At 44.6% G+C, this 144,179-nt stretch overlaps 1 protein-coding gene across 1 annotated transcript; it reads left to right on the top strand.

The window, feature by feature from the left end:
- Nucleotides 1–24,275: 24,275 nt before the first annotated feature.
- LOC134603273 (meiosis-specific nuclear structural protein 1-like) lies at nt 24,276–139,745 on the top strand. Its single transcript, XM_063449087.1, has 11 exons — nt 24,276–24,356; nt 83,764–83,970; nt 96,320–96,447; nt 109,429–109,510; nt 110,054–110,181; nt 111,147–111,231; nt 125,752–125,981; nt 131,429–131,612; nt 131,951–132,058; nt 137,243–137,368; nt 139,521–139,745. The coding sequence occupies exons 1-11, from the start codon at nt 24,351–24,353 to the stop codon at nt 139,626–139,628; spliced, it is 1,392 nt and encodes a 463-aa protein (XP_063305157.1). The 5' UTR covers nt 24,276–24,350; the 3' UTR covers nt 139,629–139,745.
- The last annotated feature ends 4,434 nt before the right edge of the window (nt 139,746–144,179 follow it).

The raw sequence follows: 144,179 nt of genomic DNA, 5'->3' as shown, positions 1-144,179 counted from the left end.
CCACCCATATACTATAAGAGTTGTGAAGCTAGTTACAAAGGCTGCCTGATGGGGAGGGGGAGGATCTATGTATACCAGTTTCAGAGTTCTGTTTCCTGTCCTTTCTGCTGTAAGGGGAGGAGCTAACCCATGAGTAAATGCTGCAATGAATAATGATCAGGAAAAGAAAATTACGGTAAGTATGAAACAATTCTCCTTATTAAAGATCGACGAGGAGAGATCCATTAGAGTAGTCTATATTCTGTACATTTCCTTCATATTCCTAGGAAGGGTTTAAGAGTCTCCTAAAAAGGAACACTCTAATAAATAAAATAAATTGTCCCATGTTTTCCTTTATAACTTTAAATTGATGCGATCATTCTGTTTTTTTTTTTTTTATGTTTACAAATCATCAAGACAAATTCCATGTTACCTTCACTAAAATCATAAGACTCATACATTTTGTCTAACCAAATGCTTTGCATATAGAAGCATTGCAGACATTCCCACATTTCACCAATCCAATACAGTGGATGCAAAGCCAGCATTGGACATCAGCACACTTTGCATGATGATGTTGAAAAAAAAAAAAATAGATTTCCTTATTGAATCTTTTTTAAGCCTGGAGCCTCTTGTGGCTGTCTGAATTACAAGCACTAGAAGTGTGGGGAATTACGGGAATTGCTAAATATAATTTATCTGTAACTTCACTCTTTTCATATGCAAGGCTGCAGAAGCATCTATGCCTCCAACTCACTTCATTAGAAGATGAAGCGATTGTGGTGCTTGACTGTCCCTATAAAATACACTTTTTTTTTTTTTTTACAGAGTTTATGATATAAGATATAGTGTTTTAAACCTTATAGACAAAACATTCATTCTTAAATGAAATAGAAATGAGAGATACACAATACGTACCCAGTTGAAAGGAAGCAGTTGGTATAATGTGGGATGTGCAAAAATGGGAGATGTCAAGTGAAGTGGTTCATTTTAAATGTCAAGAAGCACTTCACATTTGATAAATCGTACAAAGCTATCAAATAAGCAAAAAATATTGGTGTTTCCATAGCAACCTTAACTGGCACTCACTTAACAATTTCAAAGGCAAATATATTGGATGAGCAATTACTATATAAAAAGTAAAATTATTGCTGAATTTTCCCAAAACAGAATATAAAACCATGAAATAGAGCAGGTTTGATACGGAGCATGTTTAGCATTTTACTTTATTTAACAATACGCTTGGGCATGCTTATTTACAAAGAGTCGTGGTTTTAAAGGGAACCTAGAGGCCTGAAAGAATTGTCTGGTTTTATTGGAACTATAAGATTTTATTGCAGTAATCTCTGCCCAACTTAAACCAAAGTTAAATGTATATTGCTCACATCGTTTACAGCCCCGAGACACCACCATTGCAGCTGCCCACTCAGACTCCTTCTTTGTCAACAAACAGGCTGATGTCTTCTGTGAGCACATGGCAAGTGAAAGGATTTTGGCTACACAGGAGATGCTTTTTGGTGCCTGTTATGGAAGCTCCTGTGCCACATCCTCCTGCAGAGGCATAACAGCTAGCCTCCTGCCCACAGACAATGGGCCTGGTCACAAACTTTAAAATGATATCTAGGATATGGGGGTACATTGTGTTATTGTTGCAATATTATGTACAATGTTGAGCTGAATGAAAGCTTTTGTGTTAATTGTATTATGTAAAAGCTATTGTGCTACGTGTCTTGGTGTCCTGCAGGAAATTAAGTTATCATGTCTTGACCCAATTATGTCCCAGACTTCCAGGCCACTTATGTGGGACTTCTCATACCTTACAGAGTAGCTCTGCTGGGGTCCCAGCTTCAAAGAGGAATTTAGATTGTAAGCTCTGACCTCTCATATAATCAAATTAACCCCTTTTGAAATTGACAATACCACCTCTACCAGGCAGCTAGTTCATGTATGCATGAACATAACTTTCGTTTTACCAAACTGATCTGAACACTTTTTGAATATGTTGTGTACTCAGAGCGGGGCTATTCGGGAATATACTTTTTGTGGGGTTCCGTTGCTCTTGTCATGTATTTTTGTGATATGTAAGAATTTTATGTAAGTTTTCCTATTTGAGAGATAATTGGATTAGCTTAATTGAAACTCAATTATCTCTCAAACACAATGGCTTGTGGGAAGGAAACCCATGTGATTATGTATTAGGAACCCCATGCTAGCGGCACTGCATAAAAAGCCGAGTGTAGCCTAATAAAGTTCAGATTGCTGCTTTTACCAATTACTGGTTGCATCCATTATATTGGGGAAACTCTACACAAAGGGAATACTTTCACTATATTCAGCACATCTGGAATTAGGACTTGTGGAGGATTTAAGGAATAACAGCAATAGACTCACAAACCCGTGACACTTTGCAGTCTTACTTACAGCTCAACATTTTACATAATAACTTAACATTATAGAAACATAGAAGCATAGAATGTGACGGCAGATAAGAACCATTCGGCCCATCTAGTCTGCCCAATTTTCTAAATACTTTCATTAGTCCCTGGCATTATCTTATAGTTAGGATAGCCTTATGCCTATCCCACGCATGCTTAAACTCCTTTACTGTGTTTATCTCTACCACTTCAGCTGGAAGGCTATTCCATGCATCCACTACCCTCTCAGTAAAGTAATACTTCCTCATATTATTTTTAAACCTTTGTCCCTCTAATTTAAGACTATGTCCTCTTGTTGTGGTAGTTTTTCTTCTTTTAAATATAGTCTCCTCCTTTACTGTGTTGATTCCCTTTATGTATTTAAATGTTTCTATCATATCCCCCCTGTCTCGTCTTTCCTCCAAGCTATACATGTTCAGATCCTTTAACCTTTCCTGGTAAGTTTTATCCTGCAATCCATGAACCAGTTTAGTAGCCCTTCTCTGAACTCTCTCTAAGGTATCAATATCCTTCTGAAGATACGGTCTCCAGTACTGCGTACAATACTCCAAGTGAGTTCTCACCAGTGTTCTGTATAATGGCATGAGCACTTCCCTCTTTCTACTGCTAATACCTCTTCCTATGCAACCAAGCATTCTGCTAGCATTTCCTGCTGCTCTATTACATTGTCTGCCTACCTTAAAGTCATCAGAAATAATAACCCCTAAATCCCTTTCCTCAGATGTTGAGGTTAGGACTCTATCAAATATTCTGTACTCTGCCCTTGGGTTTTTACGTCCAAGATGCATTATCTTGCACTTATCCACATTAAATGTCAGTTTCCACAACTCTGACCATGTTTCTAGTTTACCTAAATCATTTGCCATTTGGCTTATCCCTCCTGGAACATCAACCCTCTTGCATATCTTAGTATCATCAGCAAAAAGACATACCTTACCATCAAGACCTACAATATCACTAATAAAAACATTAAAGAGAATGGGTCCAAGTACAGATCCCTGAGGTACCCCACTGGTGACAAGCCCAAGCTTCGAATATACTCCATTGACTACAACCCTCTGTTGCCTGTCATTCAGCCACTGCAGAACCGATTCAACAATATTGGAATCCAAACGTAAAGATTGCAGTTTATTGATAAGCCTTCTATGTGCAACAGTGTCAAAAGCCTTACTGAAATCTAGGTGAGCAATGTCTACTGCACTACCCTGATCTATTACCGCATTACCGCCTTTAGTAGATCTTATCCCCCATTATTCCCTTTGTGCATCTTTTACACCCTCTCCTTTGTGTGTCTCACTTCCCTCCAGCCCCTTTGTGTGTCTCTTACTCCCCTCTAGCCCCTTTGTGTGTCTCTTGTGTGTGTTTCTTTCTGCCCCAGTCCCTTTGTGTGTCTCCCCCAAACCCTTTGTGCATTTTTCTCCTCCCAGCCCCTTCAGCTTTCTCTTTCTCCCTTTCTCCATCCACTCTCTGTGCCTCTTTTCCCCCAGCCCCTTTTGTGTATATCTTTCTCCCCTTCCCTACCCCCTCTATGTCTCTTTATACCTCTAGTTCCTCTGTGTGACTCTTCCCCTCATCACCATGTCTGTTTCTCCCCACAACCCAGTTTGGTCTCTTTTACCCATTCCCCAGCCCATGTCTGTCTATTTTGCCCCTTCCCCACCCCTCTGTGTTTCTTTGTGTCCCCCTTAGTCCCTCTAGGTGTCTCTCCCCCCATGTGCCTGTCTGTCTCTTTTGCGCCTTCCCCAGCCACTCTATGTATCTCCCCCCAGCCCCTCCATTTGTCTCATTCCCTCCCTAGCCCCTCCATGTGTGTAATTCCCCCTCCATGTGCCTCATTCCTCTTCCATGTGTCTCATTTCCCCTCACCATGTATCGTACCCCCTTCCCCTTCCTGTGTCAGCTCACCTCCTTCCTGTGTAGCGTGGTCGAGCAGTGGACCATGGTAGAGGAGCTTCTGTAACCTCTACCCAATCTAGAGGTAGAGGACACAGAAGCTCCTTTACCACGCCCTGTGGCCTTGCTATGCTACATGCTGTGATTAGCGCTGTACGCTCCCCTCCTGCCTCCTGATCAAGCAGATCCTGTGCTACAACTACTAAAATTTGGAAAGAGATCAACAACTCCACAATATAAACATACAGATTCCACAAATTGACTATACAAATTTAGAAAAAGCCAAAGCGTGCTTGTTCAACATAGCTAAATACCTTAACAGATAAGAACAAAGGCTTGTTACAATTAAATAACAAACCATAATTACCCTATACCCTTTTCTCATAGCCATGGTGACCTGTACACACTGATGGGTTTCCGATAGCCCACACATATCAATGGTAAACAAGTCATAAACCACTTAGGAATACAAACCTGTAAGCTTAATGCTTTAGTATTCCTGTCCCTGGTAAAATACAAGTACCCACTCCGTTTGTGATAATAATTTTAAATAATAAGGGATTTACTTACCATTGTTCTAGCGCCATTGCACTGCTTACCTCTTTGCCTGCCATGAAGTCATGGAGAAGACATAAATGGTCCTATCCAATGCTTCTCATAGAGGAGCATCGCAAACCTGATGAGCATGCACAGCAAGTGGGTGCTCACAACTAAGCTTCTGCATAGGAAAACTTTGAAACAAAGCTTTCCTATGAGGGATTCTGTGTCACAAGTTCTACTTAGTCAATACCGGGGAAGCGCCTCTAGTGGTTGTTGGTTTGTCAGCTTCTAGAGGTACATTTAAAAAACTACAATGTTTTATATTACAGGTTTACGACTAAAGGACCACTGAACCATGCCACTTTATTGAGATTAGACTTTTCTATTCAGGAGAAGTTTTACTGTTTAGGAAAACAGCGTTTCTATTTGCAAGACAACAGATTTTATTTTTTATGATATTATTAAGACGTACATTGGTGTTCAGGATTTTAGGTCATGTGATCAATTGTTACGTTTGTATATGTACCCCAGGAGCAGAACGACCGTTTAGACACACACTACTGCCCCTGTCCCTTACATTCTCAAACCCTACTCCCAACGCATAATAACCTCTATTCCCTCATATACTACAGCCCTGTCTCCTACAAACACTACAGCCCATATCCACAACATATTACAGCAACTATTTCACCTTCCCCCTATATACTACAGCACCTATTCCCCTTGTAAGAATATGAAGGAAGATCTCATAGGTATTATAGGTCTCATGATGTTATTGAAGGGTTAACATTCAGTAGACATATTTTAAAAATGACTACATATGTAGTCTACGTTTATAATGATACAGACAAGAGTAGAATATACATTAGGTAATGAGGGTGGAGTTGAAACACAGTATCCAACCTTACTTGGATTTGAGCCCACCATAACATTCCACGTTTAGTGTTTATAAGCTTAGTTACCAAGTTACTGTTTCAGCACTCTCTGCAGGGTCCTAGTACACTGAGCATAGCGTTAGAGCATGCAATATTGAATTTACTCATAATATATTTTTTGGGTTAACATCACAGGTGTCTCCAAAAGCAGGGCACCAGGGAACAAAGTCAGGACCGTGGGACAGGACCCTGAAATTGGACCTTTCCAGACAAAATCAGAATCTTTATTTAATATCTTTATATATTAAGTCACGTTGATATTCCCAATAATGTTCTATGGCTTAGTGACACCCTCAAACATTCCACTACAATTTCTGAGTAATTATTCCAGTGATCTGGTTATTCAGTGAGGGATACAAAACATGTTTGATGAGACTTGTGTGATAAATGGATGATATATGATTATTTTAACGATATATGAGAACTGTGTATTAAGGTAACTGCTAGACAAGGTGTGATATTTGGTTGATTTGGGTTGCACTGGTGACATACAAGTACTGTATGACTGACGGATGAGAGCAAGGTGCTTTCTGTGCTCCTAAAATATAATAAAAGAAAATAAATTACCATTTGCAATTTCAAGGAAAGCTCAACACAGGTTACCTACCATACATCAAGTATCAAGAGATGTCAGGTTTCTATAAACATTGTCAGGACTATACATCACTATGGATAGTCTCAGAAGCGTATTTGCAATTTCTAGAGAGCACTAGCAATTTTTTCTCTTCCAATAACTGAATCAGTGGTACAAGGCATAGTGTATTCATTTCTTTTTTTTTTTTTAATTCTTTATTTTTTCGTGCATAGGTGATAAAGGTAACATTTTAGCTAGCAATGCCACAACAGTTATCGCCAGAGATTCAGTAGACAAAGAAAAACAATTGCATGGCATGAATAACAGTGCACTTTTTTTTTTTGTAAAGGAAGAAGAGTAGACAGCAGTGTGATGCATATCGTAGTGTGTGTGTCTCAGTAAGTGATGATCTGTAACATGCTTAATTGTTGCTTCTAACGTGTGTACAGGTATTAGATCAAAATATTTAAGAGTATGTCTGCCTAATGAACGTAGAGTAGGTAGTGGATTCAGGAGTTAAGCATAGAGCAGAGCAGTCAAGGAAAAGTTAGCTTGCAAGCAAACCTACAGTTTATCAAATGTATAGTTCTCATGGCATGTACGTTGTCAAAGAACGTAAGGAGCCTGGTAGGACAGACCACTGGTGCCTAGCCGATGCCCAATCTAGAGGCCTTAACTTGGGCCCTGGGATGGACGTCTGTGGTCATGGATGCTGCAGGGACTCCTCCATTGCCTCCCAGTCCTGTGTGAGTACCTTGGGTGGTGGGGATGTATGCTTTGCGGTGTGACAGTGTCTCCGCTCCCCTTGCTGTTTGGCGAGTGTGAGGCTCAGTGTGTCCCTTTGATGTACAGGTGTAGCTCTTCAGAGTGCTGGTTGCGGCTGTGCATCGCTGCATTTGGGTGGAGTGTTGACAGGCTTTCTGGCCTTCACCTGGTGTAGGCCGGGTGTGGGCCCCTCGAGTGCGCCAGTTTAGTTTGTGTGGCGGCCGGCTGAGTTTGGTGGCTCTCCGAGCTTGTCTGGACTCAGGCTTGCAGTAACGGGTGCTCGGTCTGCTGCCTTTAAGTCTGGGTAGAGCTCTTATTACCTTCTGCAGCTTCGTGTCGGTCGGTGGCGTAGCCTTGCGTTTCAACGCTGGTGCTTTTGTAAGAGTAGTGGCGGGCCGTCGAGGGACCGCTGTGGCTGCATGGTTTTGTGCCAGTATGGCCTCCCACCGTGTCCAGAAGAGGTCAAATGCTACCGCTATGCGGTCCTCCTGATGGCTCACGTTAGCCATCTGCGCTGAGAGAGGTTGGACAAGTGGGGGCATGGAGGCTCGGTTGGCATCCGCCATCTTGGCCTCTGGGTATGTGCTGCTTGCAATCCTGGTAGCTTGTGGGGTTCTGTAGCCCTGTGGAGTCTGGACTGGGATAACCCCCGCCGGTCCATGGGGGGGGGACAGGGGCCCTTAGTCGTCGAGGTGGCTAGTCGCGGCGGTGGGAGAGCGGCCGTCCCTCCCGCGCTCGCCTTGTAAGTAGGCCTTGATAGCTTGATCGGCGAAAGTAGGTCATAGCATCGTTTGAGGGGTAACATTCTGTTCCGCTTGAAGTCCCTTTACGGTTGGTGACCGTTGTGGCCCGATTAGTGGCTTTTTGAGCGTAAGATTTGCTATAGAGTGTAGCTTATTGCAGGAGCTTGTGAGGTTCACGTCTTCCCTGCTCAGCAGTCAGGCCCCGCCCCCAGTGTATTCATTTCTAAATCTCAAAATTCCAAAAACAAATTAAGAGAAAAACGCACTATCGTAATGCAGTATAAGGCGTACCAGTTTATTCGTTTTTTGTTTTATGAATAAAACTCTGTCTACAAAATAAGAAAATGGTATATTGAAAATTGTGAATGATTTAGCAGAATCCATCTTGAAGTCGTTGAGTTAATGACGCTGTAAACGAAGAAAATTCTGGACTGCTTCATTTCACATTTTGTTTATTGACATATAAAGAATGCACGAACAAAGAAGATATCGGAGATTCTTTGTGTCCTGGTATTCAATGTCACATTGATGCTTGTGTGCACTTGGGGTCTTTCAGCAAGGATTGCGTAAAACTCCTCTGAATAAAACAGATGTCTGAAATCATTTCTGTAGTTCTCAGAGGGCCCTGCACAACTCATTATGCTTATTATAATAGCTGCAAACTGTTACCATCCATTTAATATAACCAAATGTTCTGAAACGATAAATAATTGCATGTTCTGCAAGTTGTATGCAGTTAAAAATAGAATACACAAAATAGTATAAAATATAGCATCACCAGATCCAAAATTCCATTAAAACCCTTAAAAATCTCCATTCTGTAAGCCAGGTGGGATGTGTCTCTAAAGCAGCTATTTTGTAGAGTGTATACCCTTAAAGGACAACTATAGTGCCAGGAAAACATACTTGTTTTCCTGGCACTATAGGGTCTCTAGGTCCCCCCCACCCTCTGGGCCTCCCTCCCGCCAGGCTCTAGGGGGTGGAAGGGGTTAAATCTTAAATCTTAACTCTCCTCCTCCTTTTCGCCGTTATCAGCTGAATGTGCATGTGCGGCAAGAGCCGCGCATGCATTCAGCCAGTCCATAGGATAGCATTCTCAATGCTTTCCTATGGACGCTGGCGTCTTCTCACTGTGAAAATCACATACAGAAGCGTGGAAGCACCTCTAGCGGCTGTCAATGAGACAGCCACTAGAGGCTGGATTAACCCATAGGTAAACATAGCAGTTTCTCCGAAACTGCTATGTTTACAGCAAAAAGGGTTAAACCTAGATGGACCTGGCACCCAGACCACTTCATTAAGCTGAAGTGGTCTGTGTGCCTATAGTGGTCCTTTAAAGATGCACAGATGATTAATGAAGTTGGACAAGTAACACATTTTCTACAGCACTGAATGAAACTGGAATTAAGGTAAAGTAATATTAATACAAAAAAGGTTACTGGGCAATCCAATATTAGCAGAATATGTTTCTATTTGTCTAGACTGGTAGTTTGTGAGGTTATACCAGGATATGTCCTCAAATCCTACAACCCTGTCTCCTGGAATGTGGTCCATTTGATTTTGATCATGACTTTTCATCTCAATTGCTTGACCTTTAAACAATCAGAAACAGGATATAATAAATGTGTACAAAAAACAAAAATAGGCGCTCACTACAGGTGGCACTAGTAAATCAGCAAGGTTACCCAAAGCCTTGCAAACAGTACAAAGTGTGGCAAACAATATGATAAACCGCGCCCAAAAGGTAGAAGTATCTTATGAACAAACAGTGTACACAGCACCCCTGTGTTGGAATAAATATATACATTTACATACACTTGTTTGGAATTAGTCAATACAGATCTTAATTGTTAGATAACCTCAAAAAAATAGAGAAATAAAACAAACAAATAGTGCAATATATGATTTATATTGGCAATATTTTGAAAAGTGTATAGAAGACTAACTCGCACTTGTATAAGCTACTTAGACTAGTATAGAAAATGAACTCACACTTTTATGAGTTACTAAGAGCTCTGCTGTATGTCACTTGGAAGGTACAATCCCGGTCTTAGGGTTCTGTTCTGGGACCCCTTCCTGTTTATAAATAATCTTGAAAAAAGCATTGAAAGTCATGTTTCAGTGTTTGCAGATGACACAAAACTCTGTAAAGTGATACAATGTGAGCAAGATCTTACTTTTCTGCAGAGGGACTTAGATAGACTGGGGGACTGGGCACTCAAATTACAGATCAAATTTAATGTAGAAAAATGCAAAGTTAGACACTTCAGGAAAATCTGTCTGATGTGAGAACTCAAGACACGATACCAATAAACATATTTAAAACAAAGTTAGGCACTTCAGCATAAAGAATGCACAAGCAACTTATACCCTAAATCAGGGGTCCTCAAACAGGGGGCCAGTTCACTGTCCCTTGGACACGGTTGGGGGCCGGACTAAGGTTTGAATTTTTTTTTAACAAATTCCTATGCATACTGAAACAGACACATAGATATATACAGTCACACAGACACATACTAACACACATACAGACACACACAAGAATAAGGACATACATACACACACATACATACACACAAACACAGACAAACACATACATACACACACACACACATACATACACACAGACATACACACATACATACATACATACAAACATATACATACATACATACATACATACACTTACTGACATACATACAAACACATACATACAGATACATACACACACAGAGACACACAGATATACATATTGACATACATACTAAAATACATACATACTGAAATACATTATTACATACACATACATATATACATACACATACTGACATACATACATACAGATAGACATACATACATACAGACAGATATACTAACATACATACATACACACACACACAGACATACTGACATACATACATACAGACAGACATGCTGACATGCATACATACACATAGCTAATTTTTCTTACCTTTTTTGCAGGAGGATGGCTGTGGCTGATGGGAGTCGGCGTGGCTCTTCCCTCCTCACGGCCTGGCTGTGCCTCTCTTCCCTCCCGCGCGGAAGGAGCTGGGAGGAAGTGACCACCGTCCGTCACTTCCTCCCAGCACTACTTTGCAGGTGCAATTGTTTAAAGGGGCCTGGTCGGACTATTGCACAGCCGCAGTGCTGACCGGGCCCCTAAAGATATAGGGCCCATCAGGTGGCCCTAAATGCTGGGGCCAGGTTCAGGACTGCTGCCCTAAATGGAAGCGAATTCGGGATAAATACACAAGAGAAGGATTTGGGAATTGTTACAGGCAACAAACTATGCAACAATGTGCAATGTCAATCAGCAGTGGCTAAGGTCAGTAAGGTATTGTCCGGAATTAAAAAGGGCATTAATTCTCGGGATGAGAATATCGTTTTGTCTGTTTATAAATCATTGGTAAGACCACACCTTGAATATGCTGTGCAATTTCAGGCACCTGTTCTAAAGAAGGATATCATGGCACTAGAAAAAGTGCAGAGACAACCTACAAAATTGAGAAAATGAATGGAGAATTTTAGCTATGAAGAAAGGTTAACAAAGTTAAACCTCTTTAGTTTAGAAAAACATCGTCTCAGATGGTAAATGATAACATTATACAAATGTATCTGGGGCCTATACAAACCATTGTGTGACAATCTATTCACAAACAGTACTATACATACTGGACATGAGGTCATGCCTTTAGACTGGAAGAAAGCAGATTTCGTCTAAGGCAAAGGAAAGTTTTTTTTACCGTAAGAACAATAAGGATGTGGAATTCTCTGCCTAAATAAGTAGTTTTATCAGAGTCCATACAGATGTTTAAACAGCAACTAGACGCTTACTTGCAAAAACATAATATTCAATTATGTAATTTTTTCAATTGTTGGTTAATAGGTTCTTGATCCAAGGATAAATCTGACTGCCATTCTGGAGTCAAGAGGGAATTTTTTTCCTAATTTGCACAATTGGAAGTGCGTGAAACTGTTTTTTTTTGGTTTTTTTTTTAACTTCTTGGATTAATAGCAAAAAACAAATGTGATGAAGGCTGAACTTGATGGACACATGTCTCTTTTCAACATATGAAGCTTAGTTCTGGTTGATGTCCAATAGTACTCCAATGTTTATAAGAAAGGTAAAACAAGAGAGGTCTTGTAGTCTAATATATCAATACAAAATGTAAGTAGCAAAATATGGTATCCTACTTACAATTTCCAAAGCAATGACTTGCTCTGGGATATAGAGCAATGGTGGATTAATTCCCACCTAGGATATGCAGGATACTCAGGAACCAGGAGAGTAGGTGACATATAAAAAAAATTATAAAATTATAAAATAGAGTCTTTAATATATATCAAAGAAACTTTATTTAATGTATTTTAAAAGTAATATATCTTAAAAACAAACCGTGAATAAATCAAAAGCTATGGATAAAAGTGCTCGAGTACCACACTTGACGCGTTTCATGAGGCAGGGCTTCCTCGGAAGTGTGGATGTTTCTGTCCTGTCACAGTTTATATAGGTTGTACATTCGAATCTGGTGTGTTAATGCATTTCCTGGTTGTGCTTCGGTTGCGCATGTCGCTTGCAAGAGACGTGTCACGACTAGTACCTTGAATACACACCCCATAAGTGTATGCAAGGTACTAGTCGACAACCTTGAAATGCAAGATTTGCAGCATAATTCCTTCAGCTAAGGAGTCTTGCTTTTACGCTCATGATGCACCGATGAACATCAAACATCACTTATTCAGGGAAAATAATATTTTTTTCTTAAATCTTAAATCCTTCTTCGACAATTTTTGGCCACCAATAAAAGGATATCATGACCTCACCATTCTTCAGGCCGGGGGAGAAGTCCTATACATTCCTTACTTCTAGATACCAGAATTCTGAGCACTGAAAACAGAAAAGAATGGACCACTAATAGAAATGTAAGCACAGGTTTCTGTACGGCAGGAGTGCTTTTTGAAATAACACAAGCATGTCCAAGCTAGCATGCACAGGTTGTTCCAAGCTAACATGTACTTTTTTTTTTTTTTTTTTACAAGTTTTGCTCAATGGCCACACTATATTTGTTGTTTGTGGAGTTAAGGCCTATGTCTAAATGTAGAGGGGGAAAAAAAATCAGACTAACAGAAATATTACCACCTGCTGCTACCACATTTCAATTTCAGGGAGAAAGGAGGTATTAATTCATGTACTTTGATTGAATTGGGAATTCTCACTCTGAAGTTGATTTACAAAGTCAGGGCTCCTAATCTCTTGATTTTAGTTAGTATCTAAATTGGAATACCACACCCAATTCACACATTATATATTTGTTTTCATATATTATTACCTTCTGGAAGGACCGTCTTTAACACAGGGCAAAGGGGGCAGCTGCCCCGTGCCCAGATACTCCGGAGGCCCAAAGCAGCTGCCCCGTGGGCCCCACTGCCCTCAACTATTTATTTTTTTCCTCCTGCACATTAAAGGACCACTATAGTGCCAGGAAAACATACTCGTTTTCCTGGCACTATAGTGCCCTGAGGGTGCCACTAGAGGCTCTAGAGGCTGGATTAACCCTCAGTGTAAACATAGCAGTTTCTCTGAAACTGCTATGTTTATAAAAAAAAAAGGGTTAACTCTAGCTGGACCAGGCACCCAGACCACTTTAAGCTGAAGTGGTCTGGGTGCCTATAGTGGTCCTTTAAGGAGGCCCACTGGGAAACCCATGCACTAAGGGTCACCCGGTGGGCATTTCTAAGCAGGAGCCCAGTTGCGCGCTGTACCACTTTAAAGCAAGGGACCCGGCTGCACTGTTAAAGTGCGACTGGGCCTCTTGCTTTCACAGCCTGTGAGGAAGTGACTGCCGCACGTCACTTCCTCCCAGTAAAAACACAGATTTTGGATTTCTGAAAAGTGCCAAAACAAGAGAGGGAGGGAAAATTACGTGAATGATGATAGGAATCTTGACTAATAAGCTAATTATTGGCACTGGGAGCCCTATAGATGTGTAAGTGATTGTGGTGGCAGTCCGGGCACTGGAAGCCCTATAGACCTGTAAGGGGTTGTGGTGGCAATCCTGGCACTGGGAGCCCTACCGATGTGTATGTGGTTGGGGTTAGGGTTTACCAGGATTGCCACCACAACCACTTACTAGACATGTGCAATTCATTTCATGCAGTTCGGACATTCGGATGCTTACGAAGGTCCAAAGTACTGAAGTTCTGAATTGCTGAAGTTCCGAATTGCTGAAGTTCAGTAGTTCGGAAGTGCCAAACCAAACCAAATGCCATTGGTCCGAAGCAGACACATTTTTTTACTTACCCATATTTCCAAACCAATTTTTTTGCCCATGCACATCCTTAACAAATATCTCAGTATGTGCAGTGTTTCAACCTGAAACACTGCACATACTGACTTCTACCACCATGACCACATCAAATCACTGAAGTGGTCATGGTTGTTGGATTAACCCTTTACAGGTTGGCAAATTTGTTAAAATGCAAATATAGGTTTTGCTTTTTACAATGTTACAGATTTAAAAAAAATAATAATAAAATAGTAGAAAATGAATCTCTGAAATATTACCTTAATATACTATACTTTGATTAATAGAGAATGGCTTCCCAAATTTAACCCCTTAAGGACACATGACGTGTGTGACACGTCATGATTCCCTTTTATTCCAGAAGTTTGGTCCTTAAGGGGTTAAACAAGTTTGAAAGTAAGCAAACATATCTGTTTTGGGAAATTCATTTTTAAGACATTTTGTCACATTATATTTTGTCAACATGCTCTACCATAATAACAAACAGAAATATATAATAACGGCAAACTTGGTATATTGACTGAAATAATTTACTATCCAGATGGATATAAAAAAAAAAAAGACAAAATAGAAACCGAACTAAAGCACAAAAAAGTTATCTTCAATAAAAACAACAACTCTAAGTAGGTTTGCCATAAGGCACTTTGTTAATACTGGATCATTATGAAGTGTTGAAACACCATGAACACATTACATTTAAGCTCCAAAACACATTTAACAAACTCTATATAGACTTTTGCTAAACTAGATGAATCAAGATTCAGAAAGCAATACTCTGACAGATCTGCTCCTAAAGGCATCCATTAATATAAATCAACAGTAGCAATTTGGTTTGATCATTTATTTGCAAGTATCATTAAGGTTTATTAGCATAATTATTCCCTCTGGGGTTTTGTGTCACGTAAGTGAAAAATGGCATTATCAATATTTTTTTTTTTTTTTTTTTCAAAATTCTTTATTTTCAAAGTTTTCAACTGTTAATGCAGGGTACAGAATGAAAAAAGGGGGGGGGGTACAAGTACAATCCTTATTTTCAAAGTTTTCAGCTGTTAATGAAGGATACAGAATAAAAAAAAAAAAAAAAAAAAGGGGGGGGGTACAAGTACAATCCTTATTTTCAAAGTTTTCAACTGTTATTGCAGGATACAGTATAAGGGAGGGGAGGGGTACAAGTACTGTCCTTATATTCAGGTGAGTTACGGTTTGGCATTTCCGAATTGGGGATAAGGAGACTGAGATAGTTGTGGTTGGTGTATCGGGTGTCATTAGCGATAGTCTTCCGCGGAAACGTTGGCTGCTGTTCTCCGGAATGTTCAGGAGGTGGGCTGTAAGTCAGTGGGCGTGTATATGGGCTAGTACCTTGTACGTCTAGGGGGGATTACAGGGACGGGTAGGGTGGTGGGAAGGTGGGGGGGGTTGCGCTTACGTTCGTAGGTCTCTATGGTCTCCATGAGGCCCGTTCCTCACGTCATGGTGCGGAGTTGGTTCAGTGGGTAGGCCTTGATCTGTCTAAGTCAGTGCTCTGTGATGGGCGCTTCGGTCGGGAGCTTGCTTGGGGGGGGTGAGGGTTTCGTGGTGAGAGTTTGGGAGGGAGGGGGGTGGGGGTGTTCGCCCTTTGTGGGTTTCGGGTGGTGAGGGGTCGGTGTTGAGGGGGGGGACGTATTGCCGTTGATTCCGATTGAGAGTCGGTAGCTGTGTGAGAGGGGGGTTGAGGTGTTAGTATGGAGTGGGGCTACTATTGATGGTACGTTTACCAGTGGTCTGGTGAAGGCGTGTGGGGGTTAGGGAAGGTCCGGGCAGTGGTGTCTTGGAGGGTTTGTGGGGGAGGGGATCGGGGCGATTGTCTTCCGGAGTTGGGAGAATTTTTAAGGGTGGGTCAGTCTATAAATGACCCAGGGGTCCCATATTTTGTTGTCGTGGTGGGTTGTGTCGTGGAGTAGGGCCGATAGATTGTCAATCTCCCTGGCTTCCTCTATTTTCCTGATGGTTGTGTCCAGGGTGGGAATGTGTTTGTTGCCCCATTGTTCGGCGATTGTGCGACGTGTGGCTAAGGCGATCTTGGCGAGTAGTTTGTTTTGTGCCCTGAATAGGGGGGTGTGGGGTTTGGATAGTAGCCAGATCCATGGGTCTAGTGGGATCTTAGTGTGTAGGAGAGCTGATGTAAGGTCTGCCACTTTTGTCCAGAGTTGTGTTATGTGGGGGCAATGCCACCAGGCGTGAATATAGGTACCCTGAGACCCGCAGCCCTTCCAGCATTCGTCAGTGGTCGAGCATTTCATCTGTTTCAACCTTAGGGGCGTCAGGTACCATCTGAGGAGCGTTTTATAGGCCTGTTCCCTATGGTTTACACATATAGTAAGGGAAGCAGTTGCCTCCCATATTGCCGGCCAGTCTGACGGGTCAGTGGGGGGGCCAATATCCCTTTCCCACGCCTTGGTGTATGCGAGTGCTTCTGTCGGGGAGGAAGAGTTTAGTTGTAGGTAAATGAAGGAGATTTGGCCTCTGCGTATCGGAGAATGCAAGCAGTCTCGTTCGAATTGGGTCAGGGTAGCGGTGGCCGTGGAGGAGTGGAGGGGGTGTTGTAGGAAACTGCGGATCTGGAGGTACCGAAAGTAGTCAAAAGTAGTGAGCGGCGTGTGCCGGGGCAGATCCGGGAATTGGAGCAGCTGGTTGGATTGAAAGAAGTGGTAGAAACGGAAGAGACCGTTGTCCTCGAAATGTGCGAAGTCTCGGGGATTCATCCCGGGGGGAAATTGTTTGTTTCGTAGGATTGGGGTTAGGGGTGAGGGGGAGTTGATAAGTCGGATTTTCGGTGTGGTCTTATCCCATACCTGAAAAGAGGTGTTGAGGGCTGGGGACGTTTGTGGGGTGGTGGGTCTGGACTGTTTGGGGACCCAGAGGAGCAGTGAGGGGTGGTCTCTACCCATCAGGTCGTGCTCGAGGTCTACCCATAATTTTAGACCTGGGGGGGCATGTAGGTGTTGTATTTGTGTCAGTTGGGCTGCTTGAAAGTAGTGTAGGAAGTTGGGGAGTCCCAGCCCCCCTGTTTTCGTGGTTTTGTACATTGTGGATCTCCGTATTCTGGGTTTTTTGTTAGACCAAATGAAGTTGTCGATTTTTGTTTGGAGTGCTTTGAAGTCCTTTCGGGAGATAGGGATGGGTAGGGTTTGAAATAGGTACAGGAATCTGGGGAGTAAGTTCATTTTAATGGAGGCTATCCTCCCCATCCATGAGATAGGCATGGTGTTCCAGGTCTGGAGGTCTGTGTAGGCTTTGTGAATTAAGGGGGGGTAGTTTAATTCATACGTAGATTCGGGGTTGGCCGGTAGGAGTATGCCGAGGTACGGGATGCTGATGTCGTTGTACTTAAAGGGGTGTGAGCGTCGTAGGTCTTTCAGGTCATTCTCTGGGATCCCGATTGGGAGTGATTCGGTTTTGTCTAGGTTTAATTTGTACCCCGAGACTGCTGCGTACTCGTCCAGTAGTGCCAGTAGGGGGGGTATGGATTGGAGTGGGTTTGTAAGTGTGAGGAGGATATCGTCAGCATAGGCTGATATTTTGTATTCGTTTTGTCGCACCGTAATGCCGGTGATTAATGGGGAGTCGCGTATTTTTTGTAGGAAGGGTTCAAGGGAGAGGGCGAAGAGGAGCGGGGAGAGGGGGCATCCCTGTCTGGTTCCATTTTTAATCGTAATCGATGTTGGGCTAGAGTTGGGTATGAGGAGGGTGGCCAATGGGTTATTGTAGAGGGAGGTCAGGGCCTCAATCAGGGGATCGGGGAAGCCAAATTTTTTGAGGGTGGCGAAAAGGAAAGGCCAGAGGAGGCGGTCAAATGCCTTCTCGGCGTCCATGGACAGGAGGAGGGTCGGGATCTTCCGGTGTGTCGCTACCCATATGAGATCTAGAGTGCGTCTGGTGTTATCATTGGCCTGTCTTGATGGGATAAATCCCACTTGATCGGGGTGGATTAATTTGGGTAGGGAGTGTTGGATGCGGTTCGCCAGGAGTTTCGTGAAGATTTTAAAGTCCACATTGAGGAGGGAGATCGGCCTGTAGTGGCCTGGGTCGGTGAGTGTTTTGTTTGGTTTCGGAATTAAGCTAATGTTTGATCTAAGCATATCTGAGGGTAGAGTCTCTCCCTGGAGTAGCGAGTTGTAGAGTGAGGCAAGGTGTGGAAGAAGGGCAGCCGAGAATGATTTGTAGTATTGGCCCGTAAAGCCATCCGGGCCCGGGCATTTATGAGGCTTGAGTGATTTAACTATGAGGGCAATTTCTTCCGTTGTGATGGGTGAGGTGAGGCGCTGTTTAGTTTCTTCGGACAGTGCAGGGAGGGGGATGTCTCGGAGATAAGAGTCTATGTCTTGGGGGTCTGTCGGGTGGGATTGATTGTGTTTAGGATGTGTTCTATGGTCGTAGAGTTCCGTGTAGTACTTGGCAAAGGTGGCGGCAATTCGGTCGGGGGTGGCGTGCGTGGTGCCTCCTGGGGAGTCAATTTTGTCGATACGTTTGGCCTGTGCTCTTTGGCGGAGTTTGCGGGCTAAGAGCGAGTCCGCTTTATTGGATTTATCATAATAGAGTTGTTTAGTCCACAGAAGTGCCCTTTGGGAGTCCTTGACCATGAAGGTTTTGATAGCCTGCTGATGGGTCTTTATTTGTGCTAGCTTGTCTAAGGAGGGGTCTAATTTGTGTTGGGCTGAGGCGGTCCTCAGGGAGGTTATGTGGTGTTCTAATTCTTGGAGCATGTGTTTTTTGAGCCTGGTTGCCTGTTCAATCAGTGTGCCCCTAACCACCGCTTTGTGTGCTGCCCATAGTGAGCTAGATGAAGCGACCGAGTTCGTGTTTTCGGTAAAGTAGTTTTCTATGGTTGTGCGTGTGTCTCTCATGATATTTGGGTTTTGCAGTAGAGTGGGGTTTAACCTCCAGGTCCAGGATCTGGTTGCTATGGGGATGTCCATTTCAAGGGAGATTTCCGCGTGGTCTGACCATGCGATGGTGCCTATGTTTGAGTTTGTGATCTGAGGTAGCAGGGAAGGGGAGATTAGGAACATGTCGATTCTGGAGTATGAGGTGTGGGGATGCGAGTAAAATGAGAAGTCCAAGGTGTTGGGGTGTTGTAGTCTCCATACGTCATGGAGGTTTGTGCGGAGTGCGAAGTTTGAGAGCAACTTATCCACTCTCGTGGGATGGGGGGTGGGTCTGTTCGTGTGGGGTGTGGGGCGTTGTCGGTCAATTTCTGGGGCCATAGTCGCATTGAAGTCTCCGCCTACAACCAGGTGGTGGGAGCTGAACAGTTTTAGATGTGCTATGAGGGTCGACCAGAAGGATGGGTCAGGAGTATTGGGGGCGTATATGGAGGTGATCGCGTATTTTTGGGTCCCTAGGTGACCCACTATGGTGAGGTATCTGCCCTGGGGGTCCGGGATAGTGCGCGTGAAGTGGATTGGACAGGATTTGTGGATCAGTATGGCCACTCCGTTGTGTTTACCGTGGAAGGAGTTAGCTAGATGGCATGTGGTGTAGTGTTTGTTACGTAAAGGGAAGGGTCTGGAGTCAACGTAGTGTGTTTCTTGGAGGAGGATTAATTCCGCTCGTGAGCGGGTCGCCCATCTCATGAGTTGGTGTCTTTTAGCTGGGTTGTTGAGGCCCTTGCAGTTGAGTGATATGCACGAGAGTGACCTAGGCATTTCAGGTGATGGGGGTACCTTGCCCGAAGGAAATATGGGACCTGGTTTCCGACATTTGAGGCGACTGGTGAGGAATTCGTTATTGGAGTTCATGTGGACCGCCTACTTGTCGGTTTGGCGTCAGTGGTGCAGTGTGGGGTCCGTCGGAAGAGATTGGGGAACACGCTATCTCTCTTGGAGGCCTTGTGTGCTGCAGGTTAGTTGGTTCGGTTGGCAAAAGCATTTGGCGCTGCACACGTCTTAAAGGGCTGGAAGAAATGTCGTCGTCCAGACTTGCGTCATCCCATCTCCTTCAAGGTTTTGTGTTGGTTGTTAGACTTCCTGCCCCAGGTCTGTTTTTTGGAGTATGAGGTTCAGTTGTTCCAGGTGGCCTTTTTTGTTATGTTTTTTTGGTGCCTTTTGGGTTGGTGAACTAGTGGCCCCCCAGGCCAGTGCTGCGGTGCTGCTCCTGTTGGAAATCTCGGTCCCTGAGGGCCGGTTGGTTCTGTTAATTCGGCGGTCTAAGACGGATACCAGGGGGGCGGACACGCAGGGTTTGCATAGTTGCGACGGGCAGTCATTTTTGTCCAGTAGCTATGGTTCGCGGATTTCTGGTGGCGCGGGGTGGTATTGGGGGTTCCCTTCTTATCCATTGGGATGGGTCTTCATTGAGCCGTTTCCAATTTTCTCGGGTGCTTAGGACCTGTGTGAGCGGTGTGGGGTTGGATCCCTCCCATTATACTACCCACTCATTTCGCATTGGGGCAACGACCCAGGCCAGCGTGTTGGGTTTCCAGTCGGGTGCGTTAAAGCTCTTGGGCAGGTGGCAGTCAGGTCGCTTTTAGCTGTATGTTTGGCCTCATATATATGTAATTGACCTTGTTGTTCTTGTCGTTGTCTGTTTTCGCAGGCATGGCTCCTCGATACATCTGGATCCTGGGCCATTCCTATGTGTATTGGGCAGCTAGGCGGCCCAAAGCCCATATGGGCGTAATCTGGGGTTTCCATGTGAGTTAGTGTGGACACGTTGGAGGGATTTGAGGGGTTTTGTCTTGGGAACATTTGTATTCATAGTGCGCTCAGCTTAGTTGCTGAGTTTCGGGGCCGGTTACATTAGTGCTCCATGCGTGTGGGAACGACATTGGCCGACGGCGGTCTATCGACTTGATTCATGAGATGAAGCAGGACATGGCGCACTGTTTCGTGCTCTTTCAGGAGTTGACACTCATATGGGCGGAAATAATTCTTTGCCAGTTTGGTGGGTTTCGGGTAGGGGTAGACCCTTAGAACGTTGTTGTCACAAAGTTAATATGATAGAAACATTTAAATACATAAAGGGTATCAACACAGTAAAGGAGGAGACTATATTTAAAAGAAGAAAAACTACCACAACATGAAGACATAGTCTTAAATTAGAGGGGCAAAGGTTTAAAAATAATATCCGGAACCGGAAGTATTAATTTACTGAGAGGGTAGTGGATGCATGGAATAGGCTTCCAGCTGAAGTGGTAGAGGTTAACATCGTAAAGGAGTTTAAAGAACCACTATAGTGCCAGGAAAACAAACTTGTTTTCCGTGCCCCCACCCTCATGGCCCCCCCTCCCGCCAGCTGAAGTGGGAGGAAGGGGTTAAAATCTTACCTTTCTCCAGCGCCGGGCTCCCTCAGCGCTGGGGACTCTCCTCCTGCTTTGGAGGTCATTGGCTGAATGCGCATGCGCGGCAAGAGCTGCGCGCGCATTCAGTCAGTCCATAGGAAAGCATTCTCAATGCTTTCCTATTGACGCTGGCGTCTTCTCACTGTGAAAATCACAGTGAGAAGCGCGGAAGCGCCTCTAGCGGCTGTCAATGAGACAGCCACTAGAGGCTGGATGAACCCATATGTAAACATAGCAGTTTCTCTGAAACTGCTATGTTTACAGCAGGTAGGGTAACCCTAGAGGGAACTGGCACCCAGACCACTTCATTGAGCTGAAGTGGTCTGGGTGCCTATAGTGGTCCTTTATGCATGCGTGGGATATGCATAAGGCTATCCTAACTATAAGATAAGGCCAGGGACTAATGAAAGTATTTTAAAAATTGGGCAGACTAGATGGGCCGAATGGTTCTTATTGGCCGTCACATTCTATATTTATACGTTTCTATGTCCATTTCTAAGTTTGTGCGACGGCTGGGAGGGTTTGTCATTCTTCACATAGAGTTGGAAGGGGAGAACTCCAATGCCATGAGGAGGGATGGGGTTCATTCCCATTGGTTTGGATATGTTCAACGTGGGATGGCAATCAGGAGTTGAGGCTGCGCTGTCTACAGGGGGGGTGATGACGGCATGGCATAGCGCGCAGGAAGGCGGCATCGTGGTGGCGGGATCCCTGGACAGCGCAACTGGGAATAAAGGAGGAACACACGGAGTCGAATTGGGGAGACGACAGACCACACGAGGACTGATGGCAAGTACCGGCTGTTGAGGCTCTTATGAAAAGAGGTGGATGGAGAACTGTCTGTTGGGTTAACCGCCCAACAGCTGACAGGTTATGGTTATTTGAATTGAGTTGAATTTAATAAAGCTGTGGCTGTTGCCCTTATCCACAGAAAAGGTGTGTGGTGTTTTATTGGGGGGGGGCAACGGGGAAAATGAGTAATGGGTCAGCAATTATGGCATATATTAAATATGACAGGGTGCAAAAGAAGCAAAAGATGAAAACACAAGGCTAACATTTGCTAAAAATTAGATGTAAAAGTGTCGGCATGACTGATAAATATCCCCCAAATTCCCATTTGTTTGTTAGCCTTACACATAAATTGTTGGTAATTGAATAGCATCAAAATTATATTTTGTAAACAGCTGAATCCTGTTATTAAATAATACAAAGTTAAATAGTATCATCAACACTCACAACAGAACATAATAACATTATCAAAAGATTACTAAAATTGGACACAGATGTTATGAGTAGAACAGGGATACTCTAAAAAGTTCTCAAAAGCCATAAGTATTAAAAATTGTAATTACATATTATTTATCTATCAGCTATATGTTTCAATAATGAATTAGTTATATTCATAATTGAAAAAGAAGCTGTCTATGGTCTTAATGGATCAGATTTACACATACTGAGCACATATAAATCCATTAGACATGGGGTATTACATTATATACAGATGTGCAAACATTTAAAAGTGATTATGGCTAATGAGTACTTAGTAAAATCACAGGAAACCAAACACAAACATATATTAACACCCATGATGAATATTTATCAATTGTCTCCTTGTTCTGGTTCTGAACCATTTTTGAATGGTTTAACACCCAAGTTGTCTTCCTGGTATCAGTCTGCATGTCCTCCCCTTTCCCCCGTACCTTCTACTCCGTCACTAGTAAGGAAGATTTTTCTTTGGCCGCCAGTGAGAGGAATGCTTTAGAAACACATGTACGTTTCTTAGCCATTCCTCTCAATGGTTGGCCAGTGACAGGTTGAGAGCGTCAGCCTCTATCACAAGCACACAAGGAAACCTTTTTGACTTCACTGTGCTGCACCAATCAGCATCTCTTCGTAGAGATACATTAGCTCAGTGCATATCTGTGGGGAGTGTTCGGCGTCTTCATGCAGACTTTAAATATGCTGAACGTCAGCCCTGCATAGAAGCAACAAGAAGTGCCTCTAGCGGCTAATACATACATCTCAAGTGCCCCTTCTTAGGAAGGACAGTGCCCATTTTGGGCACAAATCTCTCTTTCTCTCTCTCTTTTTTTTTTAATTAGAGCTGGCTGATGCCATATCGATCCACATATTATTGTAACCAAAAAGAAAACAACATAAAATGAGGCAGAAATTGTTATAAACAAATATGACATATATAACAAAGTGACGAAGGACTATTCAGCAGAAAAGTTTCACTTAACTTGTATCCCTAGGAGACTCAGCATACCAGAGATCCACAGCAATAATACAGTAATATAATGTGTCCTCAAACTTCAAGAAATGTGTTTACAAAGCAGTCTGTGGAGATACAATCACACCTACATGACCATGGGCATTCTATATGGACTTGTTTTTTCAACATGTTTTTCCTTTTAATAAATAGTGTCTGGTGTATTATTTTTTTTTTTTTTTAAGAAGCAGTAGTTTTATTAGTTTAATTAAATATGGAATGTTTCAGCATCAGTTCAAGCCTCCAGTTATACATTTTCCTAATAAAATATGCTAAAATGAGAAAATGAATCAACCCAAATTGGTGTCTTTGCTCTATCAGCGCCCGGGTTTTCATTTCATAATAAATATGACTCAAATCTCTGTATCTATATCACTCTCTACGGTGTTCTATCAAATGTAACCAGAAACATGGCGGCTGACGCTCCGAGCGGCGACATGTGTTACGAGGGTAGCGCGCTCCTATTACGTCACCACCGGAAGTGGCTCAGGAGACACAGTTGCCTGGGTAACAAGATCAAGCAGGCGCTGCAGGTCGGAGAGGAGGAGCGGGTTCAGTAACACCGGAACCATGATGGTAAATAGCGCTAGGAATAGGAATAGGTGCTGAACCCGCGAGTTTATAGAGAATATTAACCTGTGAATGGACACAGTTCAGGCAGAGTTTAATGGCTGATACAGTAACACACTGTGCTAGCAGCTGGTATACTGTGTATAAACAGGAGAGGCTGGGAGTGCATTGGGCTGATTCATAATAATAATGTTATTTAACCATGTCACACTGAGCCCCCCTCATCCTCCTCCTACTATACAGATTGGGGGGAAATACAGATCCTTTTTATTTTTTTACGAAATTTGATTTGTGTGTGTGAGTGTGTATACAGTGTGTATATATATATATAAACAAGAATAACGTGGGATTGCACCTAGGCTGAATTGAACTATATGCACGAAAGGGTGAGTGCCAAGAAACATTTTTTGTATATATATATATATATATATATATATATATACGCCCAAAAGTAGGTACAGTATGTAGTATAGTATAGTATAGTGTATTTACACATGATTCAATCAGCTTTGTAACATCCCATACTATTCTTTCCAACTGCCACTCTGATATTTAAACATCTGAAATGTAACTGTCACTTTATGTGTCAGTGTGTATGTACCCATATAATCTGCTGGGATTATATTGTGTTGATTATACACTGTATAACTTCTTTTGGGCCACTATATATATATATATATATATATATATATATATATATATATATATACATATACACACACACATAACAAATAAATCAAACAATACTTTGAAAAAAAACCAAACATATTATTAATGATTAATTACAATGGGTGGATTAACAGACGCGTATTAGTAACCAGGCGAGTTGGACGCACAGGGACAGAGGAGGGGGGGGGTTGGTGTACCTTTTTGTATTCTTACTTTGGGGAGGTTGGTCTGTTCTCACAGGGTTATTTATTAAGTGACACATTTTACTGATTCGAATCCAAATTGCCGCATTCAGGTTAAAAAAGCCAAAGCTGTTTGCATAACAGAGAAAGCGTCCAGCGCAACTATTTTTCGTATAAGTCTCGTGACTTAGTTTAGTAAATAACCCTGATGTACTATATAACTATATTTCCAATGATGTGCCAGTCTTGCGGATGTTCGAGAATCAAGGGAAATGTAGTTTAGAAATATCCGGGATGCCAAAGTTACCGATTACCATTATGTAGGGTGGCCACGTGCTGTGACCCCAGTTGAGAAGTATCTCTGGGGCATCAGTGCTTTAAGGGGGGCAATAGAAGGGGACCAAGGCTCCGTCCTTGGTCCCCTTCTATTTTCTCTTTATACTGCCTCTCTTGGCAAACTTATTACCTCTTTTGGATTTCACTACCACCTGTACGCTGATGACACCCAGCTATATCTCTCCTCCCCGGACCTCTCCCCTGCCGTCCTGCAACGTGTCACTGCTTGCCTTTCTTCCATCTCTGACTGGATGTCCTCCCGCTTTCTGAAACTCAATCTCTCAAAAACTGAGCTCCTTGTCTTTCCTCCTCCTAATACTGATCCTCATCTTTCGCTCTCCCTCCAAGTTTGTGGTACCAACATTAGTCCATCCTTGCAAGCGCGCTGTCTTGGCGTCATACTCGACTCTGGTCTCACCTTTGAGCCTCACATCCAGCATGTTGCCAAATCCTGTAGATTCCATCTTAAAAACATAGCCCGCATCCGCCCCTTTCTTGCACCAGATACTACCAAGGAGCTTGTCCATGCTCTAGTAATTTCCCGCATGGATTATTGTAACCCTCTCCTGATTGGTCTTCCCAATAGCCGTACTGCACCCTTACAGTCCGTAATGAATGCTGCTGCTAGATTGATTTTCCTCTCTAGTCGTTTCTCTCACACCTCACCCCTCTGCCAGTCCTTACATTGGCTTCCTGTATGCTATAGGAGTCAATTCAAGGTACTAACTCACACCTATAAAGCACTGAACAACTCTAGCCCCTCTTATATCTCCTCACAGATCCATAGGTATGTCCCTTCTCGGTCTCTCCGTTCTGCCCGTGACCACCTCCTGTCCGTTGTCCGCACTCGTACGGCCAACTCGCGCTTGCAGGACTTCTAGCGGGCGGCTCCCTTCCTATGGAATAGCCTGCCTACCGCCATCAGACTCTCCCCTAGTCTTGCATCTTTTAAGAAGTGCCTTAAAACCCATCTCTTTAGGAAAGCTTATGGCCTCCAAGACTAACCCTTACCTCACATACCTGTCTCTTGCCCTCTCCTAAAGGGCAGCCCACCTTATTTGAGTGTAAATTCCTGTCCTAATGTGTTTTACACCCCACCTCCTATAGAATGTAAGCTCGTTTGAGCAGGGTCCTCTTCAACCTATTGTTCCTGTAAGTTTATTTGTAATTGTCCTATTTATAGTTAAATCCCCCTCTCATAATATTGTAAAGCGCTACGGAATCTGTTGGCGCTATATAAATGGCAATAATAAATAAATTAGCTAACCCTCACACTCCTGCTACAGGTATGCTTACCTGTTTCCTGGCTGTCAAGCAGGTAATATGGATGATAGCTGTAGTATAAGGATTTTTGCACAAAAGGCATTGATTTGTTACATAATAAGAATTAGGACTCCTATTTGTTTCATTTATATTTCAAAGGGAAACTCCAGGCTCAAAATGACCCACATTTTAATATATAGATAATGAATTGAAACATATGTAAAAACAAAACATGAAGTAAAACATACTCTCAAGTTCTCACAGTTGCTGAAAACCTCCAAGCACGTGATTTTTGCCCAAACCAGGAATTGGCTCTTCCAGTTAGGGACCTTTCATTACAGCCTGCCATATCAGGGCAAAGTAGCTCAGGCACTGACATTAGATCAACTCAAATGATTACAACTGCTGAATGAGCCTCTTAACACTTACATTCAGAGTTTGGCAAAAGATACATACACTGTGAATGTCTGATTGCAAAACCAAAATCTAACAGAGCTAGTTGAAAAAGTGGGGTCTTGACAGCTTGCACCCAACCTGTGTGCCCACCCTGTGTTTGGACAGGCAGATGAGTTACTATAACGTGCTTTACTGACAATAGAGGCAGGCTTATAGCTGCAGTGATTGGGAAACAGAAGTGCAGAAGGCAGACAGAATCCAAGAGGTAAGGGCCTCCTTGATCCATAACCTATACAGCAAGAGTAAGTTGTTATAGTGTTCTTGTCTTAATTTGAGAAAATGCTCTCGCAGTTTAGTAGTGTCTCAAGTGAAGTTTAAAATGCCAACATATTTTGAAGGGCAATCTATATTTATATTTGTTACTGAACAAGGATAGTAAAATTCAAACACAATGTAAAGTACTATGGTTAGAATTGGTATTCCAGGTGTAATAAGTATCTGGATTAAATGAAGATTATGTCCCCCTGATTGAACAAGTGGATATTATGTCCCCCTGATCCTGACCTCAACTGTCAAGTGAAGATTATGTCCCCCCCTGACCTCAACAGTCAACTGTCACTCTTTGAACTCAACCATCACTGTCACTCTTACAGTATATATATATATATGTTACCGTTAATGTGCTCATTACCTAGGCTGATCAGTTAAAGTGCAGAAAATTGTTTCATTTCTCAAAGATTTCTCACATTACCTTGTTAATCTGCACATTACCTACTAGGCACTAGTTAAAGTGCAAAATAAGATCTTTTGCTGGAACAACAGCAACGTTTAAGAAGCAAGTTAGTACAATCAAACAAGAATCAATTTAACATAATGTTATTTATTTAGCAACAAAGAAGCAAGTTTCTGTTACAAAACTGCAATAGAAAGAATCAAACGATTAAGGAAATTAATTTGCTAAACAAACATATAAAAACTATGCTTACTTATTAGTGCAATCTAAAGATTGGCGACACTTTGAATTACATAGCAATTGTTTTTTGCGACAAGCACACCTATTTGTGGTACATTTTCGATTTGCAGTCACGTTTTCAGAAACCCTGCCCAGTACCAAGGGATTGTTTGATTGCTGTTTGATGTAAAGATATTTCTACAGCAGGGACATCCTCTTTCGTTAAAAATCTCTCTTTTCAAACACTGAATTCCGATTTGGCATACAATTGTTTCAAAATACCTGTTTTAGTACCAAGTTTATAAAAGCCATCCTCTGTTTTACTAAGAACCACAGATAAAAATCGAGCGGGCATTCGTTTTTGCTCTGTCCACTTCGGGTACTTTAGTTCTCACAGTGACACCTTCGTCGACATTTGGCTGCTTTGCATTATAAACTGCTCACATTTTCTTTGCTTGCTTTTGTAAACCTTTCTAAACCACATAGTCACATACCTCCTCTTCAAACAGTTATCCCGAACTGGTAAGAAACGAGGAGCCCCCCACCACCACAAGAGAGCGAGCGCTTTCCTGCACATTATGCAGCAACAACCCTGAAATGATCCAGCAGATGCTCTCCACTGTTCTCAATATCATCATCATATTTGAAGGACTGTCGGAATCAGTGGTCCATGAGCAGACCTCTCCTTGGTCTCATTCTCCTTAAGGAGAAGTATTTCTCGGACTTACGGAGCAGCATTGTTGTTAGTAGCCCTCTGAGAAGCTTTGAGAATTCGAAGGGAGGGCTCACAAAAGAATTGAGACAGGTTCACACACAATCTTTATGCATTCAGACGAGAAGTAAATGAATCTGCAGAGACTGCACTGAAAGGGTGAAACCGGTTCTGCTGCGAGGACGTTTTGTAATAAATAATTTCCTCTTTACCCGAGGGGAAAGAAACAAACATTTTGCACTTTAACTAGAGGGAAGCAGTTAATGTGCACATTACCTAGGTAAAGTGCGGAAAACTCTCGATTCCGCACTTGAACTGAGCAAATCAGTTAATCTGCAGATTAACTAGGTAATGTGCACATTAACTGATTTCTCACTTTAACTGGAACATATACACTACTGTCACTTTTGGGGTATAAATAAGTCACTCTTAGGGTATGTTAATTGCCAGTTTGCTATTTTGTTTTGTTGCCCTCAAATTAAAATGGATCAGCACTCCAGCCTATTATAACTGGTACGAATAACACCAATGTAATCGACTTCATGAAACAGGGATGTTTACTTGCAAACAATCTGGACTGTGAAAACTGTCATCAACCTCTGCATCGGATAGCTCATCGCCAATATTCTGATGGATATTCCTGGAAATGTATTAACAAGAATTGTGCTTCATTGTGGTTAGCCATCAGAAAGGGCTCTTTGAAAAACTGCACATCTCACTGAAAAAGTGTCTAAACATTACTTACCTCTGGTGTTTGGAAATCTCTGAAAAACAAGTTGCACAACTGACTTGAAAAATCCGAACGCACTGTAGTTGACGTTTATAACATTTATTGTGAAGTATGTAGTATTTAAGTATGTTTCATTCAATAAACCTTTTTTTTTTTTTAAATATTCATTTTACTTTATTTCAACAACATGTGGGGGACTTGTCAAGTGAAGTTTATGTTTAATGTCATATGAGAAAGTTATGATTCAATTGAGATTAGCTCATCCTATAGACTCATGTAGGGTTATTTAAGTGAGCATTGTCATAAATTCAAAATGAATATCGAAGTTTAAGAAGCACTCCACTGCTACATAGTTAACATTTTTAAAAATCACCGTTTAGTAGATATAACGCCAGTGAATACATACATGCATTTTTCACGCATTTATTCATTGAGAGCATGTTCTGGTGACTATAGTGTCCCTTTGACAACTCTCACTTTAATTAATAACCATGTTAATTACAGAGGCTAGTGGTGTTCCAGGAACACAAACTAACTGGTGTTTGAAATTTATATATTCATAGGAATTTATAACAATTCTTATGTTTATGTTTTTGTAGAGATTTGCGAAATATCTCTGATATGCATGAGGAGACTTGTTTTGCAAATGTACATTTAGGCAACAGAATTGCATTTAATGTGAGAGAGTTGTGTACGCCAGATTGACAGACTTTCGAATCCAACTCTCTGCTTGACCCCCTTCAGTCTTGATTCCGCGCTCGTCACTCTGTCGAAACGACTGTGACGTAAGTATCCAACTATTTAATTGCTGCTAAATCTCGCAGCCATTGCTCTATCCTGATTCTCCTTGATCTCTCTGCTGCCTTTCATACTGTTGATCATCAACAGCTTCTTCTCATTCACCATAATTTTGGTCTACGGGATACTGCTCTCTCCTGGAGCTCCTCTTACCTCTCCATGCGCTCTTTTTCAGCGTTTCTTTCTCTGGCTCTGCCTCTTCTCCCCAACCCCTCTCTGTCGGCGTTCCTCAAGGTTCTGTCCTTGGTCTCCTACTGTTCTCTATCTATACTGCCTCCCTTGGTAAATTCATCAGCTCCTTTTGGCTTCCGTTATCATTTCTATGCGGATGACACGCAAATCTACCTGTCCTCTCCTGATCTCTCTCCGCCCATCTTGACCCGTGTCTGACTGTCTCTGCGATTTCCAACTGGATGGCTGCTCACTTCCTTAAACTCAACCTGTCCAAAACAGAACTTCTGGTCTTTCCTCCCTCAAGTGTTGTTACTTCCATGTCTGCCTCTATCCAAGTCAACGGGGCTACTATCACCTCTACCTCGCAGGCTCGCTGCCAAGGTGTTTCTCTTTCACTCCAACCTCTCCTTCACCTCTCATGTCCAGTCTATCGCCAAATCATGCTGCTTCCATCTAAAAAATATAGTGCACATTCGCCCATATTTAACGCCGGACAAGGCTATGGTGCTGGTCCATGCTGTTGTTCTCTCTCGCCTTGACTACTGCAATCCCCTTCTTAGTTGTCTTTTGTGTTCCCAGCTTGCACAGTTGCAATCTATAATGAATGCGGCAGCAAGGCTCAGTTCCCTGTCCGCTTTCACCTCCCACGCCTCCCAGCTCTGTCAGTCCCCACATTGGCTTCCAGTAAGATATAGGGTTCAATTTAAGATTCTGGTGCTTGCTTACAAGTCCCTACATAATGCTGCTCCAACCTACCTATCCACCCTAATACACGAGTCCCGTCCAGGCCCCTGCGCTCTGCCGAAGAGCTACGTCTATCCTCTGTCCGTACTCCCACCTCTGATGCTCGCCTTCAAAACTTCTCCAGGGCTGCACCTTTTCTGTGGAACTCCCTTCCATTCTCCGTTAGACTTTCAGACAGTCTCCACTCATTCAAAAAATCGTTGAAAACTCACTTCTTCAGAAAAGCATATCAATTAACCCCTTAGGGACCAGACCGTTTTTTAATTTTCTTACCGTTAAGGACCAGGGATCTTTTTACATTTCTGCGGTATATGTGTTTAGCTGTAATTTTCCTCTTACTCATTTACTGTACACACACATATTATATACCCTTTTTCTCGCCTTTAACCACTTAAGGACACATGACATGTGTGACATATCATGATTCCATTTTATTCCAGAAGTTTGGTCCTTAAGGGGTTAAATGTTTTTTCTAATGATACCATTATTTTCATCCTTTTATATAATTTACTATAAAAACATATATAAAATATGATAAATGTAAAAAAACACTTTTTTTTTTTAAACTTTGACCCCCAAAATCTGTTACGCATCTAGAACTGCCAAAAAACACCTGTGCTAATAGTTTCAAAATTTTGTCCTGAGTTTAGAAATACCCAATGTGAACATGTTCTTAGCTTTTTTTGGAAAGTTATAGGGCTATAAGTACAAGTAGCCCGTTGCTATTTCCAAACCATTTATTTACAAAATTAACCCAAGTTACATTGTAACACTGATAGCTGTCAGGAATCCCTGAAAACCCTTCACATGTATATATTTTTTTAAAAGAAGGCAACCTAGGGTATTAAACTTGGGGTATTTTGGCTCTTTTCATGCAACCATTTTACCACCAATCTATGCCAAAGTAAAAAAAAAAATAATAATAATTGGTGATTTTTTTGACATACATAGCATTTTAAGAATACATGTACTGATAATTTTAAGGGTTACTGCCAAAGAACACCCCCAATATGTGTTCAGCAATATCTCCTGAGTACAGTGATACCCACATGCATAGGTGTGTCGGGTTCTCTGGGGGCTAAAATACCTTACTTGGAGGGTGTGCATTCCTGTTTTCCAACTTGGAATTTTCACAGCTAGACATCATGCACCCATGTCCTATTTGGGACATTTTTGAAGCCGAACAATGTAATTTACCCCCATCAAACCATATATATTTAAAATGTAGACACCCTAGGGTATTTCAAATGGTGGTATTTTAACACTTGCCATGCACTAATTCTACCACCAGTCTTTGTCAAACTTTTGGGTAGTCATTTTTTGTTATTTTTCTCTCACATTGTACTTTAGGCATGGATTCTCCGTTCCTGTTATGTGTTACTGACAAAAAAAACACCCCAATATGTGTTCAGCAACATCTCCCGAGTACAACAGTGCCCCCAATGTACAGGTTTTATGGGTTTTTGCAAATATACAGGAGTCAATGTAGGGCTTTCCCCTTTTCCATGTTTGCATATTGAAATTTGCCAGATTGGTTTGCTGGGCCTATGTTGCCTTTGAGACCGTGTAGCAGCCCATGAATGAAAATAAACCCCATCATGGCATACCATTTGTAAAAGTAGACAATCGACAGTATTCAAAATGGGGATGTCCAGTCTTTTGTAGTAGTCACTTAGCCACAAACCCTTGCCAAAGTTAGCGTTCATATTTGTTTTTTGCATTTTTTTTACACAAAACCTGCACTTTTACTGGTGATTTCATCGTCGTGATAAGTTTTTCTGTTGTAAACACTCATATTTGTGTTCAGCTAAGTCTCCCAAGTATAACAATTAGGCATGTGCATGGGGAAAATTTTCGGTTTGGTTCGGCATTTCGAAATTCTGGACTTCAGCAACTTCGGAAGTTCGGCATTTCGGGACTTCTGCACTTCGCTTGCAGCCGCTTAGTAGATAACTCCCTAATTCCCACGGTATTAGGGAGTTATCTACCAAAAGGCTGAAAGACCTAAATTGTTTTTTCAGCCAAATTTACTAATACCAAGTATTAATTAAACATGTCTATCAAACAGTGCTCACTATAAAAATTTTTTAAAAAGTGTCCCCCGCGAGTGGGGGCTTTTAAACTGAAGGGGGGACCTATTGCCCCCTGCCCCCACCCCTGAGCGGTGGGTGGGGGCCCTAAATCAGAAAGGCTTTAGAAGCCTTCCCTCGCCCTGCAGAGCTCAGTCTGCGCGCAGCCCTCCATGGGTGAAGATAGATTTTTTTTTTTGTGTTCGTTTTTTTTTTTTTTCATATTGCGACGATTTTTATTTGGCCTTTTTTGGGGCTGAAAAAATAAGATTTTAGAAAAAGGAAGACATCAAATGGTAAGTTTAAGGTGAGGGGGGTAGGTAGGGGTTAATTTTTTTGGGAGGGTGGTGACTAGGGGTTTGGGTACCCCTAGTCACCTGGGGGGGTTAAATTGTTATTTAGGGCCCCCACCCGCCGCTCAGGGGTGGGGTCCAGGGGGGAGGACATTAGGGCCTCCACCCACCGCTCAGGGGTGGGGGCCATGGGGGTGGACATTAGGTCCCCCGCCTTATTCTAATTTAGGGCCCCCACCCACCGCTCAAGGGGAGGACATTAGGTCCCCCACCCCTTATTGATATTTAGGGCCCCCACCCACTGCAATAGGTCCCCCCCCTTATTCTAATTTAGGACCCCCACCCACCGCTCAGGGTTGGGGGCCAAGGGGGAGGATATTAGGTCTCCCCCCTTATTCTTATATAGGGTCCCCACCCACCACTCAGGGGCGGGAGCCAGGGGGAGGACAATAGGTCCCCCCCTTTATTTTACTTTAGGGCCCCCACCCGCCATTAAGGTTAAGGTGTTTTTTGTTTTTTTTTACAGTGAGCAGCCACAGGCAGTATTAGTAAATTCGGCTGAAAGACCAATTTAGGTCTTTCAGTCTTTTAGTAGATAGCTCCCTAATACCATGGAAATTAGGGAGCTATCTACTTGTTCATTCCTGTCATTCCATTGACCTGCTAAGTAACTTACATTTTATATGAATGTGTGTTACTTGATTGTTGTAAGTGTTGCAAATGCTTACAGCTGAATCCTAGCCATGTTTGTATACTTTTTATTTAAACTTGTATACAGTGTAACATTCTTCATTCTTCCACTGGCTAAGTATATTAGTACTTAGGCAATACTGTGCTTTGAAACTTCGGCACTTTGACACTTCGGCACTTTGACACTTCGGCACTTTGACACTTCGGCACTTTGACACTTCGGCAATTTCGGGACTTCGGCAATTCAGCTATTTGGACCGAAACAAATTGCACATGTCTAATAACAATACCCCCCAAGTACAGGTTTTATGGTGTTTTGGAAAGTTACAGTGTCAATGTAGGGCTTGCCCAATTCAGTTTGCCAGATTGGTTTGCTGGGTCTGTGTTGCCTTTTGAGACAATATGGTAGCCCAGGAATGTGAAATAACCCCATCATGGCATACCATTTTCAAATGTAGACAACCCAGGGTATTCCAAATGGAGTATTTCCAGTTTTTTTTTTTATTCTTTATTTAGGTCGTGACAGAGATCAAAGCACATTATTCAGTACATTTGTTGTGGCTTACGCAGAAGCCAATATTGGCATGTTATGACGGAGGTATGCTTTCACATTTGTTGCGGCTTACGCAGAAGCCATTATTGGCATGTTGTAATTATACACAACTGGTAGAGCCATGTTCAGTCAAGTTTTTCAAATATTATAGCAACATGTATGCAAAACCAAACAGAACTAGCAAGAGGGAAAGAAGGAGAAAAGCAGCTGAGAATAGGAAAGACATTTCTTCTGTTGTACGGCTTTGGCAGTGATAGAAGACTTTATTCCCTGATGGAAAGGTTAGTTGTAGGGTTGTGTAACTGGTCCACAGTCCCCACGTATTGACCTCCTTGTTTGCTTACAAAACTTCACTGTCACTATCTTGTGCCATGCCTAAACCCCTAGCTCATAGTCGCCGAGGTTACCCAGTGTTTGCCATACCTGGAGATACAGAAGTGTTCGTGAGGAAGAAAAGAGAGGGGGGGGGGGCGGGGTGGAATCTGAGGTAGGGAAGAGGAGAGGTTTAGCAGCTGAAGGGTGGCTTCTGCCACCGAAGGGGTGATGGAAGGGGTGTTGGTTCAAGACTTCAAGAGTTAATATATTCATCCCACGGTTCCCACACCTTGAGAAAGTGCGGGTATGTGTCTCGCACCTGTGCTGTGAGCTTGTCCATGATATAGGCTTCTTTAATATTACCAGTTACCCTGTTCATATGAGGGGTGTCCACCTGGAGCGACGTCTGCACCAGGGCACGTCTGGCGGCCAGGTTGACTTTGTTTAGGAGCTTTTGTTCCCTATTAGATAGGGTATCTATTCGTTTGGCTATCAAAAAAGTCCAAGGGTCGGGTTGGACTGTTTTTTTTAAGTATCGTCAGGAGTCTAGCTATATTATCCCAGTATTGGGCAACTTTTGGGCAGGTCCACCACATGTGGAGATAGGTGCCCTTCTCCCCACAACCTCTCCAGCATATATCTGATGGTGTTTTGCCCATTCTATGGAGTGTAACGAGTGTAGTGTACCATCTCATAAGTGTCTTGTAACACTGCTCTTGGTGGATAACGCAAATGGAGGACTTGGTCGCTGCTTCCCATATGTCCTGCCATTCCCCGCTATCTAGTGTCTGTTGGAGTTCAGCTTCCCATTGTAGTATGTAAGAGGAAGTCTGGGATTCGTTTGTGGGTGCGCTCAACTGCGTGTAGAGGCGGGCACGTGGTCCGTCAGACATACAAAGTGTTTCATAGAATGTGGGCTTTGCTCTAGCCGCTTCTACCACATTGGGCTTCCTAGCAAAGTCCCTCAGTTGAAGGTATCTAAAATAATCTTTTGTGGATAGCGGGGCCATTGTTTGCATGTTTGCAAAGGTGCGGAGTGTTCCTGACTGATATAGGTGGCAGTAGCGTTGTATTCCCGTGTCCTCAAGGCCTCGGAAGTCTCTAGGGGTCATGCCTGGTGGGAATGCCTTGTTTCAAAGGTATGGTGTCAAGGGTGAGGTGGGGTGTGTGTAACGAAAATATACCCCAACACGCAGGATTCAACTCAACAGAAGACAACACAGAGGGGAGATACGTCTACCGGACCTTAGAGTGGCCGGACTCGACGTATCTGAGAGGAGTACAGAGTCAGGAGCGATCCGAGGTCAAGGGCACAAAGAGACTGCGTAAACTAGGACTAGCCGGGGTCTGGTACACAGTAAACAGCAAGCCAGCAAACAGAACAGATAAGGATAAAGAGATAACGTAGTCAGAAACAAAGCCAAGGTCAAGTACGAAGGAACACAACTGAACACAACAAGCGCTAAAGGGAACTGAAACAGAAACCAGGATAGGGCAAGGAACTAAGGGAAAAAGGTGAGTATATATGCCTAAACATCTATGTTGATTGGTCCCTGTCACATCCACGCCCCCAAAAGGTAAGTGTATGGGGAGTGTGGCATGACAGGGACCAATGGGAGGCCTTTGCCAATTTAGGCTCCAATTTAGCCTCCCTTTAAGAGCGCGCCCGAGACCCGCGGTGCGCTCTTAGAGTCAGGCGGGACACATGACCGCTTCTCGCGGTCACTGCCCGCCTTCCTGTTGCAGCTGTCGGATGAGCCGCGTGCGTCTCGTGCAGCAGCAGGGCCGCGCGCGGTTTGAACAGAGGACCCCAGCCAGCCAGTGGAAAGGGTAAGTACCGCTACAGTGTGTAAGAGCATATTTGTGCGCTGTGGCATTCCAGATCTGGATTGAGTTTAGGATGGCTGGGCAGGAGGGTCGTAGCTCTGGGCGATCAGCCCTTGGTACCCATATCCAAAACTGAGGCAGGTCAGTGCTCATAAGGAGCGTTTCTAGGTCTACCCATCTATGAGTGTCTGGTGGTGAGTGCCACTCTATGATTTGGGCTAATTGAGCTGACAGTAGAGGTGAAGGTTTGGGAGCCCCAGGCCTACTCTGCACTTAGCGGTATACAATGTGTGTCTCGCTACCCTATGTCTCTTCCCGGCCCATATGAAATTGTCTACCGCTGATTGCAGTGGTTTGAGATCGTTTTTTGTCACTGCTACCGGTAATGCCTGGAAGAGGAAGAGGAGGCGCGGAAGAAGATTCAATTTGATAGTATGCAATCTTCCCAGCCACGAAATGGGCTTGTCGTGCCATCTGTCCAGGTCCTTTCGTAGGGTATGTATCAGTCTTTGGTGGTTTTCTGCGTGCAGTTCAATGTGGTGTTGTGTAAGTTTGACACCTAAGTATTTGATGGGTTGTCTGCTTATTTTCAGGTCGTCGTGAGTTGCAGCCATTGAATTTCTGTATCTGAGAGTCTTAATGGCATACCAACTGACTATGTTGATTTTGTCTGTTTTTTTTTGTATCCAGATACCCGTCGATAAGTATCTAGGATGTTGAGGACGTGCGGGATTGATTTTCTAGGGTCTGTGATAGTCATTAAAATATAGTCTGCATATGCAGAGATTTTAAATTCCTCTGATGCAACTTTTACTCCCCTTACGTTTCTGTCTGTTCTTATTAGGGGCAGTAGGGGTTCCAGAGCTAGTATAAATAAAGGGGTGAGAGGGTGCATCCTTGGCGGGTACCGTTTTTCAGGTCATAAGGGAGCGGGCTTGCTCCTGGAATTAGTATTTGGGCTCTTGGGGCGGTGTATAGTGCTCGGGTCGCCCTAATAAACATGACAGGGAGCTGCATCTCCTCAAGAAGGGCAAACATATAAGGCCACTGAATTCTATCGAAAGCCTTCTCCGTGACCAGAGAAGGTGTTCGTGTCCTGTCAGCCCACCATATCAAGTCGGTTGCTCACCTCGTGTTCTCGTAGAGCTGCCTGGTAGGGACAAAACCCTCCTGGTCTGCGTGTATGAGCTTGGGGAGGATGGAGTTAAGTCTAGTGGCCAGGATCTTTGCATATACCTTGAGATCAAAGTTGACGAGGGAGATACGGCGATAGTTTGCTATGTTTGTGTTGTCTCTGTCTGGTTTGGGGATGAGGGCTATGTCTGCTGTAGAGAGGTCGGAGTTAGGTGAGTCGTTTTCCGTCCAGGTGGTGTACATGTTGGCTAGGTGGGGGATTAAGTGTTCTCTGAACGTTTTATAATAGGAGCCATCAAACCCATCTGGGCCTGGGGCTTTCCCCCCTTTAAGGTCCGTTATGGGCCTGTCAATTTAATCGTTTTCAATGGGTGCTCCTAGGTGCACGGTTGCGTCCACCGAGAGACGCGGCAACTTAGCCTTCTGTAAGAAGGCTGCAATTTGATCCATGTATGCGATGTTTGCGTTCGTAAGTGTAGGGGAGTGGTTACATATCTGGGTAAAAAAGTTAGTGAATTCTTTGTTTATATCGATAGGGTTATTTAGAATTTGTCTCTGTGCGTTTAGGCTTGAGAGCCCGTGCTAATAGTGTATCCATTTTGTTGGATTTCTCGTAAAAGAAGCGTTTGGAGCGGACCATGTCTTTGCTTACCTCGTCTAGCATGAGTTCTCTAAGTTGTCTCCTGATGTCAGTCAGTTCCTTGGTCATGCGTGGGGTGGCCTGTTGTTTATTATCCATTTCAGCTTTACATAGTAGTTTCTGTAATTCAGAGAGCTTTTCGGCTTTCTTCTTTTTTAGGTAGGTGGCCGTTTTGATTAGTTATCACCTAACCACCGGTTTATGGGCTGCCCAGAGTGTTGTGGGGGATATGTCCGGAGTGTCGTTTTCTTGGAAATAACGAGATATTTCCTGTTGTATCGCTTCCCTTGTTTGGGGGTCTCTAAGTAGTGATGGGTTTAGTCTCCATTTCCACGGGGCATGTGGGCCTGGTAACCTAAGAGTGAGTGCTATATCTGCATGGTCGAACCAAAAAAATTATATTTATTTCAGAGGTTTTGAGCCAGGGCATGGCTAGCGGGTTAATAAGAAACATGTCTATTCGAGAATAGGTTGCATGTGCTGCCGAATAGAAGGTAATGTCCCGTATACTCGGGTGTTGGATCCTCCATGGGTCCAGTAGGCCTGTGTGGGTGAGAAAAGTGTTTAATAGTTTGCCTTGCCCCCCTTTGTTCTGGGACCTGGGGAGGCGAGTGCCCCCTCCGCGGTCTATCGCTGGGCACAGTGTGGCGTTAAGTCTCCCCCTAGTATCAAGATTCCTCTGGGAAGACCCAGAATCAGTGACTCTAGTTCAGTCCAGAACTCCCTACAGGGAACGTAAGGCTCATACACATTAATCATGTGGTATGTGTTGGCATGTAAGGTACCCGTCAGGACTACGTACTGGCCTTCTGTGTCAATTTGGGCTTTGGTGATATTTATTGGACATTTCTTATGGATAAGGATTTCGACGCCGTTCCTCTTACACAGCGCCCGTGAGGCGAATGCACTAGTGTAGACATAATTTGTGAGTTGTGTACCTGAGGTGCGTGGTAAGTGGGTTTCCTGTATATATGCGATGTCAGCTTTCTGTCTTCTGAGTTCACGGAAGAGGAGTCTGCGTTTGTTTGGGCTGTTAAGCCCATTTACATTGAGTGATGTCTGCTTAATTTCCATTTCGTGCTACTACACTAGATGTTGGGGTACCTGACCGTGTCTCTCGTGTGGGAGTCAGGTGGCGGAGGCGCCTCCGGTTGCCGATCTAGTAGAGTGTTGTGTGGAGGGGTTGGGGGGGTGAAGTATAGAAAAAGAGGTCAGAAAAGGCGGTCGTATATTTTATACGACTGAGTGAGAAGAGAAAAACAAAGAGAATGCTTTAGTATCTTTTGCGTGTGACTGTGTTAATATCAAGTAACAGGAATTTACAGTTACATTTACAATGTTGCAGAACAAAATTAACATCCAAAAGGAAAACTATTGTACAGGTGCAGTCGTTCAGGTGTTTCTGTATTACAAAGCAAACAAAGCAACGTATGTTCCGGGTCTTATCGGTTGCCAGGAGCTCTGGGGGTGGGCATCCACCGCGCCGGGGGAATCACCCAAGGCGGGGGGGGAAACACAGCTTAACAGCACCCCGGCAACGCTCAGTTGGAACATGTCAATAATCCCCATCTGTCAGAGCAGGCTTTGGGGCCACGGGAGGGGGAGGGGAGCCGGGCATCCCATCAAGGGGCATTACGGTATGCTCTCAGGGTGGGTGATCTTTGTAGCAGATGTAGTGAACACTGCCCAAGGAGCATGCCCACTGCAAGGGCGGTTTGGGCGTATGCTGAGGGGTGTTAGTGAGTCTGGGCGCTATCGCGTGGCAATTGTGCCTTGAGTTTGTGCCAGGGGGTCGGGCCAACAGAGCTTGTTTCGTGGCAGCAGGGGGTCGCGGTTGGGCCACCGTCCAAAGGGCCCCTCGAGGCACTCAGTACAAGCAGAGCATCTGAAGCCCGGTGGCCCCCGGCAGTGAGGGGGTATTGCAGCGATGCCTCTACATTGAGGCATAGCTGCAATACCATTAGCATGCTTCCAGCGCTCTAATTACCCCAGGACGTATCGGGTACGTCTGCAGTCCTTAACCCCTTAAGGACCAAACTTCTGGAATAAAAGGGAATCATGACGTGTCACACATGTCATGTGTCCTTAAGGGGTTAAGGACCGTTTTTTGTTGGACATACCTGATATGTCCGCGGTTGGGAAGGGGTTAAACTGTTAGCTGGTTTTCATCCCCTGTCCCCAATGACTCCTCTCCTACAACTGTCAAAATTACCTACTAAGCCCTCAGTGTATACTTTTCTAACAACCTACTTCACACCCCTACTTTTACCCTTTGTGTCACAGTACCCCACTCCCTTTAGCTTGTACGCTCATTGAGTAGGGCCTCTGTTCCTGTACGTCCACTTGTCTGGTTACAATTGTGTGTCTGTTAGTCCACTCATTGTACAGCGCTACGGAATCTGATAGCTCTATATAATAAATAAATGAAAAAAATAAGGTAGAGCTTGTATATAATGATTATCCACTATCACTCTAAGAAAGTAAACAAACATTACTCAATATGGATACCATTGTAGCCTACATTTATATTTTCTATTTTGACATCACTTTGCTATTTCACCAACATTAGAGTGCCCTCTGGTGTAATCCTGTGGTTATTATTCACGTAACTAAAACACTAGAAATCTCACAGGATATTTATTACTGGTATTTATAAAATGCTAACAGATTCCGCAGCACTGTACAATTATTGGAGAATGTACAATATACACAGACAAATACAAGCGGTAGAGAGAGCCCTGCCCGTAAGCTGATAACTAGCTATTGGATCTCTTTTATGCAAAGTGCTTACAATCTAAAGAGCTAACAATCTAAAGGATACAAAGGGGATTTGAGACAAGAGGTAGCAGGAATTTGGAGGTGATGGCTAACTGAGTTAACAGAGAGAAGCAGCTATTGGTAAAATATAAAGGGAATGGATAGGTAATTGAAGGAGAATCTCGCTAAATATTTAGGGGAAACCTGGGTGGAAAGTGGTGAAGGTTGTTGGATTTGCTGCAGGATGTTAAATGCAGAGTTCCACTGAGTATGAGTGTTAGATGAGGCCTGAAGGACAGAGATGGAACAGTTATATGAAGGTATTTACAGCTTGGAGGAGAATAGGAAAGAGGGAGAGGAGGGGAGGGTAGAGTAGCCAGCATGTGTTATATACAGTTGAAAAGTTTAGCAACCAAATTGTATCACCCAAAATATTAATAACTGTGTACACAAAATATTGGTCAGAAACATTAAATTACAATAATACAAACTGCATGCACAGAAAATTACAGTGGCAAACTACAGGTATAAATGGTAACAATTCTATAGTAAAATATGATAATGTCGTAGCAAAGCAAGAAGAAATGAGGTGGAGTGTCTTCCAAGCTTCAATCAATACCTCAGGGTTGTTGGATTTGCTGCACGATGTTAAATGCAGAGCTCCACTGAGTAGGAGTGTGAAATGAGGCCCGAGGGTTGTTGGATTTGCTGCAGGATGTTAGAGACTAAGCACCCTTAATGGACAATCCAATGAAGATGCCCTCTATGTAGCTGACTTAAAGGACCACTATAGTGCCAGGAAAACATACTCGTTTTCCTGGCTCTATAGGGTCCTTGGGTCCCCCTCACCCTCTGGGTCCCCCTCCCGCCGGGCTCTAGGGGGAGGAAGGGGTTAATCCCTTACCTTTTTTCCAGCGCCGGGCTCCCTCGGCGGTGGGGACTCTCCTCCTCCTTTCTCGTCATCGGCTGAATGCGCATGCGCGGCATGAGCCACGCGCGCATTCAGCCAGTCTCATAGGAAAGCATTCTCAATGCTTTCCTATGGTCGCTGGCGTCTTCTCAATGTGAAAATCACAGTGAGAAGCGCCTCTAGCGGCTGTCAATGAGACAGCCACCAGAGGCTGGATTAACCCATTTGTAAACATATATTTACAGCAGAAAGGGTTAATCCTAGAGGGACCTGGCACCCATACCACTTCATTAAGCTGAAGTGGTCTGGGTGCCTATTGTGGTCCTTTAAGAATTTCAAGGCTTTTCTAATGGGAAGCCTATTGTGACAATGCACAGGAAACCTTGCTTTATGAAGCTGCTCTTCCCAGATGAAAGTCCTCTGCTGATCTTTGTCAGCCTTCATGGGCCTGCTATTATAAATGGCAATGCCATGATCACAATACCGAATAATAAATATTCTCTGCCAGTGTTCAACTTTTACCAGGACTTTGATACATTTTCCTCCCAGTAGTAGTGATAAACATTCTAACTAGAGGGTTCTACATTTTCAGAGTGGTCATCAGCTGAGAACTATAAGCACATGTGCTTTTTATGAAGAGAACTGTTACATTATGACCTATACATAGGATGAGAAGTATCAGAGGTAGATAAAATATGTTGATAAAATAAGGACTTATTACTACAAAGATTGAGTACAATAGTAATTTCATAGATTCACAAGAATGAGTCATTTGTTTATATCGAGGTGAAGTAAAACAATGGTAACTTAACCCCTTAACGCCGTTACGGCGTTCTATGCCATCCCGCATTTAATGGGCTTTAAAGCCGTTGCGGCGGCATAGAACGCCGTAACGGCTTTGAGCCCTGGAGCGTCGGGTATACTTACCTTACCGGCGCTCCGCTTCGGGAGGACTGCCTCACAGCCTAGGCATCCCTCCCACGGCAAAAAAAGCCCCCGGGGGCCATGTGATCGCTCTCAAAGAGCGATCACATGGCCCTCTATAGATGGCTGTGGATCTGCCAGCAGGGGGACTGTCTGAAATGTCAGACAGTCCCCCTGCTGGTGGGAAGAATAAAAAAAATGTATTAAAAATGTTTTAAAATAAAATAAATATATTTATATATATATATATATATATATATATAATATATATATACATATTATATATATGTAACATCATACAAAGTGTATTTTAATACTAATATAAGTACATAATAGTATTAAAATACACTTAGGATGACGTTACATATGTATTAAGGCAATTTGCCTGGATTTGTGGGAGGGGCTGGTTTGCTACCTCTAGCCTACTTAAGGCACTCCCCTTACCTTGCTCATTACCATTCGAGGTCAGAGTTGAATGAGGATCCACTTCCGGGTTCTCTCAGACGCCATCTTGGTTTTCTTACCCACAAGTTTTTCTGCAGCAAGCTGTGTCCAGGAATCCTCTTGCAGGCCTTTTCCGTCCGTCCAGCTTCTTACCCAGGTCTTTGTCGTAGATCGCAACCCAGGGACTTCTAAACCGTAAGTCAGACCTACCTGTCACGCCAGGATCGGTTCCCACGGCGCACGGTACAGCACGGGTCCTCGATTTACGTTTTTCTCTGCACAGTCGCATTTCAAAGCCTTTTTCGCGGCTTCATTTCTTATAAATTGTTCGGCTAAATTATAAGTATTAGAGAAGCGATCAATTCGTACAAACTGTTTTTCCCTTGCTTCATTTAAACGATTGTCATTTCGGTTTGTGTTTTCTGGTCGGCACTTATTCATAGTATATTTTATGCACGATTGCTGTTCGCATTAAAATGCATACGGTTATGCTATTCATGCTAACTTCTGTTTCCCTTCATACTAAGATTCAGTTATTCTGCTATGTATTCACATAGATCTTTTTCGTGAGTTACATTTCATCATTTCATGTATTTACATTTGGTTAAAAAGTTGCTTGGTTAAATAGACAGACCATTTTCATGCTATTTTTAAGGTATCACTTATTACATCAAGGGTATGAAACCAGCTAACATTTCTGTATAGACCATTGGACTCCCACGCTTACTGGAGTTTTTATTTTTAAATTACCCATTTCATTACAATTAAATCAGCCTATGTTACAGGCCTCATTTCTTTGTTGTTAACCATGACACATAAGGATCTAATTCCTTTTCATGCATACTCGGGTTGAATCACACGTACTGATCCAACCAATCATACGTTTCCTGCACAGTAATATACATATATATATAACTTAAATTTTATGTTCCCCTTACACACCATTATTATATAGCACATATGTTGTTGGTACATAGGCCACGGCCTCCCTCAGATATCTTATTAAAGCCATGCCAACATTTCTGAGTAACACATATCTATTGCATAGTATCAACATTTTATTTGCAATCATACGCAAGCAAACCTTAAAACATTGCTGCTACAGGCTATAAGTCTGTTTTCTTTCCAACAATCCACACTCATCATACTACTTTCTTTTACCCATTTCAGGCTGTCAAGCTTATATATATTTGCTCCACACGGCTTTTTCCTGTGAATTTGTCATATTACCAGGTACAAACACCTGCTCATATGGTATTTCTACCATACATTTCATTTCATCCCCCTAGGTTAGAGTGCTGGCAATAGGGTCACAGGCATCCCAATAGGTATTTACCCCTTCTTGGCAATCGCCATCAGTTAGTGGTCCCGCGAGGCCAACACCCCGCCTCAAACGTTTCAGAGGCAAACACCCATCGGGCCACACGTTAGCTAGCCGCCTCGCATGTTGCATAGAGAGGGCCTCACCTGTCACTCCCTTCCCCTGTTTTCTGTCTTACAGTCACCGAGAGGCCTAAAACTCCTGCCACTACGACGAGTGGCCTCAATAACCCCTTGCGCCAACACATAGAGCCTCTCAAGCCGCTTGGCAATTAGCAGGGCCTCATCTGTAACTAAACAAGTATAATGTTTTCGCCATCCGGCCTCGCTAGCCTGCCAGTACAATTTGGTGGTTTCCTATACTAATTAATTGTTTTGTTTATAGTATGTCTCAGGAAGGGGTAGAGGATTTCTCCCTGCCTAGCACCCCGGCTAGAGCTGTCACTCCCACACAAGGAGGAGAGCTAGCCAGTCCAGCATCGATCAGATCCTGGACGATCCCACGTATAACCACGGAATTGAGGAGACGACAAATTCCCTACCCCGCTACAGCAAGGAAAGCAGAACTTTTCAAACTGCTACGCACATCTACAAATAACATGGATGCCGGGGAAGGACCTAGCCAGTCCAACCCAGGAGATATACATGCCATGTTATCCTCACTCATGGCGTCCATGAGCAAGGTCAACTCCAGGCTGGAGAAACTTGAGACGGTCACCACGGCCCTTACTCTAGCAGGGCCACCCAGGGCCATTAGTTGCTCCAGCCATCACCCTGGATGACCAGGAAGTTAACCCGGCTCATATGATACCTGAGCATATAAAAAGGGATATGCTGGAAGGTAAAGACATCAACCTGGCTTCCCTGTTGATTGCCTCCCAGGATATTGTTGAGAATAAAACGTATGCTTATGATGATGTATCTGTTGTTGTCAGGTCTAGGGATGCCCGCCTAAACAGGAAACTGACTATCCCTGAATTTGTACTAGCTTTTGGCATTTACAGGGATGTCATCTGTGCGGTCTATCCCAACAGAAGAGAGGAGTTTGATCTCTGTATGCACAAGCTGGTAGACCTGGGCAACAAATATGGTGGTTCAGCCTTCTATGACTACCCATAGGTCTTTTTCTGCAAAAGTGTCTGGAGCCTTCTCCCAGTACGGAACACGATCCAACTGGGGAAGGATTGATACCGTCATTTTTTGCAGACACGTTGCAGGTCTAAGAACACCGGCTTGTGCATACTGCTCCTCCACAGCCCATACTACAAACTTTTGTCCCAACACGGCGGACGAACATGCCTCCACGCAAGGAGCTAGTTCCTCTGGGGTTCCAGAGAAGTTGTCACAAGACAAACTGGGACGCCCAATCAAGTTTCTGGGCAAGTCCCAGATATGTAATAATTTTTATGTTGGGTCTTGTAATTACAGTGGATGTAGACTATTGCATGTCTGTTCAAAATGTTTTAGGGCACATGCAAAGACCATGTGTCCAAATAAATTGTATTCCAAGCCTTACCTAACGTCCATTATTATGCCAGTATTCACTGCATTTATGTCTCAGCACCCAGCTAGACACCTAATAGACTTTCTTATCTCTGGTTTAACAGAAGGCTTCCATACAGGTATCCTACACTTACCAGTCGGAACTCTGGAGTGCCCTAATCTACAATCCGCCCAACACAACCCCACAGCGGTTGACACCCTCATAACTCAAGAAGTGGCTGAAGGCTTCGTATTGGGTCCTTTCAAAACTCCCCCATTCACAGAATGGCGCACTAACCCCATTGGTATTGTCACAGGGAAATCTTCCCAAAAACAGAGACTCATCATTGACTTATCGGCACCCCACTCATCGGCCAACCCCAGTCTTAATTCCCTCATCCCCTCTGAGGAATTCTCCCTGCAATACACCACCATAGATCACGCCATTACCGCTATCCTACAAGCAGGGGTTGGAGCTTGGCTCAGTAAGACCGACATTACCAACGCCTTTAAATTACTACCAATCCACCCCACACTGTGGCACCTGCATGGCATCAAGTGGTCCGGGAACTACTATTTTTTTCTCCCGGTTAACCTTTGGGTCCAAAAGTAGCCCAGCTATTTTTGACACATTTGCCGAAGAATTATGCTGGTTACTATTGAACATAGCCAGATGCCCTACGGTATTACATTACCTGGACGATTTCCTACTGGTTGAGGAGAACACTTCCCCTCCTACTAGTCTCAAAGCTACCACTAAGCTATTTGAGCAACTAGGTGTACCTATCTCCCATAAGAAAACAGAGGGGCCAGACACGGTTATCACTTTTCTTGGTATCCAATTAGACTCCGCCATAATGCAAGCGAGCCTACCACACGATAAGATAGTGAATATTCTCACTTACATAAACAGCTACCTTCAGCTCGGTACTTGCAACCGCAAAGAGCTACAGTCTTTGCTGGGATCACTAAATTTTGCTATGCGCATCATACCTCAAGGCCGCTCCTTTATATCACGACTATTGCATCTTTTTCCACTTTTCCTACATGACATGCACAGGTTGTCCTTAGATACCCAAGCTACGGCAGATCTAAACATGTGGAAGAGATGTTTATTCACTTGGAATGGTAAAAGTATGTTCCTCCCTCAATTGACTGACTCATCTCCCACCATTTGGTCAGATGCGGCATCTACCACTTGTTTTGCAGCAATTTTTGTGAACGAATGGCTTTTGGGCAGCTGGCCTTCAGCAGTTCAGGATTTGGAAGGTTTTTCCACTACCTCAGCTCTTTTTGAGATCTATCCCATCGTGGCGGCTGCCGTAGCATGGGGTCATTTATGGGCAAACATGCCAGTTCGTTGCTACTCAGATAACCAGGCAACCTGTCACATCATCAACAAAGGTCGTTCCAAATCCCTTACGATCATGAGATTTCTGAGGAAACTCACTTGGTTGGCAGCTTGTCATAATTTTTTCCTATGTTGTTTCCATGTTCCAGGTGTATGTAACACAGCTGCTGACAATTTGTCTCGCTTTAAATTTCAGGTGTTTCATCAAGCACTCCCGTCAGCGGCGCCCACAGCCACCATCACTCCAACATTTCAACTACTCATACTGGACTAGAAACCATCATGCAGCATAGCAGGACATTGTCCCAATTGGCACTTTCAAACAATACACACAAAACATACAACAGAGCTTTCACACTATTCAAAAGATTCCTTCTGGAACATAACATCATGCAACCATTTGTTATGACATCTTTTGGGGGGTTTGCTTCCTTTTGCCACCTTAAACTTAAAATGTCATATAACACCATCAAACTCTATCTCACTGGCATTCAACACCACATGCTAATCTTACACCCAAATAACAACAGTTTCATGGCCTCTCACCAAATTAAGACCATACTCAGAAGTATTCAGAAATCAGAACCCACACATACAGCCCAGAGGCTACCCATAGATAACCATATCTTCAAAGCATTATCTAACCTGCTTGACTTAAAACCGTTTGACACCAATCATCAAACAGCAATATACATAGCTTTCAAACTCCATCATCAAAACAGCAATATACATAGCTTTCTATGGATTTCTAAGACCGAGAGAATTCACTACAACCTCCATGACCCAAACTACTCCTTTCCTCCTCTATTCCCACTTGACAAAACATATGGATCATTACATCCTGACTTTACCTCACTCCAAAACCAGTCAGCACATACCCGTAAACATTCCGTACTATTGATACCGGAGAAACTGACGGAAGCCAAGCACAGAGAGATGGACACAGGTTTCTTCAGGAAGGAAGAGATTCTTTATTCGATTCACCGACCGGGACTCAGAGGGACTAATGTCACCAAAAAACAGCAAAGTCTGAGTCCTGATCATACAGTGTAGGTCCCTTATATAGGCATGTAGCTCCTCCCATAATCAGTTCAACCTACACATACTCTTATCTAATCAACCGAATAGAGACTAAAATCCTGTTTGACCACATGGCTTGCCCAGCACAATGGAGGAGGGGAAATACTCGTATATCCTGTATTCCTACTTATGCTCCTTACACTACTGATTGTATCTTAGCTACGTGTAACTGACTTAACTGGTACATCAACATATGCAAATGCACATACCATGTGGCAATCTTGTCCTAGTAAATTTATTTTTACTGAGATTCCACCACATTCCCCCCTTTGATGCTTCTGATATTTCACAATTCCAGATGCATCACTTAACCATAGTTTGCTTACACCTCAGGTTGCTATGAACCAGACCAGACTTTGCGACTCCCTAACGATATGAATCCCTCAACATTCCTCTTCCTGTACTAGTTCTCCCTGATTTAGAGCCTCAGACCTATATATATAGCCATTATCTGTGCAGCAGCCTTTCTCTCTGCTATATTCTCTATAATGCTCTGCACAGACCTAACTACCAAAGGAATCAGACATGGTAGGAGAAGGCACAGCATCAAAATTAGCATGACTCCACCTACCAATGCCTTAAGTCCTCCAAACTGCTCATACCAATTACCAAACCAACTACTTGGATTATACCCTTTCCATACCTGGGTAGGCACATGCGCTAGTTTAACCATATGGCTAGTAAGCTCAGCTATTGCTTGCCCTTCATCATCTATTTGAAGACAACAATTGCTTAGGTTAAACTTCCCACATACACCTCCCTCTACTGCCAATAGGTAATCCAAGGCTAATCTATTTTGGTAAACGGCTGTCCTCATCCTAGTATTATGTTTCGCTAGGAGATTGAGCGCTTGTGATGTCTCATTGGCAATTATCTCAACCACTGCCTGTAATCTTATAATGCGGTTGAGCATATATATTGGGGTTCTATATCCGAAAGTACCATCTTCTGCCCAAGTGGCTGGCCCATAATAATCTATGATACGCTGGGGAGGCCATTCATTATCTTCCCAGGTACCTATCTCTAGGGGTCCCCTTTTCTTCCTATGATTCACATCATATACTTTAACTCTCTCCTGTTTCAATAGGCAACAAGAAGAAGGATGGTTTGAGCATACCTAACACACATGCCCCTTCCCAGTCCTGTGGTAACTCCGAATAGGCCTTCTTACCACAGATCCAGTACAAATTTGCTGGGGCTTTCCAACTAGATGTGATAGATCAAACCACACGTCCTTTAAATTGGCATAACTTGCAAACGGGTTAGGTGGTTCTGAGACATTTGAAGCCGACCACCAAGTTGTATTCTTTGTAGTATCATCATAAGCTTTTTGCCCCTAGACAAGTTAGTTCTCCTACAGATGTGTTAAACATTATTCCTTTTCTTGCTATGCAAACATAACCTATAATGGAGGTCTTTAATCGCCACTCAGATTTACATCTAACACTCATTTGATAATCAGCTTGAGAAGATGTTATCTGTTCAATTGTCTCAGAACCGGAATACATTACCTCCTTTGCTTCCCAGGGCCATTGGTCTCCCATATTAGTACCTCCACACACATAGCAGTTGGTCACATTAAGACTACCAGCAATACTCTCGGCTAGATCAATAAACAGGTTCTTAGCATTATGGGGAATCTTATTTTCTACACTCATCTCTTCATAAAAAGAATGGAAAACCTGATGAGTTTGGGATGCTACGGTATCGGTCTCTATCCCTATAAATAATATTGTCCCAGGATCCAAACCCGTCCCATATATCTGGAACCCAAATAAGTTACCAAACCTATCTAAAAATTGTTCAGGATTATTAATAAGTATATGGACTGGGTTACACTCCATAGACTTACAATACGGTTTGGTAGGCAACTTAGTAACAATCATATCCTTATCTACTGTATGTCCCCAAGTTGCCCACCCCACACAAGACCAATATGGGCAATAATTATAATCCCTATCTGGGCATTTTGGACTTACGTACTTATTTTTACTACTGGGACAAATGTACTTATCGTTAGATCCATACGTTCTCTCCCATTTAAGATCCCCACATACATTCCACGGCTTTCTACCACTTGATATCGCTTTACATGCATCAAATAGCAGAACACCCGAAGAATGTACGGTTTCTAATACTGTTTTATTTATTAGGGTCCCCTGTGAGTCTCCATTCCGGAGGGTCAACCAAATTGTACGGGGTTGATACTCTGGATTGAAGCACTTAGGTTCGCCTACTCCTAAATGGCATACACTATACTCTATACCTAAGTATCTACACCTTGATACATATCCTTTACATTCATATTGTGAATGCCAAATTAGGGTCTGGGAAATATGATTACCTGTTATAGTAGTCTTAATGCAAACCTCACAGCTAGGTGTGTCGGTACCTCTACCAGTGGCGTACATACCAGGGTCGCAGGGGTCGCGGCTGCGACCGGGCCCGGCCCACCAGGGGGCCCGGCCGCCCCTGCGACCCGGTATGTACGCTCTGGGCCAGCCTCTTCTCCTGGGGGGCCCAGGAGCCGGCCACCTCCGGGCCCCCCGAGGCTGGCCCTGCTTACACCCGGCGGCCGGCTGGTGCGCGAGGGAGCACTCTTCCCTGAGTGCTTCCTCTTCAGCTCCCTCGCGCACCGCACTGATACCGGAGCCGGAAGATGACGTCATCTTCCGGCGCCGGTATCAGTACGCGGCGCGCGAGGGAGCTGAAGAGGAAGCACTCAGGGGAGAGTGCTCCCTCGCGCGCCCGCAGGATCGGCCGGGTGGCCGGCCCCCCCAGGAGCCCAGCAGCACCACTGGACCCCAGGGAATCCCCTCAGCACTCCAAAAGGTAAGGAGGCTGGGGGGATTAAATAAAAAAAAAACATGTGTAAGTGTGTGAGTGTGTGTTAGTGTGTGAGTGTGTGTTAGTGTGTGAGTGTGTGTTAGTGTTAGTGTGTGTGAGTGTTAGTGTGTGTGTGTGTTAGTGTGTGTGTGAGTGAGTGTTAGTGTGTGTGTGTGTGTGTGTGTGTGAGTGAGTGAGTGTTAGTGTGTGTGTGTTAGTGTGTGTGAGCGTTAGTGTGTGTGTGTGTGTGTGTTAGTGTGAGTGTTTGTGTTAGAGTGTGTGTGTCTGCTAGTGAGTGTCAGTGAGTGTGTTACTGTGTGTGTCTGTTACTGAGTGTGTTTGTGTGTGTGTGTGTTAGTGAGTCTGTTTGATGTCTGTTAGTGAGTGTGTGTTTGTCAGTGAGAGTGTATGTTTTGTAAGTGAGTGTGTATGTATGTCTGCCGCTGAGTGTGTCTTTGTCAGTAAATGTGTGTGTCTGTTAGCTAGTGTGTATGCATTTGTTCGTGAGAGTGTGTGTGTGTGTGTGTGTGTGTGTGTGTCTTCAGCACTTACCTTTCTCCAGCGCCGGACTCCCATGGCGCTGGGGATCCCTCCGCCTCTCAGCTCCGAATGCGCATGCACGGCAAGAGCCGCGCACGCATTCAAACCGCCCATAGGAAAGCATTACTCAATGCTTTCCTATGGACGTTCAGTGTCTTAAAATGGCGGAAGCGCCTCTAGCGGCTGTCAGTGAGACAGCCACTAGAGGCTGGATTAACCCTCAGTGAAACATAACAGTTTCTCTGAAACTGCTATGCTTTCAGCTGCAGGGTTAAAACTAGAGGGACCTGACACCCAGACCACTTCATTGAGCTGATGTGATCTGGGTGTCTGTAGTGGTCCTTTAAGTGTGTGTGCATCTGCATGCAGTGGCGTACATACCGCAGTCGCAACCCCTGCGACCAGGTGCCCGCCGCCATGTGTTGCTGCCCCGGCCCGCGCAGAGTAAGCGCGAGGGGGGGGGCCACGGATCAATTTTCGCACCAGGGCCCCATGGGTCATGTGTACGCCACTGACCTCTACCTTCCTGAACAATAAAAAACATAAAAATACACATTATCAAGAGCACTTCTTTCGACGTCTTCATCCTCAGTCTTCGTCCGTGCGATGGCACCTCAGCCTCCAGGATGTAAGGGCTGCAAGGAATGGAGTTCTGCAGGTCCTCTCTTCCCTTCACAGAGGTCCCTTCGAGACACCCTGGCTATGTCACGTGGGTGAGTGGTCTGGCTTTATTATGGCCGACAAAACACTCACTTACTGATCTCTTTAAACACACTTGTAATCCCAATATCTCCTCGTTACTCCAACTGAGTCATGCGCTTTAACCGGATCTTGCAGGGATTCTCTGGATCTGGTGTAGCTTGCCAAGAATCTACTGCTGCTGGTTTAACCCTGGAGTGATGAATCCACGGAGTCACTTCAGCCACCTTTATTGCTGTAGGGGTAGACAAAAGAACAACATAAGGACCCCTCCACTTAGGCCCTAACGGTATACTGTTCCACTCTTTAATCCACACTTGATCTCCTGGATGATAGCTATGAACAGGGGGATAAATATTCACAGGTAATCTATCTTGTACCCATTTCTGTACCTCCTCCATAGTTTTACCCAACTCTACAACCTGCTGCCGGGTAATTCCTTCTCCCAACTGACTCAAATCCCCCCTTAAGTTACCAAGTACGGGAGGTGGATGCCCATACATGATTTCAAAAGGTGAGAGACCCATCCTTCTGGTAGGTGTACTACGAATACGTAACAGAGCTATAGGCAAAAGAACATTCCACTTAAGTTGAGTTTCTTGACACATCTTTGCCAATTGGTTCTTAATAGTTCTGTTCATCCTTTCCACTTTCCCAGAACTCTGAGGTCTATATGCCGTATGAAGCTTCCACTTAATACCAAGCATATGAGTCAGTTGTTGTAGGCACTGGTGAACAAAGGCTTGACCATTATCCGATCCTATAGAACATGGTAGTCCATATCGGGGTATTATTTCTCGCAACAGGAATCGCACAACTTCTCCTGCTTTCTCTGTACGAGTGGGACATGCTTCTACCCAACCTGAGAAGGTACACACAACTACTAGTAGGTAGCGATGTCCGCCGGATTTAGGCATTACTGTATAGTCTATTTGAAGATCGGACATAGGGAGTCCCCCCATATACTGGACTCCCGGTGGTTTCACTGGTCCTTGCTTTGCGTTATTCTTAGCACATATTACACATCTTCGTACAATGGCTTGAGTCAAGTTGGACAATCTTGGTATGTAGAAATGTTTTCTGAGAGATTCTTCCATACTATCTCTTCCAGAATGTGTCCCGTTGTGATAGTTCTGGACAATTTCTACAGCTAGTGATGCTGGAATGACTATTCTTCCATCTTCTAACTGATACCATTTGTTCTCCAGGTATTTCCCAGCTTCAGTCTTTAACCACTCTTCTTCTTGAGCTGTATAAACTGGAGTCCATTGAGACATTGGAGTCGGTATAAGTGCAGCTATATGTTCCACATATTCCTGTCTTCCTGATTCAGCGGCACGCTTAGCTGCATTATCTGCCATCCGATTTCCTTTGGTTACGTCACCATCTCCTTTCAGATGCGCCCGACAATGTATAATACCAACTTCTTTCGGTTCCCACACGGCTTCCAGTAGTTGCAATATTTCAGCTGCGTACTTAATTTCTTTACCCTCTGAATTCAATAGTCCTCTTTCTTTATACAAATCTCCATGGGCATGAGTGGTTAAAAACACATACTTGGAGTCCGTGTAGATGTTCACTCTTAAACCTTCTGCCAATTGTAACGCTCGTGTTAGTGCAATTAATTCTGCCTTCTGTGCCGATGTTCCTTTTGACAATGGCCGAGCTTCTATCACCTTGTCTGTGGTAGTCACTGCATATCCTGCATAGCGAATCCCTTCTTTCACATAACTACTGCCGTCCGTATAATACTGGACATCAGGGTTCTGGATAGGAAAATCACGAAGGTCCGGTCTACTTGAGAACACTTCATCCATCACCTCCAGGCAATCATGTTGACTCTCAGTAGGTTGTGGCAAAAGGGTAGCTGGATTCAAGGTATTAACAGTCTCTAAATGCACTCTTGGGTTTTCACACAACATAGCTTGATACTTAGTCATGCGGCTATTACTAAACCAATGATTGCCTTTATAGTCTAGCAACGTTTGTACTGCGTACGGGACTCACACGTAGAGTTCCTGACCCAGAGTGAGCTTATCAGCTTCGGCTACCAGCAGGGCGGCGGCAGCTACAGCTCTTAGACAAGGTGGAAGACCACTGGCCACTGCATCCAGTTGTTTGGACATATATGCAACAGGTCTTTGCCATGATCCCAAGTACTGTGTCAATACTCCCACAGCCATTCTTCTTTGCTCGTGTACATATAAGTAGAATGGACGTGTATGATCAGGTAGACCTAATGCTGGGGCACTCATCAAAGCCTTCTTCACATCTTCAAATGCCTTTTGCTGTTCAGGGGTCCACAGGAAGGGATCGTGTTCTGTACCTTTTATAGCTGCATAAAGAGGTTTCGCCAATATCGCATAACTGGGAATCCATATCCTACAGAAGCCTGCTGCCCCCAAGAATTCCCGCACTTGTCTTCTATTCTTGGGTATTGGTATTTGGCATACAGCTTCTTTTTTCTCTGGCCCCATTATCCTTTGACCTTCAGAGATATGGAATCCCAGATACTTGACAGTTGGCTGACACAACTGAGCTTTCTTCCTGGACACCTTGTATCCTGCCTTCCAGAGAATGTGTAGTAGATCATGTGTTGCTTGCTGACATATTTCTCTTGTAACTGCCGCTATCAACAAATCATCTACATATTGCAATAGTACACACTCTCCTGGGATGGACTTGAAATCCAGTAAGTCTTGACTTAAAGCTGATCCAATTAGGGTGGGTGAATTTTTAAACCCTTGGGGCAGTCTTGTCCAAGTCATCTGGCGTTTCGAGCCCGTTACAGCATTTTCCCATTGGAATGCGAAGATACACTGGCTTTCCGCAGCAATTTGAAGGCAAAAGAAGGCATCTTTGAGATCTAAGACAGTGAAATTGGTAGCCCAGCCCGGAATTAAAGCAAGCAGGTTATATGGATTGGGCACAACTGGGTGTATACTTACGACCGCATCATTGACTGCTCTCAAGTCCTGCACAGGGCGATACTCATCTGTACCGGGCTTTTGAACAGGCAGCAATGGGGTGTTCCAGGGGGGAAGTACAGAAATTTAGGATACCATACCGTATGAACTTATCCAAATACGATTGTATATTCTTCTTGGCCTTTTGTGGGATATGATATTGCCTTAAGCTCACTGGATAGACCCCAAGTTTCAGTTCGATTCGAATTGGTGGGATATTGCGAGCAAGTCCTGGTGGGTTGTTCTCTGCCCACACTCCTGGTATATTAAACAAGGATTCATCACTCTTAGGGTTTTGGCTAGTCAACGCTGTATAAAGTCGCCACTCTTCTTCCTTTGGTACAGATATTGTCATTATACCTGAAGGTCCATTGAACTTTAAAGATGTTGTTCCATTTGGTAGAAACGTTATCTGCGCTTGTAGTTTTGACAACAAATCACGTCCTAACAGTTGGACTGGACATTCAGGCATATAAAGGAATTGATGTTTTACTACGTGGCCTCCCAATGTACAGAGTCGACTTTTAAGAACCGGTTTAGCAGCACTCCTTCCAGTTGCTCCTATTACGGTGATAGTTCTTCCGGATGGAGGAGCAACTAGGTCAGTCACCACCGAATGTTCAGCACCAGTATCGATCATGAACGCACTCCTTTTTCCCCCTATTGATACATCGACCATAGGCTCCGCTCGGCCAAGGGGGATGGAGCCCGGTCGGTATCAATAGTCCTCCATGACCGTGTCAGCCAATCCTACAAAGTCCCTATCTTCTCTATCGCGGGATCTCTGCGCTGCTGGATAATACCTGTCTTCTCTAACACTTCCTCTATTGCTACCATTATTCCCTCCAGGACCTCCTCTACCTCTCGCTCTGCCTTTATAATTACCATATCCTGCCCTAGGTCTGTCTCTCTCATACTGTTCCCTTCGCGGACACTCACTTCTCCAATGCCCTTCTTCTCTACAGTATGCGCACTGATTTCTACTCAGGGGTTCCCCATTCCACTTACTATCGCCTCTATCTGTTCCCCTATATACTTCCTTTTCCCTTCTATCTACGCCTGCGATTGCTACCGCTAGCATATCTGCCTTTCTACGCATCTTGCGCTCTTCCTCTTTCTTTGTCTCTGTTTCCCTCTTCATGTACACTTTATTCGCTACCTCCATTAGTTGGGTTATGGACATCCCTACAAACCCTTCTAACTTTTGTAGCTTGCGCTTCATATCTCCGTAGGCTTGGCTGACAAAGGCAGAGTTAACCATCCGGGAATTCTCAGGGGCCTCCGGATTAAAGGGGGTATACAAGCGGTATGCCTCCAATAATCGGTCATAAAAGACACTGGGCGATTCATCACATTTCTGCAATACCTCAGCCGTCTTAGACATGTTAATCGCCTTCTTTCCTCCAGCTTTCATGCCAGCAATAATAGCGTCCCTGTATGCTTTTAAATGGGCCATATCTGCACAATTGATATTCCATTCCGGATCAGTGTTTGGATAATGATTTGGCCTGATTTTGTGTACGGGCCACTTCTTCCAGCGCTTTAATTGCCGCTTGGTTTATCCTTGTCCTTTCCTCGTTATTAAACAATGTCATAAGCAGTTGCTGGCAATCAGCCCAAGTGGGATTATGTGTCTGGACTATGGAGGTAAACAAATCCGTCATGGCTTGAGGCTTTTCGGTGTATGAGGAGTTATGGGTCTTCCAATTAAATAGATCAGTAGTTGTGAAGGGAACATAAACGAATACTGGATCAGCATATTGTATCTGGCCGTCACCGTTAATGTGTGTCGGGCCAGGTGTCAGTCGAAGTGGCATTTGATAATGTCGGGGTTGTAGGGTACCGGTCAATTGTCGGGTTAGTATGGGGCTTCGTTTAGGAACGTCAGTTAGGGGTTCCGGTCGAGGGGTAGTAAGACAAGGGGATGGGGACGCTTTACTGAGGGGGAGGTCGGTGAGTAAAATATTCCGGGCCGGGCTAGGAGGAGCCTGACCAGGAACTAGAAATGGCGCCAAATCTGGGTAGGTGGAGTTGACAGAGGTAGGTACTGAGAGGGGAGGGTTTAAAACAAGAGGGCTGGGCTCTGAGCTAGAGGAGGAAGTAGGTGGGGACAACGGGGCAAGGGGAGGAGCGTTTCCAGCAGCACCTCCTCTTCCTCTTCCGGTGGAGGAGGAGTAAGGGGGCGGCATAGGGATCTCAGACTCAGGAGGCGTGTCCAAAATGGGGGTAATTACGGCCTTAGTGGACAAGCGAGTCCTGGCCACCATGAGGCGACATTGTTCCTCGTGGCATACTCGGATCCATTTTGGCGAGTCTTTTACGGCCTGCCTCCAACAATCAATATATGAAAACTGGCCGTAAAGTTCAGGCCTACCTGATACAGCCACGTGTACACGCTGTACCAGATTAGGATCCAAACTGCCACGTGGCGGCCATGCGGTAACCAAAGTAGGCCATTCCCTACTACACAATGTAATCAAGCGTGCTGGAGACATCTTTACCCCAAAATCACATACTGTATATCCCTTTTTAAAATTCTTTATCATACATCCTAAGGGATCCAAAATCGTCGAATCTGACGCGCCCATACTTAACAATGGAGCGTCGTTTCCAACAGAAACTATACAAACACTCTACCAACGGTCACACCCGTTCCCTCTGCAACAGCACCACGTGGTACAGTTACTAAGTGAAACGCACACAACAAAACACTCAGGGAATTCCCGTACACACACAGCTGTTACACCAGTCACTAAGTAACTAATACTGTGCCCTTTGGCGAAACTATACGGTCACCCACGCTATAATTCCCTATATTTGAATTACCCGTCTATAACATACCCCAGTAACCTCGTCTTTACAAACAGTAGTTACAGTACGGTTAGCATAGGTTAAAGTACAATTTAAAGTCACAGTACAATTAGTAGTGGTTATGGTGTTAAAACATGCAACATAGACGACAATTATTAGTACTTATTTACAGTATCAGTAATTATACATGGCTATGGTACCGTGCGCTATAATACAGTTACACACTATTCACACTCTCGCTAGACGGCAGAGCTCACGCTATCTAGCAAGATATACACGCTACTACAACAATCTTTAACACATTTACAATTCCCAACTAATCTATTGGCCAGTACCTTGATGGACTACCTAAAACTATCTACATACGTTTTGGTTAGCCACACTGCCCAAGCACCACATATAGCGAACTAGAGGGCGGAATTTACAACAGCACCCTTTTAATCTATTTACTGTATCAAAAATCTAGTGGGTTCCAAATTTACACGCCTTCCCACTTAGCCAAGATAGGTTGAGATCTAGCGGACCGAATTTACACAGACGCCACTTAGTCTCCCGGTCCCTCCGACCTAGCGAACAAAATATACACCCTAGAACGCTAGTCTAGACAAGACACTGGTGTCCGGCTAGGGCTATTTACACCAGAACCCCGCCTGACTCCAAACCAAAATTAAACGGGCTTACTAAAGGGCGTTTAATTGAGCGGTGCGCCTTCGCTCCTTCCCTCCACTGGAGGGGGCAGATTCCAAATAACCCCTTATGGGCCTACCGCACAATCGGTATCCAATACCCCTAGTGGGTCCGCCGTCTAAAACAGCGGTCGTCTTACCTCCTCGTTCACACTCATCGACGGGGGCACCCCAGCACTTACTACGTAGAGGCCGATGATATCCTGGACAACAGACCAGTGGCGCCGAGACGAAAGGAGGTCCACGCAGAAGTTCAGGGGTGCAGCCGTAGAGAACGTGGGCAAAGATAGAGCGTCTCATGCCTCTGCTTCTCAGCTACCGTTGAACGATGAGCTTCCCGGCCCAAGGCACCAAATGATACCGGAGAAACTGACGGAAGCCAAGCACAGAGAGATGGACACAGGTTTCTTCAGGAAGGAAGAGATTCTTTATTCGATTCACCGACCGGGACTCAGAGGGACTAATGTCACCAAAAAACAGCAAAGTCTGAGTCCTGATCATACAGTGTAGGTCCCTTATATAGGCATGTAGCTCCTCCGATAATCAGTTCAACCTACACATACTCTTATCTAATCAACCGAATAGAGACTAAAATCCTGTTTGACCACATGGCTTGCCCAGCACAATGGAGGAGGGGAAATACTCGTATATCCTGGATTCCTACTTATGCTCCTTACACTTCTGATTGTATCTTAGCTACGTGTAACTGACTTAACTGGTACATCAACATATGCAAATGCACATACCATGTGGCAATCTTGTCCTAGTAAATTTATTTTTACTGAGATTCCACCACACTATCCCACGCACAACAGATGGTGTCCAGTCAGGGTTCTTGATGCCTACATACAGCATCATAACTTACTACCCTCACAACCATTACTACAGCTGCAAGGTTCAGTACTCACCACTACAACCTTCATGACCTACGTCAGGTCTTTGCTCACACAACTGGGCCTCAACGCAGCCAACTACTCAGGGCACTCCTTTCGTATAGGAGCTGCGTCCACAGCCTCCAGTGTAAACATCCCAACTCATGTTATCAAAACACTGGGGCGCTGGAAGTCATCCGCTTACTCACGGTACATACCTAACCCAGTACAAGAATTAAGGGATGCTTTCAAAAACATGTCTGGTTGATAAAATGTATATGTATTTGTTGTCTGTAAATAAATTTTACTTCAATTTTGCCCTCTTCTTTCTCAGGCCTACCTCATCGTCGGTTCCGGCACACCACAACCGATACATTTATATTAGATACATTTATCTATGGTATTTCACACTGTACTATCATAAGCACCTAACACAAGTATTAAGGCAATTTGCCTGGATTTGTGGGAGGGGCTGGTTTGCTACCTCTAGCCTACTTAAGGCACTCCCCTTACCTTTCTCATTACCATTCAAGGTCAGAGTTGAATGACCCTCCCACCACTCCACATTTTAACATTTATTTCCTTTCTATTTCTTTTCCTGGGTAGGCCCTCTTCTTTCCGGCACACCACAACCGACTTGCTCTTTTATTATCCTACATTTATCTATGGTATTTCACACTGTACTATCATAAGCACCTAACACAAATATAATAGATATATACACATATATTATATATATACGTATAATTACAATAAATAAATAAAATATTGAAACAAAATTTAATATAAATTATTTATTCATATGTAATTTCATTCTAACTGTATTTTGTTAATATATATATATTGGTAACAAAATACACTTAGAATGACATTCTATATATATCTATATATAAAATACAAAATAACCGCAAATATATGTATACAGATAAATATATAATTACATACCGTATTTATCGACGTATAACACGCACAGGCGTATAACACGCACCTCATTTTTAGAAAGAAATTCCAGGAAATTTCCCCCCTCATCCCATAGTATTCCCCCCCTCATCCCATAGTATCCCCCCCTCATCCCATAGTGCCCCCCCCCCTCCATAGTATTCACCCCCCTCCCATAGTATTCCCCCCTCCTCCCATAGTATTCCCCCCCTCCTCCCATAGTATTCCCCCCCTCCTCCCATAGTATTCTCCCCCCCTCCCCTCCCATAGTATTCTCCCCCCCTCCCCTCCCATAGTATTCTCCCCCCCTCCCCTCCCATAGTATTCTCCCCCCCTCCCCTCCCATAGTATTCTCCCCCCCTCCCCTCCCATAGTATTCCCCCCCTCCCCTCCCATAGTATTCTCCCCCCCTCCCCTCCCATAGTATTCTCCCCTCTCCCCTCCCATAGTATTCTCCCCCCCTCCCATAGTATTCTCCCCCCCCCTCCCCTCCCATAGTATTCTCCCCCTCCCCTCCCATAGTGTACTTTCCTCCCCCTCCCCTCCCATAGTGTACTTCCCCCCCTCCCCTCCCCTCCCATAGTGTACTTTACTCCCCCTCCCCTCCCATAGTGTACTTTACTCCCCCTCCCCTCCCATAGTGTACTTTCCTCCCCCTCCCTTCCCCTCCCCTCCCCTCCCCTCCCATAGTGTACTTTCCTCCCCTCCCATAATTACTTACCTGTCCTGAAGCGTGGGCCGGCTTCACAGCGCGCACCGCGGTACAGGAACTTTAATTTAAGGTTCCGGTTTCCGGCGGGACTGAAAGGAAGTGTGCACACTATTGTGCACACTTCCTTTCAGTCCCGCCGGAAACCGGAACCTTAAATTAAAGTTCCTGTACCGCGGTGCGCGCTGTGAAGCCGGCCCACGCTTCAGGACAGGTAAGTAATTATGGGATATCGGCGTATAACACGCACCCACGATTTTTCCCCTATTTTCAGGGGAAAAAAGTGCGTGTTATACGCCGATAAATACGGTAAATAACTACATAAGTGTACACGTAGACTTTAAATACATATATATGTATATATATTAAAATTCTACGTGTATATTTAAGTAATATTTTAACATAATTATGTGATTTGATTAATTAAAATTTGATTGACATGCCTGACAACACAGGGAGAAAGTGCAGAGAATTTAATTTGCAAGCACTATATTTGACCCTGTAACTCCATAAAACCTGTACATAGTGGGTACTGTTTTACTCAGGAGACTTCGCCGAACTCAAATATTAGTGTTTCAAACTGGTAAATTGTATTACAACGATGATATTTTAAGTAAAAGTGACGTTTTTTGCATTTTTACAAACGAACAGCACTTTTATGGACTATATTATTGTTGTAATATGTTTTACTGTTTTAAAACACTAATATTTGTGTTTAGTGAAGTCTCCCGAGAATAACAGTACCCCCCATGTACAGGTTTTATGGTGTTTTGGACAGTTAGAGAGTCACATATAAGGCTTGCATGTAATTTTTTTGACATTGAAATTTGCCCAGGAATGAGAATTACCTTTTGCAAAAGTTGACAACCCAAGGTATTGCAAGTGGGGTATGTCTAGTCTTTCTTAGTAGCCACTTAGTCACAAACACTGGCCAAATATTAGTTTCTGGCTTTTTTCACACAAAAACAAATATGAACGCTAACTTTGGCCAGTGTTTGTGACTAAGTGGCTACTAAAAAAGACTAAACATACCCCACTTTCAATACCTTGGCTTGTCTACTTTTTCAAATGCTATGCCATTATGGGGGTAATTCTCATTCCTGGGCTACCACACCGTTTCAAAGGTAACATTACCAATCTGGCAAATTTCAATTTGAAAATGGAACGTTCTATATTTGACCCTGTAACTTTTCAAAACACCATAAAACCTGTTAATGGGGGGTACTGTTGTACTCGTGAGACATTGCTGATTACAATATCAGCAATATAAAAAATAAGAAAGGATAATTTATATTGATTAATATTAAGTAATTATATACATTAAGAACACCTTGGATATAAGAGTTCAGAGATCCGAGAGGAATTGAATTGAAGTTTAGTTAAGAGTAGAGTACACAATTATATTTTACCTAAGTCTATAAAGGTATGGACTAGGGAGAATAGGTTTCTGGATATGACGATATCCAATGAATTGAATAAGTTGTTATTTGATGATTACACCGAGTTTATTAGACACAGATTAGGAATAAGAGTTTCTGGGAAGTATGACCCAATGTTTATTTTAGTTTAGTTTAGTTAGTTGAAGTGTACTAAGGAATACAGATTGGTCAGAACAAATGTTTGGGTAATATTTGGACAATCTTACTTTTTTTTTTTTTTTTTCAATACTTTATTTTTGTGCGAAAGTCTTGTTACATCAGTAGCATACAATATTTGTTGTATATTGAATATATGACATTAGTATTTACAGTTTTCCTGATATATCACAGGTATCCATTCGTCAGCCAACATTATCATGCATGTCATATAACAAGGACATTTCACTTTTTGTATTTTTCACATAACTTGAGTTTCAAACCAGCAGTATGCATCGAACGACAAACTGTCTATGCTTATGAGGTTGTTGTTACGTAGTTAATGTTAAAATTCGGTCGGGGGTTGTGTCACCGATCCCTTATGATGCGGTCCTGGTCCGGCCAGGAGTAGTTGTGTCAGTGTTGCGTAGGGATTTGGGGCCCAACCCTCTTTCCGATATTGGAAAGAGATGAAGAAAAGAGGAAGAGCATGAAAGAAGATGAAGCAAAGAGGGAGGGGGGAAGAAGAGGAATAGAGAAATAAAAGGAGGGGGGAGGAATGCGTCATGTCCGCGAAGCGCGGGGGCGTCCGATGTCTTCCTTTCCATTCCTGTCTGTTGAGCTGTTCCCTTTAAGTTGAGATCTCTGCCCTAAGGGAAAGAAAAAAAGGGAGGGGAGGGGGCAGAGGCTAATTTGTGTCGTGGATAAGTTCGCTACTTGTCCATGGTTCCCATATTTTTTCAAATCTAGACATGGAGCCTCTCACCCTGGCTGTCAAATTGTCCATTAAGCATACTTCTTTCAGGTTGGAGATCACCTTCCGTATGGGAGGTAAGTCCACCTTTAGCCACGACTGTGCGAGGGTTCTACGTGCTGCCAATGTTACTTTGTGTATTAATTTTTGTTCCCTGTTGGTCCAGTCGTTTAGGGATCTATTCAAGAGATATGTCCAGGTGTTTAGTTCGGGTGCCCTGTGGAATATCTTTTCAAGTAAGTCAAAAATTTTCGACCAGTAGGTTTGTACCCGTGGGCAGTCCCACCACATGTGGAGATATGTGCCTCTGTGGCCACATCCCCTCCAGCAGTCGGACTGAGTTTGGTGCATGTGGAATAGTTTGACCGGGGTGGCGTACCACCAAAACATAGTTTTATAGGATTGCTCCTGGAGGGATACACATATGGACACTGCATTATTCGCCTCCCATATTTCTCTCCACTCCACTCCCTCCAGGACCTCTCCTAGCTCCTCTCCCATGTGTCTGTGTATGTTAGTGTACCCCATTCTTCTGTTTCTGAGCAAATGTGTGCGTACATTGTAGTGATAAGTCCTGCTGGCGTGGTTTCGTTTAGACACATTTTCTCATAGAATGTCAACGGGGCTTTCCCTGCTCTTTGTACGTAATCTTTAAGTTGTGGGTACCTAAAAAAAATCCCTGGGGGTGAGGTGGGACGCCTGGTTTAGTTGTTCGAATGTAATTATGCCATCTCTCTCAAACATGTTGCAAACTCTCTGTAAACCTGCCTTTTCCAGGTTTGCGAATTCTCTAGCCGCTATTCCCAGGGGGAAGGCCCTGTTTCTTAATAGTGGGGTAAGTGGGGATGGGGAGGTCGCTAGTTTGTATTTGGACGCCGACGTGTCCCATAATCGCAGGGAGTTTAATACAGCTGGACAGGTGGTTCTCAGTATTGGCTAGATAATAGAAATAAAAGTGTGGGAGCCCTAACCCTCCTCTTTGTTTTTGTCTATATAAGATGTTTCGGGAAATTCTGTGACGTCGATTTTGCCATATGAAGTCCCCGACTGCCTTTTGCAGTGGGGCTAGATCAGATGTTAGTAGTTTAATGGGTAGCGCCTGAAATAGAAACAGGATGCGGGGTAGCACATTCATCTTCACTGCGTGAATACGCCCGATCCAGGATTATTGGTTTATCTAGCCACTTATCCATATCTTGTACTAGGGTTCGCATAAGTGGGGTATAGTTTAGATGATAAAGTTTGGCCGGGTCGTTTGGAAGTTGTATCCCTAGGTATTTTATGTGGTCTTTAGCTATGGGAATATTATAGTTTGCCTGCAACGCCACTGTATCCTCCGCGGACAGGCCCAAGAGTAGGGCACTTGATTTTTCTAGATTGGCCCTATAGCCTGAGAATTCTCCGAATTGTGCCAGGACTTCTTGCAGTGCATCCATGGAATCTTTCGGTTCTGTAATCGTCAGCAGGACGTCGTCTGCATAGACGGAAACTAGAAACTCCTGTCCTCCCACTGTAATGCCGTGTATACGTGGGTGTTTGCAAAGAGCTTGTAGGAGCGGTTCCAGGGTCAGCACAAACAATAGCGGGGAGAAGGGGCATCCCTGTCGTGTTCCATTACCCAGTTTAAATGGCGTGGACCTTGCTCCGGTGATTTTAACCTGGGCATATACTTGGTGGTACATGGCTTTGACCGTGGCCACGTATTTGTCTGGGAATCCCAGATATTCTAGGAGTTGAAACAGATAGGGCCATTCGACCCTGTCGAAGGCCTTCTCTTCGTCGATTGCGACTATTGCCGTAGGTGTGTCTGTGGTCTGCTGTCGCCATATGAGCTCTATGTTCCTTCTGGTATTTTCGAACAGTTGTTGATCTGGTATAAAGCCCACCTGGTCTGGGTGTATCAACGTTTTCAAATGAGGATTAAGGCGATCTGCCAGGACCTTCACTAAAATCTTTATGTCACGATTAATTAACGAAATGGGCCTATAGTTATCTGGGAGTAGGGGGTCTCTACCCGGTTTCTGAAGAAGGATGATGTTAGCCAAGGACATTCCACTCTCCGGACTGCCGCCTGCCATAAAATCGTTGAAAAGTCGTTCTAAGCGGGGTGTGAGTTCTTCTCTATAAGTTTTATAATAAGCCCTGTCGAATCCGTCTGGACCTGGAGCTTTATTGCCCTTAAGCTGTGCTATTGCCCTGTCAATTTAGTCTCCTGTGATGTCTTTGTTAATGAGCGTTGCCGCTGCCATCGGAAGTTTAGGAAGGTCTAGATTGCTTAAGAACGTGTGCATGTTTTTTCTCGCCGCCGCCTATGCTGTAGGATCTCTTGGAGTATGGTTGTAGAACCTCTTGTAGTAATCTGTGAAAACTTGCGCTACTTCTGTCGGTGTGTTTTTGATGGTTCCATCTCTGTGTTTGATTTCGGTGATATGTGTCCTATCTCGTCGTGGGTGCAGAGTCCTAGCTAGTAGTGTGTCCATCTTGTTCGATTTCTCATAAAACATCCTCTTGGACCAGGTGATGGCTTTGGCGGTGTCGTCTAGAAGAAGTTCTGTGATGGATCGTCTGGTTCCTCCTAGTTCTAGTATTTGCGGAGTTGGTACCGTCTTGTGTGTCTGTTCTTGTTTTCTCAGCGAAACTAGCAGTTGAGGTAATCTTTGCGCCTTTAGCTTCTTCTTCCGTGTGGCTAGTTTTATACATGTGCCTCTGATCACTGCCTCGTGTGCCGCCCATATAATGCTCGGGGACATGTCCTCAGTGTCGTTTGTATTGAAATATTCTTGTATGTCTTTACGTATTGCCTCCTGCATGTCTTGGTCTCTCAGTAGGTGAGGGCTGAGTCTCCAGTTCCAAGATGAAGCTGTACACAAGTTTCCCAGGGTGATGGAGCCTATCTCCGTTATGGAGCCTATCTCCGTGTCTACGACTCTGGCCATGCATACGTTGTTTACAAGAAAGTGGTCGATCCTGGAATAGGTCCCGTGTGGAGCTGAATAAAATGTGTAATCTCGCGTGCTGGGATGTTGCGCTCACCATGCATCTATCAGTCCGCTGTCTTGTATAAATCCGTGTAATAACTTATCCTGACTACCTCTGCCCTGTGACCTCAATTGGCCCGATCTGGAGCTTCTGTCCGCGTCCGGACACGGTACGGCGTTGAGGTCTCCTCCTACAATGAGCATGCCGTGTGAGAGTGTCTTAATCTTAGTGGACAGGGTGTTCCAGAAAGCTATATCAGGTGAGTTGGGGGCATAGATGTTGACCATGTGTATCGGATGGGAGTGTAAAGTACCGGTGAGTATTATATATCTCCCTTCCGGGTCTGGATCAAAGGTTGTTATGTGGATTGGGCATTTACTGTGTATAAGAATTGCTACCCCATTGCTTTTTCGATGGGACCTAGCTTCGTATGTGGTGGAGTAGGTGCGATCCCTTAGTTGGAATGTCGTGCGTTTGGGTATGTGCGTCTCTTGCAGGAAGGTAATGTCCGATCCCATCCTTTTAATCTCCCAAAACATCAGTCGTCTCTTTTTGGGGGCATTCAGCCCTTTAACGTTAATAGACGACAGCTTTAGAGCCATACCCATAGTTGTGGGAGGTGCTGATTGTTTGCGTGTACATTCTCTGTCGTATGTGGCCCTTGCGTGGGATCCCTATGGTAAGTCACCGGAGCACCATTCCATTCGCCCATTGACTCTGATGCATGAAGGGGGTTGATAACAGAGGGGGTAGAGAGGTAAGTAGAGTAGAAGGAATAGATTGAGAGCAAAGCAATAGAATAGTGAGGTCTGGTCTTACCAACTGCCAGACCGGTGTCGGGTGCAGTTCCCTGTCCCATGTCCCTACACTGGAGGGGAGTATGAGATGGGGGTTCCTGTACCATGTGACTGCCACACCGCGGAAATGTTACATGAGAATGTTGTGTGCTGTTTAGTGTTTGTTAGATGGATTCTATGACATCCCCCGCCTGACGGCTCTTGGGGGCTCTCCAACTATAGTCCTGATTCACTGAGGTCGGGGATGGAACTTGTAGGGGAGTGGTGTGTCCCTCGGTCTGCATGCCTCGCTCGGCACTGTGGGGGGGGGGGTTGTCAGTACTACTGCATCACGGGTTCAGTCTACCCCTCGTTCTTCCCCTCAGTCCCTGCGTGTAACGGGGGTAAATCCATTTTGGGCCATGTTGCGTGGTCCATTATGCGTGCCGGTCTAGTGGCCTGAGTTTTTCTTTTTTTTTTTTCTCTGTGTATAGTACCTTAGACATTGTTGCATAATCATACATTGGTTACATTTGTCAAGGAGTAAATGGCAAACAGGTTCTGCTCAAATCAACAACATGTATAGAGGACCACATTAATTTGACCTTATTCCTTAAAAAGCACACCTTTCCAAAGAGCTGTCAGAAATGCAAGTTGCATAATTTGGCTCACTCTGCCTGGGGCCCCTTCTCGTCTCTGTCAATACCGCAAGGGTGCGGGGGAAGTCTGTCGCTCCGTCAGTGGTCTTGTCCGTGTGGGTAAGCTGTCAGTGTCATGGGTTCAGTCACCCCAAGGTTCTTCCCTTCAGCTTCTACTTGTAATGGGGGTAAATCCAATTTGCGCTAGGTTGTGTGACGCTTCATGCGCATGGGCTTAGAGGCTTGGGCCCCTGCACTGTACCTCATACTTTTGCATAGCCATACTATTGCATAGCCATACCTTGGTTACAGTTGGGGAGGTGCACATAATAAACATATTTGACTCACGTTAACAGCATGTATAAAGAACAATGTTGACTTGACCATACATCTTAGTCAGCACACCCTTCCAATGGATTACCAGGGATGTAAATAACATGGTCTGGCCCACTCCACCCGGGACCCTCCCTCCTCCCCGCCTGTGCCGCTGGGCAACCAGATTGCGTTTTTTGCAAAGTGTATGTTCATGCCCGATATTCCGTTCGCTGGCGCCCTTAAGGTTTTGTGAAGCTAAGTAAGAAGTCCGGGTGGGTATGTGCGCGGTGCGCCCGTCTGGTATGGTGTCCATCTGATGCTTATGTCGTATAGAATGCGCTACTTCTGTCCATAAAAGCCCTGGTCTACTTCTCCAGGGACAGAGTGAGAGGGTACCACCTCGGTTGCTTGTGTGAGACTCCTGGCCCGAGGCGTTACAGCGGATGTTTTGTCGGTCTTAGAGTGGGCGTCTGTCAGTCGGGCGTGATAGTCGTCGGAGGTAGGGTTGAGCTGTTGTATGGCTCTGGGGGGTCACTAGCTAAGCAGCTGGATTCATCTAGGTTCCCTGTAGGCTCTAAGTTTACCGCCATCTAGGGTATGTGTAACGTCGTGTGCGCATGTAAGCGTTGTGCCCGTGCTTAGGCCCGGGTTGGGCCTTCGTACCTTAGCCATTAACAATTAACCTGGGTATGAGAATACAGAATAACCGATAACTGTAACGGGAAAACAATAAAAAAAAAAAAAAAAGATCTTAAAGATGGTCCAACTGTGTTTCAAGTGAAATTTGGTTGGTGCCCTTCTGTTAGTGCGGTGTCCCACATGCTTGTGTGCCATAGCAGTCCGCACTTCTATGCCTATTCCTGGGACTAGCCGCACCAATAGAGGTCCTGGCCTCTAGCTTATGGCAGAGATAACTGTGTGGGACCCCTGCTTTGCAGTCCCCCCGGCTCAAATCCCACCTCTCGTCCCTCTGGTAGCCATTGTGCCATCTTTGTGTGTTCTCCTCCTGTCTAGGAGCATGGTTTGAGGTAGCGTACCCCAGTCCCCAATCCTAATACGTGTTACCCCCGTCCCCCTCCCCAATGTCTTACCCAGCGAGTCCGCAGGCTTTGCACTTGTGTGCAGGCCTTCCCAGCCTTCTAAGGTGAAGCGACTACATGGCGCCCCCAGTACCTTACTCTCCTGCGATCTGCCATTCACCAGGGAGAGGTGGCAGTTCTCCAGTGCCGGTCAGCGTGGATGGGATCTGTGTCGGAGCTTGGAGCCCGAGGTCTGTAAATAGGGCTGTTGCGTCGTCTCCTGGTTGCAGGACGTAGGTCTTGCCCTGTTGAAACGCCAGAAGCTTGAAGGGATAACCCCATGCGTACTTCACGTTTGCTGCTCTCAGGGCTTCTGTGATGGGTTTCCACTCCCGCCTTCATTGCAGAGTAGCTGGCGCTAGATTCCTGGTAGAGCGTGAGGTCTGAGCCCTGGTAGCGGATTGGGCCTTCTCTGCCTCTCCTGATCAGTGCCTCCTTAGTCTGGAAGTGCAGGAACCTTATTATAATGTCTCTCAAGGTGTTTGTGTCCAATCTTCTGGTACATAGCGCCCTGTGGGCTCTTTCTATATGCCAGAGGTGGTCTGGTAGCTCAGGAAGCAGAGGTTTAAGGATTGCAGTCACCACGTCTATCACTGAGCCTTCCCCTGAGTTTTCCGGGAGGCCCCTGAGGCGAAGATTGTTACGGCGGGATCTGTTCGCCATGTCTTCGATGGCCAGCTCTGCTTTACAAGTCCATAACTAAAGGGTGTATACATCATGGAAATTTTCCTGACTTACCGTATATACTCGAGTATAAGCCGAGTTTTTCAGCACATTTTTTGTGCTGAAAAACCCCAACTCGGCTTATACTCGAGTCAGTGTCTGTATTATGGCAATTTACATTGTCATAATACAGACAGGGGGCTGTGGGGGCTGCAGAGCGCTTACTTACCTCTCCTGCAGCTCCTGTCAGCTCCCTTCTCCTCCGCGCCGGTCAGTTCAGCAACTCGTTCAGGTCCCAGTGTAAGTCTCACGAGAGCCGAGGGGTCATAGTGCGGCTCTCGCGAGACTTAGTGTGAGCTGACAGAGGGAGCTACACGGACCGGCGTGGAGGAGAAGGGAGCTGACAGGAGCTGCAGGAGAGGTAAGTAAACTCTCAGCCAGCCCCCCTCCACCCCCACTGAACTACCAATGCCACTGGACCACCAGGGAAGGAGAGCCCCCCTCCCTGCCATGTATCAAGCAGGGAGGGGGGACAAAAAAAAAATATTAATAATAATAAAAAAAATGTTTTTAACAAAATAAAATTAAAATAATAAAAAATAATAATAATACTAAAAATGCCCACCCCCCACCAAGGCTCTGCAACACACACACACACACACACACACTGCATCACACACATTGCACTCATACACACACTGCACACATACACACGCTGCACTCATACACACGCTGCACTCATACACACACGCTGCACTCATACACACACGCTGCACTCATACACACACGCTGCACTCATACACACACGCTGCACTCATACACACACGCTGCACTCATACACACACGCTGCACTCATACACACACGCTGCACTCATACACACACGCTGCACTCATACACACACGCTGCACTCATACACACACACTGCACTCATACACACACACACTGCACTCATACACACACTGCATTCATACACACACACACACACACTGCATTCATTATATACACACACTGTAAATAAATATTCAATTAATATAATTTTTTTAGGATCTAATTTTACTTAGAAATTTACCAGTAGCTGCTGCATTTCCCACCCTAGTCTTATACTCGAGTCAATAAGTTTTGTCTGGGACAAAATGGCGTAAACATAATATGCACTGAGGTTATTGCTTAATCCCTTAAGGACACATGACATGTGTGACATGTCAGGATTCCCTTTTATTCCAGAAGTTTGGTCCTTAAGGGATTAAAGACACATCTATGAAAAACAATATGTTCCATTTCGAACACCTTGTCAATTTTCAATATCTCCTAAAGACAAAGTACACAGTTTAAGAAATACAACATTTCATTCTAAAACTTGTAATATTTGCATTTGCCCATAACACCCTCTCCATTAAACTGTGGGCATTTTAGCACATTTCTTCCTTAAATTAGTAAAGCAAAGTTCTCCAGCAGTCTTTAGGTTTTTTGTGCTCCCAGCATCTTTGATCATTGTTGCAACAGTAAAATATCCGTAGTGTGATCTTTGCCTGTAAAGGTGGTTGATTAAAAAGAGCAAAGCTTTTGTCTTGGAAAGAATTGAAAAGAACACCAGGTTCCAGAGCAAGATATTCTTGGATTTGTAATCCAAAGTCTTTAAAGGCCTGTAGAAGTTTACATTCCTTAGATACATTGCTGGAGGTTGTGTTTGTAGAATACCCGGGTATTTGTTGTAGAGTCCAGCTTTCCAAATATTTGGCTAGAATTGGTTGCAGATATTGAATCAGCATCATCTGTTATCACCGTGGTGATGGCGTTGGTATTTGTCTTTGCTTTTTTATTTTGTTTTTTCCATGAAACATTTTTACACCGTTTATGATGTGTATAGATTGGATACTCTCCGATATTCTTTTACTGAATAAATTAATTGACAGCATTTCCAAGACGTTGTCTTAAGTGACATGGATCCCATTATAGGAAATGTTATGTTGATACAGCAATCGAAGTGGATTCTCAAGAACGCCTATTTTTGCTGTATTGGAATCTTTGTAACATCTCAGTGATAGACATCTCAATGACATCAGGTGCTGTTGTACTAAAAAAATTTAACAGGTAAAATCTGTGGAAAAATCTTTACTTTTGTTATACTTTGTATAATAATGATAGATGAAATAGTAACATAGTTAATCTTTCTAGTGTTTTGTTTTAAAGATAAAAACCATTGTATATGATTTAGAGATATAATGGTAATTTGAAGCAGCAAATTATTTACCACCTTTGTTCACAATGGTATGTAAAATTACACTCTCTTTAAATGTTAAAAATACTCTTTTATTCAAAATCTCTCAATCTATTTAGAATAGTTTCTAATTGGAAATATGACGTTAATTATCTTTCTTTGACCTGTTAGGGAAAACACAACTTATTCCCTAATAATAACTACAGTTATTAGTGGCTTAAAATACCAGAAACCCCCAAAGATTGTCTTAAAAACATTTTTTACTAAGATCTGACAGCATTGTGGAAAGTTACGTTCGTAAGATTGGATGCTTAACAATGAGAAACTTAATTGTTTAAGTATATTTTCCAGCGGCTGTTGGGTATAGCTTAAGATGTTTGGATTTTTTATTTCTAAAAGTGAGTTAAGAAAGCACTCAGATACAATATTGAAGATATTTCTATTTTAACTCTACCTTTGTATAAGTGTTTTTTTTTTTTAATTCTTTATTTTTGAAATGTTTTCAATGTCGTTGGTGGAAGGGTACAGAATAAAACAAGGGAGTAAAATTGTTATTACAAAGTTCGCAGAGCTTATTTTCACGGTTAATGACGATCTTACATATGAAACAGGTTTGGTACAATTCAGCTTTGGTTACATTATCTGTTGTTTGTTTATACAATAGTACTCTGTATGTAACATTTGTTGCAGCTCTGATTCTAAGGGTTAGGGAGGGGTACAAAATAGAAAAGGGGGGGATGCGGATGCCCTATCGATTTTTGTTTTTATTATTATTTTGTTAGAATTCTTTATGTATTAGTGGTTTTAATACTTCCATAACAATAGATATCAGAATATGTTGTAACTATAACTGGTTGAAGTGGGGGTATGTTACAATCAGAATATGAATTAATAATCATATGCATGATGTATTGATTAAACAATCAATAGATGTGGCAGGATCATTACCACAAGGTATATGTACCTTTAACCATCACAAACCAAATAAAATTTTCTTGGCATTTGAAAAACGATAAAATATTTTATTACGTGTATTTTAATATATATACATAGAGTGGTATGGATGTTGAATTTATATCTTTGACATATTTTCTCCAGTTTGCAATAGGTGACCTACATGATCAATTTCCAAAATCATCATGTATATCACCTGGACGGGTTAATCCATAATACTCTTTTTACTTTCCTTTGACTATGACTGGCCTTAGCTCTGGCAGACTGAATATGTTTATCATTATAAATAAACTTTGTGATAGTTGAAGTAAAGTTTCTGCCTGTCTTTTAGTTACATTTTAACTGTTGAAGTACTTCACTTATATTAATTAGATTATATCAATCATACCACTCTGCAAACTTAAACGAATATCGAGTAGTTTCTGATTTAATAAAAACATTTTACATTTTCTTTTACGGTTAAAACGTTCATTATTGCAGTTGTTATTGTAATCATATGATCTTTAATTATCATGATTCAATTATTCATCTGGGTAATTAGCTGTTATGCTCTTATGATATATATGGGACACTGGAGACTTGATAAAGACCTAGGTACAGGTCAAAACGTTGCAGTGTCCAATAAACCTGCTTAAATCTATCACAGTGAGTGCCTGAGATTTTTTCTTTTATACTAGGGGACACTAAGACACTAGGAGACTTGGAGACATTGGGACACTGAGACACTGGGAGACTAGGGGACTTTGGGAGACAAGGAAACACTGAGACATTAGGGACACTGGCACACTACAGACATTGAGCGACACCAGGGACACTGGGAGACATGGGGATACTGAGATACTAGGGACACTGGCTGGGAGACATGGGGACACTGGGAGTGCCCCATGTCTCCCTGTGTCCACCAGTGTCCCCATGTCTCTCAGTGTCCCCTAGTGTATCTGTGTCCCCATGTCGCCAAGTGTCACCTAGTGTTTGTATCCCCATGTCTCCCAATGTCCCTTAGAGTCTTTGTCCCCATGTCTCCCAGTGTCCCGATGTCACTAGGACACTAGGGGACACTTAGAGACATTGGGACACTGTGAAACATGGGGACACTGAGACACTGGGAGAGACATGGGGACACTGAGATACATAGGGACACTGAGAGACTAGGGGACTCTGGGAGACTAGGGACACAGACACCAGGGACACTGGGAGACATGGGGACACTGGCTGGGGACATGGGGACACTGAGCGACGAGGGGCCACTGGGAGACATGGGGGACTGTGTCCCTAGTGTCTCAGGGTTCCCATGTTCCCCAGTGTCCCTATGTCTCCCAGTGTCCCAATGTCTCAACGTCCCCAAGTCTCTCACCGTCCCCATGTCTAGCAGGCTCGGAGCTGCTGTCTGGACTCTCTGTGCAGAGCTGCTCCCCTGTGGATCAGTGACTAGAGAGAGGCAGGGAGGGAGATGCTGTAACTTCTTATCCCTGCAAACAGCAACCCCTACTGGCCGGCGCTGGTATTGCAGAAAAATCTCTGTTTATACTGAGACAGACATTTGTATTGCCGGCACCGGCTAGGCAGCCTCAAATACCTGAGAAATACTTCTGAGAAATACCTGGCAACCAAAAGAAATACTTAAGAAATACTTGGCAACCCTAAGAGTAGTGTTTTTTTTTGTTTGTTTTTTTAAATCAATGGGCCTATTCCATGGGCCTGGGCCTGGGCCTGGAGCTGCAGCTCCATTAGCCCCTATGTTAATCTGACCCTGTGTATGAGAACTCTGGAATGTGGATTGGGGGTCTTTTCCTTATATGGCTAGAGTTATACTCTGATGTCAGCATGGGCACATCTATATAGTAACTGAACAAAGGGACATGAGGTCTCTCTCTCCCTCTCTCTCTCTCTTGGCTCTTCTTCCTGTACAAAGATGTAACTCTCCCTTCAGGAGTCCGGCAATTACCATCTGCTGTTGAACATCCATGATCATATACACACATCCTTTGTTGTTTTATTATGTATCAGTAACTAAGAATAAACCGCAAGAAACCGTAAGTCAGATTGCGTATTAGTACTTTTCATTAATATAGACGTATATTAATGTTGCGAGCCTTTGATCCAAGACTATATACACAAAAGACGTATATTTCAATCAACTGGAAAAAGACACAAAAGAAAAGAAGAAGCAACAGAATTTATTACTCCAGGAGACTGGGAATTCCAGGAACGGAATGAACCCAGAAAACCCAGCATAAAGAAAATGAGACATGAAACAGAGAACCAGAAAAAACAAGAAAAACTAAACAAGAATTGTAAAAAGAGTATTGGATACCAGAAGCCATGGCCAGAAATATCCACAGAATGAAACAGGATGTTACAGAACTCCCCTCCTAACGAGCGACCTCCGGGTGCAACTAGCAGCTCTCAGGCTGAGATCAGGAAAGAAGCGAGGATCCTGCAACTAAGCCCTCTTAACTTACCTGAAGCAAGGATTTCCCATCTTTAGCCTTTGATAAATTAGCAGGAGAGTAGTTTGTGGCTTACAATGCCATCTCAAACAACTTTAATTACTTTAGAGAGGTCTCCTGCAAAGGAACCACCAGCCAGGAATGAAGATCCATTCCAGAGAAGGAGCACTGCCATAAAACTGGAACCAGGAACCAGCAGGAACAAAGCATCACAAGGGAACACCTGTAGAGACCACCAAACCGCTTAGCAGATCAACCTCCTCCAGGACAGGTATCAGAAAGTCATCTCTAGCAGACTGGTCCTGATACAGGATCACTTCCATGCAGAATAACCCAGGCAGGACATGATACAGACAGAACAGGTCACGAAAGCTGCAAAGTCCACTCCACAAACACCAAATATTAGTCTACGGCCATACTGTCACGAGTGGCGGTCCGGAGACCGGGACCCATGTATGCCTGATGATGGTAGGAGCTATAGTGTGGAAATTAACAATCAGGATCTAGTGCAGGGTAACCACATGCCCCCTGGTGTTAGGCACCTGTCATGGTTCTCACCGTGACATCCAGAGGGCCAGACATGGTCGCCTCAGAAGCAGGGAATTTGAACCTGGGTACTTTGCGGTCCTGGGCCTGCATTACAGCCTTTTAACCACAGCAGCTCCCATTCTTCTTAGTATGTCTAGCCTTATTCTACCTGGCTATGTCTCCAGCACTAGAGGGCTGGACTTTTTTTCTGTGGCTGCTCCTATCTATCTCAGTCCACCTGAAGCAGATGCCAAATCAGCCAGGTATAAAACACTGCCTTTCTCTGAGGGCAGTGTCAGTTCATTGACTCTGGTTCCTGTATTTGTGTTCTTGATCCAGTGTTCTCCAGGCGGCTCCTGACCTTGGTTTATCTCATCGTTTATCCTGACCTCTGCCATCCTCTGTATTTGGCTTATCTTTGCTTTTGTCCTTGACTGTACTGCGACTTGGAGCTATACCCTGCACAGCCCCCGTGCACAGACTCAAAGCCCAGGTGTCTTCTTATCTGGTCACCTTGATCTGTGTTTATTTGCAAGGGTGAGCGTATAACTCTGCACGTGGGACTCCACATCAGGTAAGATCTTGACAGCACCAGGGTTTGTGCGGCCACATACCAGGGGTGGTGAGGTTAGGGATCAGGGAGAAAAAACAAAAAAAACTAAACGGGAAACAATATTGGGGAAGAGGTGAGGTGGGGGCAAGGAGAAGTAAGGTTGGCAATAGAAAGTTAAGATGATGTGAAGAGGAAGAAAATAAGAGTTTACTAGAAAGAAGAGTAGAGGGGGTGAAATTTACTAGTGTCCAAAATGGTCCCCTCAGTAACTGAGGAGCAGCCATGTGGCAGTGGATGCTGTTAACACCCCTCCCGGTCAGATTGTCCGTTGTCTGTTGATCAACACCCCACTGCCTGTAAACCACACACAAATGTTTCTGGGGCTCGTGACTCAGCCAAAGGAACCCAATATTAATACCCCAGGATAACCAAGCAATTAGGATTAGTTTTTTTTAGTGCTCGGGAGGTAAGTATTCAAGTTCACTATAGCGGGTAGACATGTGCAATTCGTTTCGGTCCGAATATGTATTCGGACGAATTTTGGACAATTCTGACATTCGGGTACTTCCGAATTCCCGAAGTGACGAATTGCCGAAGTTCTGAAGTGCCGAGGTCCCGAAGTTCCGAAATTACTGAATTTCCGAAGTGACGAAGTTCCGAAGCACAGTATTACCTAAGTACTAATATACTTACCCAGTGAAAGAAGAAGAATGTTACATTGTAAATAATTTTAAATAAAAAGTATACAAACATAGCCAGCATTCAGTTGTAAGCATTGCAACACTTACAGCAATCAAGTAACATACATTCATATAAAATGTAAGTTACTTGGCCAGTCAATGTAATGACAGGAATGAATAAGTAGATAACTCCCTAATTCTCACAGTATTAGGGAGCTATCTACTAAAAGGCTGAAAGACCTAAATTGGTCTTTCAGCCAAATTTACTAATACTAAGTAAAGATTACTTAGTATTAGTAAATTATACCCCTACTCGCTGTACCGCGAGTAGGGGCATGTCTATTAAACAGTGAGCAGCCTGTGGCTGCTCAATGTAAAAAAAAAAGTTCCCCCATCCTGAGCCCCTGGCCCCCACTTCTGAGCGGTGGGTGGGGGCCCTAATGTAAAATAATGGGGGGGACCTATTGTCCTCCCCCGGGCCCCCACCCCTGAACGGTGGGTGGGAGCCCTACAGTAAAATAAGGGGGGGACCTAATGTCCTCCCCCTGGCCCCCACCCCTGAGCGGTGGGTGGGGGCCCTAAATACTAATAAGGGGGGGACCTAATGTCCTCCCCCCGGCCCCCACCCCTGAGCGGTGGGTGGGGGCCCTACAGTAAAATAAGGGGGGGGACCTAATGTCCTCCCCCTGGCCCCCACCCCTGAGCGGCGGGTGGGGCTCTAAATTGAAATAAGAGGGGGGACCTAGTGTCCTCTCCCCTGGCCCCCACCCCTCAGCTGCGGGTGGGCGCCCTAAATACTAATAAGGGGGGGGACCCAAGGTCCTCCCCCCTGGCCCCCACCCCTAAACAGCGGGTGGGGGCCCAAAAAAAATCCCCCCAGGTGACTAGGGGTCCCCAAACCCCTAGTCACCCCCTCTCCCCGCAATAAAAATGATCCCCCTACCTACCCCCCTCACCCTAAAAACTAATGAGGGGGGGACCTTTAACTAAGTACCTGTAAAAAAAATAAAACTTTCCATTCAATGTTTTCTTTCTTCTAAAATCTTATTTTTTCAGCCCCAAAAAAGGGCAAATAAAAAAACCATAATAACCGACGCAATTATATAAAAAAAAAAAAAAGAGCGCAAAAAAAAATAATCCTTCTTCACCCGGCGAGGGCTCCGCACAGACTGAGCTCTGCAGGGCGGGGGAAGGCTTATAAAGCCTTGCCCCGCCCTGCAATTAGGCTCAGAGCACTCTGATTGGTGGGTTTAAGCCATTCAATCAGAGTGCTCTGACAGGTAAATGAAGAGACTGACAGGTAAGTCTCTACATTTACCTGTCACAGCACTCTGATTGGTTGGTTTGAAATCCACCAATCAGAGTGCTCTGTGTCATTTTACACAGCGTGTGAAAGTTCTTTGGAATTTTCCCACGCTGTGTCATTTGACTCATAACTCTCTGATTGGTTACTTAATCCACCAATCAGAGAGTTATGAGTCAAATTACACAGCGTGGGAAAATTCCAAAGAACTTTCCCACGCTGTGTAAAATGACACAGAGCACTCTGATTGGTGGATTTCAAACCAACCAATCAGAGTGCCGTGACAGGTAAATGTAGAGACTTACCTGTCAGTCTCTTCATTTACCTGTCAGAGCACTCTGATTGGATGGCTTAAGCCCACCAATCAGAGTGCTCTGAGCCTAATTGCAGGGCAGGGCAAGGCTTTATAAGCCTTCCCCCGCCCTGCAGAGCTCAGTCTGCGTGGAGCCCTCCATGGGTGAAGATGGATTAATTTGTTTTAGCTTTTTTTTTTTTTTTTTATTGCGTCGGTTATTATGGTTTTTTATTTGGCCTTTTTGGGGGCTGAAAAAAGAAGATTTTAGAAGAAAGAAATTAGGTCCCCCCTTATTAGTATTTAGGGCCCCCACCCGCCGCTCAGGGGTAGGGGCCAGGGGGGTGGGGACATTAGGTCCCCCCTTATTAGTATTTAGTGCCCCCACCCGCCGCTCAGGGGTGGGGCCAGGGGGAGGACCTTAGGTCCCTCCCCTTATTTAACTGTAGGGCCCCCACCCACTGCTCAGGGGTGGGGGCGGGGGGGAGGACATTAGGTCCCCCCCTTATTAGTATTTAGGGCCCCCACCCACCGCTCAGGGGTGGGGGCCAGGGGGAGGACATTAGGTCCCCCCTTATTTTACTGTAGGGCCCCCACCCACCGCTCAGGGGTGGGGGCAAGGGGGAGGACATTAGATCCCCCCTTATTATAATTTATGGCCCCCACCCACTGCTCAGGGGTGGGGGCCAGGGGGAAGGACATTAGGTCCCCCCCTTATTCTGATTTAGGGCCCCCACCCGCCACTCAGGGGTGGGGGCCAGGGGGAGGACAATAGGTCACCCCCCCCATCATTTTACGTTAGGGCCCCCACCTGCCGTTCAAGGGTTGGGGCCGGGGGGTACTATTTTTTATTTTATTTTTAAACAGAGAGCAGTCACAGGCTGCTCACTGTTTACTAGACATGCCCCTACTCGCGGTATAGCGAGTAGGGGCAAAATTTACTAATACTAAGTAATTTTTACTTAGTATTAGTAAATTTGGCTGAAAGACCAATTTAGGTCTTTCAGCCTTTTGGTAGATAACTCCCTAATACCGTGGGAATTACGGAGTTATCTACCAAGCGGCTGCAAGAGAAGTTCCGAAGTTTCGAAGTGCTGAAGTGCCGAAGTTCCGAAGTCTTGAAGTGCCGAATTGCCGAAGTCCCAAATTGCGAAAATCACGAATTTCGGAATGCCGAACCGAACCAAAAATGTTCCCCATGCACATGCCTAATAGCGGGTGTGGCATACCAATTATGTTATAGGGGCTTCGAAACAACCGCTGTGGCTGAGTGCGGGTCTAACAGAGTCAGAGGTCTAACAGAGACATTACGTAATACAATGATATTTACAGTTTCCCTCCCTTCATATACCCTCTTGTTCAGGGGAGTGTGGGAGACGGAGAGTCCTGCCCCTTTTGGTACTGGGAGTAATGTGTAAAACCCCCAAGCCTCTCCCCCACCCTTGCTAATAATAAAACAATCCCCCTTTTCTCTCTTTTCTGTATGCTTCCAACCCCATTCCTTTTCTTCTTGTTTTTTTTTTTGCTTTTTTATATATAAATATTTATTGTCTCCCCTTTTGTGTATTTTACAGTGTCCCTTTATTACAGTGCACAGTAGATATAGAGCAACGTTTTAACTGTATACCGGTCTTTGTCAGTGTTAATGGCATACAGTTCCCATGATTCCTTGAATGTAATGGGAGGTGTAATGGGAGGTGGGGGGATGAAGAAGTTTAGAACAGCTCAAGCTCAGCCCAGCTTAATTTAATATAAATGTAATGAATTAATAGCTTTTTATATGAATAGAGAAATACTGCAGCTTCAAATTACCCTTTGTTAACTGGTAGTGATCTTCAAATTGATAGTTAAAATAAACAATATCACCTAAACAACTTTATCTTAATGAAGCAGTTTTGGTGTATCTATCATGCCCCTGCAGTCTCACTACTCAGTTCTCTGCAATTTAAGAGTAAAATGACTTTGTTTATAAAGCCCTAGTCACACCTTCCTGCATGTGACTTGCACAGCCTTCCTAAACACTTCCTGTAAAGAAAGTTCTAATCGTTACACTTACTGTATTAAAAATTCTGTTTAATTTAGATTTTCTTGTCTTCTGCTCTGTTAATAGCTAATAATAAATTTGCTAGATCCAACAGCAGCCTTCTGTGTGTGATTAAAGTTCTATTTGCAAAGCAAGAGAAAAAAACAAAACTTTTAAGTAAGTTACATCTGATTAAACCATTTGGTTTTTTTTATGCAAGCAATGTGAGTCACAGCCAGGGGAGGTGTGGCTAGGGAACAGAAACAAAAGTAAATTAACTCCTAAATGGCAGTGAATTGAGCAGTCAAACTTTAGTGGCATGATCAATACCAGGCCTGCACAACCTGCGGCCAGATGTTTTTGAACTACAACGCCCATGATTCTTTGAATAAAACAGCCAACTCCGCTGATTAATTTAATGAAACAGCCAATGCCCATGTTTTTTTTTTCTTCTTCTTATCTTGGCTGATAGCCAGGGGATTATGGGAGTTGTAGTTAAAAATCTGGGGGGGCACAGGTTGTGCAGGCCTGATCTGTACAGTAAACCTGCTTCATTAAGCTAGTTGTTTTGGTGACTATAGTGTTTAAAGGACAACTGTCATCACATTTTCACTTACTGCTTTTAAAAGTTTCACATTTTTTTGGAAATGTCTAACAAAATTACATTTTCTGTACTAAAACGTGATTCTGCGTTCTCTATTATTGAGTGTACTCAACTCGATATAGTATGCAAGTCTACTTCCTTAGCTTAATGTGAACAACTCCAATGTATTTCCTTTTATGTAAAGAAATGATAAACTTTCAAGTGAAAAAAAGTTTTATATTTAATGAAACTTAATGATTTTTTTTTATTAACATGATTTATATTCATGTTAGCGTTGGCTCAGACTCCACTCCACTCCACTGTTATTTGAGCAACTGTTGCTCAACCTAAACGTGCCTGCTTCTGCAATTTGACACAGAGCAATCACAGCAGCAGGCAAGTTAGGTTGAGCAGCAGTTGCTTAGATGAGAGTAGAGTGTGACCTGATATGGCTGCTCAGACAAATAAAGGTGAAATTTTCTAAAACAAAATAATTCAGAATTCAGAATTTATCACTTGATAGCTTTATGGATGAATAGAGCGATCCAGTGAAACAATGTGTTCCTCCTTTCACAAGTCGTAATCTTCAACGTAATGGGTTAATCCAAGCACCTTGACTACTTTAAAGGGATTTTAAGTAGTCATGGTGCCTGAAGTCTTTATGGCCAGCGTTTTTTGTTTTGTTTTTTTAACTGCTGCCAGAGGTGTAACTCCAGTTTCAGCATCACCATAGGGGTGTCATAAGCCAGTCAAGAACTACAATTTAGGGCTGACTAATTTCAATAATGTGCAACTTCCGTTGAACAGAATGACAGTCATTGGCTGTGAGTGGTCAGCAGATGTTTTCTGCCAGTGAATATCAACCACCCCAACTTCTGTGGTGGCCCAGTTGCAGAAGCTTGAAGCGTGGAACTGGGCCACCATGAAGCACTGGAGCCTGAGTTGAATGGAACTGGGTATGGGTCAAAAAACATATAATTTGTCTTTACTTGGTTCATGCCACAAGGTGGTAAACCTTGTATTTTCTATAAGAACCAGTTATAGTCCAATGGGCTTAACTTCCGGTTTGGGGAATCAGTTAATCTCTATATTATTTAGAAGTCCACATAATCCATTAATTGGTAAGTTGGTTTCTAACCTTCAATGAATGTGCATGTTTTTCCATTATATTAGCAATGAAACCAAACCACTATCACTAAGGCTATATAAGACACTCATATCCTTCCACAAATTACTTTTTGCATATTATAATTTCAGAGCTCATGGAAAAACATGATTTATGTACAGTGGGAGAAGGTGGTGGCAGAGACTCAAAGACGGCAAGGCATTCGAGGGAGTGAAAAAAAAACAGAGCAGCAAATGGAAACAAATGTAAAGAGTGAAGAAAATGCAGAAAAGAAGCGCTTTGTGAAAAGATTGCAAGAGAGAGTACAAGAGAGACGAATGGAAGAGTCAATTCAACGAGTAAGGAAATTTTTCTCTCTAAGCAATTTAAAGACAAAATGAAAAGCTTTAACACCTTAAGGACCGGGTGTTTCATGTTGTCATCACAAACTGGTCTCTTAAGTTGCCACTTTCCACACGGAATGTCCCCGTATTTAGAATTGATAACTCTGTACACAGCCCTACAGTCATTTAATTGAGTGTATCATTTCATTTTAGAATAAGATTCTCAACGGCCAGGTTGTAATGACAACATAGGCAGCCATTGATCTTATAGGGTGCTAATAATTGAAATATGTGGAATAGCGCTACTTACGATAAACTTGTTGAATGTACCTAACTATTTATCTTAGCTTTATTTGGCATTAATTCTAGTTATTGTATTCTGAAACAGTCTTCTACCATAGACCGTAAATTCATCAGCAGTTGAAGCTGCTACTTTGATTCAGACTTGGATAAGTGTTCTAGAACTAGAACACAAGGGGGAATTAAGCTTGTTATATATGCACACAAAACCATCTTCATCTTGTTACTGTGGACACAGGTATCTTGGCTCCAAAGATATGGTTCTGGAGTCAAGTGTCACACAGCCACTTCTGGTCTTCACAGCCTATTTTTTAACTACATTATTTTCTGACCTACTCACTCATCCCCTACTGCACAGAGACCTTGTTTGCATTTCATTTACATGGCATCTTCTGAGTGTCATTGCCATGGGGGACGTGCCTTGTTTCTTGGGTGTGTGGTGAAAGTTAAGCTGTTGTAATAAATGTAGTTTTGAGCACTGCCCTACAAACATTGACGCATTCATTTTGAGGAGATTCTGACACTGTACAGAAATCTTTGTGTTTTTCTGTATCTGCTACCTTGTGATGCAAAAGGCTGACATGTGGCTCTTCCTTTCTTCACTCCTTGGGGCTTGCTATACGCAGAATTTCTCCAAGCCCAGGGCTATATTTGCATCTTCCAATCAAATTTTTGGTTTCTTCTGTATAGATTTACTCCACTGCTAGGCTCAGCTCAGTTTTTCATGCACTTCAGTTCAGTGTTATCCACGGTGCTTGAACTTGAAGTTCTATAACTTTACTGCAAAATTTGCTTTATTTATTTGTAATGGGTCTTGATCCACCAGTACCTCCGCCAAACACCATGCCGTATACTCCAGAGTGTTTCTTACTTCGGCATTAAAGGAATTTTTGGTTTATTTAAACAAAGGTTTTATGGATGTCTCCAGAACCGCAAGATGGCAATTTTTTCGCTTAATGCTTCAATAGTATGTATTCTATTACAGAATCTTAGAGCTGCACTGGGCCATACATGGCGTGTTATTAAAGGGACACTATAGTCAACAACTTTATCTTAATGAAACAGTTTTGGTGTATAGAACATGCCCCTGCAGCCTCACTGCTTAATCCTTTGCCATTTAGGAGTTAAATCCCTTTGTTTATAAACTCTAGTCACACCTCCCTGCATGTGACTTGCAAAGCCTTCCATAAACACTTCCTGTAAAGAGAGCCCTATTTAGGCTTTCTTTATTGCAAGTTTTGTTTAACCCCTTAAGGACCAAACTTCTAGAATAAAAGGGAATCATGACATGTCACACATGTCATGTGTCCTTAAGGGGTTAATTAAGATTTTCTTATCCCCTGCTATGTTAATAGCTTGCCAGACCCTGCAAGAGCCTCCCGTATGTGATTTAAGTTAAATTTAGAGATTGAGATACAATTATTTAAGGTAAATTACATCTGTTTGAAAGTGAAACCAGTTTTTTTTTTCTCATGCAGGCTCTGTCAATCATAGCCAGCGGAGGTGTGGCTAGGGCTGCATAAACAGAAACAAAGTGATTTAACTCCTAAATGACAGTGAATTGAGCAGTGAAATTGCAGGGGAATGATCTATACACTAAAACTGCTTTATTTAGCTAAAGTAATTTAGGTGACTATAGTGTTCCTTTAATAGAAGTAGCACACCTATGCAGCTGCCTCTATTTCTGTCTTTTGCAGGAATTCCCTGAACTAATAAATGTCTGTCCAGGGATTTTTTTTGCAGGAAATCCCAGGGAATGTTTTTTTTTGTGTGCATGCATGGGACTTTTGTACAGCTCTTTCCATTTCCCCTAAGCTGTTAGGGGAAATGGAAAGATAAGATATGATGTATATAACGCTACCCTCACCTCTGCCCTGGACTCTGCAGCCCCACTCCAAACATGCACCACCACTAAGTCGACCTGCTACCTGCAGAGATGCTCCCATTTAGCTGACAGCTGTTGAAGGAAGTCTTGCACTTTGTCAGACTTTCTCCATTATAAATTAATCTTGTGTTCGTACACTTTTCTTCTCTCATTAATTCATGCCCCAGCAATCCCAGGAGTCTCTTTGATACCTTTATCTCTCTCCTTACATATTCTCCGGCATCCCCGGGACTGGGGTGTTCTATATTTAGGGTGAGTTTCATTGGGGTCGCCCCACCTGGCTTTCGCAAAGTCATTCTACGCAATAAGGATTCCCCGTTTCTGTCCACCCTATCTAGGGCACTTTGTGGGTTGTAGCCCCACGCTGGCCCTGCATTCCAACCCGCCGCTCTCCAGGAACTGCAGTCATGTCCCCAATAGTCATCTGTCACATATATATATATGGGTCTTTTATTATGGGTATGTCTTTGTATACTGTTGAGAGCAATGACTGTGGTAAAGAACAGCTGACAATGTCACAATTATCAAATGTAAAGGTGGCCACATGTGTGTTAGATGAGTTGTACCAAAATGTATAAACATGATTATCTTTAGTAATGGCAACTTGTTGGGCTCTTATCAGGCCTAGCAGCAGAAAGATATACTGGAGATTTATGGCTTGGGACAGTCCGCTTCCTCTAGGGCTGGAACCTTCTTGCAGTGGGAGGCGTGTACCCAAGTGCTTTTTCCGGCTAATATAACTGCAGTAGCTGTGACTAAAAGGACTTGGAAGGGACCATCATATCTTGGCTCAAGAGTATTTTTCCTCACAGTCATAACCAGAACCCATTCACCAGGGAGTAGTCGGTGGGTGCCTGTATCAGACTCTGGATCTAGAATGGAAGAAAACAGACTTCTTTGGTTACTACTGATGCAGTGAAGGCCGGGCCTTGGTCGCTCTCTGTAACTTCTGGAACCCTGTATCTGCATACTACTTCGGTGAGCAGGCGTTTGGCGGTAGTCTTGGCTGTCATGTTAGTGACTGGGTAGGCTTCTGGCCATCCTGAGAACATATCCACTATGACTAGTGCATATTCATACCGGTCACTCTTTGGCATTTGGATGTGGTCAACTTGGATCCTCTGAAAGGGGTAATGTGGTTTGGTCAGATGTTTCGGGGGGGGGGGGGGGTTCACCACCCTGCCTGGGTTGCTTTTGGCACAGACAGTGCAGGATCTGCAATAATTGTCAGTCAGAGAGGTGATTCCAGGTGCTTCATAGTATTTACCAATCAGTGAATTCATGAGGGTCTTGGACAGGTGTGCAGCCCCGTGGGCCCACTGGAACACTGCTGAGCACATGCTTCTGAGTAAACAGAACTTGAGATTGTTGGAGTACAACCCATTTTTAAGGGTTGCCCCTTTTTGTTTTCAGCTTTGTCTTTCTTCAGGATCAGCAGCTGCTTGTCGTTCCTTCAGGAGCTTGAGGTCTGTAGGTAAGGTCTGCATAGTGAATATGGGTATGGGATTTTCTTCAGCGGGCACTCTTCTGTCCACTTCCGTTGGCACATATGCAGCCTGCTTGGCGGCTTCATCAGCTATATAAACAAACGGAGATCCTTGTATCAAGGGGATCCTAAAGGGTAGTTCAATATACACAAATATACCAAAATCTAGTGGTGATACTAGATGGAGGGAGACAATACGCAGGCAAAATAGTGTCTGCAAACGTAGTACTGCTCTCCCAGGGACAGTATTACCTTTTAGGGTTAGTTTACCGTTCAATGTGAGAGGAGGTTTTCTGCTCCCTGCAGCACCTTATTGCACCCTATTTAGCTATTGTGGAGGAAGGGGATTATTGCTTTGGGCAGGAATTTGTTCCCGCTTTTGCATATACTTATTATGTGAGGGGTTTTGGGGTATTTTTTAATTTTTATTACTCTTACTCTCCTTCCCCACCTTAAGTATTTGATTTTCTCATTTTACCCTACCCACTTTACTATATTTTAGCTACTGTGGAGGAAGGGGTTCATTTTTATGGGCAGGAGTTTTTTCATATACTCCGTATATACCAATTGTGGGGGGGCTGTTGGGGTCTGCTTGAGACTTGTAGCCCTTACTTATCCCCCCCCCCCAATATCTGGTAACCCATCTTTCCCGCCCCTCCTTTTATTTCCCCTAAGGGTCTCCGTTTATTTTGTTGCAATTTCTTTGGGTTACCCCCTACTTTGTAGCTCTCTATTAGGCATTCTAGGTCCCCTCTGATATTCCCTACGTTCTTTAGTGGGAATACAGATCGACCATTATTTTGTCTTTCATCAGCTATATAGTTGCCCTGTGCTTCCTCCGAGTTCAGTCTTCCGTGAGTCTTAACCTTTAGTATGGCCACTTCTTCAGGGAGAAGTAGGGCATCCATCAGCTCCTTAATAGCCATGCTGTGCTTGACTGGTGTGCCAGTTGCTGTGAGAAATCCCCTTGTCTTCCAGATTAGTCCGAAGTCATGTGCCACGCCTAGTGCATATCTTGAGTCAGTGTAGATATTGGCGTGCTTTCCCTCAGCGATCCTGCATGCTGTGGTGAGAGCTTGTAGCTCGGCTTCTTGAGTGGACATGGATGAGGGAAGTGGGGATGCTTGGAGCACTGTGTCCACTGTGGTGACGGCAAATCCAGTGTGATATCTTCCTGGTTTATCAGCATACCTGGAGCCATCCACAAACAGGGTGAGGTCAGGTTCTAGTAGGGCAGTTTCATGCACCGGTGGGTGATGCGTTGTTTCCATTTTCATTTGTTCTAAGCAATCATGTGGTGCATCTGGATCCTGGTCTGTGGGGGGGCGTCAGGGCATATTTCTGTGTGCAATTGAGGGTAGCCAGTTGCTCTGCAGTTCACAGTTCGCTTGATGACACCCTCTTCAGAGAGCTGGGTTTGGTCTGCGGTGCTCCATGATTTAGCCAGTGGGCCAAGTTCTTTCCATGAAATCTGTGGAGACTTGGAGAAAGAAATGTGATGGACAGCCACACTCCAGTGGTGATATAGGTGGCCTACCTCCATAGGCAGGAGGATTGTGGCTAGGCAATTGCCTTTGAGGTCACAGAACAGATCAGTTATGGTAAGGCGTACCTCCACCAGCTGGAACAGTTCTTCTCCGTAATGGGGTTCGGGTCCTGGGGTGATTCTGAACCACAAGGTGCAATGGGGGAAAGCCTAGGCATCATGGGGGACAAGGGGCTTGCGCACTTCCATGCGAAAAATGGAGTCTGGGAGGTTGTACCAATAGTGGGGAATTCCCCCAATTGAAAGTGGCAGAAGAGTGGCCAGTTTGAGGGAGTAGCATCTTTGCAAGGATACATTATCTGGCAACAGAAGGAAGCATTGTAAGCCGGATGGCGGCAATGTCCTGGGGAGCAAGGATGGTGAGTTTATGTCCAAGGATCAAATCACTTGTCTTGTCAATGAGGGCCTGTGCTGCGAATACTGCTCGAAGACAGGAGGGGCCCCCTCTTGCCACGGGGTCTAGTTGGCATGGGTAGTAGCCAATGCGGCATTGGCGGGAGCCATGGGACTGTGTGAGGATTCCAGAGGCATGGCCCAACCTTTCAGACACGAACAGCTTGAAGGGTTTCCTATTATCAGGAAGGCCCAGCGTGGGCGCAGAGGAGATTGCATGTTGCAAAGCAAAGAAGCTGGACAAGGCTTCAGGGTATAGAGAAAATGGTTCAGTCATCATAGAGTGGCTGCATCAGGGTGGAGGAACACTGAAGAAGGCATTAGCCAAGTAAACCACTGTAAAATGCTTTGCCGTAGGTGGAACTCCTGACAGGAGAGTATGATAGGGATGTCCAGAATGGTTGCATCGCTGGTAGCTCTGAGGTCTTGGACCATCCTGTACTTTTCTGGTTTACCCTTTTCAGTCTTCTTCTTCACGGGGAATAGGGGAGTGTTGCAGGGAGATTCACATTTGACCAGGGCACCTTTTGATAATAGACTTTCAACTTGTTTGGAGATAGTGAGGGCCTGGGCAGGCCTCAGAGGATATTGCGGTTTACGGGGTGGATTGACACCTTGGAGCAATTTCACCACGACAGGGGGGACTTGGAGACGTCCAATGTCATCTGGGCCGGTGGACCATCCCTTGGCAGGAATTCTGTCAAAGGCACTGGGGGGATCATATAGGACCCTTACATCCCTTTTTGGAGACTCCATATGGAGCAGGAGGGGTATGGAGCAGAGGGCTGCAGTGTCAGTAGTGGACAGGGGGGAGGACAAGTGTATCTGGCCGCCTGGGGTAAAAGAGATAGAGGCTTGGAGAAGGGAGAGGACATCTGCTCCTAACAGGTTAATTGGGCAGGTAGAGGACACCACAAAACGGGCCAGGAGGTCCGGGTAGGTGGCCACTTGTAAAGGCTTAGTAAGCTGGCTACTTTGGGGAGTGCCATCTACACCTACGCATGAAACATCAATATTGGAGAGGAAAGAGGAGTCAGATAGGTCTTGCTCTCTAAGGACGCTTCGGGCTGCGCCTGTGTCAACTAAAAAGGTGGTTGGGTGGCCTTCCACAGGCAGGACCACCGTGGCTAGGGGCCCTCCCTTATCCCCTGTAGAAACACAGGTTTTCCAGTTACCTATTGTACAAGATCAAGAAGGGCACGGTCTGGGCCAGTGTAAGGGCGGCTGGCTGATGCAGGGGGAGGCGGTGGATATTGGACAGCAGGCTGGCTGGGTGGGGAAGGGGAATAACCGGCAGTAGGGTAACTGGCAGCAGGGTAAGAAGCTACAGGGTAACTGGGGGCTGAGAACTGGGAATAACCTGCTGCGGGGTGGGGCTGCCTCACATCCCGCATAAACTGTCTAGGGGCCCTAGGAACTGCACAGTCTCTCCTGAAATGACCAGATTGACCACAGTTAAAACACCCTCTCTGTGCTTGCTGCACAGGAGGCTGGCCCATAGGATGGCTTAGGGCCTGGCTCTCAGGGAGGCTTGAAGGTTGGTGTTGGTGTACAGGGCGAGAGAACATGAGAGGGGTTGGCTTCCTAAGTGGGGGTAGTTGGGCCCTTTACAACCTAGGCTCTTTGCAACCAGCCAGAGGGTATCCAGAGGAAATATTCTGTACTCAGGGCGGGACAGGATTAGGCCTTTTCAAATGGATTCTTTAAGGCCTGCCACGAAGGCTGCAGAGAGCATCTAGGTATGGGCTTTGTTATATAAACTGAAACCCAGGTCAGAGAAGATTTGGGACAATCTGGAATGGTACTTCTCCACCTATTCTATGTTATCCTGAATGACATCGTTAATACAGGTAGCCTGGTCAGCTAATTTATCTTGAGCCCACAGCTTAAGTTGTTCACAGAATTCAACCCCGGAGGCGAAGTCAGACTCATTAATGAGTCGAGAATTGGAGAAGCTTCTCTCCATAATGGGCCAATAGGCATCGCCTGCTTTAATTTCACAAAGGCTAAACAAATCATGCCATGCAGCGGAATAGGTCTTTTGGATCTGGGCAATCTTTTGGTAGAAGGGCATGGGCTGTTTCTCTGGATCTGGGAGAGAGCCCACCAGAGTTGCGGCCTGGGACAGGGTGAAGGAAACATACATACATCTGTAAGAAACTGGACTTTGGCGTTCTCGTCCCGGGGAACTCTAGGATTCTCAATACGGGGTTGGGAGAGAGAGCCACCATACTGGCTTCCATCGTCAAGGGGTGGGATCAGAAATCCATTAGATCTGGCGGCCTCAGAAGGACTAGGGGCCTGGGCCGCTACATTAGTATCGTACCTGGACAAGGTATGTAGGGAGTGGAGTGGGCAGCACCTGAACTCCCCCATAGGGAGTGGGGATGGGTGGGTCAGCAAGGGACACTAAGGGTCCGTCAGCCATAATGGGCATGATAGGAAGGGACATACTGGGGGCCACCATGTTAGGGGTGGGGACAGAAGTGACGAGTTCGGGAGGGGAAGCAGTAACAAGGGCGGAAGAGGCGGGGACAGGAACTAAGGGCGCAGCAAGGGCGGAAGTGGCTGGGACAGGAAGCGAGGGTGGAGCAAGGGTGGAAGTGGCAGAAGCAGGTTCAGTTGGGGTGGAAAGGGAGGACGTATCCAGGGGACGGGGGGGCATGACGGCGGCGGGGGAATATAAAGATCTGCCCTAAGGACGGGGAACACGGGGAACATGGAGGTGGGGGCTAGGGGGGCGGTGACTGTTGACACAGGTAATTAGGTGGGGGTTACAGGGTCTGGGCTGACCTCCTTCCCTCTGTGCCAAGCGCCATGATAGGGCGGTGGCTGACATGGGATTTCAACAATTACAATTACTTTCATGATAAACATATCATTTCCTTCCCTCAACATATATTTCTTCCTCTATCCACCCCTCCTGGTGAATGGCTCTAGCAACCCTAAACCAGACATCCGCTGTCTGTACTAGGTTATTGTCCCGCAATAATCCCTTTTTCTCCTTTAACAGCTTGCACCAGCCATCTGGCTGTAATCGCCCGCTGGAGGACATAGTAATGCCACATAACTTAGCTAACTTCTTCACCTTCCCCACTGCTCCTTCACCCTCCCTCTCTCTGACTATGTCACAAGCTAACCAGCCCTTAGTGGGCCTTGCATGCTCCTGTCCCATACTCTCTACACAAGTCGTCACAAGATAGAGACAATCAGGGAAAGGAACGTCTACAGTGCTCGACTGCCACGAGATTTTAATCAGCGTGCGTCTTCCCGAAACGTAGACACGTGCGTCTTCCCGAGGTGGTGACGGCGGACGGGAGAGAGGCGAGGAGTGTGTGACCAAACACTTCTCTCATTAGAATAGGAAAGGAAAGCAGCAAAACATAGACTTACACATATACACATTACACGTATTCCAGAGAAAAGGACCTATGCACCAGAAGATGCAAAATACAGATACAATCAAATCACAAATCCTTCACAATAAATGCAAGCAAAACACAAACCCCTGAATATAACTCAAGAATAATGCCACATGTCTCACTGTGCTAAAGCTAACAATAAACCCCGGCCACGCGCTTACGGCGCTGTAGTGGTATAAAATGCAATTCCCCGGCCACGCGCTTACGGCGCTGTAGCAGTAAAGCTATATAAAATGCCTGTGAAACACCCTCCCCTTATGCAAAAGACATTTACACCAAGGAGGCAGATAGTCAATATACAGGTACTGTACAAAGGGAATCCGGGCAAACTATTTACCTGTCTTTGCTGCCCTCCATCAGCCGACATAGACACGGAGACAGACCAATCACAGGGACAGGATATATAGGCAAGGTGCTGCAGCAGTCATTACCGTATATTCAGAGTTGATCAGGCTCTCTCCTGTCACTGACGGTCTACCCCCGGTGTCTTCTAGGACGGCTAACCGGGAAGGGTCACAAATCCAGATTCCCACGTTGGGGGCCAAATGTTGTGGATCAAACCAAGTGTTTGTTTATTTGAGTATCTGCTCCCTCCAAATTGGTAAAATAAATGCGTGCACGCTTCTGAAGTAAATCACACTGAGACACCGGTATCCGGTTAATGAAAGACTTCGGAATGTTTAATCAGCAGGACGGCAAGCCCCTTATAAAGGTAAAAATACATCATATGCAAAAATGTAGATAACAGAGAGAATACATCTTCAATTGGTTAGGTGTTAAGTGTCTTATCTAATGCACATCCTACGTTGCGTGATGTCACCATCATCCTGGGATTTTACTCCGGATGCGGGCGCCATCTTGTTACACGAGGTAGTTAGTCGTGGGAGGGGGGGTTGCCCTAGCAGCCATTTTGAGTAAATATTGAATACAGGTGTACACAGTAAATAGACATTTTACCATCGCTAATTTACATCCATAACATCTAGTAATACATGACTAAAAGTACAATAATAAAACACACACAGTACTTACCTGCAAGGAAATGATCAGAGGACAGAGACCACTGCTAGCAGGGAACACACTGAAACAAAATGGATAAATAGCAAAGGAACGGGTGTGGCAACGAAAAACAGACATTTAAAGGAATCCAGGAGACTGGGAATTCCAGGAACAGAATAAAGGAATGAACCCAGAAAACCCAGCATAAAGGAAACTAAACAAGAAGTGTAAAAAGAGTACTGGATATCATAAGCCATGACCAGAAATAATCTGCAGACAGGAACAGGATGTGACACGTCTCCAAACTCTTCAATCCCTCTGTCTCTGTGACACTGTCCTCTCCTGGTTCTCCTCCTATCTATGTGTGTCCTTGTCAAATGATGCCTCCTCCCCTCGTCCTATCTTGGATGGAGTTCCATAAGGCTCTGTTCTTGGTCACCTTCTTTATACTGCCTCTCTTGGCAAACACTTTAATTCCTTTGGATTCTGCTACCACCTGTATGCTGGTGACACCCAGATATATCTCTCCTACCCTAATTTCTTCCCGCTGTCCTACAACGTGTCATTGCTTGATTTTCTTCAATCTCTGACTGAACATTCCAGACTGGATTTCCTCCCGCTTTCTGAAACTAAATCTCTCTAAAACAGAGCTTATTATTTTTCCGCCTCATAACACTGATCCTCCACTTTCGCTTTCGTTAATGGTACCTGCATCAGTCTGTCCTTGCCAGCTTGCTGTTATGGTGTTATCTTTGCGCCTCATATCTGTTGCTAAAACCTGTCGATTCAACCTTAAAAATGTTGCCTGCATCTGCCCCTTTTTTATGCAGGATACTGCCAAGGAGTTTGTTCATGCTCTGGCAATTTCTCACATGATTACTGTAAATATTTCCTAACTGGTGTCCCCATTAACTGTACTGCTCTGCTATGAATGCTGCTTCCAGGCTGATCTTTCTCTCCTGTCACTCCTCCCATACCTCACCCCTCTATCAATCCTTACACTGGCTTCCTGTATCCTATAGGTGTCAAAATACCAACTCTTACCTATAAAGCTCTAAACAACTCTAGCCCTTGTTACATTTCTTCCCTTCTTGGTCTCTCCGCTCTGCCAATGAATGACCTTCTCCTGTCCGCTACTCGCTCCCTTACTGCTTACTCGCACTTGCATGACTTTTCACGGGCAGCTCCTTTCCTTTGAAACAGCCTGCCTTCCCCCATCATACTCTCGCCTAGTCTTCAATCGGTTAAGAAGCCCCTTAAAACCCATCTTTTTAGAAATGCTTCTGGCTTCCCAGGGTAACATCTATGTCACAAATCTGTCTCATGCTCTCCTAAAGAGACACACTCCACTCTCACCTCAAGTTCTGCTACCTTGTTGTTTGCTGTTCCCCTTGATGCCCTTCCTATTGTGTCTTTATACTTCACTTCTCTGGACTGTAAGCTTGTCTGAGCAGAATCCTCCTCTACCTATTGTTCCTGTAACATTTTGTAATGTCTCCTTTATTGTTAAATCTAGTTCTTTCATAATGTAAAGCGCTGCGGAATAAGTTGGCACTATAAAAATACCAATAATAATAAATTATGGCAAAATTGATATGGAATCTGAGATTTGCTTTCATTGTTTAACCCCTTGAGGACCGATGACGGTTCAGGACCGTCATCGGAAACATCCCCTTGAGGACTGATGACGGTCCTGAACCGTCATAACGGTATTGGGGTATTTACCTGATCGCCGGTGTCTCCCGGTCCAGGGGGACTGCATGTCTGCCCAGGCAGTCTCCCCGCGGCAGATCAGGACCCCGCGGCCACGTGATCACTGATTACATGGCCGCAATAGGTGCCTGTGGATCTGCCTGCAGGGGGACTATCTGTGCTGACAGGCAGTCTCCCTGCAAGTGAAAAATCCTAAAATAACGTTTAAAAAATAGCAATCAATGTTAAAAAAAAAATAATGTATGTGTATATATATATAAGATATATAAACATGTATTATATCTTATATACATAATGTCAAACTAAGTGTTTTTTTATATTTATATATACATATATTAATAAAAAAAATACACTTATATTCAAATTACACACGTGTATATATACAATATATATAATAACTATATATATTTGTATATATATATATATTATAAGATATAAATAATATGTTACTAAAAATAAATAAAAAAAAAGTAAAAATAATTTTGAATAATTTAAAAATATATAATATGTAATTTTATTCGAACGGTATTTTGATATTAATATATATATATTTTCTTTGTACCTCAACATTCATTTCCATGTATTTTATATTCAGTTGTATGATTTTTTTTTAACCATAGACTGCTGAAGAAAAACTATTAAGAGAATGGCAACTGCAACAGGAACAGCAAATGGTGCGGGACCTTGCAGCAAAAAATTATGAAAAACTTAAAGATGAGACAATGAGGCAACAAATACGAGAGAACAGGTATTGTGTTCAACATGCTTTTAAAAATAATTAGAAATAATATCTGAATTTTTTATTTTTTTTATTCTTTATTTTTAGGTATGCAGGTAGGTACAACAGTGCCTGTGTCGCCACAACAGCATTAGCAGGCTCGTTTCGCATGTTTATATTAGTACAATAATGTGGCATGTTAGGTATGCATACATTTTTAATTTGAAGAAGAGAAAAAGAAAGAAAGAGGGTAACGAAAACTTTAGCAAGCTTTGTTATATCATTGTTTCACGTTTAGTACATGTATTCACGATTTGTATACAATGGTGTCTAGCGTGTTCACCTGTTTCTTCTCTTCCCTCCCTCTTTTTGAAGCAGCTATTGGTGTGTTAGTGTTGCCCCGGGGTCTGGGAGTAGGTAGGCGAAGTGTTGTCGCTGTTACCTTTTTAGACTAGGAAGTGAGTCTATGTGTTTGCGACGGTAGTATAATACCCGGGTGATGTAGAAGCCTCTAACCCATGAGGCAAAAATGGGGGGGGGGGGAGTTGTAAGCTTATAGCACCCCGTGCCAGTATGAGTAGAGAGATCTATCTTTGAGGGGTGGGTTTTTGTTGCTACAGCAGCACTTAGTTGTCCGCTATGTGGATATCGTTTGTAAGTATGTATGGTTGTTCCTAAACTAGTGACAAAACTCGAAACATATAAGTGAAGTAATAATAGGAATAAACGTAAACATAAACAGTGATTTTCATTCTGGGTATTCGAGTGTAGGTCAGAGCGTCCCGTTCTTTCCCTGGTACAAAGGGAGTGATTGCTGAAATGTCCCATTGATGGTTGGAGCTCGTTGATGGGGTTGCCTCGGCTATGCCCAGAGACTGGAGAAATGCTGGGCCCTCTGCGGGGCTGTTGCTCGCAGGATCTTCCCGTCTTTACTGACTGTGAGGGATCTTGGGTAAGTCCATCGATAGGCGAGACCCGCAGTTTGCAGTGCTTCGGTGATGTGTTTCATCGATTTCCTCCATGTTAGGGTGGGTCTGCTGAGGTCTTGAAAGAATGTGATGTTGTGGTTTCCAAATTGGAGTGGGGTTTTCCCTTTTAGTGCTGCTAGGAGTTTCTGTTTGTCTGCGACCGTTTGGCAGCATAGGATCAAGTCTCTCTGGGCCGTGGTGGGCACTTGTGCGGATTTCATAATGCGATATACTCCGTCGAAGGCGAATTGTTTGCCAGCTTTCGCAGACAGAATGGTTGCGGCTAAACGCCGGATGAAATGGGGAATTTTGTCCGGTGGGAGCGAGTCTACTACCCCTCTGATTTTGATGTTGCGTTGCCTTCCTTTATCGTCCAGTTGATCCACTCTTGTGGATAATGAGGCATGCAGCGCTCTGAGTTGTTGGACAGAGTCGTTCAGGGTAGTCACCCCTTGATTGAGGTCCTGCACGTCCTCCTCGGTAGCTTGTACTCTGGCTGTCACTGCTTGCACTTCTGTCCTGACCAGATTTAATTCGGCCGTGAACATGTTCTGGAAGTGCATGAGTAAGTTATGTATGTCTTGCTTTGTGGATGGAGCCTTTCCATTTGCTATGGCTGGGGCTTCGGCTATTACTATTCCCGCCGTGGATGGCGGTGGGGTAGTTTCAGGCTATGTGGCGGCCATTCCCCTAGTTCGTGCTGGGGATGTCAGCATCTGGCCGATATCTTGCCCGTCTTTCGGGGTGGGTTGAGAGAGTTTTTTGCGCACCATGTCTGGCCCTGTAGGGGTTAGAGGGCTGTCAACTGTGAGTGGGTTACCTCCTGTGTTCAGAAAGCCCCAATATGCCTCACTTGGATCCCGCTGGAATCCTGCGCTGTAGGCCCGGCTTCCCCGCCATCGATTTTGACCCTTGCGGGGAAAATGAATGGCATCTGCCTGTCCGGGACTGCTTCCCTTTGCCGATTATGGTAGTTTTGTGTCGGTAGCACTCCCGGTTCTGGAGTTAAATGTGTTTATTTCGGTGGCGTGCTCGGAGCTCCATAAGATGGCGTCTGGCTCGGTGTGCTGCTTGGCTCCGCCCCCCAATATCTCAATTTTTTCCAGGAACAATACATTTTACTATCACTTGTGGTTAAAGGACCACTATAGTGCCAGGAAAACATACTCGTTTTCATGGCACTATAGTGCCCTGAGAGTGCCCCCACCCTCAGGGTCCCCCTCCCGCCCGGCTCTGGAAAGGGGAAAAGGGGTAAAATTTACCTTTTTCCAGCGCTGGGCGGGGAGCTCTCTGCCTCCGATCCTCCTCCGTTCCGCCCCGTCGGCTGAATGCGCACGCGCGGCAAGAGCTGCGCACGCATTCAGCCGGTCGCATAGGAAAGCATTTACAATGCTTTCCTATAGACGCTTGCATGCTCTCATTGTGATTTTCACAGTGAGAATCACGCAAGCGCCTCTAGCGGCTGTCAATGAGACAGCCACTAGAGGATTTGGGGGAAGGCTTAATCCATTTATAAACATAGCAGTTTCTCTGAAACTGCTATGTTTATAAAAAAAATGGGTTAACCCTAGCTGGACCTGGCACCCAGACCACTTCATTAAGCTGAAGTGGTCTGGGTGCCTAGCATGGTCCTTTAAATGCCCCAAAACAACTTTAGCTTAATGAAGCAGTTGTGGGGTATAGAACATGCCCCTGCAGTCTCACTGCTCAATTTTCTGTTATTTAGGAGTTAATTGGACACTATAGTCACCAGAACAGCTTAATGTAGTGGTTCTTGTATCTACTGCCTGTCCATGCAGGCTTTTCAGTGTAAATACTGCCTTTTCAGAGAACAGTCAGTGTTTACATTGGTAAATGAAATAGTTAAGGGTAACTCACCCTTAGGAGATATACCCTATATGACCAGGAGAGTGAGGTAAAATAAAATAAAATTGAAAAAAATAAACAAAAAATAAATGTAATGAAACAAAGTGCATAGAATAGTGCAATAGATTAAAAACACAATAACAAATATGAATAAAACAAAGATATGAATTTAAATAGAGAACAATTTATATAGTCCGGATGAAGCGACAGTCTGACTTTAATATGTTAATGACACAATGTACAAGTACAATGAGGTCACACTCCTGCTTATATATTCACCGCGTGTGTTCCACTGGATGGCGACTTCCGCGTTCCACTGAAGCAGTTCCCAATTGGTTGTCCGTAAGTGTAGACACGCCTTACGCGTTTCGTGACCAATACGTCACTTCTTTAGAGGCATACGTCTCACTCTTTGCCGTGGGATTTAAATAGCCAAAGAAAAAGTCAGCGGCTAATTAACTCATATTTAAAATGATAACCAACTAGTGACTCCAGGGTAATATACTAATACATAAAGATGGCCCACTTAACTAATTAAAGGATGGTGTATCCTACTGCAGATATATAAAGAAATAGTAAAGACTGGAATTGACAATACTAAAACACACAAACCCGATAAGGGTATCAGAACTGCCAAATACATTACAAGTAGTTGCATATATTATAAAATCTAATATATATTAGGAACATATTGCAGAAAATAATGATTTTAAGAAATAGTTTTAAAAAATAGTTAAGATGCAATATAAAAATGAATTAAGATGAAAATAAAGATAAGAATGAGATAAAGGGATTCAATAAAACTAATGAATTACTAAAAGATATCGGAAAGGATATGTTAATATAATCTTCCACAATTGTTGGAAGTCTCCATAAAATGTGTGAATATAAAATTAAAAACATAAATAATCCCCAAAGCAGAAAAAGGAAAGTTGCTTAATTGAAGGGTGGATGAGTGAGGCTCTAATTTAGAGTAAGTTGGGTTGGGGTTATGGAGTGGAATAAATCGAAGTGTTGTGGCTGGGAAACCTTCTTTTGATGTTCCTTATGTGTTTACCCAGCCTAGTTTAAAATTTCCGTTTGGTCCTACCCACATATTGTTTGTTACATGGACATATTAATATATAAAACAAATAAGAATAGCTTGGCACTCTCCTTAATATCAAAATAGGATACCTGCCTGGGTGCAATCCACGTTGCGTTCCAAATATAGACAAATAGAGAATGTAGGATGCACACTCAGGGCTTTGTGAAAAAATCTGTAGTTTTATTTAATCCAGGTACAAACCAAAACCGACGTTTCGACCTCTGCAGGTCTTTTTCAAGGTTACAAACAAAATAATCTCTATATATACATAAATGTAAGTGAACTTACCAATCAATCTCGTTGTGAATCCCTTCACCGAACCCGGAAGTGTGATATTAATATATATATATACAACTCCAACTGAATTACAATCAAGTGCTGATTTGATACAGAATTTCGGGCTTCATAATTGCCGAGGGAAGTAACATTGGAGACTCAACAAAAAATTACTAATGTCTCTTTAGAAATTCCTGCATTCATAACCAAATATAGCAACCAATCCTATAAATTAAGAAATATCTTGCATAAGAATTGGAACATCCTTAAAGAAGATCCCATTTTAGATTCTAGGAGATCAACCTAGAATTAGTTCTTCAAAAGCCCCGAATCTCAAATCCCTTCTTGCGCCAACAATCAAAGAGAATAAGAAGACGGTTTTAACAACACAAGAACATGGATTTAGGAAATGTGGCAAATGCCTAGGCTGTACCAACAATACTACACAGGAAACTCTGATTAAATTATTTTATCTGCTCTGGTAAAGTCTGGTTTTAAGTCTGGTAAATTAGAGCCTCACTCATCCACCCTTCAATAAAGCAACTTTCCCTTTTCTCCTTTGGGGATTATATTTGTTTTTAATTTTATATTCACACATTTTATGGAGACTTCCAACAATTGTGGAAGATTATATTAACCTATCCTTTCTCATATTTTTTTGTGATTCATTTGTTTTATTGTATCCCTATATCGCAATCTTATCTTTATTTTCCTCTTGTAGGTACAGGGTCAGGAGAGAAGGGTTGTGTTTTAGCTAATATTTTTGGGCCGTGAGGTCCCAGATTCTTATGCAATTCAATATAGCCGGGCAAGTCATGCTCAGATTTGGGCTGTGAGTTTTGGGGACCCATATTAAAAATTACGGTAATTCCGTCCCCATTAGCGATGTTTCCAGATCCACCCATCTATGTGCGTCACTTGGGGAGTGCCATGCTACTATTTGTGCTAGTTGCGTGGATAGATAGTATAGGTAAAGGTTTGGAAGGCCGAGCCCTCCATGCGTCTTGGGTCTGTACAATACGTGTCTGGCTACTCTGTGCCGCTTCCCTGCCTAAATAAAGTTGTCGATCATACTCTGTAAATTCCTCAGGTCTCTTTTAGTCTTGAAGTAAATTTTCAGACCATGTCTCTTCCCCACCAGCACTGCCTCCTCTCGTGTCATGACAAGCGGCATCGCTGCCGACTTATCTAGGTTAATCTTATAACCTGATACTTTAGGTCTATCAATGGGGGGAGGGAAGTTGTCGGGTCGCGGAGTGTGAGCAAGATGTCGTCTGCAATGGCCGAAACTTGTATTCATCGTTTGCAGCGGTTATCACCCGGAGATCCGGGGCCTAAGGTGTACAGGGGGTTCCAGGGCAATGACAAAAAGGAGGGGAGACAGGGAACACCCTAGTCTTGTGCTTTTTCCGAGTTTAAATGGAGTATGCCCTGATCCTAGGATAGATACTTGCGCTTGCGGGTTAGTGTGGCAAAGGATTGTGGCAGGCCAATGTGTTGTAGCAGGGCAAATAGGTAATGACATTGCACCCGCGTCCAGGGGGGGGACCAGAGAACGTGTATGTTTTCTGAGTGCCCATCAGATGAGATCCAAGCTTCGTCTGGTATTTTCATACAGTTGCCTATTAGGCATGAATCCCACCTGGTCTGGGTGGATCAGCTTGTTCAAGATTGGGTTTAGCCTAGATGCCAGGAGTTTTGCGTATACTTTTACGTCAAAGTTTATCAGCTTAATCGGTCTGTAGTTTTGAACGCGTGTCTCATCCCTGCCTTGTTTGGGGATCACGGCAATGTCATCTGTCAATAACTCTCTGTTTGGGGTCCTCCCGTCCCTCCAGTCATTGTAGACAAATAAGAGGTCAGGTCTTCTCTGAAGATTTTGTAGTAGGTACCGTCAAAGCCATCAGTGCCTGGGGCTTTGTTGCCTCATAGGGCAGATATGGCTATATCTATCTCTTCCCCGGTTATTGGGGCTCCGATGAGATCTGTTTAATGGTCGGCAATTTTATCTTATCGAGAAAAGCTTGTACCAACCTTGTGTATTCTACATTTTGACTGGACAGTGTGGGTGAGTGATTATATACCTTACCTGTGTGAAGTAGTCAGTGAAGATTTTGTTCAATCTCTACCGGGTTGGTGGCTATGTTACCTTGGGTGTCTTTGATTGCCGTGATCAGTTTGTGTTTTTGCCTGGGTTTAAGTGCACGTGCCAACAGCGTATCCATCTTATTGGATCTTTAATAAAAAAGCCTCTTGGGTCTCATTAGGTACCTCCCTACGTCCTCTATAGCTAGTTTGCATATTAGATGTCTAGTTCGGCTAGTTTCAGTGGAGTCGGTGTTTGTTTGTGCTGCTTTTCTGTTTTACGCAGTGAGTTTTTTTTGTAACTCAAAGAGTCTCTCGGATTTGCGCTTTTTGCGGGCCGTGGCTATTTTAATTAGTGAGCCTTGTATTACCACTTTGTGGGCGGTCAAGATTGTTGTGGGGGCTAGCTCTGGTGTATTGTCTTTAAAATAGCTTTTGATTTCCGAGCGTATCTGGTTGGCTGTGTCCTGATCCCGCAGGAGTCCTGTCTGCGTGATCGGACCATGATATAAGATTTATCCGCGTGGCCTGGACAAATTGCATGCCCATTTGGTTAATAAAAAGAGGTCGATCCGTGAGTAGGTGGAGTGGGCTGCCGAGTAGAAGGTGTAATCTTTTGTACTGGAGTGCTGTAGTATCCAAGGATCCAGCAGCACTGTGTGGGTAATGAATTTTTTCAGTAGTTTATCTTGTCCCCCCCCCCCCTCCCCTGGGATCTCTGATGTCCCCTCTTTCCACTGCGGTCGACCACTGGGCATGGTGTCGCATTGAGGCCACCCCCCACCACCACCACCCCATGGAGAACGATGCGACTAGAGTGCCAAGACCAGACCAGTCTGTGTATGTGTATGACTATTTCCACTCCGTGCCTCTTTGTCTGAGCCCTAGAAGCATAGGCCCTCGTGTGGCGGGTGCTATATACTCTGGTCCTCTGTACCCCTCCATCTGGTGTTCGATTGGCGTATCCTGGGCCCATAGGTTAACGTGTTCTGTTTTTACCCCTTTTTTTATTTTTATTAATTTATTACTTATTATTATTTTTTATTTCTCTTCTCTTTTTTTTTTCTTTTTTTCTTTTTTTTTGGAGTGTGTGGTTCTTTTGTTTTTTGTTTTCCCTTTTTTCTATACATTTTTTGCTTTTAATTTCCCTTTCTGTTTAAAGAAATAAACAAAAAAATTCCCCGTTCCACCCTACCTCCCCATGTTCATTGGTGTGTTTATGAATCAGTGTAGGGCATCTGTATTCTCTTGTAGGCATGTGCATGGGGAAAATTTTCGATTCGCTTCGGCATTACGAAATTCGTGACTTCAGCAATTCGGTTCGGTTTGGCACTTCGGAAATTCAGCAACTTCGGCACTTCGGCACTTCGGCACTTCGGCACTTCGGCACTTCGGCACTTCGACACTTTGACACTTCGACACTTCGACACTTCGACACTTCGACACTTCGACACTTCGACACTTCGACACTTCGACACTTCGACACTTCGACACTTTGACACTTTGACACTTTGACACTTTGACACTTTGACACTTTGACACTTTGACACTTTGACACTTTGACACTTTGACACTTTGACACTTTGACACTTTGACACTTTGACACTTTGACACTTTGACACTTTGACACTTTGACACTTTGACACTTTGACACTTTGACACTTTGACACTTTGACACTTTGACACTTTGACACTTTGACACTTTGACACTTTGACACTTTGACACTTTGACACTTTGACACTTTGACACTTTGACACTTCGACACTTCGACACTTCGACACTTCGACACTTCGACACTTCAGAACTTCGGAATTTCGGGACTTCGGGACTTCTCTTGCAGCCGCTTAGTAGATAACTCCCTAATTCCCATGGTATTAGGGAGTTATCTACCAAAAAGTGGGTGGGTCCCTAAAGTAAAATAATGAGGGGGGGACCTATTGTCCTCCCCCCGGCCCCCATCCTTGAGCGGCGGGTGGGGGCCCTAAATCGGATAAGGGGGGGGCTTATTGTCCTCCCCCCCGGCACCCACCCCTGAGTGGGTCGCGAATTGCACAAGTCTATTCTCTTGACATGTGTTGTGTTCCCTAACTAAGACCTTCCCCGTGCCTAATTGTATTCCCCTGTGTCTGCCGTATTCCTCTCTCTGTGGGTTGTGTGCTGTACATCTCTGATCTTGCAAACCCTTTCTTTTCATTGTCCCATCCCCCGACCTCCCCCCATCCCCACTGCCCTTTAAGCAAAAGTACCATGAACCCCCTCATGTCCCACAGGTATCCCCTCTCTTCAGCCCCATTAACTATTTACATTATATCACCGGTTTAAGGTCTTAACTAAATATAACTGTTAGAACCATGTCAAACTTGCGTGTCTGGAAGATATGGTAGAGCGCCTGTGTGTTCACTTAGGCTGGGTGTTTATACAGTTCACGTGCGTTGCTCCATCCAATCTCGCGGCAAAAGTCCCAATCTGCTAGGGCCTCTGTGTAGCAGTTGGAAGTCTTCGAGCACTTTGATACCCAGATCTCTCAGGAATCTTTTGGGGTCAGCTGAAGGGAGCAGAATTGTGTGCTTTGGGCCGTTAAATACCAGCATCTTGAAGGGGAACCCCCAGGCAAACAGCAATCCCCTAGTCCTGATTAGATTAGCAATTTGCTTCCATTCTTTCTGGCGTGCTAAGGTGAGGGGTGCGATGTCCTGGAAGAGGCCTAGGTCACGTCCTTCATGCTTGAAGGTATGTCACCTGCTGATCTTCATTATTGCCTCTTTCGTGGAGAAAAAATGCCAGCTTAAAATGACATCCCTTGGTGGGCCATTTGGAGGGGCCTTAGCGCGGAAGGTCCTATGGACTCTATCAATCAGCCATAGCTGGTCTGGTATGTTAGGCAGGTGTTCCCTAAAACAGGTGAGTAGTGTGTGTTCCAGGTCAGCGTCCCTTATGCTCTCTGGCAGGCTCCTTACCCTCATATTATTTCTTCTGGACCTGTTGGAAGCATCCTCCATCTCCAGCTCGAGCTCTGAGTGTCACTGTGCACCCCGAACCCTGCAGCCAGCAAGGCATGGCCACTCATTTAAGAGACCTGGCTGGAATTGAACTCAAAGATCCCAGTCAGGTTCTCTACCATTCTGTCCACCAGGGGGCTTCAGAATCTGTCTGCATTATTCTGCTTCCTGACTCCTTGCCTGGATGGAGCAGTGCTGATCCACCTGCAGCCCCTTACCAATTAGGGTCAGCTGCTCCTAATCAGCAGGCTATTAACCCCTTAACGACCGAGGACGGTTCAGGACCGTCATCGGCATTTTTGCGTTGCCGACCGGTGACGGTCCTGAACCGTCCTAACGGTCCAATGTACTTACCCGATCCCGTCGTTCCCCCGGCGGCGATCGGCGGTGCTCCCGTTGTGGGGAGACTGCCTGCAGCCCAGACAGTCTCCCCATGGCGAATGTGATCGCTCAACAGGCCGACCACATGGTCACATAGGTGTCCATGTGTCTGCCTGCAGGGGGACTGTCTGTGCTGACAGGCAGTCTCCCTGCTAGTGTAAAATAAAAAAAAATAATTAAGTTAAAGTTAATAAAAAAAAATTATTATTATATATGTGTATATATATATGATATATAGACATATATTATACCTATATAATATATGTCTATATATCATATATATAATGTCATGCTAAGTGTATTTTTTATATTAATATGTACATATATTAATATAAAAATACACTTATGATTAAATTACACACGTATATATATAATATATAATAACTATATATATTGTATATATATTATTATAAAATACAAATAATAAGTAATTTAAATTAAATTAAACATGTAAAAATAATAATATTTTTTTTTTTTTTTAAATTATATATCTATACGAAATTTTATTCTAACTGTATTTTGATATTAATATATATATATTTATATAGAAATACACTTAGAATGAAATTGTATATATATCTATGTATATATAAATAAATAAAAAGAATACGAACTATTCATATGTCCATATACAAAATTACATAAATAATTATATAAATATACACGTTGACTTCAAATATATAAATATGCATATATATTTAAATTCTACGTGCGTATTTATGTAGTATTTTTACATAATTAAGTTATTTTATTGATTGCAATTTAAGGGACCTGCCTGCCAACCCAGGCCGAAAGTCCAGAGAATTTAATTTGCTATCACTGTATTTTACCCTGTAACGTTCTACGACACCCTAAAACCTGTACATGGGGGGTACTGTTTTACTCGGGAGACTTCGCTGAACACAAATATTAGTGATTCAAAACAGTAAAACATATCACAGCGATGATATTGTCAGTGAAAGTGACTTTTTTTTGCATTTTTCACTCACAAACAGCACTTTTACTGATGATATAATTGTTGTGATACATTTTCCAGTTTTGAAACACTAATATTTGTGTTCAGCAAAGTCTACTGAGTATAACAGTACCCCCCATGTACAGGTTTTATAGCGTTTATGAAAGTTACAGGGTCAAATATATGGGTCTAATATTTTTACATTGAAAATGGCCAGGTTGGTTACGTTGCCTTTGAGAGCGTATGGTAGCCCAGGAATGAGAATTACCCTCATGATGGCATACCATTTGCAAAAGAAGACAACCCAAGGTATTGCAAATGGGGTATGTCCAGTCTTTTTTAGTAACCACTTAGTCACAAACACTGGCCAAAATTAGCGTTCAATTTAGTTTTTTACTTTTTTCACACACAAACAAATATGAACGCTAACTTTGGCCAGTGTTTGCGACTAAGTGGCTACTAAAAAAGTCTGGACATACCCCATATTGAATACCCTGGGTTGTCTACTTTTAAAAAAATATGTACATGTGGGGTGTTATTTAGCGATTTATGACAGATAATAGTGTTACAATGTCACTATTGATACATTTTAAAAATGTATGTTTTGAAACCGCAATATCCTACTTGTACTTATAGCCCTATAACATGCAAAAAAATAGCAAAAAGCGTGTAAACACTGGGTGTTTTAAAACTCAGGACAAAATTTTGAATCTATTTAGCATTTTTTTTCATTCGCTTTTGTAGATGAGTAAAAGATTTTTCACATAAAAGTCAATAAACATGTATTTTTTTACATTTTTCATCATATTTTTTCATTTTTTTTTTATTAACTTACATGAGATTATATAAATAATGGTATGTAAAGAAAGCCTTTTTTTGTCCTGAAAAAAACAACATATAATTTATATGGGAACAGTAAATGAGAGAGCGGAAAATTACAGCTAAACACAAACACCACAAAAGTGTAAAAAGATGCCTGGTCGCAAATGTACAACATCGCAAAAACAGTCCGGTCCTTAAGGGGTTAAAGCCAGCTCTGCCTGAGACCTGGTATCTGGTCATTTTATTTGTTTTGTGTTTCCTGACGGATCTTTGTTTCTCTGTTGACTGATTTCCTGGACTCTGACCTCTGCCTGCCTTACTGACTACGATACTCTGCTGCCAGCCCTGACTTCTGCTTCTCGTCTGACCCTGCCTTTGGATTACCCCTTTATCTGTACTGTGTTTTTGGTTTTTGCCTCCTCCTTGTGCCATCTCCTGCAACTTGGCTCCAACTCCTGGTTACACTGAGACTCTGTCTAGGAGCATGTTGGTCAGTGCTACTGCTCCATTGTGTGCCATAACCACGGGCTCCATGCAGGGCTCTAAGGCGTCTGTGCGGGGTCCCACAGCCTGGATTTCAGCTTTAACCTACCGGGCCGTCCTTTCAATCTCTGCTGCCAGGAATCTTTTTACCTCAGCTAAGGAGCAGAGTATTGCCCCTGATGTGTATGGGTGTGAGTGGCAAGCTGAGTCTGGTGAGCCTGGCTAGCCTGGGAAGGCATAGCGGGTCGGAAGGCAATGGGTAAGGGCCGCTGTGCTCCCAGCATGTCCGCCACTGAAGGTGCGATACCTTTCTGCTTTTTGGGCGCTTTTCGGCTGGTAATGGTCCGGAGCTGTTCTGTCAACGTTCCTGGTAGTTTGCTGCAGGTAGTGTCAGGGAAAGAGCAGATTACAGTGCTTTGCAGGGTGCGGACTGTAACTCACACAGCCTGCATAAAAAATGGTTTTATAGTTTTACTTTTTTTTTTTTATCTCCTGCATTGTAAATTGAACTTTAATCACACTCATGAGGCTACTGTAAGCTCTAGCAGGCTGTTAACACAGCAGGAGATAAGAAATTTTAAGTGAATCAGACTATGCAATAAAGGCAGTATGCAAATTGAGATATATATATATATATATATATATATATATATATATATATATATATATATATATATATATATATATATATAAATATATAAAACAAAAAGGTATAGATTAGGCACTCACCCTTAAGTGGCTATAACTTGTTCTTGCCTTTGGTGCTACCCACGTCCAAAATATATAATCAAAGATAAATCGGAGCACTCAAAAAGGACTTCTTTCCTGTGTTTTAATGTGGCAAAAAAAAAATTACATCAAATCTTCAAATCAACGTTTCGACCCCTTAGGGTCTTTTTCATATATAATTTAATGTAAGGCATGGGCAAAAACCTAATAGATTTCCCTTTACTCCCATTATACGTTGTATCAGGAGAATCTGTCACCCAAAAATCTAGACAGTGACTATCAGGAAGGTATAGATTTATTCTTACAGTTCTAGTGTAGATGTAAATTCTTCATTGTTCAATAATCTATATAATCCACAGCCGTCTAATGCGCGAACTACAACAAAAGGTGAAGGAGCGTGCTGCACAGCTTGCTGAGAAAGAACCGAAACCTAAAATAACGGTAAGGCAAAATGCATGCCATTTATGTATGCATGCAAACTTTGGTGGGTAAGTCCCGTTGAACATAGAAGCTAAATTCAAATCCTAAAATCCAGCTTTGCGTTTGGTTGTTGTAAAACTTCTGAAAAAATGGTGTGAAGTTTTGGCTAGACTGGCATTGGATGTTTCCACTGAAGTAGATGATACATATTCGTGTATAATGATGGATAACCAAGGCACTGAACATCAGCCAATGGCAAAGTAAGCCATCTATGATATAGGGAACAAAGACCTGTCAAGTTATGAACACCAAGTTGTGTGTCGAATTGTTTGTGTTTGTCAAAAAGACTGTCAATGACACAGGATTCAAATGTACCCTATATAATTAGAATTTTAAGTATATATATATTTAAATGTGCACACATTAGATTTATTTTGCACAGGGCCAGTGCTAGGATTTTGGACTACACAGGTGAAGATACATTTTGCCAACGCACATTATTTTTGCCCTCTCAACATTAATTTCCATGTATTCTATATTCAGTCATGTGATTTGTAACCCTAGACTGCTGAAGAGAAAAAGTTAAAAGAACAGCAGCTGGAACAGGAACAGCGAGTGGCGTGGGAGCTTGCAAAAATAAACCAGAAGAAACTTCAAGATGAGAAAACAAAGCAGCGAATGCAAACAGATTGGTATTGTGTTAAACATAAATACAGTGAGGGAAAAAAGTATTTGATCCCCTGCTGATTTTGAACGTTTACAAACTGACAAAGAAATGATCAGTCTATAATTTTAATGGTAGGTGTATTTTAACAGTGAGAGACAGAATAACAAAAAAACGCATGTCGAAAAAGTTCTAAATTGATTTGCATGTCAACGAGTGAAATAAGTATTTGATCCCCTATCAATCAGTAAGATTTCTGGCTCCCAGGTGTTTTTTATACAGGTAACAAAATGAGATTCGGAGAGTATATATAAATATATATATATATATATATATATATATATATATATATATATATATATAGTCCATATGCCTGCACTCCTTTAAAAAAATAACTTATTGTGCCCGGTGCTTGTCTACAAAAAATCAAAAAGTAGAGAAATGATAGCACTCCAAAGGACTAATATAGAATAAAAAATAAAACTTAACTTTTATTGAGGTTGAAAGCTGGTTAAAAATGTCGACGTTTCAGTTCAGAATTCTGAACTTTCTTCAGGACAGTGATAAAAGCGTACATATTGCATATAAATAGGGTTACACTAATTGTGAAACAACATCCACATGGGTACTCACCCCCCGAAGTCCTTTGGAGTGCTATCATTTATATATACATAATTCTTTTTTTATTTTAATTTAATTTTAATTGTTTTATATAATAAATGGACTAAGACCTAATGGGTTTCTCTTCACTTAGATTATACATTGTATCAGGAAAATCTGTGACCCAAAAATCTAGTTGGTGACTAGTTTACTATCAGGATATATTTATTTTGTATACATTGTGCTGCCAAACGTCATCTCTATGAAAATTTATATTTTAAATTCTAGACTTGCCTGAAGGTTGCCTTCTCCTCCTGCTGGGAATGAACAGGGCAGCTGTATCTTTTATTTTTAATAAATTCTTGATTTTTCAATATTCTATATAATCCACAGCCATCTAATAGATGAACTGAAAGAAAAGCTTAAGGAGCGTGCTGCACACGTTGCTGAGAAAGAACTCCTGAAACATGAATTAACGGTAAGGCAAAATACATGCCATTTACCCAGGGCCAGATTAAGAGCCCTGTGGGCCTGGTGATGACAATTATGATGGGGCCTATTTACAAAATCTTATTGACCAAAAACACTAAAACAATCATACCTCCCAAGCATCATGTAACTGATGGAGATGGTGTTGGAGGGAAACTCAAAAGATGCAGCTATAAGAAAACACATACTCTATGCTAATCTCTAATTTATGCTTTCATCTTTCAAGTAAATTCATAACCCTAACAGCAGGGTCCAGTGAAGCAGGAAGTCAATGGGCAAGGTAAAAGGTGTGCCACTGGCGCGAATCACGTCACCAGACCTGCCAAAAGGGGTGAACATGCCCAAAAAAGGGGCATGTTTGTCCAAAGAGTTGGAAGGCCAGCCTGGTATGAATGCATGTCAGACTGCCTGCCAATCATCCAGGCTGTCCAACTAAGGGCATACTATGCAGGCAGCACCCTGAGCTTGACAGAAGTTCCTGGTATATAGTCTGGGACAGAGAAAATGTGTATGTAGTAACTGTAGAAGAAAGGGGACATGCCACAGTGTTAGAGAGACCAAAGTCTGCATTATCTAAACTAATTTTGTCAGCCAGTCCACACAGGTTTTGTTCCCATGCATCTCTCTTAAGCTTCCAAACTTAAAGGGACACTATAGTCACCAGAACAACTACAGCTTATTGTATTTGTTCTGGTAAGTAGAATCATTCCCTCCAGGCTTTTTGCAGATGGCTGCTAGAGGTGTCTCCTGGGGCAGTACTGCCTAGTGTGCAGCACTGCCATTCAGTGTCTCCACCCTCTGCATGCAGACACTGAACTTTCCTCATAGAGATGCATTGAATCAATTTATCTTCATGAGGAGATTCTGATTGGCCAGGGCTATGTTTGACTTGTGCTGGCTCTGCCCCTGGTCTGCCTAGTTCAGTCTCAGCCAAATCCTACGGGGAAGCATTGTAATTTGCTCAGACCACCACTTCTGATGCTGTCAGCAGACAGAGTCAGTTCAGAGGCAGACAGGGACAGAGCCAGCAGAGGCAGACTTAAATACAAGTAAGAGTTTACTATATTTAGGGAGTCAAGAAGGGGCCAGCGGGGCTAAATGGTGGTTTTAACATAATAAGGAAATAAGAAATACATGATTGTATTCCTGACCCTATAGTGTTCCTTTAAGCAAGAGTATGTGAAGAGTAGTTAGGGTTGCCACCTTTCTTGGAAAAAATATACATTTGTATAATTAATTAGTTATGCGTGACATCACATGATGTAAATCACAAGGAGTGACATAAGAGAAAATTCTGTAAAATCACCAACAAACTACTCACAGTTTGATTCTTCTGTATAGATGGATTGCTCCCAGTGTCTCCCTGTCTCCCAGTGTCTCAGTCTTGCAAGTCACCCAGTCTCTCAGTGTCCCTATGTATCACAGTGTCAGTGTCCCCATGTCGCCCAGTCCCGTAGTCTTCCAGTGTCTCAGTGTTCCCATTTCTCCCAGTGTCCCCATGTCTCACTGTGTCCCCATGTCACTGAGAGACCCGGGGACATTGAGACACTTGGGGACACTGGAAGACATGGGGCACTGAGACACTTAGGGACACTGGGAGACATGGAGACACAGACACTGGGAGACTAGGGAAAACTGGGAGCCATGGGGACACTGAGACACTAGGGACACTGAGACACTAGGGACACTGAGACACTAGGGACACTGAGACACTAGGGACACTGAGACACTAGGGACACTGAGACATGGGGACACTGAGACATGGGGACACAGACACTGGGAGACTAGGGGACACTGGGAGACTAGGGGACACTGGGTCCCTAGTGTCTCTGTGTCCCAATGTCTCACAGTGACCCCATTTCTCCCAGTATCCTCTAGTGTCTCAGTGTCCCCGTGTTTTCCAGTGTCTCAGTGTCCCCAGGTCTCCCAGTATCCCCTAGTGTCTGTGTCCCCACGTGTCCCCTAGTTTCTCAGTGTCCACTAGTGCCTCAGGGTCCCCATGTCTCCCTGCTGCCTTTCCCCCCATCCCTCACTTACCTGAGCTGTAGAGCTGCTGTCTGGACTCTCTGTGCTGTGTAGCTGCTCCCCCACGGATCAGTGAGTAGTAGAGAGAGGCAGGGAGGGATATGCTGTTACTTCCTATCCCTGCCTCTCTCCACACACAGTGACCCCTACTGGCCGGTGCTGGTATTGCAGAGTCATTTCCGTTTATACTGAGAAAAATACCTGCATTTCTATTGCCGGTATTACTGCAATACTGGCACAGGTCAGGCAGCCTCAAATACCAGCTGTGCCAGTAAAATACCAGTCAAGTGGCAAACCTAAGAGTAATGCGTTAAAAAAAAATGTACAACTTTTTATTTTATTTTTTTAATGGGCCTATTCAAAGGGCATGGGCCTGGGCCTGGGCCTGGAGCTGCAGCTCCATCAGCCCCTATGTTAATCTGGCCCTTCATTTACCTGATCCTTGTACACGCAAGCTTTGGTAGATAAGCCTTGTTGAACACAGAAGCAAAATTTAAAACCAGCTTTGCGTTTGCATGTTGTAAAAATTCTGACAAGATTTGCATTGGATGGATACATATTAGTGTAGGGGATAACCATGGCACTGAACATCAGCCATGACAAAGCAAGCCATCTCTGATATGGAGAATAGAGAGCTGATTCTACCAGAGGTTTAGATTATCTAAGCTCTCAAGCTATGGACACTACGTTGTGTGTCTAATTGTTTGTTTGTCAAAAAGAGTTTAAATGAAACAGGATTCAAAGTTAGCCTATATAATAAGAATTTTAAGTATATACATTTGTATGTGCTCAAGCACATTAGGTGTATTTTACACAGGGCCAGTGCAATGATTTTGGGCAACAAGATACATTTTGCTGCCCACTCTCCCCACAATGCATCTTCATTTATATTAAGGAGTTAAATCATTCTCAAACGGTTTAAGCACAAAGTGCCTCCAGCATTGAACTCAACATTCTCCAGGCGCCATCCGGCTTCTGGAATTTCAAATTCAGTAGAGTGCAGAGTGCCGCTGGGCAGGGGCGCCACTTACTGGCTGAGAAATTTACATTTATTTTCAAGCCAGTTTTGTGAATCAGTCACTGATTAACTGAATGCACTCCACATTTCCTGAAACTGAAATATCAGAAGCCAAATGCCACCTGGGGGGAGTTGAGATCAGCACTGGAGTCAGCTTTGGGTTAAACTGTCCAAGAACGGTTTAACCCCTTAAGGTAAAAATGTGCCTGGGGCCTCCTGGCATCATAACAACTTTATTTAGAAAAAGTTATGGTGCCTAAACTATCCCTTTAACCCCTCTCTTCAATTTTTTAATGCCTTACATTCCCCTTTAACACTCCACTCCACTTGTGTGTCTATAACATCCCCTACAGACCCTTATGTGGGTCTCTTTCTCTCCCAGCTCTTTTGTGTGTCTCTTACTCCCTCACAGCCCCTTTATTTGTCTCTTTTCTCCAGCCCCACCGTGTGTATATTCCTCCCAAATCCCACCGGATGTCTCTTCCTCCCAAACCCCACCGTGTGTCTCTTCCTCCCAAACCCCACCGTGTGTCTCTTCCTCCCAAACCCCACCGTGTGTCTCTTCCTCCCAAACCCCACCGTGTGTCTCTTCCTCCCAAACCCCACCGTGTGTCTCTTCCTCCCAAACCTCACCGTGTGTCTCTTCCCCCCAAACCCACACAGTGTGTCTCCTCCACTCCCAACCCCACTCTGTGTCTCCTTCCCCCAGCCCCATTCTGTGTCTCCTTCCCCCAGCCCCATTCTGTGTCTCTCTCCCCCCCAGCCCCACTCTCTCTCTCCCCCTCAGCCCCACTCTGTGTCTCTCTCCCTCCCCAGCCCCACTCTGTGTCTCTCTCCCTCCCCAGCCCCACTCTGTGTCTCTCTCCCCCCCAGCCCCACTTTGTGTCTCTCTCCCCCAGCCCCACTTTGTGTCTCTCTCCCCCCCAGCCCCACTCTGTGTCTCTCTCCCCCCAGCCCCACTCTGTGTCTCTCTCCCCCCAGCCCCACTCTGTGTCTCTCTCCCCCGCAGCCCCACTCTGTGTCTCTCTCCCCCGCAGCCCCACTCTGTGTCTCTCTCCCCCGCAGCCCCACTCTGTGTCTCTCTCCCCCGCAGCCCCACTCTGTGTCTCTCTCCCCCGCAGCCCCACTCTGTGTCTCTCTCCCCCGCAGCCCCACTCTGTGCCTCTCTCCCCCGCAGCCCCACTCTGTGCCTCTCTCCCCCGCAGCCCCACTCTGTGCCTCTCTCCCCCGCAGCCCCACTCTGTGCCTCTCTCCCCCCCAGCCCCACTCTGTGCCTCTCTCCCCCCAGCCCCACTCTGTGCCTCTCTCCCCCCCAGCCCCACTCTGTGCCTCTCTCCCCCCCAGCCCCACTCTGTGTCTCTCTCCCCCCCAGCCCCACTCTGTGTCTCTCTCCCCCCAAACCCCACCGTGTGTCTCTTCCTCCCAAACCCCACAGTGTGTCTGTTCCTCCCAAACCCCACAGTGTGTCTCCTCCTCTCCCAACCCCACTCTGTGTCTCCTTCCCCACAGCCCCATTCTGTGTCTCCTTCCCCCAGCCCCACTCTGTGTCTCTCTCCCCCCCAGCCCCACTCTGTGTCTCTCTCCCCCCCAGCCCCACTCTGTGTCTCTCTCCCCCCAAACCCCACCGTGTGTCTCTTCCTCCCAAACCCCACAGTGTGTCTGTTCCTCCCAAACCCCACAGTGTGTCTGTTCCTCCCAAACCCCACAGTGTGTCTCCTCCTCTCCCAACCCCACTCTGTGTCTCCTTCCCCACAGCCCCATTCTGTGTCTCCTTCCCCCAGCCCCATTCTGTGTCTCCTTCCCCCAGCCCCACTCTGTGTCTCGCTCCGCCCCAGCCCCACTCTGTGTCTCTCTCCGCCCCAGCCCCACTCTGTGTCTCTCTCCGCCCCAGCCCCACTCTGTGTCTCTCTCCGCCCCAGCCCCACTCTGTGTCTCTCTCCGCCCCAGCCCCACTCTGTGTCTCTCTCCGCCCCAGCCCCACTCTGTGTCTCTCTCCGCCCCAGCCCCACTCTGTGTCTCTCTCCGCCCCAGCCCCACTCTGTGTCTCTCTCCCCCCAGCCCCACTATGTGTGTCTCACCCCCCAGCCCCACTCTGTGTCTCTCTCCCCCCCAGCCCCACTCTGTTTCTCTCTCCCCCCCAGCCCCACTCTGTGTCTCTCTCCCCCCAAACCCCACCGTGTGTCTCTTCCCCCCAAACCCCACCGTGTGTCTCTTCCCCCCAAACCCCACCGTGTGTCTCTTCCTCCCAAACCCACAGTGTGTTTGTTCCTCCCAAACCCCACAGTGTGTCTCCTCCTCTCCCAACCCCACACTGTGTCTCCTTCCCCACAGCCCCATTCTGTGTCTCCTTCCCCCAGCCCCACTCTGTGTCTCTCTCCCCCCCAGCCCCACTCTGTGTCTCTCTCCCCCCCAGCCCCACTCTGTGTCTCTCTCCCCCCAAACCCCACCGTGTGTCTCTTCCTCCCAAACCCCACAGTGTGTCTGTTCCTCCCAAACCCCACAGTGTGTCTCCTCCTCTCCCAACCCCACTCTGTGTCTCCTTCCCCACAGCCCCACTCTGTGTCTCTCTCCCCCCACAGCCCCACTCTGTGTCTCTCTCCCTCCCCAGCCCCACTCTGTGTCTCTCTCCCCCCCAGCCCCACTCTGTGTCTCTCTCCGCCTCAGCCCCACTCTGTGTCTCTCTCCGCCTCAGCCCCACTCTGTGTCTCTCTCCGCCTCAGCCCCACTCTGTGTCTCTCTCCCCCCAGCCCCACTCTGTGTCTCTCTCCCCCAGCCCCACTCTGTGTCTCTCTCCCCCGCAGCCCCACTCTGTGTCTCTCTCCCCCGCAGCCCCACTCTGTGTCTCTCTCCCCCGCAGCCCCACTCTGTGCCTCTCTCCCCCGCAGCCCCACTCTGTGCCTCTCTCCCCCCCAGCCCCACTCTGTGTCTCTCTCCGCCTCAGCCCCACTCTGTGTCTCTCTCCGCCTCAGCCCCACTCTGTGTCTCTCTCCGCCTCAGCCCCACTCTGTGTCTCTCTCCCCCCAGCCCCACTCTGTGTCTCTCTCCCCCAGCCCCACTCTGTGTCTCTCTCCCCCGCAGCCCCACTCTGTGTCTCTCTCCCCCGCAGCCCCACTCTGTGTCTCTCTCCCCCGCAGCCCCACTCTGTGTCTCTCTCCCCCGCAGCCCCACTCTGTGCCTCTCTCCCCCGCAGCCCCACTCTGTGCCTCTCTCCCCCGCAGCCCCACTCTGTGCCTCTCTCCCCCGCAGCCCCACTCTGTGCCTCTCTCCCCCCCAGCCCCACTCTGTGCCTCTCTCCCCCCCAGCCCCACTCTGTGCCTCTCTCCCCCCCAGCCCCACTCTGTGTCTCTCTCCCCCCCAGCCCCACTCTGTGTCTCTCTCCCCCCGAACCCCACTCTGTGTCTCTCTCCCCCCAAACCCCACCGTGTGTCTCTTCCTCCCAAACCCCACAGTGTGTCTGTTCCTCCCAAACCCCACAGTGTGTCTCCTCCTCTCCCAACCCCACTCTGTGTCTCCTTCCCCACAGCCCCATTCTGTGTCTCCTTCCCCCAGCCCCACTCTGTGTCTCTCTCCCCCCCAGCCCCACTCTGTGTCTCTCTCCCCCCCAGCCCCACTCTGTGTCTCTCTCCCCCCAAACCCCACCGTGTGTCTCTTCCTCCCAAACCCCACAGTGTGTCTGTTCCTCCCAAACCCCACAGTGTGTCTCCTCCTCTCCCAACCCCACTCTGTGTCTCCTTCCCCACAGCCCCACTCTGTGTCTCTCTCCCCCCACAGCCCCACTCTGTGTCTCTCTCCCGCCCCAGCCCCACTCTGTGTCTCTCTCCCCCCCAGCCCCACTCTGTGTCTCTCTCCGCCTCAGCCCCACTCTGTGTCTCTCTCCGCCTCAGCCCCACTCTGTGTCTCTCTCCGCCTCAGCCCCACTCTGTGTCTCTCTCCGCCTCAGCCCCACTCTGTGTCTCTCTCCCCCCAGCCCCACTCTGTGTCTCTCTCCCCCAGCCCCACTCTGTGTCTCTCTCCCCCGCAGCCCCACTCTGTGTCTCTCTCCCCCGCAGCCCCACTCTGTGTCTCTTTCCCCCGCAGCCCCACTCTGTGCCTCTCTCCCCCGCAGCCCCACTCTGTGCCTCTCTCCCCCCAGCCCCACTCTGTGCCTCTCTCCCCTCCAGCCCCACTCTGTGCCTCTCTCCCCCCAGCCCCACTCTGTGTCTCTCTCCCCCCCAGCCCCACTCTGTGTCTCTCTCCCCCCAAACCCCACCGTGTGTCTCTTCCTCCCAAACCCCACAGTGTGTCTGTTCCTCCCAAACCCCACAGTGTGTCTCCTCCTCTCCCAACCCCACTCTGTGTCTCCTTCCCCACAGCCCCATTCTGTGTCTCCTTCCCCCAGCCCCACTCTGTGTCTCTCTCCCCCCCAGCCCCACTCTGTGTCTCTCTCCCCCCCAGCCCCACTCTGTGTCTCTCTCCCCCCCAGCCCCACTCTGTGTCTCTCTCCCCCCCAGCCCCACTCTGTGTCTCTCTCCCCCCAAACCCCACCGTGTGTCTCTTCCTCCCAAACCCCACAGTGTGTCTGTTCCTCCCAAACCCCACAGTGTGTCTCCTCCTCTCCCAACCCCACTCTGTGCCTCTCTCCCCCCCAGCCCCACTCTGTGTCTCTCTCCCCCCCAGCCCCACTCTGTGTCTCTCTCCCCCCAAACCCCACCGTGTGTCTCTTCCTCCCAAACCCCACAGTGTGTCTCCTCCTCCCAAACCCCACAGTGTGTCTCCTCCTCTCCCAACCCCACTCTGTGTCTCCTTCCCCACAGCCCCATTCTGTGTCTCCTTCCCCCAGCCCCATTCTGTGTCTCCTTCCCCCAGCCCCACTCTGTGTCTCGCTCCGCCCCAGCCCCACTCTGTGTCTCTCTCCGCCCCAGCCCCACTCTGTGTCTCTCTCCGCCCCAGCCCCACTCTGTGTCTCTCTCCGCCCCAGCCCCACTCTGTGTCTCTCTCCGCCCCAGCCCCACTCTGTGTCTCTCTCCGCCCCAGCCCCACTCTGTGTCTCTCTCCGCCCCAGCCCCACTCTGTGTCTCTCTCCGCCCCAGCCCCACTCTGTGTCTCTCTCCCCCCAGCCCCACTATGTGTGTCTCACCCCCCAGCCCCACTCTGTGTCTCTCTCCCCCCCAGCCCCACTCTGTTTCTCTCTCCCCCCCAGCCCCACTCTGTGTCTCTCTCCCCCCAAACCCCACCGTGTGTCTCTTCCCCCCAAACCCCACCGTGTGTCTCTTCCCCCCAAACCCCACCGTGTGTCTCTTCCTCCCAAACCCACAGTGTGTTTGTTCCTCCCAAACCCCACAGTGTGTCTCCTCCTCTCCCAACCCCACACTGTGTCTCCTTCCCCACAGCCCCATTCTGTGTCTCCTTCCCCCAGCCCCACTCTGTGTCTCTCTCCCCCCCAGCCCCACTCTGTGTCTCTCTCCCCCCCAGCCCCACTCTGTGTCTCTCTCCCCCCAAACCCCACCGTGTGTCTCTTCCTCCCAAACCCCACAGTGTGTCTGTTCCTCCCAAACCCCACAGTGTGTCTCCTCCTCTCCCAACCCCACTCTGTGTCTCCTTCCCCACAGCCCCACTCTGTGTCTCTCTCCCCCCACAGCCCCACTCTGTGTCTCTCTCCCTCCCCAGCCCCACTCTGTGTCTCTCTCCCCCCCAGCCCCACTCTGTGTCTCTCTCCGCCTCAGCCCCACTCTGTGTCTCTCTCCGCCTCAGCCCCACTCTGTGTCTCTCTCCGCCTCAGCCCCACTCTGTGTCTCTCTCCCCCCAGCCCCACTCTGTGTGTCTCTCCCCCAGCCCCACTCTGTGCCTCTCTCCCCCCCAGCCCCACTCTGTGCCTCTCTCCCCCCAGCCCCACTCTGTGCCTCTCTCCCCCCCAGCCCCACTCTGTGCCTCTCTCCCCCCCAGCCCCACTCTGTGTCTCTCTCCCCCCCAGCCCCACTCTGTGTCTCTCTCCCCCCAAACCCCACCGTGTGTCTCTTCCTCCCAAACCCCACAGTGTGTCTGTTCCTCCCAAACCCCACAGTGTGTCTCCTCCTCTCCCAACCCCACTCTGTGTCTCCTTCCCCACAGCCCCATTCTGTGTCTCCTTCCCCCAGCCCCACTCTGTGTCTCTCTCCCCCCCAGCCCCACTCTGTGTCTCTCTCCCCCCCAGCCCCACTCTGTGTCTCTCTCCCCCCAAACCCCACCGTGTGTCTCTTCCTCCCAAACCCCACAGTGTGTCTGTTCCTCCCAAACCCCACAGTGTGTCTGTTCCTCCCAAACCCCACAGTGTGTCTCCTCCTCTCCCAACCCCACTCTGTGTCTCCTTCCCCACAGCCCCATTCTGTGTCTCCTTCCCCCAGCCCCATTCTGTGTCTCCTTCCCCCAGCCCCACTCTGTGTCTCGCTCCGCCCCAGCCCCACTCTGTGTCTCTCTCCGCCCCAGCCCCACTCTGTGTCTCTCTCCGCCCCAGCCCCACTCTGTGTCTCTCTCCGCCCCAGCCCCACTCTGTGTCTCTCTCCGCCCCAGCCCCACTCTGTGTCTCTCTCCGCCCCAGCCCCACTCTGTGTCTCTCTCCGCCCCAGCCCCACTCTGTGTCTCTCTCCGCCCCAGCCCCACTCTGTGTCTCTCTCCCCCCAGCCCCACTATGTGTGTCTCACCCCCCAGCCCCACTCTGTGTCTCTCTCCCCCCCAGCCCCACTCTGTTTCTCTCTCCCCCCCAGCCCCACTCTGTGTCTCTCTCCCCCCAAACCCCACCGTGTGTCTCTTCCCCCCAAACCCCACCGTGTGTCTCTTCCCCCCAAACCCCACCGTGTGTCTCTTCCTCCCAAACCCACAGTGTGTTTGTTCCTCCCAAACCCCACAGTGTGTCTCCTCCTCTCCCAACCCCACACTGTGTCTCCTTCCCCACAGCCCCATTCTGTGTCTCCTTCCCCCAGCCCCACTCTGTGTCTCTCTCCCCCCCAGCCCCACTCTGTGTCTCTCTCCCCCCCAGCCCCACTCTGTGTCTCTCTCCCCCCAAACCCCACCGTGTGTCTCTTCCTCCCAAACCCCACAGTGTGTCTGTTCCTCCCAAACCCCACAGTGTGTCTCCTCCTCTCCCAACCCCACTCTGTGTCTCCTTCCCCACAGCCCCACTCTGTGTCTCTCTCCCCCCACAGCCCCACTCTGTGTCTCTCTCCCTCCCCAGCCCCACTCTGTGTCTCTCTCCCCCCCAGCCCCACTCTGTGTCTCTCTCCGCCTCAGCCCCACTCTGTGTCTCTCTCCGCCTCAGCCCCACTCTGTGTCTCTCTCCGCCTCAGCCCCACTCTGTGTCTCTCTCCCCCCAGCCCCACTCTGTGTCTCTCTCCCCCAGCCCCACTCTGTGTCTCTCTCCCCCGCAGCCCCACTCTGTGTCTCTCTCCCCCGCAGCCCCACTCTGTGTCTCTCTCCCCCGCAGCCCCACTCTGTGCCTCTCTCCCCCGCAGCCCCACTCTGTGCCTCTCTCCCCCCCAGCCCCACTCTGTGTCTCTCTCCGCCTCAGCCCCACTCTGTGTCTCTCTCCGCCTCAGCCCCACTCTGTGTCTCTCTCCGCCTCAGCCCCACTCTGTGTCTCTCTCCCCCCAGCCCCACTCTGTGTCTCTCTCCCCCAGCCCCACTCTGTGTCTCTCTCCCCCGCAGCCCCACTCTGTGTCTCTCTCCCCCGCAGCCCCACTCTGTGTCTCTCTCCCCCGCAGCCCCACTCTGTGTCTCTCTCCCCCGCAGCCCCACTCTGTGCCTCTCTCCCCCGCAGCCCCACTCTGTGCCTCTCTCCCCCGCAGCCCCACTCTGTGCCTCTCTCCCCCGCAGCCCCACTCTGTGCCTCTCTCCCCCGCAGCCCCACTCTGTGCCTCTCTCCCCCCCAGCCCCACTCTGTGCCTCTCTCCCCCCCAGCCCCACTCTGTGCCTCTCTCCCCCCCAGCCCCACTCTGTGTCTCTCTCCCCCCCAGCCCCACTCTGTGTCTCTCTCCCCCCGAACCCCACTCTGTGTCTCTCTCCCCCCAAACCCCACCGTGTGTCTCTTCCTCCCAAACCCCACAGTGTGTCTGTTCCTCCCAAACCCCACAGTGTGTCTCCTCCTCTCCCAACCCCACTCTGTGTCTCCTTCCCCACAGCCCCATTCTGTGTCTCCTTCCCCCAGCCCCACTCTGTGTCTCTCTCCCCCCCAGCCCCACTCTGTGTCTCTCTCCCCCCCAGCCCCACTCTGTGTCTCTCTCCCCCCAAACCCCACCGTGTGTCTCTTCCTCCCAAACCCCACAGTGTGTCTGTTCCTCCCAAACCCCACAGTGTGTCTCCTCCTCTCCCAACCCCACTCTGTGTCTCCTTCCCCACAGCCCCACTCTGTGTCTCTCTCCCCCCACAGCCCCACTCTGTGTCTCTCTCCCGCCCCAGCCCCACTCTGTGTCTCTCTCCCCCCCAGCCCCACTCTGTGTCTCTCTCCGCCTCAGCCCCACTCTGTGTCTCTCTCCGCCTCAGCCCCACTCTGTGTCTCTCTCCGCCTCAGCCCCACTCTGTGTCTCTCTCCGCCTCAGCCCCACTCTGTGTCTCTCTCCCCCCAGCCCCACTCTGTGTCTCTCTCCCCCAGCCCCACTCTGTGTCTCTCTCCCCCGCAGCCCCACTCTGTGTCTCTCTCCCCCGCAGCCCCACTCTGTGTCTCTTTCCCCCGCAGCCCCACTCTGTGCCTCTCTCCCCCGCAGCCCCACTCTGTGCCTCTCTCCCCCCAGCCCCACTCTGTGCCTCTCTCCCCTCCAGCCCCACTCTGTGCCTCTCTCCCCCCAGCCCCACTCTGTGTCTCTCTCCCCCCCAGCCCCACTCTGTGTCTCTCTCCCCCCAAACCCCACCGTGTGTCTCTTCCTCCCAAACCCCACAGTGTGTCTGTTCCTCCCAAACCCCACAGTGTGTCTCCTCCTCTCCCAACCCCACTCTGTGTCTCCTTCCCCACAGCCCCATTCTGTGTCTCCTTCCCCCAGCCCCACTCTGTGTCTCTCTCCCCCCCAGCCCCACTCTGTGTCTCTCTCCCCCCCAGCCCCACTCTGTGTCTCTCTCCCCCCCAGCCCCACTCTGTGTCTCTCTCCCCCCCAGCCCCACTCTGTGTCTCTCTCCCCCCAAACCCCACCGTGTGTCTCTTCCTCCCAAACCCCACAGTGTGTCTGTTCCTCCCAAACCCCACAGTGTGTCTCCTCCTCTCCCAACCCCACTCTGTGTCTCCTTCCCCACAGCCCCATTCTGTGTCTCCTTCCCCCAGCCCCACTCTGTGTCTCTCTCCCCCCCAGCCCCACTCTGTGTCTCTCTCCCCCCCAGCCCCACTCTGTGTCTCTCTCCCCCCCAGCCCCACTCTGTGTCTCTCTCCCCCCAAACCCCACCGTGTGTCTCTTCCTCCCAAACCCCACAGTGTGTCTGTTCCTCCCAAACCCCACAGTGTGTCTCCTCCTCTCCCAACCCCACTCTGTGTCTCCTTCCCCACAGCCCCATTCTGTGTCTCCTTCCCCCAGCCCCATTCTGTGTCTCCTTCCCCCAGCCCCACTCTGTGTCTCTCTCCGCCCCAGCCCCACTCTGTGTCTCTCTCCGCCCCAGCCCCACTCTGTGTCTCTCTCCGCCCCAGCCCCACTCTGTGTCTCTCTCCGCCCCAGCCCCACTCTGTGTCTCTCTCCGCCCCAGCCCCACTCTGTGTCTCTCTCCGCCCCAGCCCCACTCTGTGTCTCTCTCCGCCCCAGCCCCACTCTGTGTCTCTCTCCGCCCCAGCCCCACTCTGTGTCTCTCTCCGCCCCAGCCCCACTCTGTGTCTCTCTCCGCCCCAGCCCCACTCTGTGTCTCTCTCCGCCCCAGCCCCACTCTGTGTCTCTCTCCGCCCCAGCCCCACTCTGTGTCTCTCTCCGCCCCAGCCCCACTATGTGTGTCTCACCCCCCAGCCCCACTCTGTGTCTCTCTCCCCCCAGCCCCACTCTGTGTCTCTCTCCCCACCCAGCCCCACTCTGTGTCTCTCTCCCCCCCAGCCCCACTCTGTGTCTCTCTCCCGCCCCAGCCCCACTCTGTGTCTCTCTCCCGCCCCAGCCCCACTCTGTGTCTCTCTCCCGCCCCAGCCCCACTCTGTGTCTCTCTCCCGCCCCAGCCCCACTCTGTGTCTCTCTCCCGCCCCAGCCCCACTCTGTGTCTCTCTCCCGCCCCAGCCCCACTCTGTGTCTCTCTCCCGCCCCAGCCCCACTCTGTGTCTCTCTCCCGCCCCAGCCCCACTCTGTGTCTCTCTCCCGCCCCAGCCCCACTCTGTGTCTCTCTCCTGCCCCAGCCCCACTCTGTGTCTCTCTCCCGCCCCAGCCCCACTCTGTGTCTCTCTCCGCCCCAGCCCCACTCTGTGTCTCTCTCCGCCCCAGCCCCACTCTGTGTCTCTCTCCGCCCCAGCCCCACTCTGTGTCTCTCTCCGCCCCAGCCCCACTCTGTGTCTCTCTCCGCCCCAGCCCCACTCTGTGTCTCTCTCCGCCCCAGCCCCACTCTGTGTCTCTCTCCGCCCCAGCCCCACTCTGTCTCTCTCTCCGCCCCAGCCCCACTCTGTGTCTCTCTCCGCCCCAGCCCCACTCTGTGTCTCTCTCCGCCCCAGCCCCACTCTGTGTCTCTCTCCGCCCCAGCCCCACTCTGTGTCTCTCTCCGCCCCAGCCCCACTCTGTGTCTCTCTCCGCCCCAGCCCCACTCTGTGTCTCTCTCCGCCCCAGCCCCACTCTGTGTCTCTCTCCGCCCCAGCCCCACTCTGTGTCTCTCTCCGCCCCAGCCCCACTCTGTGTCTCTCTCCCGCCCCAGCCCCACTCTGTGTCTCTCTCCCGCCCCAGCCCCACTCTGTGTCTCTCTCCCCCCACAGCCCCACTCTGTGTCTCTCTCCCCCCACAGCCCCACTCTGTGTCTCTCTCCCGCCCCAGCCCCACTCTGTGTCTCTCTCCCCCCAGCCCCACTCTGTGTCTCTCTCCGCCTCAGCCCCACTCTGTCTCTCTCTCCGCCTCAGCCCCACTCTGTGTCTCTCTCCGCCTCAGCCCCACTCTGTGTCTCTCTCCGCCTCAGCCCCACTCTGTGTCTCTCTCCGCCGCAGCCCCACTCTGTGTCTCTCTCCGCCTCAGCCCCACTCTGTGCCTCTTCCGCTCCAGTCCCACTCTGTGCCTCTTCCTCCCAGCCTTACTCTGGGAAACTTCCTACTTCAGCATTAGGTCTATTCTGCCTGTATATGTCAATATGTGGACGAAATGTATTCTTTAGTCATTCAATGGCCCAGTTAAGTGTAAAACCATTAAAACTGTTTTAATAACTTACTGTGGAACAATGTAAGGGAAAACATTTATCAAAATATTTTTTTATGTAATCAATAGGATCAATATTGGTTTATTATTTAAGGTCTTTGCTTTTAAGGTGATAAAATGAAGAATTCATGACTGTAACTTTGTGGTTGTTGTATAATATTTTCCTGCTAAACAGAACAAATATTCTGAGATTGCTCGAAAAATAAAAGAGGAAAACAAAAGACCTTCAGAAAAAGCGCTAATCAAACAAACTAGACACTATCAGGGGAAGCTACTTTACCAATCCGAGTTGGAGAGACAGCTGGAGGAAAAGGAATTGAAGAAGCAAGATGTATATGAGGAGTTCCTGAGGGAGAAACTGCTGGTTGATGAAATTGTAAGAAAGATCTTTGAGGAAGACCTAATGTAAGTATAACCACTGGCTGGCTTACTACATGGGCGTTTCCAAACTTTATTGCCCCTACGTCTCCTTTGGGTTAGTTTATAAATTTAGAAACATTTTTTATTTTATTTTTTAATTTTTTTACGTAGACCACTTGGAAAACTACACAAACCATTTATACCTTTATTTTCCCCTGATCATTTTACCAAAACGGCAAATTCCTCTTTTCCACAGTAAATACATGCTAGTAAATACATTTACTATCACATCTACTTAAAGGAACACTCTAACATTAGAATAGCAAACCTGTATTTCTAACCTAAAAGATTTCTCCTGGCTATTTAGATTAGTATATAGTGTACATATACTGATCTCCTTGATTACCGTACTTTTAAACTTATGTTAAAAATATACATTATTATCGGCTACCAGCTTCCATCCTCAACACATTAAGGACTCTCTACCCATATCACAGTTCCTACGAGTGCTAAGGTTTAATAGTAACTCGAGTAAATGCGAAGAGCAACTACAAGAAGTCCGTGATCGCTTCTTAGCAAGGGGATTCCATCCCAGGACACTGGATACCGCACAGGATAAAGCTCTGAGTAAATTCAAACGGACTAAAACCACCAAGTCCAATATAAAGGATAAGCTCTTCCTTCCTCTGACATACAACACGGCAACTTCGTCACTTAAAAAATCCATATATAAAAACTGGAATATATTTCAATCAGACCCAAATCTCCCTAAAAAATTCAAACAGAGCCCTACGATTAGTTACAGACGGGGCCGCAACCTAAGGGACCTATTGGTTCGGAATGATCCTCGGCACTGCTATGCCAAACCACCTCTTATCCACAAAAAGGCTGCTTCAAATGTAGCGGATGCGTTACCTGCAGCCATATGCTGACAGGATCGACATTTGCCCATCCCCATAGTGGCAAAAGAATGGCAATTAAACACTACATTACGTGTATGACTACACACGTCATATATATGATCACGTGCCCCTGTGGACTCTCGTACGTCGGTAAAACCGATATGACTTTGAGAGACCGGATTAGGGGACACCGGTCCGGAATAATGACGGCGTTCAGAGACCAACGGACCGAAAAACCCGTTGCGAAACATTTTTTGGCCAGTAACCATCATTTACCTTCATTACGGTTCATTGCAATCGACCATGTCCCGGCACAACCGAGAGGAGGTGATAGATCCAAGTTGCTCCTACAACGCGAGGCCCATTGGATTCATCACCTCAACACAGTGACCCCAAATGGACTTAATGAACATCTTGTATTGTCCATGTTTCTTTAAATTAGGATCCCTATAGCTATAAATTGAATTATGCTCATGTAGGATATTATCTAGTATTCTGAAAATCATTCCTGCAGCTCCATAGTACACTTCTTGTTAGACTTGATAACCAAGCTGCAATTCCCGATCTCTATACTATAGAATAATCCACTACTCTATAATGTACAAACCCACACAGTTTATTCTGCAATAAGTAAATCAGCTACTACAGTTTGATCTCTGACGTGTTACATACACGGAATAGATTTAAAGGCGAGTCAGTAAAGAGTCCCTAATATGGAGGGTAGAAATAACAGATTAGGTGAAAATAGGTTCAGATTGGCACAGAATAAATCTGTATGTGGGATACAATTGTACATACTTATATGAATATAGTAAGTCTAGCCACACTATAATTTCATGCTTCCAGCTCAAATGCCTATACTATGGTACAGTAATAAAGGTTAAACTCATATACCCTATAGTGGTATATACTACAATGCCCATATACCTTGTATTGGTAGATATTACAATGTGACCTTGTAACAATTTTTGATATATGACCTAGCCCGATCCTTATCTGCATATGATATTGTATGTACACAGTTTGCACACTCTAGGGTTTTCACTTCGATGTTTTTATGCACTTTTGTTTCACTGCACTTAGTTCTAGCACGCACATGGATGCACACATGCAGATTCTGGGGAGATGGGCTTAGTTCTCCTGTGTGTATATGTCGGTAGGCTGGTGTAGCCTCTTCGTTTTCGTTTTGCCTCTATCGGGCGTTTGTTTTTATTCCTTGGACGTAGTTACCTAGCAACTACGCTATTTATGCAATACGCAATACGTTTGTACTCCTTGGACGTAGTTACCTAGTAACTACGCTATTCACGCAATACGCAATACGTCACACGCACGATGTCACGGGGTGGTTCTCACTTCCGGGTTTTCAGTCTACAGGCTGTCCGATCATCTTAATGGTAAGCTTAACACACGATTATGTATAAATTGTAAGTAATTTTCATTGTGCACTGTGATCTTGATAAAGACCCAGCAGGGTCGAAACGTTGATTTGTTTGTATACCACAGCGATGTATTCTTTGGAATGCAGTAAATAATTTTGCACTATTTTTAAGACCTAGTGTGCTCCCTTCATTACTTTTTTATATATATATATATATATATATATATATATATATATATATATTTGGGAGGTTTGAGGACACTTGGGTTTGTATCTGTACTTCTCTCCATTGAATCAATAAAAAATGTTTCTCAAGAATTGAAACCCAGCATTCATATTGTCACTGCTTGAATGATCAATGTACAGAGGTGCTGCTTGGAGGATGCATACTGCGTCAGGCCTGAAGCAATTAATACAGCAAAGTTGTTGCATACCTTGTCAGTCCTGGATCAGTTAATACCGCAATGTTGTTGCATACTGTGTCAGTCCTGGAGCAGTTAATACAGCAATGTTGTTGCATACTGTGTCAGTCCTGGAGCATATAATACAGCAATGTTGTTGCATACTGTGTCAGTCCTGGAGCAGTTAATACAGGGATGTTGTTGCATACTGGGTCAGGCCTGGAGCAATTAATACAGCAATGGTTGTTGCATACTGTGTCAGTCCTGGAGCAGTTAATACAGCAATGTTGTTGCATACTGTGTCAGTCCTGGAGCAGTTAATACAGCAATGTTGTTGCATACTGTGTCAGTCCTGGATCAGTTAATACAGCAATGTTGTTGCATACTGTGTCAGTCCTGGAGCAGTTAATACAGCAATGTTGTTGCATACTGTGTCAGTCCTGGATCATATAATACAGCAATGTTGTTGCATATTGTGTCAGTCCTGGAGCCGTTAATACAGGGATGTTGTTGCATAACGGTCAGGCCTGGAGCATATAATACAGCAATGTTGTTGCATACTGTGTCAGTCCTGGAGCATATAATACAGCAATGTTGTTGCATACTGGGTCAGGCCTGGAGCATATAATACAGCAATGTTGTTGCATACTGTGTCAGTCCTGGAGCATATAATACAGCAATGTTGTTGCATACTGGGTCAGGCCTGGAGCATATAATACAGCAATGTTGTTGCATACTGTGTCAGTCCTGGGGCATATAATACAGCAATGTTGTTGCATACTGGGTCAGGCCTGGAGCATATAATACAGCAATGTTGTTGCATACTGTGTCAGTCCTGGAGCATATAATACAGCAATGTTGTTGCATACTGTGTCAGTCCTGGAGCAGTTAATACAGCAATGTTGTTGCATACTGTGTCAGTCCTGGAGCAGTTAATACAGCAATGTTGTTGCATACTGGGTCAGGCCTGGAGCATATAATACAGCAATGTTGTTGCATACTGTGTCAGTCCTGGAGCAGTTAATACAGCAATGTTGTTGCATACTGGGTCAGGCCTGGAGCATATAATACAGCAATGTTGTTGCATACTGTGTCAGTCCTGGAGCAGTTAATACAGCTAATGTCCACAAGGACATATAACATATAAGCATATAAATAACGTTAGTGGAATTACATGTTATTAACGATTTAATGGTATGTTCTTGATGGTTTCTAAATGAGGTGAATTTCTTAACATTTGTATTCCCTTTCTGTCTTAAAGTGCAGCCTTTACAGTTCATACAATAATAAAAGCCATTTCCCTTTTAAGAAATTAGTTTTGAGTTCTCTTAATATTTTCTTGGTCTAAAGAACTTTTAGTGGGAATTTGCTTTAAATTATTAGTCCTTCTAAAAATAATTTTCCGTCTTTGTATTAAGAAATCATTAATATCACGATCTTCCTCTAAAATGTGTTTTTCTGGATAATTTTGCGCAGGTTATTATTGTTTGAACAATAATTAAAAATTATAGAAATTGATTTTTCTTCCTCTTTTGGTTTTTTAGTCTTATCTTTTAATAGGATAACTCTTGGTTCTTTTTCAATTTGTTCACATATTTCCTCTAATGATTCGGAATTATATCCTTTCTCTGTAAATTGAGTTTTTAAAATACTTGACTAGTGCTTACAGTGTTCTTTTTTTGTACAATTTCGTCTTCGCCTTAGGAATTGGCCCTTCGATATGTTGGTCAGCCAAGGTTTAAAGTGACAGCTATTAAAATCTATAAAACTATTAACGTCTACTTGCTTGAAAAACTTCTCTCTTTTTTAGTTGATTTTCTTCGACATAAATACATAGATCTGGTGACGGGTCTCATAAGTCAATTTAATATTCCAGTCATTAATATTTAGACCGTTAATAAAACTTAAAAATTATCTCATTTTCTTTTGGATTTAACTTCAATCCGTTCATTTCTTTTCTCCAGCAAAAGAGAAATTCTGAGAAAAGAAATGAATGGATTGAAAAACGCTACATAGATTATATTTTTATTATTTGAAGGGGACTGAGGAATCTCTTTTAAGTTTTATTAACAGTCTGAATATTAATGATTGGAATATTAATTTGATATGAGGACGTCCACGCTGCAATAATTACACTTGCAGGTTTTAACTGGCAAGGACAGTGCACCAAGACCACTTCAATGAGCTGAAGGGGTCTGGGTCCCAACAGTGTCCCTTTAATATAAACATGTTCCGAAAAGCAAAAAAAAAACTAATAAAAAAAAAAAAAAAAACAACAGACATGGCATACAATAAAGCAGGAATTTTGCCTGCTACAAACACCACTTAAAGGAACACTCCAAGCGTCATAACCATAACAATGAGCTATGTGGATACGTTTTCTTGGGGAACTATGTGGCACATATTGGAAATCAAATTGACTTTTCATTTTGAATGCAGTCAGTTTTAACAAATTTGGTATCATTCCTGATGAACATAGTCAGACATTACATTGAGGCATTGCATAGAGCCAAAAGGTCAGGTGTTGTACTGGTTTAAAGAATCTGCCTGCATGAGCAGTCCATTAATAAATTGTTTGTTTTTGGGGCAGGGGAGGGGGGGCACTTGATCTTTCTTCTTTATTAACACAACAGGTATTTTTAGCCCTTCACATTTATTTGTACAAGTTTTGTCCCTATTTCATATTACTAACTGCAAATAAACTCCCTCTTCTCTGAAGATCTAAATTTAACTTTATATCATTTGAAGTGTTTTATTTACATTCTTAAATTTAAAAAAACTTTAACATTATTTGCATTATTTTAACAGGGAAAGACAACTGAAATTACAAAAAATGAATGCCACAAAGCGATACATTAAAGAATTCAAAGAGCAGCAAATCACATGGAGGAAAATGGAAAGTGAGAAAATGGAGGAGGAAAACCGTAAAATCCTGGCCTTTGCTATGGCCAATGTCCGGGACGGGAACTCAAAGAAAGCTCTTCGAGAAATGGTATTTTATCTATTAAGTTCTTTTTTTTTCTTTTATTTATTTATTTTTTTTTTTTTATATATTCTCTGTCTTGTAGATGTGTATGCAAAGCATTGTACAACTCTATAGTGACCATTATGGTGCAGTCATCTCTCAATTCATACCACTTATACAGAGTACAATTTAATCTATACTTTTGCTAGTAACTGAATTAGCACAAATTGCTGTGCAACTGTCATTTTTGTTTGACAGATGCATCTAAATCAAATGCAAATGTTGTTGTTTTTTTGTTTGTTTTTAAACACTTATTTTATGAAAGAGGCACTACTCTGGCTGTAACTCTTATTTTATATTATTAGCTTGCAAATCATATACAGAGAGAGCAACAGCAGAGGGAGAAGCTGGAGAAGATGTATGAGAAGTTGTACGTTGAAGAGCAAGCAGTTGAGGCTCGGCAGCGAGATATTGTAAATTAATATTTTTCTTGGCACTAGCATACGGAGCTGGATTGTTCATTTGTTTGAGAATTCATTGATTTTTGCTTAGTAGCAGTCTGTTACACGTCAGGAACTTGATTGGTGAACAACCAGTTACAGATTTGTAAGATTAGTGCTGTCTAATAGGGGATTAGAGCGTTTATTGTTCAGAGATGCTTGCCTTGAGGGAGGTAATGCAGACTTTAAGAGGATAGTGCAAATGCTGCTTTTATGCCTAGTAACAGGATATCTGTTTACCTTTTACACAGCCCATTTAGAGCTCCCACATCTAATCCTTTCATTCTGGAAAATTATTTTGTGTACAATCTAAATTTTATTTAACATATGGAATAACAAAAAAAGACACAATGCATTATACATTTTTGTGCATTATTTTAGGTTAAGGTCAATTTTATTTATCCTATGAGCTTATTTAGAATCTGAAAGAGGTCTCTATTGATTCAGTGTGCCTAAATCCAAATTCACCTAGGGACTGATCAACAACATACAAACTATTCTTGGTTTCATCTGGCACACTAACATATCACAAACAACACCACACAGTTAAATTGTGTAATATGCTTTATGCACAATGTTATTTTTTTGGCCACCAGAGCTGGTTTAGCTAGGGGGTAAGGGTAATGACATTTATTGCTAATAAATAAAGGTATATTGATTCAAATTGCCATAAACGTATTACAGTATATCTATGATCATAAGATTCTGAACGTGTCAGCCGACCATCTCAGCCAATTAGATTAAATTAGAACAAAATTGGCTTTGTCCACATTATCAATACCGCAAGCAAGGGTACAGGCCACAGATATCTAGGGGACCCTTGGTTTGAGTCAAACCACTTGCAAATGGCTTTGACAGAGAACGAGGGGGTGATGTCAGTAGTCTGCTAGAACAGTGGTTCCCAACCTTTTTTTTTTCACTTAAGTATTCCTTGGCAGCTTATTTCAATAAATTGTAGTCCTCATATTAGCGAAATGTAATTAATATGGTTGCTGTTATTTCAAAGGTATACATTTATCTCTGCCCCAGTATCTCCCTGCTTATCTTCTGCCCCAGGCTCCCCCTGCTTCTCTTCTGCCCTAAGTGTGTATGTATATCTATATAAACACACACATGTAGATACACAGACATACAGATACCCACACTGGCACACATGCAGATACCATGACACACAGATACAAAATATGACACACACACAAATACAAACATACAGATACCATGCAGAAACACTGACAGATTGATGCAGGCATACAGATACAAACTATGACACACACACAATACAGACATACAGATACCCACACTGAAACACATACAGATAAAGTAATGACAAAAAGGGAATTGGGGGCACACCGAGAACTTGCATTTTGCAGGAATGTTGCTGTCGTAGTGACCAAAATGCATACATAACACAGATTAAGAAACAGTGCACACATAAAAATACAGTTTTAAATTCAGTTCCACGATATGGCCATGTAATGTTAACCCCACAACTACTTCATATTACCCCAATATTGGTGAGTCCTCCACTAATTCCAACATGGGACACAAATTAAATAGTGCCAGTGCTAAATTAACTTATGTGTATTTTAATAATCTGCATAAAACAAAAGGATAGATGTAGCGTCTGAGATGTCCTTAGAAGATATATGCGATGATAAGAAAAGAGATAGCGGAAACTGATGCAATAATAATAAGAGAGATAACGGAAACTAATAGTGCATCAAAGTGTGCAGCTCCAACTTAAATGCTTGGGCGGAATGATCCCTGCCTAAGCATCTAGTGTAGTACAGGCTTTGCACGTAGTCCTTATGGTAGTGGAAATACTCGAAGATATGTGGAATAAACATTTTTTTACTCCAGTGGATTTGCCTTAATTCGTAGTGTATAGATAGGAATTCTGTTGGATAGTTACAGCAGATTAAGTCCTGGTATATTCTATATAGACCCTGGGAGATAGTGCGCCAAGGAGAACATGAGCGGCATTCAAATATAAAGTTAAGGGCAGCACAAAACCAGGATACACCACTGGCCTTAGGACATATCATGTTAATACTCTGGCTGTAAATCGTGGGGGAAATTGCTACTCAGTGCTGGATAGATTCCTTTACACTGTATGTATGCTAATGAATCCCCAAGTAGTGGAATCACTGTGCCTGTATGTCTTATTACACATATTGTAAATTCATCAGTGTAGTAGTGCCCGAGGCTCTTAAAGTGACAGTATTATGATTCATATAGGTCATTCTTATTTTGAATCCTCAAATGATGGAGTCACAGTGCCTGCATATCTTATTACACATGTTGTAGATTCATCAGTTTAATGGTACCCAAGGCTCTTAAAGTGACAATATTATGATTCATATATGGTCATTCTTTTTTCTTTTTTATGTGAAGGGGGTTAGGAGGTGGTTTTATCTTTGGGTACAAACTAATAAAAAAAAAAGGTGATGCTTGTTCTATGCTCGAAAAAATACTAAAAATAAAAACAAGGTATAGGTGCTTAGATATGTACAAGTGTTGGATTATTGCGTAGAGATCTTTAGATAAATGGAGAGTATGAAAAACAGTGTTTTAAGGTGGTAAATCCAGTAACATTCCCGTCTTCTCAGACGTTGATCCCAGTTGCCTTTCCTCTGATCTGGTTTAATTAGTTCGATGCCCTCCATATTCCTTGTGGTCTTAACAGAGTTAACATGTTCAAGAATTCGTCTTTTAAAGGTACAGAAAGTCTTCCCTACATACATCAGGTTGCATTGGCAGGCGATTAAGTAAACTACCCCTTTGGAGTTACAATTAAAGAATTACAGAGCTTTAAAATTCTCCGTATGAGTACTGTTTTCGAAGGTCTTGGAGTTCCTGCAGATATAGCTGCAGACATAACACCTTCCACATTTATAGGTGCCCTTCATTTAATCAGACAGCCAGTGTGTCGGTGATTTGTTTGGTTGGAAATGACTGTGTACTAAGGTGTCCCTCAAGTTCCTGCCTCTCCTGGCTACTAAGGATGCGTGCGATGGTATAACATCTTTTAGTTGTTCGTCCTGTTTTAATAGGAGCCAGAAGCGGTTCATGATTGTTTTATCTTGATCCCAGCTAGCGTCAAAAGTTGCGACACATCTGAGCTGTTTCTGATCAGCTTCTTTTGTTGATGAGGTGGAAGCTGTATTTTCTCTTAACAGACTTTCTCTTTCAGTTAGAAGAGCTCTATGATAAGCCCTCTTCAAACACTTGTTAGGGTATCCCTTAGACCTGAACATTAGACGTAATTCTTTTGCTTTTATTTTAAAGTCTTCAATATCAGAACAGTTACGTCTCAGGCGTAATATATTGGCCTATAGGGATTCCACTTTTCTGTTGTTCTCCTTGGCGCACTATCTCCCAGGGTCTATATAGAATATACCAGGACTTAATAATCTACTGTAACTATCCAACAGAATTCCTGTCTATACACTACCACTACACTACCACTGGAGTTTAAGCATTGCAATTTTGCAATAGTATTACTTTTGATGTAAATAGGACATCCTGTATTTCGCTAAACAGTCTGCTTCAGAGGGAAACTCGGTAATGACATTTTGAGTGAATAACCCCCTGTGTCAAACATGAAGGCTTACACTGCATTCAGACAGCAGTGAGCATTATCCTTTATTTTATCTACATTGAAACGATTTGTTAATTTGTAAGCCTTCTTGAGATGTCTGGGGAACTTCATCCACTAACATTACCATTTAGTTACAATTGCAACTATTGTATCCTTTTTAGATAGAAGGTTAATAAAGATTTACTTATTGATGGATACATAGGTTAGCATGACTACTAAGGAGTTGAATGTTTTCCTCTGATTCACACCTATTTTCTCTAAGCAAGTTAATTAGGTATTTTTCGGTGTGAACAATTTTTGTGTTTTTTAGCACCTATATCAGCTTTGAGTGTTCTCATGCTTGAGGACTGCTCTACTGTATTTGCTCTTTGTGTTTTCATTAATAATTTAAGGGTTAAAGCCCATTCGGTGGAGCTGGTACCACCATCCTGATCACACTTTCCAGGTTCTGATCCAACTGTTTCTGGAAAGAAAAAGGGAAACTATCTACAGTGCTATTTCTTGTTTTATTTGCTTTTTTTGTTTTACTGGACTTATTATTTCTATTAATACAAGTACAGACACGTAGATACAAACACCAACACCATGCAGATACACATACATACACACACTGGTAAACATGCAGATAAACCTACTGACACACATGCAGATACAGACACACAGATAAAAACACTGACACTCAAGCAGATACACAGATACAATAAAACACAGATGCACAGACATAGATATACACACACGGACACATATAAATACAATACAAACACACATGTACCGTGAGATTTACAGATACACACACATATACACAGATACAAACACTACATACATAGAGATACAGACCCAAAACACACATATAGGTCAAAAATTTTGCCATTCTCCAGTTTCCTACCTTTTGGGAGCAGGCGTGTGGCTTCTGATGGCTGAGGCTGTTGGGAGTTAGGAGGCTTGCATGGCAGGTCCGCCCCCTCTTGGTGTCTCTTACTTTTTATTACTTCGAAGGAAATGATCGGCTCTCACTTTCTCCCAGTTCTCCATGTGGTTTAGAAGGGGCCTGGTCATGCTATTAAAGAGCCGCATTGCACAGCCGGGTTCCTCGTGGAACATGTATTTTGCGGGGCCCTAAGTGCATGGGCCACCCGATAGACCTGCAGTTCCCAACCTGTGCAGTGCGGCTGCACAGGTGGCAGAACCGCCATTACCGATTTATTTTTACATACCCATGGGGGAACAGGATTGTAACCCTAGAGGTACGCTTACCATGGGTTGAGAAGCACTGTGCTAGAACCATAACCGTTATAGTGTTCAAGATATTTAGTGTTCCTATAAGGTTTCTAGTGATTTTTCACTGTTCCCCATGCATGCTTACATCCCTCTTTAATTTTCTATTTTAAGCAGTAGATATATTACCTAGCATATTGATATATCAATCTGAAAATCTAGTATAAATGCAACACAGAAAAAACAGACATTAAATCCCTGTCGCACATGTCAAGAAATTAGATTAAAATTTTCATGTAATAGAGTGGAAAAACATGCCAAGTCTCATTTATAATGTGCAGGAGCAGGAACTTCAAGAAATACAGGAGGAAGAAAGAAGAGAAGCTTTACGTCGTGCCATTGTTGAAGAGGAGAGGCAGAAGCTTCTCAAACAGCATGCCGCTAAGTTGTTTGGATATTTACCAAAGGTAAGAATTTCACCAAGTTCATTTGTGCCACCAAATATGGTATCCTCAAGCTCAGTAGTGTCCGCTTGATCTACACTTCTTGTATCTGTCTACTAGCCAACCTCTGTCCAGCATTTGCACCAAGAGATGGTGTTTAATGTATAGATACCATAATTCATACTGAAGGTTGGATATCCTTGCTGCATCTCTCAGACAACTTCATTTAAAATATATAAAAGTGCTTTTCCCCACTATCGTTACAGAAGTAGTAACATTTTTTATAATGTTAGTTTCAAACAATTTAATATGTGAAACAACATGTGATGCTCTGTAATTTTTACTGACTGTAGTGATTTTCATCTCTCTGTATTAACAAAAATCAAATGATTCAGTTACCACAGCATCACACTTATTATACATACCATAAAAGGCTTTATTCCAAAATCAGAAATTGGCAGATTCAACAACTTTTTAACCCCCAAGAACAGTTTGTTGTTAAAAATAAAAAGCATATATAAGTCCATTGTAGCAATATTTGTCTGTATTTTACATGCAGCATCAAAATGCTGTTTGAGTGCTGGCTTAAGTTATTATCAAAATATTTGGCAATAACTTTCATTTTAGTAATTATCTTCCGAACTTTGTTTTATTTCTTGTGTACTTCCTTCTTTAAATATTGGTAACATGTTCACTTTTTATTTTACTGGCACACCACAACCTATGGTTAAATAGTATGTAATAGCGGTAGACAGAGTTAAAAAACAAACTCTTGGTAGCCATAAGTAAGGCAGATGTGAGTGCCCTGAAGGTAGGTTAACTGGTATTAACATTTAGGATGCACTTGCATGTTTGTATAATATCAACGTTACATTAACATTCCTGTTTTGCATGTACAGGGTTATTCAGTAAAGTGTAAATCGTCAGGAATATATAGATTTTAAATAACTGAACTGTATTAGAGATTTTTGGAGTAAAATATGAAAGTGAAAATAGGTGTGTATGCCCGTACCTCTACTGGCATGGATCTAGGCATGTTTAACCCAATCTATAGATTATCTCCAGTAAGTATAGAAACATTTACCTTTATTTATTTAGCTTCGGCATATTTTGCAAAGCTGTAGAATGGGTAAATGAAAAAAAATATGCAAGTCATTTAGATAAAAGAAGTCTGGCATACAGGTGATGTAGATTAATTTAGAAATAAAAAAATTTGTTTAAATGTCTATCTGTTCCTGTCCAAATCTGAGATGATTAAATTGCGTATACGCAGAAGTAAGTTCACACTGACACATGGAGTTCAGGTTAAAAGCACTTCGAGAAAATTTAATGGCATCTGGTAAAAAACAGGCTTGCAAGCCCTTATAAGAGCAAAATTACATCATCATTGAATATCAAGATATCAGTAAATAAACATCATTAATTGGATTAAGTGTTAAGTGGTTAGTTAAATGCCCTCCCATCTGTATTAGTAATTGGCTCAGGGATTTGAGTGGCTAGTGGGGCATCCTCCCATCATGGGATGTCGTAATTTCTGACAAGGATTCATTCGCCATTGCTCTTTAGCACGATGCTCTCTCGATGGGAGGGGGAATCTGGCAGCTAGCCATTTTGAGTATTTGCCACCGTTTTGGGTAGTTAGTGATGTCAGACTCGTGGTCAGATTCAGTGTTCTTTTTATGAATAGGACATTTCATTAGGCCAGCTTTCTCATGGCCTTGGCTATACTTTGTTGCATGTTACAGGAGCTCAATAATTCCGGTGTTAGTCATATCTTTCTAGAAAATACAGTCTCTATTCATTATACTAAATGCTGTTAGGAAATTCTGTCATGTAATGTAGTTAAAATGGAGAATCTGTCATGAAATGAAGTTAAAATGGAGTTAGTACAATAATTCAATACAGGTTTAATAAAGATTTTTTAATAATTCTACATCACAGGAACAAGAGATGATGATGGCCCTGTTTAAATGAGTTTCCAGTCTATACAGTCTGTTTTAGATCCCTAAAGATACTGTCTAGAGCAGTATCAGGTTTAGCACTCATGCAGAAGTTGGACACTGCTTCAGAGCAGTCTTCAGAAGAACAATGCTTGACACGTTTACATATTATAGAGACACATTTTAGAATATTAAAAAAACAAAACACATTCCTGACTTTTTTCCTTTTAATCTAGGGAATATTTAAATATGACAGTAACCTTGACACGTACGATGAAGAACTTTGTAAGACATTCCGGGAAAGAAGGGCAGCCATGTTTCCAGAGCAATGCTGGGAATCTTAAACCACATGATTGTGCATTGGGATAGTACCACCACTAGGTTGTATATCTGTTAACTAAATGTAGATGTGTGAATCTTAGACTTGGCCACATGCATTTTAAAAATAAAAAAAACTCAGTAACAACGAAATCAAATGTTTTCAGTAATTTATCAAACAATGTGTAACTGACCTGCTGTCTCCTTCATCGTTTGCTGAACTTCTTTATGGCAAATTAGTATGGAATCAATTAAATACAGTTTGTTTGTATTTTGAATAAATACTATCTAGACTCATTCCACTGCATTGAGAAAAGGCTATAGCAGGGGTAGGCAACCTTTTAGCAGCACTGTGCCGATAAAGGATTGTGATGTCCCGTAGCGTGCCGATCCTCAGGCTCGTCGCTACCAGGCAAGCTAACCAAGCAATTGCTTTGGGTCCCGAGCTGGCCTGGGCCCCCAAGCAGGGCCGGCGCTTCCTATAAGGCTGCAGCCACCTGAGCGCTCTATAGAGAGCCTCAGGCGGCTGCAGCACTGCCTCTCTCGTCACCTCCCCTTCCCTGTAGCGTGGCCGAGCTCCTCTTCCTCCTGTCAGTCCGGCCGGGTACCACGCGGTACAGGAGATTTCTTGTTCCCGGACGGACTGACAGGAAGTGCACCCTGAGCTCGGCCACGCTACAGGGAAGGGGAGGTGAGAAGAACGGAAGGAGGGGGGGGGGAGTAAAAAGAACATAGGCGGGGGAGTAAGAAGGACACGGGGGAGGGGAGTAAAAAGGACACAGGGGGAGGGGAATAAGAAGGACACAGGGGGAGGGGAATAAGAAGGACACAGGGGGAGGGGAATAAGAAGGACACAGGGAGAGTGGGAGGGGAGTAAGTAAGAAGTAGTAAGAAGAACATGGGGGGAGTAGTAAGAAGAACATAGGGAGGGGGGGAGTAAGAAGAACATGGGGCAGAAAGAAGAACATAGGGAGGGGGAAGGAGTAAGAAGAACACAGGGAGGGGGGGGTGAGGAGAAGGTGAGATGAGGAGAACACAGGGAGGCGGGGTGAGGAGAAGGGGAGATGAGGAGAACACAGGGAGGGGGGTGAGGAGAACACAGTGGGGGTGAGGAGAAGGGGAGATGAGCAGAACACAGGGGGTGAGGAGAAGGGGAGATGAGGAGAACACAGGGGGGTGAGGAGAAGGGGAGATGAGAAGAACACAGGGAGACGGGGTGAGGAGAACACGGGGGGGATGAGGAGTAGGGGAGATGAGGAGAACACAGGGAGGGGGTGAGGAGAAGGGGAGATGAGGAGAACACAGGGGGGGGGTGGAGAAGGGGAGATGAGGAGAACACAGGGTGGGGGGGTGAGGAGAACACAGGGAGGGGGTGAGGAGAAGGGGAGATGAGGAGAACGCAGGGAATTTTCAATTGGAAGTTTTATGCACATTATATGCAACAGCAGTATTTGCACTGTAAACCTTTTGTATTTATATAAAGTGTGGGTGAACTTAAACTGTATGGCTATGCTGTGGTTCCTGTAGGCTTTGCGTGCGGGGGGGGGGGGGGGGCACCATGTCCATTTTGCTTGGGGCCCCCAAATTCCTTCAAAGGGCCCTGCCGATCCTATTTTTTTAAATTGAGGTGTGTGTGCTGCCGTATTCTGCTTGTGTTATTTATACTGTAATTGCTTTGTATCGTTGTATTTGTGCGTATATGAGCTATTATATTGTATATGTTCATTAGTAGTTTATGGTATCGTGTATGATACATATGAATGTGGGCTGTGTATGAGGGCTGCTTGTGGAATTGTGTGTAGATGGATATGTCACATTGTGTGTTAGGTAGTGTATGGGGGCTGTTTGGGGTTTTGCATGTGAGAGGCTGCATGTGGGATTGTGTGCATGTATGTAGATTGTTAGTGGTGTTGCGTTTGTGGGGATTGTGTGTATGTTTGTGTGTGGGCTGTTCGTGTTATTTGTATGAGGGGAGGCTTATTCTGCAGGTCTGTGTATATCTAGCAGTGTGGGTGGCTTCCCTGGGTTCCAGTGGGGACCAGCCTGGGCAGGTACAGGTCAAGGACAGGAGCTGCAACATCAGCTGTGGGCTGCTCTACTACAGTGTGGATTCCTATTCACAAGTGCTGGGAGGAACTGATCTGAGATCACTACCTCTACGTGCTGCAATGCATAAATTGAGGATTGTCCTTCACTAACTCTTTGTATTAGCAGATATCTGAAGTTTCACTGAGACTCCTGATAGGCCAGACCCTGTTTGGCTCTAGCAGCCTTGAGTGCCGTGGAAAGTCACCTCGAGTGCCGTGCATGGCACTAGTGCCGTAGGTTGCCTACCCCTGGGCTATAGCATAGCAAACCAATAGTGCAATTTAATGTTATTGGCTTTTATTATCAGCAAATATTAAATATTTTTCTCACATACTTCTGAAGTATGAAAGGGTAAGACCAAAATAAACCCATGTATTTTCCCTAATATCCCATACAACTCTGAAATAGCTATTTTTGTTAAAACAATGATCCGTTTCAAAGGATGGTGTGGCTCACTTTTACATGTTGTTATTGCAGCAGTTTAATTGTTTAATTATCCTGGTACTGTTGATCACTCTAGTTCTGCATTATTGGATGTAAGATATTTGTTGTGGAAGAAGAAAAAGAATACACGTTCAATCTTGACAATGAAGATGCCCATTTTATTAATCCAGAATAAGAAAATAATTAAGAATGTTTTACTTACCGTCAAATGTAATATAACTTGTCGGGAAGGTTATCAATGAAAACATCACTTACTTTTCTCTGAGAGGCAGAATAAAAAGTTAACAAATAATCCCAATATAAAGTGACATCCTGGGTATGCTTGACTTCATAGAACTGCAGGGCTAATGTCTGAACAGTCAAAGACAAGGCCCAGAGAAAACACATTTCATAAAAACAATCTTTAGAGCTTCAGTGACGTTCAACCAATTCAGTAGGAAACCTTAGCTGGTCAAGGTCTATAATGAAAGGACACTTTATTGTTCCATTACCATCACAAAGAAATGTAGATTTACTCAGTAATATATGAGACATGGTTCCTTTGTCTCAGGGTTTCCCAGGCTTTGGTCGAGGCTTTGTCAGTATTACCATAGGTATGGAATTGGGAACTCAAATACAAAAAGAAAGGATCAGCGCTCTCTGTCTAAACAGCACACAGTAGAAGATAGATATGGAGGTGGCAGCACACCTAAATAATAGGTCTCCCTTCTAGGCCCTAAAGCATAAGTAGTAAAAACAGATAGAAGGAAGGTAGCGCCACTAAAAACAAATGGGAAAATAATAAATCTAATATACAGCAATACACCAAGCTAAGGGATAAAGAAAAAGTATAAGTTTAGAATCAGAAGTCCAGGGTTAGAATGTCTTTATGGTGGATAAATCCAACACCAAGGGGTTCTCTGTAGAGGAGGATACAGTTTTTGATAGTAGATGTATTCCTCAACGTTATATGGGTACGTCTTAGTGGTTCATATGAAAAAGAAAAATAACAACTAATGGTGCAAATAAGGTAGAGTGCAGTATAAAAAGTATGCGGTCCTACTCACGTTTTTTAGAGCTATGAACTTAGCTCTAGTATTATTATTACTGGCATTTATAAAGCGCCAACATATTCAGCAGCGCTGTACAATTGGGAAAAATACAAACACAATATGAACAGACCAATACAACATGTAGAGGATCCTGCCTGTGAGCTTACAATCTAAAGGTTAAAATGGGGAGATGAGACAAGAGGTAGCCGAGGAATTTGTGTGTGATGGCAGAAATAATTAATAATATATTAGTATAGTACATATAAATATATTTAGAGGAACATTCCAAGCTCCATAAACACTACAGGCCACCTAGTCCTGGTGCTAGAATGCCAATTTCCATTAGTGCTACTGAGCTAAGCCAGCTAGCTCATTGGTCTGCAAAATATGTTGGCACTATATAAATAATTGTAATTGATCGCTCTCAGCCATGCACCGCTAGGTGACACCAGGTAAGTAGTCAAACCATTACTAAACGAATTGAAAATTCACATTGTAGGAAAAGCACCATAACTATTACAGCAGTAGTTGTCATGGTCCTTAAGTTATTTATTTAATTTTTTTTTTTTTTTAAACTCTATGATAAATTATATATTCATTGCCTATGGAGTCACATTTCAGTTAAAACAGAACATGTCATTTACCAGTACAATATATTTCTTACAGCCAGTGAGAGCTGATAAAGCTGAATCTTGAACGCTAAGAGAGCTCAGGCTGAGGACTTTGTCTAAATCAGCTTAAAGGAACTCCAGAATATTCAAAATATTCAATACTGTAGGAAAGGAAATTGAAATTACTTTGTCTTTAATCAGTTTACAAAATGCATCCAGATACCATATGTGGAATGAAGTAGATTTTCTTCTAGGTTGTAATAAAGTGTCAATCACCCCTTGAGAAAAAAACTTATGAAATGAGATTCCTTCATTCAATCTCCATGTTCTCAAATGAAGATTGGTTGGGGATGGATGTATTGATGTGCCCTGAATGAGAATGCTAAGAGACCTGGGAAGTTTC

This window comes from Pelobates fuscus, chromosome 3 (genome assembly GCF_036172605.1).
Source record: "Pelobates fuscus isolate aPelFus1 chromosome 3, aPelFus1.pri, whole genome shotgun sequence".
Classification (NCBI taxonomy): Eukaryota; Metazoa; Chordata; class Amphibia; order Anura; family Pelobatidae; genus Pelobates; species Pelobates fuscus.
This window is presented reverse-complemented; position numbering and strand designations above follow the sequence as displayed.

Excerpts from the sequence above, each read along its gene's own strand:
- LOC134603273 (XM_063449087.1), top strand. Across the intron at positions 109,511-110,053 it reads AACCGAAACCTAAAATAACG|ACTGCTGAAGAGAAAAAGTT; the intron begins GTAAGGCAAAAT and ends TTGTAACCCTAG. Across the intron at positions 125,982-131,428 it reads ATCTTTGAGGAAGACCTAAT|GGAAAGACAACTGAAATTAC; the intron begins GTAAGTATAACC and ends TTATTTTAACAG.